The sequence below is a fragment of the Dendrobates tinctorius genome, unplaced genomic scaffold (assembly GCF_039654945.1).
Source record: "Dendrobates tinctorius isolate UK_male_01 unplaced genomic scaffold, ASM3965494v1 ptg000211l, whole genome shotgun sequence".
Classification (NCBI taxonomy): Eukaryota; Metazoa; Chordata; class Amphibia; order Anura; family Dendrobatidae; genus Dendrobates; species Dendrobates tinctorius.
Window position 1 is genome coordinate 9,199,486 of NW_027361878.1, and position 122,404 is coordinate 9,321,889.

The 122,404-nt window shown below is 43.0% G+C and overlaps 1 protein-coding gene across 8 annotated transcripts; it reads left to right on the forward strand.

Moving 5' to 3' along the window:
- Positions 1-61,465: 61,465 nt before the first annotated feature.
- Positions 61,466-121,601, forward strand: CDHR5 (cadherin related family member 5). Of its 8 annotated transcripts, none has more exons than XM_073554395.1 (15): positions 61,466-61,629; positions 77,909-78,072; positions 81,285-81,335; positions 84,395-84,487; positions 86,208-86,300; positions 88,828-88,938; positions 89,136-89,306; positions 91,560-91,650; positions 92,654-92,751; positions 95,116-95,322; positions 97,176-97,292; positions 98,735-98,801; positions 101,106-102,062; positions 112,814-112,983; positions 117,729-121,601. In XM_073554395.1, exons 1-15 carry the CDS (start codon positions 61,569-61,571, stop codon positions 118,200-118,202), a joined length of 2,925 nt encoding a protein of 974 aa, XP_073410496.1. In that variant the 5' UTR covers positions 61,466-61,568; the 3' UTR covers positions 118,203-121,601. The 8 variants fall into 8 exon arrangements, with proteins under 8 accessions (XP_073410496.1, XP_073410497.1, XP_073410498.1 ...); XM_073554396.1 differs by having other exon boundaries at positions 61,467-61,629; positions 101,106-101,885; XM_073554397.1 differs by having other exon boundaries at positions 61,467-61,629; positions 101,106-101,825.
- The last annotated feature ends 803 nt before the right edge of the window (positions 121,602-122,404 follow it).

The following is a 122,404-nucleotide window of genomic DNA, read 5'->3' on the forward strand; positions in this document are numbered from 1 at the left end:
TATGTTTTGGTTTTTTATAGTTTAAAAAAAATAAATATTAGTCTTTACTTTATAGATTTCTTTAATTTATGATCCATTCTTGGCTTTGGCTTCAAAAACTCCCTCAAAAACCCTGAATTTAGAAAACTACCATAAAGGGTGACATGGCTCCTTTGGCCTCTACCTTGCCTTTGCCCTACATAGTTAATGTTTAGTGGCATCAGGTGCTTGCAAACTGGAAATAAAATCCCCTGTTGATCTATAAATCTCTACATTTATAATGCGACTTTTAATATTAGTTGGCAATTTTCCCTGTTTAAAGTCCGTTCAGGGCACAGCAGGTTACACATCAGGCTGAGTAGAGGGTAGACAGAAAGGTTAGTATTTCTTCTTTTAACACCCCGAGCACCAGCATATTTTTAGTCAACGAAATAAAGCAGCAGATGGGAAACACTTGGGTCACTAATGATTTACAAGGTACAATCTGTCTGAAACATTTCCGTTTTTATTACATCGTATGCTTACAGCTTATTTAAAGGAACACAATCTTCTGCAGGGTTATTTGGCAAGTAGAAGAGAAAAGCAGTTCCTGTACCTTATAATCTGACAAAGTTGGCAACCACCTTAGAAGTTTTCGGACAATTGTCCTAAGGGGTATTTATGAAGTTGCAGGCATCAAAATTTCTAACACTCCCGAGGAGTTTTGCAAAAATAGTTAGGTTATAAAACATTCCCTTTGTGCCACATTCTTTCAAGGCATTACAATGGTTATATATCAAGAGGCTTGAAACTGATGGTTTGGGGAAAATGGAAAATTTACATTGGATGGAGGAACTTATAACCCTGACTCTGGAAGCCTCTATAAACACATGACAAGCCGCCTGAATCTCTTATCTGTCCTCTGATATTTTGGCGTTGTCTTGAGCCAGAAACAAATTATAACTCGTGTGTCTTCTTTATCTCCTTTATGGTTGTCCAAGGTGTCAAAATGGATTGTATAAAAGCAGATCCCCTACAGACCTTGCCTGCTGACTTATTTCACCTTGAAGGGGTGGTCTGGTCTTAAGCTACTCTATGTGACTGCAGACTTGTGAATCCTCACATAACGCACACCACGAGCGGTGAGGATTCTCCGGTGCCGGGTGCATGCATACTTCCGGACACATTTCAACTAGTCTCTATTCACCTTGCTCAATACACTTGCATTGAGTAACATCGCGTCCATCTAGTCGGCACCTGATCGCATGTATGCAAATCACATAATTACGGTCACGCACTCACCGTTCCCGAAACCAGAGAATCCTCCGCGATGTGGGGATTCGCCAGTCTACAGTCACAGCCTAAGACCAGACAACCCTTTTAAAATTGTAAGATTTTGGTCTTTTTTCCCTATTCACAAGAGGATGTTCTTCTTTATGTTTTTTTTCTATAGAATTTCAGAAAAAAACATAATTTGAAAAGCCGGCCAGGGACTATAAGGATAAGCCTGACTAGTCCCATTACTCTTCTGGCATGTCTTCTCCATGCACCACTCCAGGTTATTGACAGATTCTCCCATGTTCATACATAGGAGAGACCTGTCAGTCACCTGGAGCGCGTCAGGGAGAAGCCAATTCGGGACTTCATCGAAGAGGTCAGGTCTCTCCCTATAGCATCTGGCATACTTTTTAAACTATGTTGGAGCATTTCAAAGAGAAACATGTCAGGTTCAGATTTATGGCGCAAACAACATGAATCTAACGATAGGATCCCTTAAATTCTAACTTTTTATTTTACTGTAATTAAGAAAATGTAATAAAACTTTGTAGAGAAAGATTGGTCCTAGTTTAACAATTGGCGCCATCCTGATTACAGAAGCTTTCGGAACGCTGTAAGAGGAACCACACGTCTATGGCCACTTTGCAAATTAAAACTGATCTGGTTCATTCTAAAAAAATTGTGTTTAAGACTTAGCTAAGGATTGTTTTATGCCCCTTTAAACTGTATGTAGTCAGACACAGGAACATCTGAGTCATCCCAAAGCTTGGGTGATAAATTTGTGGGCCCATACAGTCATGTTGTAAGGGCCACACGGGTCACCTCCCATATCACTTACATGTAGATTTTTTACAGAGTGCTACAAAGTTTATTAATACTTTATATTTCTTGTCGATAAATGATGAAGGTTAGACTGTACATTACCGATGGTGATGTATCCACCCGGCCCTGAGAAAGTTTCATATAAGTATATTGTTATCGCAGAGAGAAATTAGATCTCAGCAAGAAATGGAAAACGGCAACATGTACTGAAAATGTAATACTTATCATTACTTCTTAAAAAGGGTGTCAAAACACCGAATTTGTTGAATCAGTTGGTTATGTCACCGAAGTCCAGTTGGAGGGGTCAAACTACAGGTACACATGTGTCCTGGTGCTTAAGGGTCTCCAAAGACCCCTCTGTAGTCCTAATAAGAGCACATTATAGGGAAGTTGCATTGGGGCTCTGGAACCTCCAGTTAGCTGGGTTTTCCAGTCCAAAACTACAAGTCTGCAGTCACTATATATGACTGTAGACTTGTGTAACCTCACATCGAGCGCATTGTGTGTTGTGAGGATTCTCCGGTGTCGTCATTTGATATGTATTATGTATACTCCCAGCCACAACCTGACTAGGAGTGTCCAGCCTAGCTCATTTCACTTGCACTGACAGAGACCATATAGTCTGAATGTGGCCAGGTGCATGCATATCGCATACTTGTAGTCACATGCTCTCCATTCCAGAGAATCCTCACAGTGTGGTATATGGAATAAGTGGATTGTCAAGTCTGTCGTTGATAGACTGACTGCAGACTTGTAGTTTTAGACCAGACAACCCCTTTAAAGATGAACTGTCACTTGCCATAGGGCCCAGGGTCGTAACTACAGTAGATGCGAGGGCCCAAAAGTCCCATTGTCTTATATAAAAAGACCAATGCTATTAAACACTTGCAATAATTTGGGGATCCCATTATAGCTTTCGCTTTTTGGCCCCATGATTTTCAAGTTACGCCACTGATAGGGCCTCTTTGAAAAGTCAGTATTTTTGCATCAGTGTGTGTATGACAAATCCAGGGGTGGAACTTTCAGAGAAAAACTATAATTGAAAGATTGGCACCTACTCTGTGTTTTGGATACACTCCTGGTTTTGGCATACAAACACTGATACAAAAATAGTGATGTATGAATGAGGAACAAATGTGTAATTTTTTTTACCAGATGCCTCTATTCTCCTGAATCTGGCATTGCTTTTGCTCCTTTCACAAAATGTGCCTCTACATCTCTAAGATATGTTCCCCTCTACTTGATATGTAAATCTAGTTTTTTAACCAACTGGGTGTGGTACAGAAAGAGACTCCCATAGAGGAGAGATGAAGGCCAGGCCCACCTAGCTATCAATACTAGATATACATACAGGGTGGGTGGATATGTGGACATATTTCAGGAACTGAGGGACACACAACAAAAGAAAAATTCAGGAGAAAAATGGCATTTACCCAAGTTAATATATATATATATATATATATATATATATATATATATTTTTTTATGGTAAGTGAAAAGTCTTCTTCAAAGGGAACTGTTGAAACTGGTATCTGATCTGCAGGTAGGATGTTAAAAGCAAGAGAAGCTGATCAGGTTGATGTACTCTTTGTGGGAGAGAGTTCAGTAAAACTTGAACTTTATTAATTGAAAACCCTGGTTTTTGTATGCTTAGAAGTCCAGTGGGTGGTCCTACTAGTGATTGACAGTCTTCCCTGTGTAACAGTGCATGCAGACATGGATGTCAATCACAAGTAGGACCGACCACTGGACTCATATACACGCAAACACCATAAAATACAAGTTATACTGAATCTTTCCCAAGAAACCGATATATCATTGTGCTCAGATTCTCTTCTATACTGTGCTGTCCATAGATCAGACTGTGTGTACAATGTGACAAGTTCCCTTTAAGTTTCTGCTTGTAGGTCACTATAATGAAGTGGCAGTGATACTGAAACAAAGTTCTATTTCAATTAGTCTCCTTTTACAACAGTAATGAAAAAATCTGGCAGAAAAATCAGGCAAATCGAAAAGTGGACAGAGTGGGACTATGTTGACCTAGCAGTGCTGCCACTTTCTCCCAGAGGTCTACTCAGTTCACAGTGGTCGAACCTCCACCAATTACATTGTCAGTTAATACCAGTACTGAGACAACACTTTTAAAGGGGTTTTCATATTATCAATAAAAAAACTCATAAAAACAAGCAGCCTTGCAATTTTTCCTTTTATTAAAGTTCTTCTCCATTCTTAAAAACAGATATATTTTTAATTCCATAGTTTACCATTCATAGGTTAGGTTACCCACCACCTCTGCAAGTCCATCAGGGGTAGTTGGTTTCCTAGGCAAGGGACACATGCTTACAAGTTGAATCTAGCTAGCTTCAGTGTCCTTACACTCTTTCGATGCAATGATGCAAAGGCAAAGCTGCCTCTACCTCATATAACAGCATTGAAGAACACAGTTTGGACCAGCGACTGAAGCATGTCACAAGCCCAGACTGTCAATCTTTAGGAGAGCACCTGTGTCAGGGCAGGGCAGTGGTGCACTCCTGAAAAAAAAAAAGATGAGGACAACTATTTAACATATTTAGTTAAAATGTGCCCCTAAGCAAGGCTAGATTTGCAACAGAGCTACCTTTTAAAACAGGATGTCTAGAATGTTGCATTATGTTTCTAATAATGTCTATTGTTTAAAACAAAAAAAGCATGTGTGATGTCTGGACAATGTTCATCAACAGATCAGAAAAAAATAAACTTGACCCATTTTTATGTACAGTTTTTAACAGTAAGTTTGACTAAAAGAAAAACCGTCTATCATCAGAATGGAAAAGCATGTGAACCACATACCGTAGAATGCAACAATAGTGCCACCTTCCGTTCAATGTGAATAATTATCCAAGTTCTCAGTGCTTTTCAGTATCTGTTCTACAATGCAGAAGGAAAGATACTTTGTAATAAACATAATGCAACGCTGTTATAAAAGTGAATAACATTTTATATTTGTCTCTTATTTTTCAAATCTAAGTTTGTGCCCCACTTTTCTGTCTAAATTGGCTTGAACAGTCTTCAAGAAAGTTCTTCAAGCCAGGGTGTGCTGAACCTTGATTTATCCTTAAAGGGAACCTATAAAACCTACAATTAGGTTGTTGAAGACCAGCATCCCCGTGTTTTTTTTTCTCTTGACCCTCTGCAACCCAGCATACAATATAAATCACTGGGGCTATATGATGACAAGTAGAGTTGAGCGACTTTTGGTTTTTTAGGGTCGCGTTTCGTTTCGTGAAACCCGACTTTTCCAAAAGTCGGGTCGAGCAAGATCGTCCGATTATAGGGAAAAGTCGGGGTCGTCCCGAAACACGAAACCCAATGTAAGTCAATGGGGAATAAAAGTCGGCAGTGAGAGGAGGACAGGAAACACACCTACAGTGCCCATTTGAATGCCAAAAGCATCAATTCTTCTTACTTAAGCTTGTCAACCTTAATTAACTTCATAATACAAGTTACGCACTGAAAAATGGGGGTTATTTGGCTAAATTTGTGGGGGGGGAGGGCTGGCTGCAGGTTTTCATGTGCCCTGGGCGAAAGAGCGCCCCTTTAACACATACCACAACTCATCATGCTCCGATACGGCAGAGAAATAGCGGTATAGTACAATGAAAAATACCTCACTTTTTACATCTCATGACGAGGCCCATCTATTTCTCCATACAAAATCATTGGTCCCATATAATGTTTGAAACAGTATATGATGAGCTCCACATAATGCTACAGTATATGTTGGTCCCCATGGATGAAGCTCCACTGTCTTATGGGCCCAAATAATGCTCCAAACATAATGGGCCCCATTTCTAATGCTCTAGTGTATAATGGGCCCTGTAAATGTTGCTCCAGTGTCTGATGTCCACCTTTGGAATGTTCCAGTGTATGGTGGGCCCCATCTATCATTCTCCAGAGTATAGTGCTCCCCAAAAATTGCTGTCCCAACATAGAAAACAATCAAATAAGTCTCCTCGCTAGGGAATCCCTGTACTTGTCTGGACAGGTGCTGTAGCTTGCTTAACAGCTCGCCAGCCGTTCTCACGACCAGTATGGATTGCACGTGATTGCACAAAGGTTAGAAAGGGTACCGTATCCCTGGATAACATGTATGGATAGCGTACACATTCAAAATATATGTCTATACAGCATGAGGCAGGCTCAGACGGTGTTAGGCCCAGTATGGATTGCACGTCATTGCACAAAGGTTAGAAAGGGTACCGTATCCCCGGATAACATGTATGGATAGCGTACACATTCAAAATATATGTCTATACAGCATGAGGCAGGCTCAGACGGTGTTAGGCCCAGTATGGATTGCACGTCATTGCACAAAGGTTAGAAGGGGTACCGTATCCCCGGATAACATGTATGGATAGCGTACACATTCAAAATATATGTCTATACAGCATGAGGCAGGCTCAGACGGTGTTAGGCCCAGTATGGATTGCACATCATTGCACAAAGGTTAGAAAGGGTACCGTATCCCCGGATAACATGTATGGATAGCGTACACATTCAAAATATATGTCTATACAGCATGAGGCAGGCTCAGACGGTGTTAGGCCCAGTATGGATTGCACGTCATTGCACAAAGGTTAGAAGGGGTACCGTATCCCCGGATAACATGTATGGATAGCATACACATTCAAAATATATGTCTATACAGCATGAGGCAGGCTCAGACGGTGTTAGGCCCAGTATGGATTGCACGTCATTGCACAAAGGTTAGAAAGGGTACCGTATCCCCGGATAACATGTATGGATAGCGTACACATTCAAAATATATGTCTATACAGCATGAGGCAGGCTCAGACGGTGTTAGGCCCAGTATGGATTGCACGTCATTGCACAAAGGTTAGAAGGGGTACCGTATCCCCGGATAACATGTATGGATAGCGTACACATTCAAAATATATGTCTATACAGCATGAGGCAGGCTCAGACGGTGTTAGGCCCAGTATGGATTGCACGTCATTGCACAAAGGTTAGAAGGGGTACCGTATCCCCGGATAACATGTATGGATAGCGTACACATTCAAAATATATGTCTATACAGCATGAGGCAGGCTCAGACGGTGTTAGGCCCAGTATGGATTGCACGTCATTGCACAAAGGTTAGAAGGGGTACCGTATCCCCGGATAACATGTATGGATAGCGTACACATTCAAAATATATGTCTATACAGCATGAGGCAGGCTCAGACGGTGTTAGGCCCAGTATGGATTGCACGTCATTGCACAAAGGTTAGAAAGGGTACCGTATCCCTGGATAACATGTATGGATAGCGTACACATTCAAAATATATGTCTCAGGAGGCAGGCTCAGACAGTGTCAGGCACAGTATGGATTTGACGGCCCAGATTACACAGCGGAGGAGCAGGGAGAGGTAAAGATTGCAAATGCTGGGGCCCTGGCCAAGCAAGGGGGGCCCACTCGTGGGCGTTGGTACTGGCACTGGGCCCCTCATAGTACAGCGGTGTGTCTGACGGCGGGTGTGCACCACCACCGTCAGAGACACTTGATTGCACTATGAGGGACCCTGTGCCAGTGCCCGCGCCCAAGAGTCGGCCTACCCACCTGTCCAGGGCAACGGCCTACCCACCTGTCCGGGGCAACGGCACTCGCACGGTGTCGTGCGGTAGGTGGTGACCCCGGCCATGGGGGGGGAGGCAGCACAGTTAGGGAGTTTTAGAAAGTGGCATATGTTGATGTTGGACATTCAGCTGATGCAAAAGGCGAAATAGGTGAAGTACCAGGAAGAGGTGGACCAAAGCAAGCCATTTTTCTGTCACCCTATGTGTCATCAGGGGAAGGTGGGACAAAATCCTTGGAAACCCATGCGTGGTTCATTTTAATGAAGGTTAGATCATCAACATTTTGGGTTGACAGACGGGTCCTTTTTTCTGTCAGGATTGATCCAGCTGCACTGAAGACTCTTTCCGATAGCACACTTGCAGCTGGGCAAGCGAGCTCCTGTAAGGCATATTGGGCCAATTCAGGCCAGGTGTCCAGTTTAGCGGCCCAATAGTCAAAGGGGAATGACCTGTGTGGGAGAACATCGATATGGGAGGAAAAGTAGTTTGTAACCATAGTTGACAACTGCTGTCTCCTGTCACTTTCCATCGATGCAGTATTACCAGTTGTGTGAGCGGTATTTGAAAAATCAGTCCACAACATTGTCATGAAACCCCTGTCTCCAACGCCACTTCTGCTGTGTGCACCACGAACACCTCTGCCAAGCTGCCCCCGGCCCGTACGGCTCGTGTGAGAACCATCACCGCTGCTGTGTGCTGGGAATGCCTCAAGCAACCGATTTACCAGAGTTGCTTGTTTATTAGCCAATATTAGGTCAAGGTTCTCCTGTGGCATGATGTTTTGTAATTTGCCTTTATAGCGTGGATCCAGGATGCTGGCCAACCAGTAGTCGTCATCGTTCATCATTTTGGCAATGCGGGGGTCCCTTTTTAGGATCCGCAAGGCATAATCTGACATGTGGGCCAATGTTCCCGGTGTCAATGATGCACTGCGAGTGCTGGGTGGAGGAGCACTTTCTGGCAAATCCACATCCCTCCAGTCACACACAAACCCTGCACCAGACCTTGCCACGCCAACATTTTCACTTGCCCCACAAGATGCATCCTCCTCCCCTAAGTAATCATCCCCATCATCCTCCTCCTCCTCCTCTTCTTCCTCCACCTCGTCCAGGAGAGGTCCCTGAGCAGACAATGGCTGAATGTCATCAAGGATTCCCTCCTCCTCTTCCTCCTCATCAACATTGGCTGCAGACGCCTGCTCCTTAAGGTGCGTCAAAGTTTGCATGAGCAGACGCATAAGTGGGATGCTCATGCTTAGGATGGCGTCGTCTGCGCTTACCAGCTGTGTGCATTCCTCAAAACACTGAAGGACTTTACAAAGGTCTTTCAGCTTCGACCACTGCACGCCTGTCAACTCCATGTCTGCTCTCAAAGTGCCTGGCCGTGTATCCTCCCACAAATGCATTATGGCCTGCCTCTGCTCGCACAGCCGCTCCACCATGTGCAGGGTGGAGTTCCACCTTGTTGCAATGTCGATAATGAGGCGGTGGTTGGGAAGGTGGAGCAATCGCTGCAGCTTCTGCATACGAACGGAGTGTACAGGCGACCGGCGGATGTGTGCGCACAGTCTTCGCACCATCTGGAGCAGGGCTGTTAACTCAGGATAATTTTTGAGGAAGCACTGCACCACCAGGTTCAAGGTGTGAGCCAAGCAAGGTATGTGGCTGAGTTTTGAAAGGGCTATGGCTGCCACAAAATTACGGCCGTTATCACTAACTACCTTGCCTGCCTCAAGATGTACACTGCCCAGCCATGACTCAGTTTGTCGCTTCAAGTACTCGGCCAGCACCTTGGCGGTGTGTCTGTCGCCCAAACACATCATCTGCAACACAGCCTGCTGACGCTTTCCACTAGCTGCTCGATAGGGGGACACATCGTGTGCAACAGTGGCAGCTGCAGATGGAGTGCTCGTACGACTGCGCTCTGTGGACGAGCTGTCGCTTCTGGAGGAGGAGGAGGAGGAGGAGGGTCGAATGCCTACAGCCAACTGTTTCCTATACCGTGGGCTAGGCAGCACTGTCCCACCACCGCTGTCCCCTGTGGACCCTGCATCCACCACATTAACCCATTGCGCAGTGATGGACACGTAACGGCCCTGGCCATGCCGACTGGACCATGCATCAGTTGTGAGGTGCACCTTTCCGCTCACTGACTGCTTGAGTGCATGGACAATGCGGTCTTTCACATGATGGTGGAGGGCTGGGATGGCTTTGCGAGAGAAGAAGTGGCGACTGGGTAGGTCATAGCGTGGTACTGCATAGGCCATGAGTTCGCGGAAAGCTTCCACCAACCGAAAGGGCATCATCTCAAACGAGATTAGTTTGGCAATGTGGGCGTTCAAACCCAGTGTACGCGGATGAGAGACTGAGTACTTTCTTGACCTACTCATAGTGTCTGGGAGGGTGAGCTGGACTTGAGAACTGCATATGGTGGAAGTAGCGGTGGACAGGGCGGACTGAGAGAGGGTTGATGATGGTGATGGAGTTGGTGTTCTTTCTGATGGCCTAGAATCAGTATTTCGTTGATATAACAGTGGGATTCCCTGACTGCTGTGGCCTTGCAACGACACCTCAACATTTGCTGCTGTGCTAACCGGTGGGCTTACAGTGGGGGAAACAATGTAGCGTTGCTGACTACCTTCGTTGTGATCAGTTGCACATGTGGCACTTGAGGTTTGGTGTTGTGTCCACGCTTGCAAGTGCATGCTGGTTAAATGTCTAAGCATGCAACTGGTATTCAAATTTTTCAGATTTTTCCCTCGGCTAAAGGTCTTTGCGCACTTCTTACAGATAACCTTGGCCTGATCATGAGGATTTTGTTCAAAAAACTGCCACACTGCACTCTTCCTACTTTGGCAGACATTTTGCGGCCTAGCATGCTGTGATCTTTTGACCCTCTGGACAAGCTGTCCAGCAACTCTTTTGATGTTTGGAACCTGTCTTTGGAGTGCTCCGGGCCTGCCAGATAACAGCTGTTGCGATGTCGATGTCTGCTGTGGATGCTCCTCATCTGAGCTATTGGAAGCAGCACCCTCTTCCCCCAATGGATGCCAATCTGGGTCAACAACTGGGTCATCCATCACCTCCTCTTCTATGTCATGTGCACCTTTCTCTGTGTCACCGTGTATGGTGGTATAGTGTGCGGGAAGGGGCACCTGAGTCTCATCAGGGTCAAAATCTGGCTCTGTACACTGCGAGGACAATGTAGTGCTCTGAGTGAATGTACCAGCAGAATCATCCATCAGCGGCTGTGCATCAGTGCACTCCATGTCAGATTCATCTTGGCCTGGGTAATTCACCATTTCACTTGATAATCCAGGCATGGTATGTGAAAACAGCTCCATGGAGTAATCAGTAGTATGGCCTGCGTCATCCTTCAATCTTGGTTGGGGTGAAGGACACAAGGAAAGGTGTGGTTCATGAACATGAGCCTCCAATGACGACTCAGTGCTTTTACTTTTTACAACTGAAGAAGAGGAGGCGATAGAGCTGGAGGCTGAGTCAGCAATGTAAGACAAAACTTTTTCCTGATGCTCTGCCTTTAAAAGCGGTTTGCCAACTCCTAGAAAACTAAGCGTTCGAGGCCTTATGTAGCCAGACGATGACGCAGGGTCAGCACCTCCTGCATTCGGTCCTATTTTGCTCTTGCCACTACCATCAGATCCACCACCAACACCATCATTACCAGCTGCCAACCCCCGCCCAATTCCATGGCCTCTTCCACCAGCCTTCCTCATTTTTGGTAGAAATGTAGACAAAATCCAACAAACTATATAGTAATGTAAAACAAGGTACAAGGTGTCTATAGGAGAGGGGAGTTTTAGAATTTCTGCACACACTTGTGGACAGTGGACACTTGTGGATTGTGTGCGGCCCACTGATATCTGAGCGCTATGTGACACGCTCGATGGCACAGCTGCCTGTGACCAAAGTGACGAGAGGATAATGGAGATTTTGAATCTCTGCGTACACTTGTGGACAGTGGACACTTGTGGATTGTGTGCGGCCCACTGATATCTGAGCGCTATGTGACACGCTCGATGGCACAGCTGCCTGTGACCAAAGTGACGAGAGGATAATGGAGATTTTGAATCTCTGCGTACACTTGTGGACAGTGGACACTTGTGGATTGTGTGCGGCCCACTGATATCTGAGCGCTATGTGACACGCTCGATGGCACAGCTGCCTGTGACCAAAGTGACGAGAGGATAATGGAGATTTTGAATCTCTGCGTACACTTTTGGACAGTGGACACTTGTGGATTGTGTGCGGCCCACTGATATCTGAGCGCTATGTGACACGCTCGATGGCACAGCTGCCTGTGACCAAAGTGACGAGAGGATAATGGAGATTTTGAATCTCTGTGTACACTTTTGGACAGTGGACACTTGTGGATTGTGTGCGGCCCACTGATATCTGAGCGCTATGTGACACGCTCGATGGCACAGCTGCCTGTGACCAAAGTGACGAGAGGATAATGGAGATTTTGAATCTCTGCGTACACTTGTGGACAGTGGACACTTGTGGATTGTGTGCGGCCCACTGATATCTGAGCGCTATGTGACACGCTCGATGGCACAGCTGCCTGTGACCAAAGTGACGAGAGGATAATGGAGATTTTGAATCTCTGCGTACACTTTTGGACAGTGGACACTTGTGGATTGTGTGCGGCCCACTGATATCTGAGCGCTATGTGACACGCTCGATGGCACAGCTGCCTGTGACCAAAGTGACGAGAGGATAATGGAGATTTTGAATCTCTGCGTACACTTGTGGACAGTGGACACTTGTGGATTGTGTGCGGCCCACTGATATCTGAGCGCTATGTGACACGCTCGATGGCACAGCTGCCTGTGACCAAAGTGACGAGAGGATAATGGAGATTTTGAATCTCTGTGTACACTTTTGGACAGTGGACACTTGTGGATTGTGTGCGGCCCACTGATATCTGAGCGCTATGTGACACGCTCGATGGCACAGCTGCCTGTGACCAAAGTGACGAGAGGATAATGGAGATTTTGAATCTCTGCATACACTTTTGGACAGTGGACACTTGTGGATTGTGTGCGGCCCACTGATATCTGAGCGCTATGTGACACGCTCGATGGCACAGCTGCCTGTGACCAAAGTGACGAGAGGATAATGGAGATTTTGAATCTCTGCGTACACTTTTGGACAGTGGACACTTGTGGATTGTGTGCGGCCCACTGATATCTGAGCGCTATGTGACACGCTCGATGGCACAGCTGCCTGTGACCAAAGTGACGAGAGGATAATGGAGATTTTGAATCTCTGCGTACACTTGTGGACAGTGGACACTTGTGGATTGTGTGCGGCCCACTGATATCTGAGCGCTATGTGACACGCTCGATGGCACAGCTGCCTGTGACCAAAGTGATGAGAGGATAATGGAGATTTTGAATCTCTGCGTACACTTGTGGACAGTGGACACTTGTGGATTGTGTGCGGCCCACTGATATCTGAGCGCTATGTGACACGCTCGATGGCACAGCTGCCTGTGACTAAAGTGACGAGAGGATAATGGAGATTTTGAATCTCTGCGTACACTTGTGGACAGTGGACACTTGTGGATTGTGTGCGGCCCACTGATATCTGAGCGCTATGTGACACGCTCGATGGCACAGCTGCCTGTGACCAAAGTGACGAGAGGATAATGGAGATTTTGAATCTCTGCGTACACTTGTGGACAGTGGACACTTGTGGATTGTGTGCGGCCCACTGATATCTGAGCGCTATGTGACACGCTCGATGGCACAGCTGCCTGTGACCAAAGTGACGAGAGGATAATGGAGATTTTGAATCTCTGCGTACACTTTTGGACAGTGGACACTTGTGGATTGTGTGCGGCCCACTGATATCTGAGCGCTATGTGACACGCTCGATGGCACAGCTGCCTGTGACCAAAGTGACGAGAGGATAATGGAGATTTTGAATCTCTGCGTACACTTGTGGACAGTGGACACTTGTGGATTGTGTGCGGCCCACTGATATCTGAGCGCTATGTGACACGCTCGATGGCACAGCTGCCTGTGACCAAAGTGACGAGAGGATAATGGAGATTTTGAATCTCTGCGTACACTTTTGGACACTGGACACTTGTGGATTGTGTGCGGCCCACTGATATCTGAGCGCTATGTGACACGCTCGATGGCACAGCTGCCTGTGACCAAAGTGACGAGAGGATAATGGAGATTTTGAATCTCTGCGTACACTTTTGGACACTGGACACTTGTGGATTGTGTGCGGCCCACTGATATCTGAGCGCTATGTGACATGCTCGATGGCACAGCTGCCTGTGACCAAAGTGACGAGAGGATAATGGAGATTTTGAATCTCTGCGTACACTTTTGGACAGTGGACACTTGTGGATTGTGTGCGGCCCACTGATATCTGAGCGCTATGTGACACGCTCGATGGCACAGCTGCCTGTGACCAAAGTGACGAGAGGATAATGGAGATTTTGAATCTCTGCGTACACTTTTGGACAGTGGACACTTGTGGATTGTGTGCGGCCCACTGATATCTGAGCGCTATGTGACACGCTCGATGGCACAGCTGCCTGTGACCAAAGTGACGAGAGGATAATGGAGATTTTGAATCTCTGCGTACACTTGTGGACAGTGGACACTTGTGGATTGTGTGCGGCCCACTGATATCTGAGCGCTATGTGACACGCTCGATGGCACAGCTGCCTGTGACCAAAGTGACGAGAGGATAATGGAGATTTTGAATCTCTGGGTACACTTTTGGACACTGGACACTTGTGGATTGTGTGCGGCCCACTGATATCTGAGCGCTATGTGACACGCTCGATGGCACAGCTGCCTGTGACCAAAGTGACGAGAGGATAATGGAGATTTTGAATCTCTGCGTACACTTTTGGACACTGGACACTTGTGGATTGTGTGCGGCCCACTGATATCTGAGCGCTATGTGACACGCTCGATGGCACAGCTGCCTGTGACCAAAGTGACGAGAGGATAAGGGAGATTGGATTGCTTTTAAAAAAGCAGTTTGCGGAGCAGTGGGTAAACAGCAATGCCAGCGTGTCAGGAAGCCTTAAAAGGCAGCCCAACAACCAACACCACTGATACACCACAATATAGCCTCCCCTTGCACTGCACACACAGTGACTTGTGTGTTGTGCAGGCCAAATCGCTAGCAGCAGAAGCAGTTTTTTTGTCTTCTTCCCTGCCTAACGCTCTCCCTACAGAATCAGCAGCAACCTCTCCCTATACTAAGATCGGCAGAAGTAAGATGGCGGTCGGCGTGCACGCCCTTTTATACCCCCTGTGACGCCCACCAAAGCAAGCCAATCACTTGCATGCCCTTCTGAAAGATGGTGGTGACCCGTGCCTATGTCATCACGTTGCCCACAGTGTCCGTGGATCCTGATTGGCTGAAAAAGAGCGCAAAACAAACTTTTGAAACGCGACTTTGGCGCGTAAGTCGCCGACCTCGTGGCCGACCTCATCCTATGGTCGGGTTTCGTTTCATGAAACCCGACTTTGCCAAAAGTCGGCGACTTTTGAATTTTTTCGACCCGTTTCGCTCAACTCTAATGACAAGCAATGGGGGTTCTGAAACTGCCCCTCTTTAATTTGTGTGGATGGTGTCCACAACATCATTCATGCAGCCTTGGAAGGTGGAAGGTGCACATGGAGGTAGACGGTAGTCATGGTCGAGGGGCTGCTGCTCATTGTCCTGGCTCCTTACAAATAAAACATGCCCCAGTCTATATTTGCTGTGTGTGTAGTGCAGAACATTCATGTTTCGGGTGCAGACCTCTGCTGTCTCCATACTTCCCAATTCAGAAACAGTTGCATATAATTAGGGAGACACCCGGTACAGATTAACCAATTCAACTTAACAGTTCACATTCAATAGATGATATCATACAATATTAGGTGTCACGCGGCGGCTGCCGCGCACTCCTTCCCTTACCTCCCCCCGGCTGCAGCTCACCCGCTCGCCGGTGGCCTCCTCACCTCGGCGCCGGCTGCTGCGGGCTACGGCGCGGTCTCTCCCGGCCATTCTTCCTCGGCCGGCGACCGCCTCCGTCTGGTCCTCTGGTTCGCGCCGGGTGCGCGCCCCCGCTCCTCCTCCTCGGCGGGCGCGCGTCCACACTATGGCCGGGCACACGCGCTCCTCCTCCTCCTCCTCCTGAGGACACGCGCCTCCTCCTCCAACTGGAGGTCACGACCCGGAAGGCCTCCCACTTCCCTATATCAGGCCGCCTCCTCCTGCTGCGCCTTGCTAGTGACTCTGGCCCGCTCTTCATGTGCGCTCCGGCGTCCTGTCCGTCCGTTACTCATTCCTCCTTTGTTCTCTCTCCTAGGCTCGGGGTCTCCAAGCCGTGCCCGTCACTCCTGTGTCTCCAAGCCGTACCCGTCACTTCTGTGCCTCCAAGCCGTGCCCGTCACTTCTGTGCCTCCAAGCCGTGCCCGTCACTCCTGTGTCTCCAAGCCGTGCCCGTCACTCCTGTGTCTCCAAGCCGTGCCCGTCACTTCTGTGCCGCCAAGCCGTGCCCGTCTGTCCTGTGTCTCCAATCCGGATCTACCTGTCTGTCCGCTGATACATTCCCTGGGTAACAGCTGCCGTGGTGATAGTTACCCGCGGGCTTGCCCCAAACACTCCCTGTATAGGGGGTGGTCCACCTGGTCAGTTCGCCCTCGGGAGGTTCGTTGCCACGGTCTAGTGGGTCCACCCCAGGAGTACCTTACAGTATAGTCAGGCCATGGATCCCGCTGGTACCCCAACGCCGACCCAAAAGGAACTTTTGTTCCTTCATGAGAACCAGGCGAGGATCATGTCGTTCCTCAAATCAATGGAGTCCCGACTTTCGTCTTTGCAGACCTCCGATCCGGGAATTGCCTCCCAAATCTCTGGCTTACAGCAGGAACTGGCTCAGCAGCGCGACACCCAGGCCCATATTTTGAATTATATAGCCTCTGTAGATAACCGCTTACTAGCTCTACAGACGGCAGCCGCTGTCCCGGCGCCTGTGGCAGTTCCTCACTCCTCCCCCCGGTTGGCCAAACCCCCACGCTATAGCGGAGATCCCAAACTCTGTCGGGGGTTCATTAACCAGTGCCAGTTGCATTTCGAGTTGGCACCCCTACAGTATCCTTCCGACCGGGCCAAGGTGGCCTTTATGATTTCCCACTTAGAGGGTGAGGCACTGGCTTGGGTAAATCCCTTGTGGGAGCGTGATGACCCGATAGTCTCCCAGCTCGCGACCTTCTTGGAGACCTTTCGTAAGGTCTTCGATGAGCCCGGTCGCCTGGTCTCCGCCACCGAGTCTTTATTTTGCCTTCGCCAGGGTACCCTCTCTGTGGGACAGTACGCCATCCAGTTCCGTACGTTGTCCTCTGAGCTTGGTTGGAACAATGAGGCCCTGGTGGGGGCTTTTTGGCGTGGCTTGTCGGTCCGAATCAAGTATGAGTTGGCAGGTAGGGATACACCTACGTCTTTGGAGGATCTCATCTCGCTGGCAACACGAATTGATCTGCGTTTCCGGGAGCGTTCCCGCGAGGTCGCCAGGGAGAGAAGGCCCACTCGTTTTTCTCCTCCGACACGCAGTCCTCCACGCTCGCGGTCCTCCGCCTCGGCCGCAGCTCCTGAACCCATGCAAGTGGACCGACTCAGGCCCGCGGAGCTACGCCGCCAGGAGAGACTCGCTCATGGCCTTTGTCTCTATTGTGGCAGCGCCTCCCATCTCCTGCGTTCTTGTCCTGTGAGGCCGGGAAACTCCTCCGCCTAGGACAGGTAAGAGAGGCCTCCCTAGGTGTCTTTGATACCTCTCTACCCTTGACCCTTTCTGTTTTGTTTCTCCTGGGCTCCAAACGTTTTTCGGAGATAGCCTATATTGACTCAGGGGCTGCTGGAAATTTTATCCAACTCGAGGCGGTGAAGAGATCAGGGATACCTGTCAGGTCCTTGGAGGTTCCCCGGCAGTTAGCCTCAGTCGACGGCGTTCCCTTGCGCGAGACCGTTACACTGGTCACTGAAGAGCTGGAGTTACAGATCGGGGTCCTGCACCGTGAAAGAATAGCCTTCTTCGTGCTGCCGTCTCTGTCCCACACCTTGCTCCTGGGTCTTCCGTGGTTGCGGATGCATGAACCTGTCCTGGATTGGCGGTCCGGAGACATTCTTCGCTGGGGCCGCTTCTGCCAGACTAGATGTCTTCGTCCAGTACAACCCCTCAAATGCTTGTCTCCTGTCTCGGGCCCTGCGGATTTGCCCTCGGCTTACTGGGCCTTTGCGGACGTCTTCGATAAGAAGGAGGCAGAGGTCCTTCCACCGCACCGGCAATATGATTGTCCTATCGAGCTTGTTCCTGGTTCAACCCCGCCCCGGGGGCGGATCTATCCGTTGAGTCCACTCGAGTCCCAGGCCATGACCGAATATGTACAGGAGAATTTGTCCAGAGGCTTCATCCGGAAGTCATCTTCTCCCGCTGGAGCTGGTTTCTTTTTTGTCAAGAAGAAAGACGGGTCTCTGCTCCCCCGTATTGACTATCGAGGTCTCAACGAGATTACCGTTAAGAACAGATATCCTCTACCTCTCATCCCCGAGTTGTTCGACCGGCTACGTGGGGCGCGAATCTTTTCTAAATTGGATCTCCGTGGAGCCTACAATCTCATCCGTATTCGCTCCGGAGATGAGTGGAAGACCGCCTTCAACACCAGGGATGGACACTACGAGTATCTCGTCATGCCCTTTGGGTTGTGCAACGCTCCCGCGGTCTTTCAGGAATTTGTGAACGACATTTTCCGACACCTTCTGTACTCCTGTGTGGTCGTGTACCTCGACGATATCCTTGTCTCCTCTCCTGATCTGTCCACCCACAGAAGAGATGTCCGCCGAGTACTGTTCCGTTTGAGGGAGAATCGCCTGTACGCCAAATTGGAGAAGTGCGCCTTTGAACAGTCTTCCCTTCCATTTCTAGGATATATCATCTCCGACTCTGGCCTGCGTATGGATCCTGAGAAGGTCTCTGCCGTGCTTAACTGGCCACGTCCCCAAGGGGTGAAAGCCATTCAGCGCTTTCTCGGCTTCGCAAACTACTATCGGCAGTTCATCCCCCATTTTTCCTCTTTGGCTGGCTCTATCTCGTCTTTGATCCGTAAAGGAGCCAACCCGCACGTCTGGACCCCTGAAGCAGAGAGAGCCTTTCTATCTCTGAAACGAGCATTTGCCACGGCTCCCGTACTCCATCGCCCTGAGGTCAACAAACCGTTCGTCCTCGAAGTGGATGCATCCGCAACTGGAGCTGGAGCGGTTTTGTCTCAAAAGTCTTCCTCTGGTAGGCTCGTTACGTGCGGTTTCTTTTCCAAATCATTCTCCACCCCAGAGTGGAATTATTCCATCGGAGACCGAGAACTGCTTGCCATCAAGTTAGCCCTAGAGGAGTGGAAATACTTATTGGAAGGCGCCGCACATCCCTTCACAGTCTTCACAGACCATAAAAATCTAGCTTACCTTCGGTCTGCACAAAGACTCAACCCTCGGCAAGCCAGGTGGTCTCTGTTCTTCGGTCGATTCGATTTTGACCTGCATTTTCGTCCAGGTGACAAGAACCTCAAAGCTGACGCCTTGTCCAGGTCCTCTCTTTCCGCAGATGTCGAAGAAGAACCCGCGCATATCTTGGACCCATCCAGGCTCATCACGGTGGCACCGCTTTCTCTCCTCTCAACCCCACCTGGCAAGACTTTTGTTCCGGAGAAGGACCGAAGACGAATCCTCCACTGGGGACATGCTTCCAAGCTGGCTGGCCATCTCGGGCTTAAAAAGACACTTCTCCTGGTGTCCCGCTACTACTGGTGGTCGACTCTTTCCCAGGATGTCCGGGATTTCGTCGCCTCCTGCCTCTCGTGTGCCAAGATCAAGGTGCCTAGGCAGCTGCCTTCTGGTCTTCTACATCCGCTTCCAGTACCCTCGTCTCCTTGGCACGACGTTGCCATGGACTTTATTACGGACCTACCCTCGTCTGCCAACTGTACTGTCGTCTTAGTGGTGGTAGATAGGTTTTCTAAGATGGCACACTTCATCCCTCTTCCTGGCTTGCCATCGGCTCCAGCCTTGGCGAAGATTTTCGTTCAGCACATCTTCCGTCTTCATGGACTGCCCCAACATATTGTTTCAGACAGAGGAGTCCAGTTCACCTCTCGCTTCTGGAGAGCCCTATGCAGATCGATGGATGTCACCCTCGACTTCTCCTCTTCTTACCACCCACAGTCCAACGGTCAGGCGGAACGAACGAATCAGAGTTTGGTGAATTACCTCCGGCATTTTTCTAATGTCCACCAAGACGACTGGTCTGAACTACTCCCGTGGGCTGAGTTCGCCTATAATAACCACGTCAGTGAGTCTTCTGGCAAATCCCCTTTCTTTGTCGTCTACGGTCAACATCCTGGTGTACCTCTACCGGTTCCTCCTGCCTCGGGTGTACCGACGGCTGATCTTCTGACCGGTGAATTCTCCAGGATCTGGCAGGAGACCAAGACCACTCTCGAGTTGGTACGTAACAGGGTTAAGAAACACGCAGACAAGAGGCGCCTGGATGTCCCGCCATATCACCCAGGTGATAAAGTTTGGCTAGCCTCCAAGTTTATTCGCCTCAAAATCCCGTCCCATAAGCTGGGTCCCCGCTATATTGGACCTTTTGAGGTCTTGTCCCGTATTAATGATGTCTCCTACAAACTACGGCTTCCCGCCTCTCTCTGCATCCCTAATGCTTTTCATGTGTCTTTGCTTAAGCCAGTCATCTTCAATCGTTTCCTTTCTAAGGCCCCTCACTCGCCTCCGCCTGTCTCCGCAGACAATGTATTTGAGGTTAGAGATATTTTGGCCATGAGAAGGCAAAAAGGGAAAACCTTTTTTTTGGTTGATTGGAAGGGCTTTGGCCCTGAGGAGAGGTCCTGGGAGCCCCAGGAGAACATCCAAGCTCCTCGACTCTTGGCTAAATTTTTTTCCGGACTGCGGAGGGGGGCGCGTAAGGAGGGGGGTACTGTCACGCGGCGGCTGCCGCGCACTCCTTCCCTTACCTCCCCCCGGCCGCAGCTCACCCGCTCGCCGGTGGCCTCCTCGCCTCGGCGCCGGCTGCTGCGGGCTACGGCGCGGTCTCTCCCGGCCATTCTTCCTCGGCCGGCGACCGCCTCCGTCTGGTCCTCTGGTTCGCGCCGGGTGCGCGCCCCCGCTCCTCCTCCTCGGCGGGCGCGCGTCCACACTATGGCCGGGCACACGCGCTCCTCCTCCTCCTCCTCCTGAGGACGCGCGCCTCCTCCTCCAACTGGAGGTCACGACCCGGAAGGCCTCCCACTTCCCTATATCAGGCCGCCTCCTCGTGCTGGTGATGCCTGACTATCACTGCGCCTTGCTAGTGACTCTGGCCCGCTCTCCATGTGCGCTCCGGCGTCCTGTCCGTCCGTTACTCATTCCTCCTTTGTTCTCTCTCCTAGGCTCGGGGTCTCCAAGCCGTGCCCGTCACTCCTGTGTCTCCAAGCCGTACCCGTCACTTCTGTGCCTCCAAGCCGTGCCCGTCACTTCTGTGCCTCCAAGCCGTGCCCGTCACTCCTGTGTCTCCAAGCCATGCCCGTCACTCCTGTGTCTCCAAGCCGTGCCCGTCACTTCTGTGCCGCCAAGCCGTGCCCGTCTGTCCTGTGTCTCCAATCCGGATCTACCTGTCTGTCCGCTGATACATTCCCTGGGTAACAGCTGCCGTGGTGATAGTTACCCGCGGGCTTGCCCCAAACACTCCCTGTATAGGGGGTGGTCCACCTGGTCAGCTCGCCCTCGGGAGGTTCGTTGCCACGGTCTAGTGGGTCCACCCCAGGAGTACCTTACATTAGGCACAACCTTTTCCTCTGCTTAGGTGCATTGCATAGTACATTTCAATGTCTTCTGTTGTTTCAGCCTGAACAATCCCTCCGCTTCCTTGCTTTTTCAGCCCCAAGGACTTTCCGTTCAGCTCTGCAGTACCCATGAAATTCATACTGGTTCCCTCACATGTTTCCCAGGCCATCTTCCCCTGTCTGGAAGGATTGTCAGTGCTCTCCCTAGTGACGATCTCGACCATTAGGCTCCGGACATTCCAGAAATGTCCGTAGGGACTTCCACAGGATCCCATATGGCCAGAACAATCAGTACTTCTTATGCCTTAGCCCACTCCCCTTGAACTTCACTTTTCCTCTCACTTTCTCTAACACTGAAAACTATCTAAAAACACCGGGAAGTGCTTCCCCTGCTTGGCTGATGACCTCACCCATGCTGGGCTGGTCCCAAGCATTAACTGTATCTGTTCCTGAGACTTAACCTTACACCAACATTCCAGCACACAACTAGCATTACTTTCCAACATTAAAACTATATCAACATTACTTATACTTTACCTATCAGTTATAGACTTATAGACTCACCACTGAGTATTTGCCCTAATATTCATATCACTACCTAAGTGCTAAACTAGTTTGTATACTGTCCCTACCACTGAGCTTAGTGTACCAGGTTACCTCAGGCATTATCAATACAATAACCACACAGCAACATCAGTACCTATAACACTCTATGCATTTTACATTTTTACATCATACCATAAAACGCAATGAAACCCAAGTCAATATTCTCACTGCAATTCTTGTCTTCAGGAGCAAGTATATGACAGTCCCTGTCATCTGTTGATTTCAACACTGATCAGAAGACTAGAACAATGGTTATTCTGCCATCGATGCACATATGTGAGTCTGATGAATGTGGGCATGGATCTCTGTACAAACAATGTCAGATAATGTTACTCACTACCTTCCCTCCTATGTTTGACCAGCTGCACATGGTAAATCCATATGGACAATGCAGTGAAAAATTGTAACAGGTTTTATTCACAGTACCTTAATGAGATAAGATGTAAGGGAAGATGAAAGATGAAGATGGGGTAGAACATGGAGGGTTGAGAGTAGAGCTGAGCGAATTTGTTCGGATTCGGTTCCGATCGGACTCGAATATTGTGTTTGCAATATTTGTCGAACACAGCTGAACGCCATAAGAGTCAATGGGAGTAAAAATTACTGAATATGTTTGAAACCGATCATAAGACATTCATTCGGCACAAGTAGTGTCTGAATATGGCCCGAATATGTCAAAATCAGATTCGGGGCCAAATTTTGAACAAATTCGCTCATCTCTAGTTGAGAATAGAGGTAACAGGAGAATCCTCTCTTCAGTCCTAATTCAAATGCTACCAAGATCGCACTGACCATAGGAAGAATGTGGTGTAGAAGATAGTAAGAGTTACAGAGAGAGGCATTGTGGGAATTACATCTTCAGAACATAAAGATATATAATAACAATAGCTAGTAGATGGCAGCAAAGTAAAACAAACACTGTAACCATAATAACTATATATGATAGATAATGAAATAAATTATATAACATTATGCAAATGTTCCTGTAATGAAGGCTCTTGCAGATGATTAGTTGAACAGCACAATGGTCTCTGGATTGTGCAGAGTAATCAATGCTCTCCTGCACATGAGCTGGTGCTCAGATGAGATGTGCCTATTTAAAAGCAAATTTATTGTATAAAATCAGAAAGGTGTCAGTATTGAATTGAGCAACCTGATTGTCAGGATCCTGTCAGCGTCGGCAACTGCCACGGCTGAGCAGGGTGACTTACCCACACTGCGGGAGAGCACGGGGCCCAATACGGTAGTGAAGGTTTAAGCAGACAGGACTTGAGGCACGGAAAATAGTAAGGAGTACCAGGACCTACGATAATGTGACTGCAGGGGGCGGGGCTTAGTGTCCTACTACTGCAGATGATGTAATGTACCTACTGCAGGAATACTGTAGTAGAGGAGAGGAAAACACAGGTCAGACAAGCAGAGGTCATACACGAGAGGGCGGTGCGGTACAAAAGGGATGAGCAGAGAATAGTCAAGTCACAAGCAGAGAGTCATACACGAGAGGGCGGTGCGGTACGAGAGGGACAGGCAGAACTCGTAACAGGGACAGATCAAAACCAAACAAGCAACAAGTTATCAGGCACAAGGCACACGTACACTAGAGGTCAACTAACTCAGCCAAGGGCAGGAGTATAACTGACACCGGTCCTAGGTCCAGTGAGCATTAAATAGCCACCCTCTGCCAGAGAGAGGCAGAAACAATTAACCCCCTGCCTGACCAGGACAGGCCAAAGCAAAACCCCGTCCTGGATCATGACAGTACCCTCCTCTCAATGGGGGGGCCACTGGACCCCCAGGACTCTCAGGATACTTGGCGTGAAAGGCCCGGACCAACCGATCCACATGAACCGATCGAGCAGGAACCCACGACCGTTCTTCAGGACCGTAGCCTTTCTAATGTACCAGATATTGAAGGGCACGACGGACCAACCTAGAGTCAACAATTCGCTCCACCTCGTACTCAGACTGCCCGTCTACCAAAACCGGTGGCGGGGAAGCTGATGATCCCTCCCCACCGGACCTCACAGGTTTCAAAAAGGCTCTATGGAAAACATTGGGGATCCGTAGAGATGGCGGGAGACGCAACCGAAAAGCCACCGGGTTAACCGCTTCAGTAATTTCATAGGGACCTATAAATTTATGTCCAAGCTTCGCAAAAGGGACCTTGAGCCTTATATTCTTGGTAGATCACCATACCTTATCCCCAATCTGAAACACCGGTCCCGCGGATCGTTTTTTGTCTGCAAAAAATTTAAATTTATCCTGGGCCTTCGTAATGTTACTGTGGACCTCCCGCCATACCTCCCCCAACCGCTGGATAGTCTCATCCACCCCAGGACACCCAGAGTTCAAACGGGAAAATTCTCCAAAATGAGGATGAAACCCATAGTTGCAGAAAATGGGAGATGAACCCGTAGACTGGTTAATGCAGTTGTTAAACGCAAACTCGGCCAACGGTAGCACAGAACACCAATCATCCTGTTGGGCTGAGGTCAAGCAACGCAGAATTTGCTCCAGAGACTGATTGGTCCGCTCGGTCTGCCCATTAGTCTCTGGATGATAAGCGGATGAAAAGGACAGACCAATACCCAACCTCTTACAAAAAGCCCTCCAAAATCTGGAAACAAATTGCACTCTTATATCAGACACCACATTCAAGGGTACCCCATGCAACCGCACCACATGCTCAACAAACAATCTGGACAATGTTTCCACATTGGGTAGAGCTGCCAAAGGTACAAATTGTGCCTGCTTACTAAACCTGTCCACCACAACCCAAACGACGGTATTATCCTTGGAGGGGGGAAGGTTGGTGATGAAATCCATGGACAAATGAGTCCATGGTCTCTCAGGAATTGGCAGTGGTACCACTTCCCCGGCCGGCCGGTTATGGGGTTTTTTTGCACGGGCACAAACATCACATGCAGACACATATTCCCCAACATCAGAGGCTAAAGAAGACCACCAGAATACTCTAGCAATGGCCTTCCGGGTAGCCGAGATCCCTGGATGTCCACCCAGAACTGAGTCATGGAACTCCCGGAGGACCTTGAGACGAAACTGAGCTGGCACAAAAAGTTTATCCACCGGCTTAGCCGGAGGTGCAAGAGACTGGGCTTCCCGAATCTCCCGTTCCAACACATTAGAAACACCTGCCACCACCACTCCAGGCTGAAGAATGGAGGATGGAGGTTTGGGGGGGGGGACACCGGATCTAGACTGCGTGACAAGGCATCAGCTCTGACATTTTTGGATCCTGGCCGAAAAGTGATCGAGAAGTTGAATCGGGAAAAAAAAGTGACCATCTAGCCTGTCTGGGAGTCAACCTTTTAGCTGACTCAATGTAAGCTAGGTTTTTGTGGTCCGCAATTACGGTTATAGGATGGACAGCCTCCTCCAAAAAATGCCTCCATTCTTCCAAGGCCAACTTTACGGCAGAAGTTCTCGATTCCCAACATCATAGTTTCTCTCCGCAGGGGAGAATTTCTTCGAGAAAAAGGTGCAAGGTCTCAAATTGGTCAAAGTGGCAGGTCCCTGGGACAATACCGCCCCCACCCCCACCTCTGAGGCGTCCACCTCAACAATAAATGGCTCAGACGGGTCCGGTTGAATAAGAACCGGAGCAGACATGAAACATTTTTTTAAAAACTGAAACGCTGCTATCGCTGCCGCTGACCAATTCTTGATATGGGCCCCCTTTTGAGTCATGTCTGTGAGGGATTTAACCACCTGTGAGAACCCCCTTATAAATTTACGATAATAATTGGCGAATCCTAGGAAACGCTGCAGAGCCTTCAAATCACAAGGTTGAACCCACTCGACAATGGCCTGCACCTTATTAGGATCCATGCGATACCCTTCAGCAGACACAATGAACCCCAGAAAAGACAGTTCCTGAACAAAAAATAAACATTTCTCTAGTTTAGCAAAGAGACAGATCTCCCGAAGCCTTTGGAGAACTGCCCGAATATGACCAATGTGAGCCTGTTTATCAGGAGAGTAGATCAATATGTCATCCAAATACACCACCATAAAACATCCAATAAAATCAGAGAACACGTGATGTATGAAATTTTGGAAGACCGCTGGAGCATTGGTCAGACCGAAAGGCATGACCAAATTTTCAACCCTTCAGTAGTGAGAAAAACAATTTTCCACTCATCTCCTTCCCGGACTTGGATAAGGTTATACGCTCCCCGTAGATCTAATTTCGAAAACCACTTAGCTCCGGACAACTGGTTGTATAAATCAGGAATAAGTGGGAGGGGATACGTATTTCTCACAGTTATCTTATTTAACTCACGAAAATCAAGACATGGGCGCAAACCACGGTCTTTGTTCTTTACGAAAAAGAACCCCGCCACCACGGTAGAAACAGAAGGACGAATGTGTCCCTTACGGAGACTCTCGGAAATGTATTCCTTCATCGCAGCCCGTTCTAGACCTGAAAAGTTATACAAGCGGGCCTTGGGCAATTTAGCACCTGGAACCAGGTCAATGGCACAATCAAATGGGCGGTGTGGTGGTAAAACCTCAGCCTCTTTTTCGGAGAAAACGTCCGTATAGTCTTTCAGGCACTCCGGAATACCTTCCAGACCCACGGACGACACAGACACCGTAACAAGACATTTTTCAGAACAATAGGGACCCCATTTAACAATGTCACGAGATTCCCAATTAATCACAGGATTATGTAATTGTAACCAGGGGAACCACAACACCAGTCCCGCAGGCAGGTCGTCCATAACAAAACATGAAATATGTTCCTGGTGCAAGGAACTCACTTTAAGGAGAAACTCTTCTGTACGAAATGTGACATCATTCTTAGCCAGTGGTGTTTTGTCAATGGCAACAACGTGAATAGGAGTCTCCAACCTAACTGTCCCTAACTTACACCTGGACACCAAGTCAGAGTCAATAAAGTTCAACGACGATACACAATCCACGAAAGCAGAAGTGGTTGTGGAGATACTCCCACAACAAAGTTTCACTTGTAACAACATTTTAGAAAATGGAGAAAAGGGTACCTGAGAGCCTGGGTGACCTCCACGACAATCACCCGGGCTCAGTCGCTTGCAGGTTGGTGGACAAGAAGGGCAATCCTTTTTCCAATGTCCGGAATCCCCACAGAAAAAACAGCACTTTCCCAAGCGCCGTTGTCTCTTTCCTTTCTCCTTGAAGTCAATGGTTCCCATCTCCATGGTTTCCAATGTAAGACTGGCTCCCCTTCCTTGAGAAAATAATGGGGTTTCAACCTGCATCACTCCCCTGGCCCGTAGCCTGCGATCCATTCAGACGACTTGTGTCATAGCCTCCTCCAGGGAATCAGGCGTAGGGTCGAGAACCAAGGCATCTTTTAGATGTTCAGACAGGCCTCTATGGAACAAACCCTGGAGGGCGGCATCATTCCAGCAGACCTCAGCAGCCCAGCGTCTGAACTCTGAGCAGAAGCACTCAGCTGAGTGCTTCCCCTGACACACACTCATCACCCTGTCCTCAGCCATACGCATCTGATCAGGCTCATCATAAATATGCCCCAAGGCCTCAAAAAATGCATCCACAGTCATACGCTCAGGGGCAGTGGTAGGAAGGGAGAAAGCCCAAGCCTGGAGGGCTCCCCTTAACAGAGACATAATGACCCCTACTCTCTGACTTTCATCCCCCGAAGAGTGTGGTCTCTATGAAAAAAAAGCTTACAGCCCTCCTTGAACACTTTGAATTCCCTTCTATCTCCAGAAAAAGTATCCAGTAACTTAACCGGAGATTCAGGGGAAATTACTGTAACCTCCCGAGCCCCAGATCATAAAACCCCCTCCACAGTGTCAGCGATCAGCTGCTGAGACAGAGCCAGGGCTAGTTGTTCCCCCAGGAGTCTCTGAGACATCTGAGTCAGGTGCTTTAGCTGCTCAGAAAGAGCGTGCATAGGATCCATCACACACACAGGAGAAGGGGAGCAGAGAAAAAAAATGGTAACGGTCAGTTATGATGTCAGGATCCTGTCAGCATCGGCAACTGCCATGGCTGAGCAGGGTGACTTACCCACACTGCGGGAGAGCACGGGGCCCAATACGGTAGTGAAGGTTTAAGCAGACAGGACCTGAGGCACGGAAAATAGTAAGGAGTACCAGGACCTACGATCATGTGACTGCAGGGGGCGGGGTTTAGCGTCCTACTACTGCAGATGATGCAATGTACCTACTGCAGGAATACTGTAGTAGAGGAGAGGAAAACGCAGGTCAGACAAGCAGAGGTCATACACGAGAGGGCGGTGAGGTACAAAAGGGATGAGCAGAGAATAGTCAAGTCACAAGCAGTGAGTCATACACGAGAGGGCGGTGCGGTACAAGAGGGACAGGCAGAACTCGTAACAGGGACAGAACCGGATCAAAACCAAACAAGCAACAAGCTATCAGGCACAAGGCACACGTACACAAGAGGTCAACTAACTCAGCCGAGGGCAGGAGCATAACTGACACCGGACCTAGGTCCAGTGAGCATTAAATAGCCACCCTCTGCCAGAGAGAGGCAGAAACAATTTACCCCCTGTCTGACCTGGACGGGCCAAAGCGAAACCCCCGTCCTGGATCATGACACTGATCACTGGTTATCTTTAAAGGGAACCTGACAGCAGGATTGTGCTCAGTAGACTACAGACACTGTCAGGTTGGCGCGTTTTACTGATTAAAATGATACCTGGTTGATAAAATCCGACTTGTGGATGCTGTGTAATCTTAATTTTCAGCTTTTAGTTAATGCTTCTGGGCGACCTGTAGGCGGAGTTTTATGTGATGCTCTGCTTAGGTATTCATGTGTATAGCTTATGACAGGTCACTGATCCCTCAGTGATCTGCTCCCTATTTTACATACTGCATATCACATTGTGTGGTTTTAAAAAAAATTAACATTCATCAAAATGGCGCCGGTGGCGCCTTACGCCACAAATCTTACTTCAGTTGCTGATGACGTGGGCGCACACCACTACATACCTCGCCTGATACATGAAGAGGCTTGTACCTTGTAATAAATCAAATGCCTCACACTCCTCCCTGGAAAATCCGCCGGTCTTGATGAATCTGGGCCTTAGGCTCTGTCTACAATGATTGCAGAATTTATTTAAATTTCACCTGATTAAAGGGACAATATTGTATATTGCAGAAAAATATCATCCTCTCTGGTTCTTTCTGCTTAATTCCCGAGAGAAAGGTGGCCTACACACAGTTGGTCTCATGGCCTATCAGTTGACCCATGACCAGGGGCTCCTTCCCTGTCCCTAACACTAGGGGGATCTCTGTGAGCCCCTTTACCTCCTAGGCCCAATCGTGATTGTGACCACAATCGTTACACCACTGAATACGACTCTCAGCCCTACAAGTAATCAACTGATTGTAGGAGTCCCTGCACTCTAGCCATTGGTATGTAACATTTATTACTTACCAATTATTTCAGTCATTACTGTACCGGGCATAGTGGCTCAATCCCTTTCATAAGAATATTCGATATAGTACCAGGCACAGCCACAACTAAATTAGAGCTCTGTGACTGGTACACAATGAAGGGAGGATGCTATCCCTCTTGATGGCGTGCCGTCTCTCTTTCATTTAGTTTATTAGTTGGAGTGCTGAGAGTCCGACTCCCAGTGATCTGGCATTGATGACCTATCGTAAGGACAGGACATCACTTTCGTGCACTGCGAGAAACTTTTTCCAATTCAAAACCATAAAACAGATACAATTGTCACTAATAATGAAGTTCTTGACAAGATAAATGAGCTAAGTCTACAACGATTGTCCAGCATATTCTTGAAGATTTACGATGTGATTATTATATCATTTGTCACATTTGTGTTCCCCGGCTGCAATGTACCGGTGAAAATCTCGTAACTAATCTTCCATCATTGATCCCATATGAGGTACATTTCCTTGAAATAGATTTAACCCTATTAGCTATTCTTATTAACTGTTCATGTGCTGCAGTCTTCAACTGAAAAGTTTAACGAAGGCAGTCTAACGTTTCTAGTGTGTTTAATCTGAGACTTTACTTATGAGGTGTGGGAGCAATAAAATAGTTATGTATTATTCATCTATGTAACTCTAGATGCTACCGCTCCCGTTTGGAGGTACCGGGGCTCATACCTCAAATTATTAATACAATATTATTCTATTATGTATTATATGATCTGCAATATTCTAATGTTGTATTTTTAAATTCCCAGAGGACCCTTGCATGGCCTATAAGTCTCCTTACAACAACTTGGTGCTCTCCACAAGCAGAAACATTACCCCTTAGACCTATTGTCAGAGGCCTCTCACTCAGTCACCTAGTTCTCCTGCCTTGTATCGATGAGAGGGCAACACTCCAAAGCACGTGTCTACAAAAGGAGTGTCGATTTTTTTTTTATTTTCTTAAGTCATGTGGAAAGGCTCATTAAAGGGTTGATTTTTGACGTTTATAATTGCTCCCCAATAGGTGGCACTAGATTTCTTGTCCTCTTCTTCTCTGAAGAGTCTATTTACATATTTAAATTGCCAGAGGAGTATTGCATGGCCTGCAAGTCTCCTTACTCTGTCTTGGCACTCCTCACAAGGAGAAACTTTACCTTTTAAGCCCTCAAGAAAACAGAAGCATGTCCATTTTTGATCCAAGTCAAAGATCAAACTTGCCCATTCAAATCAATGCGTTCAATAAGTTCAGTGTGGCCATCCAAGTGCTGCCTGGGCTTTGTGGAATTTTGGGTAGAAGAAGCCTTTTTTGAGAGGAGAAAAATTATTGTCATGCTCGTGGTAAAAAACGAACACAAAATATGTGATTGGATTAAGTTCACTGATGATTTATGGCCTGTATCAGATCTAAATTTTACGAGTACTAACTTAGTCTTCTTATTGTTCTAACATTTGGACTTAGTACTTTTTTAATATTTGACATCTCTAATACTCTGGAATAGGTCCCTGTGGCATTATGATACTCTTTTGATTTCATTTACTAATATATGTCTGTGATTGATTTTGAGTATTTGCATACTGATGCAAAGAGTCATTTTTACTCTTATACCACCTTTTTCCTGTATTCCTGTTATATTCTAATAAAATCATTTTGGTAAATTTGTGGGACTTTTGGTCGTGGTTCTTTCATATATTTTTTAAATGACATGTGTTCTGTCTTAAAGAAGCACTCCACCCATCAAAGTGTTTATCCTCTTAATATATTGCAGTCATCATATTATATAGCACTGTGTACTTACAATTGCTCATTTTCCTTTCTACCCGGCTAATTCTCTTTTCTCTGCTCCATGTAGAACAGGAAGTCTCTTTTCCCTGCATTTATTATTCCCCTTTTCTACTCCTAACCCAGCTGCTTCCTCTGCCCCCTGTCGAGGACTTTTGCAGTGACTGATGATTCATTCAGGAAAAGTTGACCTCCTGTTTCTACATAGAGCTTCAGGATTCAGTTAGCCAGTCTCTTATTATTATTGTTATTATTATTATTAATAATTATAGCTCCATCTATTCCATGGCGCTTTACATGTGAGGAGGGGTGTACATAGTAAAACAAGTACAGTAATCTTAAACAATACAAGTCACAATGGGTACAGAAGGAGAGAGGCCCCTGCTCGCGAGGGATCACAATCTAATCACGTGATGTCATAGACCTAATGGAAGAGAGAAGAATTATCTGGGTAGAAGGACAAAATGAGCAATTGTAAGTACACTGAGCTATATAATATGATGACTGCAATATATTCAGAGGATAAAAACTTTCGTTAGAGTGCTTCTTTAACAATCCATACCTAATCTACATGCTTGCCTGCCAATTGACGAACAAAGTCTGCTATGAATATTTTGATTCATAAAATTTTAGCAAAAGCCATTGAAATTGAAATGACTAAAACCCAAATTAACCCATTTAAGATACCGGAGCTAGGAAGAGAATGAATATGTGATGTTAGTGTCAGTAAAAGCGATTTATCCAGAGTCAGATATAACCATCATTAAAGGGGTTGTCCAGTCTCAAATGATAAGTCTGCAGTCATTCCTTGTAACTGCAGACTTTGGAATCCCCCAGTGTTCTGTGAGCATTCGCCAGTTTCTGAACCGGGAATCGTGGTGATGTATGCGATATGCATACTCCCAGGCGGAAGCCGTCTAGTGGGCATGGTCTCACTCCATACATGTGTCTAGTGAGTGCCACCGTCCAGTGGATGCGACCATCTAGTGAGCGCGGCCTCTCTTAATACACTGGCATAGAGCTGGGTCGCGCCTACTAGATGGCTTCTACCTAGGAGTACGCATATGACATACAACACCTCCATTCCCAGCTCAGAAACTGTCAAAACCTCACACTGCATGCACTGAGGGGATTCATAAGTCTGCAGTCACACAAAGAGACTGAAGACTTTTCGTTTTAGACTGGACAACCCCTTCAAAGAACTTGGCTGTTCAGTTTCCTGTCTCTTTACACACCTCTGTGGAATGATGGAAGGACTATGTGTGGCGCGAATCTGGTTAATGTGCTGCATTAATTCATTTCCTTGCTCATTAATCCACATTTAAACTATAGATTATTACAGCCTTCTATAACAAACCTATTTCTAAATATGGCTCCCGACAGTTATTGGAAATGACCATCGTGTCAATATCATTAATCATCTGCGATTTTTGCACTGGGGATTACACAATTTACCTGCGGATTAAGAATCTCTGGTTTGGTTTCCTACAGAAGTCATTAATTATACTTTACGTTGTTTTTTTAATGTTTTATTGGAACAGACATATTTACGGAAGTAATTAGCAGATAAAAAAGGGCCGTAGCCGTTATGGCAGCTCCTTCCAAGGCCCATGGGGTATATATACCTGCTAATTCTGTATTTTCGTTGGGTAAGTATTTTCTATCTTACATCCAGACAAAACACCAAGCAGGTTTGTGAATTTTATATAATGATTAGAAATGTCTGCATAATTTTACAGCGTGTAATTTGGTTTGTGGAACTAATGTGTATAGTATAGAGGTAAATTGCTTAGTAACATGGACAGCGAGGTGGGCATTTTTTTTACATGTATTTTGAACTAAAAATCATTTTTTTTACAGTTGGGTTTTGTTAAACATTTAGCGTTATTTACCTAGTATAGCCTTTGTGTTACACCCTTTATTGCTGATGCATGTTCCCAAGCCCCAAGCCTTATAAAACTGCACATACAGGGTTAATCTGCTGGCTAATAGCGTCATCGTTCTGTCTAGCTGAGGGCACAGCTTTCAGTCATACGGGCGTCTTTCAGTCATACACAGAGCGGCTATAGTCATCGCTCACAGCATTGTGAGTGGTGGCTGTAAACTCACTGGGCACAGATGTGCAGCAGAGAGGGATGTCAATCACAGTGTCAGGGGCGTGCTTACAGCCACCACTCATTGTACATTGAGCGGTGACTGAAGACCCTCCGATTTGTCTCCGTTAGGGCAGGTGCAGACAAGAATCGTATTGCACTCAGACCGATGTTAGTCTATGGGGCTGTGCACATGTCCGATTTTTTTCCTTGGACAAAAAAATTCAGAGGGAAAAAAATCGCTGCATCATCCTATAATCGGATCGCACTTGACCATGATTGTGTGGGAAACATCGGAGTGCACTAGGATGACGTCTGAGCTCAGTCCAATTTTCGCATCCTAACAGAGGAGAGGAGAGGATGGAGAAATTTTTTTCTCCATCTTTTACTCATTTGAGAGCATCAGATCACACGATGCTGACACTCTGATCAGTGTCTGATCAGAGTGCGATTACCATAATCGTCCCAATTCTCTGGGATGAGAGAATACACGGTCATCTACACCTGCCCTTATTGAAATCCGGTGGCTCCTAGGAAGAGTAAAGTTAATTTCTTCCTGGTAGCTGCACTTTAAGTTAGGCAGCCAGACAGCATTTTAACTTCATTAACCTACAGGTAAACCCCATATCTGCAGATTAATAGTGTTTGGAATAGCATAAGAAAAAGACAAATGCAAGGATGCTTTTCCACTCTCTTAGGAATCATCCAGACTTTCATGGATCCCTGTCCGATCATGGACCGCAATGCACGGACTGGCCGCGGGTCTCCCAACTCAAGAGATCATGTACCACGATGCACAGACTAGTCGCAGGTTTCCTGACCCTATCATGACAGGTTCATAAACGTCTATGAGGCAGTCAGTCTTAGGTTGGGAGACCCGTGGCCAGACCGTGCATGGTTGTCCGTGATCTCTTGAGTTGGAAGACCCATGGCCAGTCCGTGCATCATGGTCTGTGATCTCTTGGGTTGGGAGACCCACGGCCAGTCCGTGCATTGCGGTCCATGATCTCTTGGGTTGAGAGACCCACGGCTAGTCCTTGCAGCATGGTCCATCATCTCTTTGGTTGGGAGACCCGTGGCCAGTCGGTGCTTTGCGGTCCGTGATCGAACTGAGATCCAAGGATGTCTGCATGAGTCCTTACACTTAGAGGAGCAAAAGTGTAAGATGAACTTCCATAGTCCCAATGCAAAATCCTCAGCATTGGTCTGCACGTACTGTTTCCCATTATAATACTGGTTTCCTTTTATGTAGTGCAAAGGTCATTGGATACCCTGCGCACCCGGGATTGGTTGTGTGCTCTACTTCTGCATCCTGTTTAGCTTCAACCCTTTGTATGAGGATAAATTCTATTAAATACACAATAATTACTTATTTTCTCTACAAAAACAATAACAAGAAATGCAATGAAATGATATACGGTAAACTGTTGTATACGTGACTATTAATTAGTTAATTGTTTGGCATCAGAGCCCTGCGCCACTAAAGTGAATGAGATTAAGCTTCCATTCCACAGCAGACATATTTTTTTTATTTTATTTTAATCCTTTAATCTTCACTTTCTACATACACACTAAATGTATATGCTTTACAGGCAGTGAGAAGATGTCACATTTACTATTCTCCTTGACAGTGATCACAATCTTCTTTGAGTTCTCGTCTCCTTTTCCAGATGGGTAAGAAGTTCTCTGTATTCCAGTCATCGATATACACATGTGTCTTCTCAGGGCGATGAGTGTGCGGGACTGTTGTCCTATATTATCATTTATTGGCAAAAAACGTCCTCTCCGTGCACAACCTTTTTAGTTCTAAAGCTTCATTCTTATGTACACATTACAAAGGTTTGATGGAATATTTAAATAATATATTATACATATGGAAATATTTGCTGGTAATTTAGGGAATAGAAAGGATGCCATAACTTATGGTCAATAAGTACTGTGCAAAGAAGAAATGTCAAAAAGTAAATGTTCATAATTTAACCCTACGGATTTGTTAGGGCGATCAATTTGTGCTAATTCCATAAAACGATAATAATAATATAATACATTGATATTTATACGGAAACAATCTCTATTTTTAAGTTGCATACCTCCAAATCCCTGTATAGCTTTAAATTTTGTTGCCTGCAGTCACCACAAGAGGGGGATCTCTCTTTTAGGCACCAGGCCTAAAATCTGGGGCATGCATCTGGTTGTCTGGCGCTAGAGCTGACATCAGACACTTCTGTATCGCATGCTTCCCATCATAAGCTTGAGCTTACTGTATACATTGTAAGTGGTAAACTCCTAAGCTCCCCCTAGTGGTGACAGCACACAGCCAGCATTGAGTCATCTCTGGCTATATGATGGGAAGCATGCGATACAGAAGTGTCTGATGTCATCTCTAGCGCCAGACAACCGGATGCATGCCCCAGATTTTAGGCCTGGTGCCCCAGATGTATAGGTAACTTCCAGATCCAACTATATCTGCCATCACTGAAAGCAGATGTAATTAATTTCAAAAGAGGAGCAGTGAGCCTTTGGTTCTCTTCCCGCTCTTATCCACAAGCTACCTTAGTTCACCAAATCAGTAGAGCCACATAAATACTGTGTAAGGTTTAGCAATGGATAGGTTTTGCGATGGATTAGGTTTTTTGTGCTGCAGTCAATGAAGAATGTGAGCCCCTTCTCTTCATACATAATTGGATCTGGTGGAGAGCGGACAGTTGGAAGAGACCTTAGGTTACGTTCCCACGATGAGTATTTGGTGAGTTTTTGATGTTACAGATGTTCTGCAGCATTTCTGCACTGATTATGTAGTTTATTTGTGTTTTTGGTGCTGCGTTTTTTTTCTCTTTTTGGTTTGTCGTGCTTTAAATAAAGCTGCTTTGTTTTTGATACTTCCCGGTATTTGGCTTTGACAAAACTTTATTGATACAGTCATGTGTCTTATATTTCAAGACTTCTGCCCCTTGCCCAGGTAGCTGGGTATCGGATTCTGGACCAAATCCTGACTGATGGAGACACATTCTTGTCTAATCAGTACTTTTGAAAATGGACCTCAGGTTCTCAATGGGATCGATATCTGGTGGATGTTTTGTTTGCTGAGCCACTTAAGTTATCATTTCTGTCTTGAGACATGGTCTCCATCCATCATGATTGTTCACCACCATGGTGCTCCTGATTTGTTGGGTGAAGTTGGTCTTGGAGAATATTTAGATCCCATTCTATATTCATGGCAGTGAACAGGGTGTGAAATTAGTAATGGGTGGGAGAAACAAGCCCAAACCATTGTGCAAAGCCTAACACCATCATGTGGGGGCTTTTTTTTATCTTTGCTATGGTGCCCATTTTTTCTATGTATATTATTGGAAGGTTCCCCTATACTTAATGGAATTCCCTTATAATAAGACATAGCTTCTCGTAGTAGATCTTTTCCACCGCAGGTTACAATGATATTTTGTAACATATGGCTTGTCCTGTTACAGGAGAGTCAGGAGACACGCAGACGGCCTTTTTACAAGCGAACTTAGCAAGATGAAGAATGATATAGCCATGAGGAGTTACCTGAAATCACTACTGGCTTCAAAGCCGAGGTATTTAAGAAGGTATATAAGTTACGAAGTGCAATTACTATGACTGACATCAAATGGCTGCATGTGAGATTGAGGTCATAACATCCGGGAAGAATTTATCTAAAGATACAGTCGGTCCTTGGCTAAAGCTGCATAGTAACCCGAACAATGTGAACAAGCAAGAGGCCTTGGCTCTGCTAATAACATGCATGTTCTGGAGAGCTCTGTTGCGTATGTGGGGTCTAATACTAGTCACTTAGGTCTGACACTGGTGCCAGAGACCACCATCTTTGCCACCAGATTGGAGCTGTGCCAAAGGGACTGTTTACTTTCAGATCCACCACTGTGTCATTGGAGGTCTCTGAGAGACGACTGTCTAGTCTGCCCTGCCTTACATAATTTGCGGGTGTGTTATAGTCCCATAGATTGGGGAATTTCATGCATCTCCAAATTTGCTTGTGGTCACTACCCACAGCTGCAAATTTGCAGTGTGCATGTCACACAGTACTCTACACACATAATACTATTATATTTGGGGCCACGGTGTGGGTAACAGTTCCAGTACAAGTCTTTGTCAGAAATGGGTACTATCTCTTTACAGCACCACTTTTCTTATTGCAGCGCCGGAGTGGTGCTATTAATGTAAGGTCCTTGCAGTTAGTCTTATATGACCTGTCGCCATCTTCATCTTTTATCTGCGTCGCTCCTATTGGTCTCCAGAAATTTTTGACCTTCCAGATTGCTCCTTAGGTCACTTTTCAATGCAAGCCTAGGAGAGCTTCATTCTGACTCTCATAGACTTGCATCGAAAGCTTGTGATCGTTGCCTCTGGCTTCCGGTAGGTCAGAAGTCGTGGTCACAAGATGTCGTAGGGGTGGCAGGAAGAGCTGAAGAAGGCGATTGTTCAGTATAATACAGACTGGCATGAGGGGGTGTTCCGATGAGCGCCACTACGGGTGTTTGGTGGTACGGGGGCTCTGCCAACACTTTGTGAAAGCCCAGAGTCCCCGCACTTACATTATTTACTGGGCGATGGCTGCCGTGGGCGGCACATGCGCACATGGAGAGCTCGGCACCAAGATCTCGGGAGATGAGATCTCACTGGTATAAATGAAGTACAGTATATGTAAGGAAACTTTGAAACAAAGGTTGCAAGTGCGGTTAAAGTGTCAATATACATGCAAATAAAGTGCATAAGTGCCTCATATTGAAATAAATTTGCATTGTAAGGCAATTTAATGAAAAATAAATAATAAATATAGATAAAATATACAGATATTGCACATAATGAAGGCAATAAATATCAATTACATTCTAATGATATTAAATAATTATATAATAATTATATTAATTGTGAAATACTTAACATAATTCAATAATAAATTTAATCATTAAATAATACATAATTGTATTAATTAGGAATTGCTACATGTTTAAAGGTCACTTTTTCCCTTTTAATGTAAAGACAAAAGATGAGGACAATTTAATTCCTCAATAGTTAATAGTCAATAGTTGGGATGATTTAGCGAATCCTGCTTTGAGCAGGGGGTTGGACCAGATGGCCCAGGAGGTCCCTTCCAACTCTACGATTCTATGATTCTATGATTCTATGATTCTAATAGCCTCTGCCCCCTGTTTGAAGCGAAACGTAATCAGTGACGCAATTTTCTGGGGCTGAGCTCGTCTCTGCCCCCTCCCCACGCTTGCCTTGTTCTCTCCTTTTCAATCCACACTGCCGGTGCGTCACTTCTCATTAGAGGTGACGAGGGAGTGCCGTCACTGCACATTCAAAGGAAATATAGCACTGTAAGCAAGCAGTTCGCACTGAGCATGTATTGGAATTGATGCATGCTCAGTAAAGAATGGACTAGACCAGTCCCTCAAACAAGCATCATTGAAGATGCTTCGTTTCAGGGTGGGGAGAGCAGCTACCTCTGAGACATCTACTAGACATCATGGCTAATATCACTTGGAGGCACAGAGGCTGTCCAGCTAGGGATACTTGTGTGGATGGAAGCTGTGATGCCATCCAGTTAGATAGGATGGGTATGTGCTGCCTAGCAGCTCGGCAGGTGTAATCAGCTCCATGCTGTGGCACATAGGGTATTACCACTCCCTATTTAAACTCCCAGCATAATACTAGGAACTACCAGTTATTGTGCTTGGATTAATTCCTGTGCTCTGGCATTTTTCCCAATTGTGTTTATCCCCATTTGTACCTGGCTTGTCCTTGACTATGTCCTTCTCTGTAAACCCTCCTGACTTTGACACTGACTCTTCCAACTTCGCTATTATCTGACCTCCAGATATTTGATCCAATCAATTCCTCAGACTGAGTTTGCTTTCTGTATCGGTCCCTGATTTTGTCTTTCCTATACTGGCCAAGTTAGTTTTGACTCTCTTTGCCTCAGTTTTGCTCCTCTGACCAGCAGCTACTTTGCGCATGCCACCCAGGGGGCCCTATTGTAAGTGCAGATCCCTGTATGGGAGATAAAGGATGAAGGCTGAGGGATCTGCTAGATGGAGTGGATAGCACCAAGTCTGTTGAGGTAGCCGACCTTCAGACCTCTGACAGGCTTTACAATGTCAGAAAAAACATAGTTTACTAAGGAGTCTACTAGAATGGTTAGAAGATTGAAGGAGCTTCCTTCAGCTTTTCATCAAGCTTGGCTTGATTGACAGGTCTGTCCTTTGTGTATTTCTGATTGTCTATGTTTGGGTTCCAGTGATCAAGGAGTGAATTTTATAGATGACTCTGAAGACAATGAGACGAGACCTGAGAAAGCCTGCATCAACTGGATGTACCAGAACTTTCCAAGTGAAAGGTAACCATGACATTCATCGGGATTTGCATAAATGCAGGTGACAATAAATGAAATATTGATAGTGAGCTTTATTTGCAAATATCATAGAAGGACACAACTATGCAATGTATAAAAGAGCAAGATATAGGAGAAAAGGAGAGACTGAGAGGTGAAAATAGATGTAGCCAGGACGAATAAGCAATTGCTGGAAGTGTAAGAAGTTATTCAGAAACCAAAGGAATTTATGAATGAGTAAACAAAGGCTTCACCTAAAAAAGAAGAGAAAGTTCCCCTCCAGAGTCTCAACCTTGACATTGTCTTCAAGGTCAAGTTTATCCTTGACATTGTCTCCAAGGTCAAGTTTACCCTTGACAATGTGTACAAAGTCAAATCTATCCTTGACATTGTCTCCACTATTAAATTTATCCTTGACGTTGTCTCCAAGGTCAAGTTTACTTTTTTGGGTGATGCTACTTATAGAACACAGAAGTAAACACTGAAGCATCAAACTTTATGTCAGTGTCAAAACTTTTGGACACAACTGTATAGTCAATATCAATTTATCTGACTTCTTCTAAGCTGATGTTAATCAGTCCGGCACATGTAGGTGGTCATTACACATGAGAAAACTGTGAAAAGCTTGCTCAGAAGACGTCTATTCTTCGCTATTCCACCATCAATATGCAGGCTCATTGCAACTGAATTTATGCATTTTTCATTGGGAAGGGAATAAACCGCTACCCGACCCATCTAGCAACAATTTTTCTCTAGTGGCACCAAAAGACTACTCATGGGAGCTGTGCTATTTTCAGTTTTCTGTAACGATTGATAGAAGTTCTTACACTTGTGGCACGCTTTGTTTTATGTCACTGCACACCATTTTGAAATAACAACGTACCTTCCTCTTTGTTTCAGTTTTTTTGACAACGACTCTGAAGAAGCTGCCGAGGAAAGCTGCAAACTAATTTGCCAAACCAATCTCCGATTAATTGGCCAACACTTTGTTGATCAGAGTCTTAAAGAATATATTTCACAAGGAAAGCTATAAGTTCGGGAAAGTTATGACTGCGCAACACAGCTTAATTTATTAATTTATATACTTTGCAGGATAATAATTTGCTCATACAAGCTTTATAGAAGATCTAGAAGAATTACTATGAACTTGGTGATTCCTAATAGGAAAAGACCTTCTTGTTATCAGTAGGATTCCATTTACATTATCGGATAGTCATGTATGTCATTAATTGGAACTGGTTCAAAGGGCAACTTCATTATTTTACTTGTTACACATGGTATTGTGTAGAGCGAAGAAACACTGTATCAATGCCATTAGCATTTTTTAGTAAGTTTGATCATGTGTGTAGTAGAAATGTTTTCTAGATGTAACTTCTTTCATGTACTTATTTCCCAACGTTATTTGGAAGCCCTCCTCCTCCTCTCATCAAAATTTTTATCCTCTTAATATACTGCAGTCATCATATTATATAGCACTGTGTACTTTCAATTGCTAATTTTCCCATTCTACCCAGCTAATTCTTCTCTTTTCCATTACGTCTATGACATCACATGATTAAAAACAGATTAGCTGAATCCTTCTAAGCTCTATGTAGAAACAGGAGGTCAATTTTCCCTGCATGAGTCATCACTGCAGAAGTCCCTGGGGGGGTGGAAGTCAGGCGAGAGAGGGAGCAACTGGCTCAGGAGTTGATGGGGGCAAATGACTTATGCAGGGAAAAGAGACTTACTGTTTCTACACAGAGCAGAAAAAAGAGAAGATTTATCTGGGTAGAAAGGCAGAATGAGCAAATGTAAGTACACAACGCTATATAATATGACGACTGCAATATATTAAGAAGATAAAAACTTTGAAAGGCTTCTTTAAAGGAGATGTCTCATCTCAATAATATCTTTCCATTGGCTCTATTAGGGCACATAGACTTCATAGCATGGGGGGGGGTGGATGCTCAGGAACTCCCTTTATGTGCCAAAGTAGGTAACTATTGGCTCTTATTGTGGTTGTCCCAGTCCATGTGACCATCCATCTTCCTGCATCATCTTTAAGGTGATAACTTTTCATAAAATTTAGCAAAAACATCCATTTTCCATTCTGTGATCAGACGATGGCTTTAGCTTTATGAAAGAACTGGTGTATCTAAGCAGAGGTAGTTACATAGTATGGTTGAAAAAGTGAATGAGTCCATGCAGTGGTATAACTTGAAGCTCATGGGCTCCAATGCAAAAGCTCCAGTGGGGCCGACAAATATGGAAAGTCTTTAGTAGTATTGGCCTTTTCATATAGGCTAGAGGGACTTTTTGGACCCCCTATGCTACCGGACCAGGGTGCAATTTCAACTCCTGCACCTATTCTAGTTATGCTCCTGAGTCCATGAAGTTCAACCACGCGGAAAGGGGGTTGGATATTAGTTTCCACTCATTGTTTAGAAGATCACCGGAGAACTTCATTCGCCAGCGTGAAATAGCTACTTATATGTTATCATTTCCAGCAAAATATAAATACTAAGTAAGTGAAGGGTAAATATAAAAAAATAAAATAAAAATATACAATTTAAACCAGACATTCATTTCTAAATTATCTTAACATTACAATGAAGCCGTCATATCCTATCCATGTAATGCTGTCCTCCTGAAGCGATTGGAAGTTTACCTGGGTCTTTCCTCTGCTAATTTATACTATGCTGATTAGATTCATTTATAATAAAGTTTTGCAATGATTAAAAATGACGTTTATCTTTTCATGAATGTCCCTAATGAGTCCTTTAAATCCTTGTATGAGTGCTGAAAATACATTCAAATCATAACATCTACTCGCCACCACCAGCTTCTTAGGACTTACGTGTTTTGGTTGCTTTGGGTTTTGCCTTGACCAAAAATTCTTTGGATTAGGGGATGGCAAAATATTATTTGCAAAATCTGTCTACAGGGGCACAAGCAGGATTTTTATTGTAGTTATGCATTTATTTATTAATTTTACAATCGTACAATAAATTGTTTTTTTCCAGCTTGTACTTGCATCAACTTGAAATACATCTGTAAATAACAATTCTTAATTTGATTCATGTCTGATAATATAATAATATAATATTCTTTCAGGTTTATATACATTATATTATTTTTTGCTCTGAAGGATGGAATAGGGCTTATTTTCGGGGGATGTGTTACTGTTTTTTCCATGAACAACAATCCACATTTATTCTTTAACAAAAAAAATCAACATCTATTCAAATATAATCATGTCATTACATAAACACTGCACTTAAACTTGTATATACAGACCCATACAGGAGATGCATACACATCCATGTATATACACACACTGCACATACAGTTGTGGCCAAAAGTATTGACACCCCTGCAATTCTGTCAGATAATACTCAGCTTCTTCCTGAAAATGATTGCAAACACAAATTCTTTGGTATTATTATCTTCATTTAATTTGAAAAAACACAAAAGAGAATGAAGCAAAAAGCAAAACATTGATCATTTCACACAAAACTCCAAAAATGGACCAGTCAAAAGTATTGGCACCCTCAGCCTAATACTTGGTTGCACAACCTTTAGCCAAAATAACTGCGACCAACCGCTTCCGGTAACCATCAATGAGTTTCTTACAATGCTCTGCTGGAATTTTAGACCATTCTTCTTTGGCAAACTGATCCAGGTCCCTGATATTTGAAGGGTGCCTTCTCCAAACTGCCATTTTTAGATCTCTCCACAGGTGTTCTATGGGATTCAGGTCTGGACTCATTGCTGGCCACCTTAGAAGTCTCCAGTGCTTTCTCTCAAACCATTTTCTAGTGCTTTTTGAAGTGTGTTTTGGGTCATTTTCCTGCTGGAAGACCCATGACCTCTGAGGGAGACCCAGCTTTCTCACATTGGGCCCTACATTATGCTGCAAAATTTGTTGGTAGTCTTCAGACTTCATAATGCCATGCACACGGTCAAGCAGTCCAGTGCCAGAGGCAGCAAAGCAACCCCAAAACATCAGGGAACCTCCGCCATGTTTGACTGTAGGGACCATGTTCTTTTCTTTGAATGCCTCTTTTTTTCTCCTGTAAACTCTATGTTGATGCCTTTGCCCAAAAAGCTCTACTGTTGTCTCATCTGACCAGGGAAAATTCTTCCAAAACGTTTTAGGCTTTTTCAGGTAAGTTTTGGCAAACTCCAGCCTGGCTTTTTTATGTCTTGGGGTAAGAAGTGGGGTCTTCCTGGGTCTCCTACCATACAGTCCCTTTTCATTCAGACGCCGACGGATAGTACAGGTTGACACTGTTGTACCCTCGGACTGCAGGGCAGATTGAACTTGTTTGGATGTTAGTCGAGGTTCTTTATCCAACAGCCGCACAATCTTGCGTTGAAATCGCTTGTCAATTTTTCTTTTCCGTCCACATCTAGGGAGGTTAGCCACAGTGCCATGGGCTTTAAACTTCTTGATGACACTGCGCACGGTAGACACAGGAACATTCAGGTCTTTGGAGATGGACTTGTAGCCTTGAGATTGCTCATGCTTCCTCACAACTTGGTTTCTCAAGTCCTCAGACAGTTCTTTGGTCTTCTTTCTTTTCTCCATGCTCAATGTGGTACACACAAGGACACAGGACAGAGGTTGAGTCAACTTTAATCCATGTCAACTGGCTGCAAGTGTGATTTAGTTATTGCCAACACCTGTTAGGTGCCACAGGTAAGTTACAGGTGCTGTTAATTACACAAGTTAGAGAAGCATCACATGATTTTTCGAACAGTGCCAATACTTTTGTCCACCCTCTTTTTTATGTTTGGTGTGGAATTATATCCAATTTGGCTTTAGGACAATTCTTTTTGCGTTTTTTTTCATTTAAGACAAATTAAATGAAGATAATAATACCAAAGAATTTGTGTTTGCAATCATTTTCAGGAAGAAACTGAGTATTATCTGACAGAATTGCAGGGGTGTCAATACTTTTGGCCACAACTGTACATACACATGTATATACACACAGTGCACATACCAGCCTGTCTCCTCTTCAGTTCTTCTAGACTCCCACAGGTGAGGGATTTTTGTTGACTTGATGGTCATATGACTGCGATGTCACCAAAGGCCCTTAAGCCGTCTTAACCTCGGAATAGAAATGCTGGGGGCCCCTAAGAGAGTTGGGAGCCCTGCGCAATTGCTCAGTTTCCTTATTTTTAGGATAGGTTTTACTTTCAGGGGAATGAGATACATCTGGTGTGGAAATGCTGCAGATTTACAGCACCTTTTATCTTCAGCATCGTAAAGGGTGAAATCCATTATTGAATTTGCAGCAAAAAATATAATGCTGCAAATTACAAATGCATCGTGCTTGTCAATTTTCTGCTGTGGATTTTCTCCATTAAATCTCATCTATGATGCTGCCAATTGTGCATTTTCTGTCTGGAAAATATGGATGAAAAATCCTCTGCCTATCTGACACGTTTGCACATTCCCCGAAAAATTTCAATTTTTCTAAAGTGAAGGCAAAACAACAGCAAAGTTACTGCAGTTTGGTTCTTGGTCATGCACAATATTTTCTTGATGCTTCCTTAAATACTTTTATTTATGTGCAATAAATTCATATAATTTTATAGCAGGTTACAGATACTTATCTAACTAAACAATTGCAACCCCAGGGCGAAGTACAGCAGATCACGGTAGAACTTTAAGCTCCATTGCTATTGATTTTTTTACATTCATTTTTTACAGACTTTTTATATCCACTGTTGGTAGAAAGAATGCCTCCAATCATGGACATCCAGGTACATCTGTGCAGTATAATAAAAGCCCACATGTCATTTCCCATGTAGTGGTGCCTCAGGTGAATTGAAGCTAAAGGAAATCTGTCACCAGGTACCTCCTATCCCGTTTGAGAGCAGCATGATGTAGGTGCAAAGACTTTACTTGCAGCTTATCATTTATTTTTCATTTCAAACCATTTTTTCCATATCTGGTGGGTTTATGTGAGGTTTTAATATGCTTATCAATGTTTCTTCCCAAGTATTTAGATATATCATGACTTCAGGATTCTTGATCATTGTCACGTTCGAATGGAGCACAGAATTCCAATAATCCCATGCAGGCCGTGTTTATCCACATGTGTCTACACCAAACTACTCAATAACAGTCTTCTCCAATTATTGCATTTTTTATATGTTTTCCCCTATATTTGATGCATTTTTCGTGCAGTTTTGAAGCAGTACTTTAATGCCCTTACCCTTGATTTTTCACCTAAAACAACTGGATTTTTGTTAACGTGAGGATTATTTTTAGGCTCCCCTATTCCATTTAATACCTTTTCATTGTGACATGGACAGAGCATTCTGCCAGTAAGTAATTAGTGTAATTTTGGTGGTCTGTACATTCAGTGTTTTATCAACCCCTTCACGACATACGCCGTACATGTACGGCGCATGTCGGGTCTCTCTTTTTGATGTGGGCTCTAGCACTGAGCCCACATCTTTCCCGACACATGTCAGCTGATTTCATCAGCTGACATGTGCCCCTACCAGCCACCGGTGGAATCGTGATCCACCTGTGGCTGTTAAATTGTTAAATGCCGCAGTCAATCTCTGACAGTGGCATTTAATGTGAGCGCACCGGAAGCGCGTTACTAATCCCTCCCATCGGCACCTGTGTCATATGACTGCGGGTCGCCAATGTGTTGGCATGACAACCCGGGATCTGCAGCAGACCCCTGTGGTTGTCATTGCCAGATTGCTGTGAGCAAGTGAACATTTCTGTTATATAGAGCTGGGCAGACTATGGAGACTACTGAAGCAAGGGGAAAGTAAGTAAAGAATGTTTTTAAAAATATTAATAAAATAAAAAAATATAAAAGTTTAAATCACCCCCCTTTCTCCCCATTCAAAATAAAAAAAAAAATAAAAATACACATATTTGGTATCGCCGCGTTCAGAATCACCTGATCTATCAATATATAAAAATAATTAATCCAATCGGAAAATGGCATAGTGAAAAAAAGTCAAAACGCCTGAATTAGGTTTTTTTGGTTGTTGCATCATTGCATTAAAATGCAATAACAGGCGATCAAAAGATTATATCTGCATCAAAATGGCATCAATAAAAATGACAGCTCAGCGCGCAAAAAAAGAGCCCTCACTCAGCATGAGATTACGAGAAATGAAGACTCTGCAGGTCTCAGAAAATTACACATTTTTTTTAAAACAAATTTTGGATTTTTTTGTCACCACTTAAATAAAAAAGAACCTAGACATGTTTGATATTTACGAACTTGTAATGACCTGGAGAATCATAATGGCAAGTCAGTTTTAGCATTTGGTCAACATGATAAAACAGAAAAAAAACCACACAAGTTGTGGAATTGCACTTTTTTTGCAATTTCACCACAGTTGGATTTTTTTCCTATTTTCCAGTACATGATATGGTAAAACCAATGGGGTCATTCAAAAGTACCACTCGTCCCACAAAAAACAAGCTCTCACATGGCCATATTGATGGAAAAATAAAAAAGTTATGGCTCTGGAAAGAGGGGAGCGAAAAACAGAAGTGTAAAAACAAAAATGGGCTGCAGCGTGAAGGGGTTGATTTTTCCATCTGTGATAAAAACAGAATGAATTACACTGCTAAATAAGTAACATCTAAAACTTTGTGCTTCAGATTAATTGCAACGTTGCACAGTTTTTTCCTTCTGTGACACTAGCAGCGGACACTGTACTAATAGTAGGAAAAGTAGAGAAAACTGAACATCCAAATTATTTGTATAAAAACATATAAAAGCATGTTGTATTATTGCATATATTCCATAGAAAACACTGACGTGTTTCTCCCGCCCTTACTATTGTATGTGTCATTTTTGATGGATCACCCCTCTAATCCCCCTGATGAACCAGTACCAATAATGGGGAAACACGTTGAGGTTGCGATGTATTGGTGGATATGGGGTCCTCTCTGTTCTTTATGGTGATATACCTATGTTTTTATCCCATCATTTCTAAAGCTTGCTAGGTTAATTTTTGACTATTGTGGATTCTGGAGTAACACGGTAATTTATGAGCACTGATAGCATTTTATATCTGTCTTGTTTGCTTCTTGCACTGATATCACTTTCTTTTATAGTGTTGGACCTGCAACATTGAGGGATAATCACTTTGTTGTCTATATTGTATGGATGTTTTTTCTGTCTTCCTTTTATTAGGGAAGTCTATTCATATAAGGATTAGTCTTTAAAAAGGCTCTAGGGTTTCCTAGGGTGAGACCATGATGAACATGGGCGCCTATTTTGCGCACTCATCTAGAGTGCCAGGTAGGGTCATCTGTAGGGTCTATCCTTTACGGAGAGTGAATAGTAAGGCTACTTTCACACTTGCGTTTTTTTGCGCTGCGTTTTTTTGCAATCACAAAGGCATTTAAAAAAATGCATACAAACGCTGCTTTTTTTGCAGCATTTTTGTGCGCATGAAGCAAAAAAACGCAGCGTTTGTATGCGTTTTCAATGCGTTTGCTTTTTTTTGCACATTGTTTGTCTTCACCCCAAAAAATCAAGGTAACAATCTTGCAACACACACCACCAATGGGACATCAGTGGCGGTGTGGAATGGTAATATATAGACCCTGTCTACAGCCGTATTCTTCACATTTGCTTGATTTTTCTCGTGTCAACATGGATCTGCGCTGGAAGAGTTTTCACTTCAACTCAGATTTGGACATCGCGATGGCTCAGGCTTATGCAGTTGCTTGCCATGAACAAAGGAAGAGAGAGAGACAGCGAAGACGGCAGCGGCGGCGTTTGTGAATACATCCGATTGTTGAACTCCGGGAGAGCCGTGGGGCGTACCACACCCTCTACAGCGAGCTACAGGCAAACCCGGATAAATTTACAGATTATATCCGGATGTCCCAAGAAAGCTTCAGGGATTTGCTTGCTCGTGTCCAAGAATCCATCCGGAGACAGGACACACAGCTCCGTCGTGCGATTTCTCCTGAGGAACGGCTCCTGGTGACATTACGGTACGTAATATTTAAAAACCAAGGGGGGTGTCTGCTTTTTTTTTTGTGACATGTACTAATCAAAACCTGGCCTAATTATTTTTCTTGAATGTACTAATTTTTTATTTTATTGTTTTAAAAAACCATATACAGAAATATTAATTTTACTTTCTCTGTTTCGCAGATTCCTGGCGACTGGAGAAACCCTATCTTCACTACACTTCCAGTACCATATTGGAATCTCCACCTTGTCTGGAATTGTTGCGGACACCTGCCGGGCTCTCTGGAACGTTCTTTGTCCAGAATTTATGCCCCTGCCCACCGCTGAAAAGTGGATGGAAATTGCTGACAAATTCTGGACAGTCTGCAATTTCCCCAACTGTTTGGAAGCTGTTGATGGTAAACACATACGGATCATCAAACCCAAAAGAACTGGATCGGAGTACTATAATTACAAAAAGTACTTTTTAACAGTACTCATGGCCATTGCGGATGCCGGATGTATGTTTGTAGCAGTGGACATTGGAGCATTTGGCCGTGGTAATGACTCCCAGGCTTTTAAAAACTCAGACATGGGCCGGAGGTTGTATGGCAACCAATTTAATTTCCCTATGCCACGGCCTCTTCCCCACACCGAAGCTCCACCACTGCCCTTTGTAATGGTTGAGGATGAGGCTTTTCAAATGTGCGCAAACCTACTGAAACCCTACTCCAGCCGTGACTTGGACCACACCAAAAAAATCTTTAATTACAGGCTGACAAGGGCACTGTAGAGTGTGCTTTTGGGATTCTTGTCTCCAGATGGCGAATTCTCGGCACAGCCATTAATCTTAAACTTGAAACAGTGGATGAGGTGGTTAAGGCGTGTGTGGTTCTACATAATTTTGTGATGGCTAAAGAGCACCCGACTTTTGAACTCGATGATGCTGCTCCTAACCCATTGCCTGAATTCACTCAGCACCCTCTCAGGTCATCCGTTGAAGTTGGCCAAATGAGGGACCAATTTGCGGCCTACTTTATCTCTGATTTAGGACGGGTGCACTGACAAGATGTGTGTATGTTAATAAAAAACCTGTTTTTATACCTGTACCGAGTGCACTATGTCTTTTTACACTCCAATAAAATAAACAACTTCCCATGTATACCTGTGAATTCATGATGTTCTCACACCTGGGCAGGTAAATAAACATACGAGTTAAACTGCAGCATCGCTAGTCTGCGTGAAATATATTGGTACGTAAGTGACGCTGCAGGTTAAACATCATATGTGTATTCACCTGCCCATGATTGATAAATAGTTATGATACTAGGCCTAGGTATTGGCCATATGACGTGTATTTTACCCATCAGTTGATTCAACACACACTTAGTAAGAGTATGTTGTTAATTACAAGGTATATCTATAATCCCCTGGCCTAGTATCACAATAAGTGAAATGAGGATGGTAAAAACAGCCCATCCTCAAAACACTTTTTATGACACCTTGCAAAGTTTAAGGCGCATTGTGTGTACGGTGCAGTGTGTGTAGGTGGCGCAAAAAATATTAATCAAACTTTGTTATGGTAAACCAGAAATTTAAATTTATTTTTAACCAAAAAAATTATAGCAAACTTTATTTTTTTCTGCGTTTGGTGGCAGATGGTTGCAAGTTGGGGGTGTGCAGTGAAGATGAACAGCTTATAGTGGATGAAGGTGTTCTAGGGGAAGGAGCAAAAAAACTTGTGGGGGAAGGGAGGCCAGTGATGGGAATGGAGCTAGACACACTAGGAGGAGAGGACAGAGGTTCAGCGACAGTGGTCCTAACTGTTTTTTGTCTCCTTAAATTGGCCCCGCCTGGAACTTGGGGCAAATAAGGAATGTGGGTCCCCCGTCTGCTGCTGTGGCTGCTGCTGCTGTGCTTGCTGCTGTTGTTGCTGTGGCTGCTGCTGATGCTCTGTGGTGGCGGTGGCAGTGCTCATCCTTGCAGGAGGACTGGTGGCGGCAGTGATGGTCCAGGTTTGTGGAGTGGTGGTGGCAGGGCTAGTACATGTTATAGTGTTGGCGGCAGGGCTGTTCCATGTTTGAGGAGTGGTCATGGTGGCTGTGCTCCAAGCATGCATGGGGGTGGCGGTGGTGCTCCAGACAGGAGCAGCGCTTGCCATGGTGGTGTCAGCTAAGTGACCAGCAGCACTCAGACTTGTGGTGGTGTAACGGTGGGTGTCCTGGCTTTGAATAGAGGTGTCCGTGCAGTGGTATGCAGCACAAGTCGGTAGTGAGGTGAAGCGAGTCAATGGTGGCACAGTTGGAAATTACACCACTGACTGCTACCCATACCAATTCTGCTGCATAGCCTGCAAGAAAGCATTGTTGCAGGCCTGCAGCACACTCAGCTGTTGCTCAGGACTAAGGTGTTCTGCCATGCCCTTTTCAATTTTACTGAAAAAATGGTGCGCTGATCTGTTGAGGTCGGCCTCCAGACGGTCAAGGAGCTGTTCGACAGAGTGGAAGTGGTGTTCCATGTGGTTAAAACCACGTTCCATGAGTGAAAAACCTCTTTCCACTCTGTCTGACAGCGACTTGAGCCTGGCATTAAAGGCCTCGCTCAAGTGCATAAACTCGGGCAAGACATTCCTGTCCAAGGCCCTCTGCCGCTGGCGGGTAGTGCCCGCATAACCAGTGGCAGAGACATGGGACAGGGAAACACCTGATTGACCAGCTTCCTGGCCACCAGCTGTCCATGTTGCAGACGTGCAAGGTGCTTCCTGGCTGTCGGATGGCTGAGACGGGTCCGAGGTCGTCCGATGAAGGACCGCTCCAGGGGCAAGTTGCAGGGTGCTGCTCCAGGTGCTGTGGAAGAAAGGAAAAACATTACAAGAAGCATCAGCTGTGGAATAGAAAAACACAGATTAATAAAAATAAAAAACAAAAAATTATAATACTTACGCTCTGGTGGCAAGGACCGGTCTTAGGAAATGCAAAGCTTGATAGTACCGGTATTTTGTTCTGGTCCTTGCCGCTGAACCACTGCGACCCTGCCCCTCAGCACGAACATCAGCGTTGAGGCGGTCCTTGATCGAGCGCCAACGTGTTCGAACTTTGTTCACTGTTGGAAAAACAAACAAACAACATTTAACAATTGTGTATGATGCACTATATATGCTATCATTAAACCCAACAGTGCCATCATGAACAAGAGTCAATGCGGCACAATACAGCAATACAATACCCAAAGCAGTCACTGTTGAGCCAGATGACACTGTTTGGTTTCCTGATAGAATATATCTAGCAGGAAATCCAACAGTGCCATCAAGAACAAGAGTCAATGCGGTACAATACATAATACAATACCCAAAGCAGTCACTTTTGAGCCAGATGACACTGTTGGGTTTCCTGCTAGAATATATCTAGCAGGAAACCCAACAGTGCCATCAAGAGCAAGAGTCAATGCTGTATAATACAGCAATACAATACCCAAAGCAGTCACTTTTGAGCCAGATGACACTGTTGGGTTTCCTGATAGAATATATCTAGCAGGAAATCCAACAGTGCCATCAAGAACAAGAGTCAATGCGGTACAATACATAATACAATACCCAAAGCAGTCACTTTTGAGCCAGATGACACTGTTGGGTTTCCTGCTAGAATATATCTAGCAGGAAACCCAACAGTGCCATCAAGAACAAGAGTCAATGTGGTACAATACAGCAACACAATACCCAAAGCAGTCACTTTTGAGCCAGATGACACTGTTGGGTTTCCTGCTAGAATATATCTAGCAGGAAACCCAACAGTGCCATCACGAACAAGAGTCAATGCGGTACAATACAGCAATACAATACCCAAAGCAATCACTTTTGAGCCAGATGACACTGTTGGGCTTCCTGCTAGAATATATCTAGCTCGAAACCCAACAGTGCTATCATGAACAAGAGTCAATGCGGACAATACAGCAATACAATACCCAAAGCAGTCACTGTTGAGCCAGATGACACTATTGGGTTTCCTGCTAGAATATATCTAGCTCGAAACCCAACAGTGCCATCACGGACAAGAGTCAATGTGGTACAATACAGCAATACAATACCCAAAGCAGTCACTGTTGAGCCAGATGACACTGTTGGGTTTCCTGCTAGAATATATCTAGCAGGAAACCCAACAGTGCCATCAAGGACAATAGTCACTGCAGCATAACAGAGCAGGGAAATACTTACTAAACGCCTTTTTGGAGGTTGCAGGGGCGCTGTCCCAGCCATCCATCAATGCTGCGGCCACCTCATTCCATAGCCGCCGAGTCACCACATTGTCCTTGTAGCTGTACGGCTGTCCCACAATGGGGCACGCCCCTGGACCAGGCGGATAAGGTGCTCATTATCCAGGTAGACGTCTTCATCCCGTTGTGGAACCTAGAGAAAAAACATTCATTAGAATATTTGAATTTTGTGTGAATAAAAAGTTAAAAAAAGATGCAGAAAAGAGGAAAGATAGAAGATAAAAAATAAAGGACATTACAAATCATTTGTTACTTACATTCCGTATCACCACCGGGACTTGGCTTGGCTGCTCATGCTGTTCGCCCTCACTAGTCACGTCCGCTGAAGATGACAATGTCTGAAAAAAAAACAAAAATATTAGATATTGTGAGAAGCAGCAGATATACTTACCAAACGCACAAAAATAATCACCTCACGGTCTGCTTGCGCCAGTTCCTGCCAGGATGGTGAATATTCCGATTCCGAAGACATACTGCATGAAAAAATAATACAAAGCATTAGTACATATACAATTTAAAAGGACAGGCATACATTAGATGTAATAATACTCACATTCTTGCCGCTGAAGCTGGAATTGAAAATCGTGTCTTCTTTTGCAGTCTGTCTGCTCTCCAGGCTGTCTCTATAGTTGTGGTACAGTTCTGGCAGACACCTACTTTTATATAGACATGTTTTTTTTTTGGAGGGGGTGGGTTTTATCATGTGTCTAGATACTCTTGACCTAAAAAACGCATGCGCAAAAAACCCGCATACATGCGCATGCCAATGCGCACGTATGCACACCCATAGAGTCTAATTTTAATTTTTTGTGCAAAATGTGCGTTTTTTAAAGCGGTTGGGCGGACCAAAAATGCAACATGTAGCGTCTGGAAAAAAACGCAGCTCAGAAAAAACACATACAAACACATACAAATGCATACCAATGCGCACCCATGTTAAATTTAGGAAAAAAACGCATGCGCACATATGCGCCAAAACGCAGCGCAAAAAAACGCATGTGTGAAAACAGCCTAAGTTATTATCTTGCCTTCCCCTGTCCCTTCATCCCTATCCTTTGTAATATTGCCTTGTTATTTTGGGGGTATGTCCATTGTGACCAATTTGGCCAACAATTACTTTACTATTTTGAGAATTTTACAGTTTTTATTTCTTTTTTTTTAAATCATTATTATTTAAGTACCGTATATCTTTAATATATGGGGAATGGTTTCTATTTGTTAGTTAGCTTTTCAATCCTCCAGATTTATTGATTTTTTTTGTTACTTATTTTGAAAATTATCAGACATTCAGGGATCTGCAAAATGCAGATAAAGTTGTGCTCAAAAGTTTACATACCCCGGTAGAATTCTTGCTTTCTTTGCTTTTTTTCAGAGAATATGAATAACACCAAAACTTTTTCTCCACTCATGGTTAGTGGTTGAGTGAAGCCATTTATTGTCAAACTACTGTGTTTTCTCTTTTTAAATCATAATGACAACCCAAAACAACCAAATGACCCTGATCAAAAGTTTACATGCCCCATTTCTTAATACCGTGTATTGTCCCCTCTAACATCAATGACAGCTTGAAGTCTTTTGTGGTAGTTGTGGATGAGGTTCTTTATTTTCTCAAATGTTAAAGCTACCCACTCTTCTTGGCAAAAAGCCTCCAGTTCCTGGAAATTCCTGGGCTGTCTAGCAAGAACTGAGCGCTTGAGATCTCCCCAGAGTGGCTCAATGATATTGAGGTCAGGAAACTGAGACGGCCACTCCAGAACCTTCACTTTGTTCTGCCGTAGCCAATGACAGGTTGACTTGGCCTTGTGTTTTTGATCATTGTCATGTTGGAATGTCCAAGTACGTCCCATGCATAGCTTTTGGGCAGATGACTGCAAATTTGACTCCAGTATTTTCTGATAACGTGCTACATTCATCTTTCTTTCAACTTTGCCAACAAAGAGTTAATCCGCACAACCGGGAAGCTTATTCACCGCACAAAAAGTTGTGTAAACTGATACTGCAAGTATGCGTATTGTAAGAAGTGCTCCAGAAACCAGGGTGCCACTCCAAAGCAATTAGTCACAGCGGCTATACCAGAAAGGAAAATGGATGGCACTCACCGGTTAAAATCTTCTTTATACAGATACTTTAAAACAACGGCTTAGGGAGGATGGGAGCAGGAGTGGAAATGACGACAGCTGTTTCGCGCTGCAGTAGCGCTTCTACTGGTCACACAGGAGAGTGGGACTGGACTCACCTCTTAACAGAGGGAGATAACCAAACCCCACCTCCGGTGCCTAAACACATGTGCAGCAATTACCCTTAACCATTAAAATGCTTTTGAAAAACAAATACAAAAAAAACAAATACAATAAAAGCGGCTTATTACAAAAATATAGCAATGTCCAATCTTTCATTTAAACCAGCGGATTCCTGCGCCCGGGTGCGCATAATCCATATGGCCTCTCTTTTTAACAGAAGCTTATGCAGATCTCCTCCCTGCGCTGGAAGAGACACCCTTTCCAGGCCAGCAAAAGAAAGCACCTCTGGATTTCCTCCGTGAACTTCCTTAACATGTTTAATGAGATCTCCCCAGAGTGGCTCAATGATATTGAGGTCAGGAGACTGAGATAGCCAGTCCAGAACCTTCACTTTGTTCTGCTGTAGACAATGGCAGGTTGACTTGGCCTTGTGTTTTGGATCATTGTCATGTTGGAACGTCCAAGTACGTCCCATGCGCAGCTTTCGGGCAGATGACTGCAAATTTGACTCCAGTATTTTCTGATAACATGCTGCATTCATCTTTCAACTTTGACCAAATTTCCTGTGCCTTTGTAGCTCACATGTCCCCAAAACATCAGCGATCCACCTCCGTGCTTTACAGTAGGAATGGTGTTCCTTTCATTTTAAGCCTTGTTGACTTCTCTCCAAATGTAACGCTTATGGTTGTGGCCAAAAGTTCAATTTTTGTCTCATCACTCCAAATGACCTTGTTCCAGAAGTTTTGAGGCTTGTCTCTGTGCTGTTTTGCATATTGTAGGCAAAGTGCTTTGTGGCATTTGCACAGTAATGGCTTTGTTCTGATAACTCGACCATGCAGCCCATTTTTTTTCAAGTGCCTCCTTATTGTGCATCTTGAAACAGCCACACCGCTAGTTTTCAGAGAGTCCAGTTTTTCAGCTGATGTTATTTGTGGGTTTTTCTTTGCATCTTGAACAATTTTCCTGGCAGTTGTGGATGAAATTTTTGGAGGTCTACTTGACCGTGGTTTTATTTATACAGAGCCCCTGATTTTCCATTTGTTAATCACAATTTGAACACTGCTGACTGGCATTATCAATTCCTTGGATATCTTCTTGTATCCCTTTCCTGTTTTATACAGTTCAACTACCTTTTCCAATAGATCCATTGACAATTCTTTTGCTTTCCCCATGACTCACAATCCAGAAACATCAGTGTCTGGATGAAAGATGCAGGAATCTGTCTGGATCCCAGAAACTCATTCAGCTTTTATGCACACATTGATTACAAGCAAACAGGTCATAGGTGAGGATGTTACCTTTAGTAGCCATTCAAACCCATTTGTTTCAACTTCTGTGCATGTTATCAGGCTAAAATCACAATGGTATGTATACATTTGATCAGGGTCATTTGGATGTTTTGGGTTGTCATTATGACTTGAAAAGAGAAAACACAGCAGTTTGACAATAAGTGGTTTCACCCAACCACTAACCATGAGTGAAGAAAAAGTTTTGGTGTTATCATTTATATTCCCTGAAAAAAGGCCAAGAAAGCAAAAATTCTGCTGGGGTATGTAAACTTTTGAACACAACTGTATAAAAAAAGTTTTAAAGCGCTAAAAAGAGGAGATGTGCTGGTCCAAGTACGATTTCCTCAATATAGCATCAGTCCAATTGCAAAAATTGCTCAGAGGTTCAAAAGTTTTAGGAAAAGGAAATAAAGAAATAAAGAAAAGGTAGTTTGTCTATTTCATAGAATCATGGAATGTTAAAGTTGGAAGGAACCTCTAGGGTCATCGTGTCCCATCCCCTGCTCAATGCAAGTGTCACTAAACCATCTCAGACAGATGTTTTTTCAGCCACTCTTTGAAGACTTCCATTGAAGGAGAACTCACCATCTCTCATGGCAGCCTGTTCTACTCATTGATCACACTCTCACTGTCAAAAAGTTTTTTCTAATATTTAATCTGTATCTTCTCCCTTTCAGTTTCTTTCCATTGCTTCTTGTGTTTCCATGTGCAAATGAGAAATGAGAATACATTTTGTGTTTCTCTTTTGGAAATCTAGAGATTTTTTTCGGTTTGAGGAAGAGCTTTAGAAAGAGATGATATTACTTTGCCATAGGTAAACCTATTTCTGGTTGATAGACCAGAACGCTTTAAGGCAAGAGTTGAAATTGAGCCATTATGTGGAACATTTCCGACCATATGACCAATTTGAAAGGAAGATTAGTGCAAGTAATGATGTTTCCAAAATTAAAAATGGTAATGAAATAGGCACTTGTGCTTCCATGCATTTAAGATAATAGGGGGCAGAGGGCTACACGCGAAATTGTCTGTTAGATATGTTGGCAATGTTGAAGATGATGATAAAGGGTTGGACAGGACCTGGAGTTTGGGTTCTGTTGAAGAGGAGGTTGATTGGAAAATAGTGTAAAAAAAGATGTCTAGTGTGAAGAATTGTAGCTCTTCCCTTCTTCACCTCCTTCTCCACTGTCACAGCAAAATTACGTTCATTTCTGAATTCCAGATCTCACGGACACTTCACTGTCATCGTTGCTTCTTATTAGTGTTGATACTGGTTTGATGACTGCTAATTTCGGGCTTTATTGACTAGTAGTGCTGGTGTTGGCCACTAAATAGGTGCAAAGGTATTTCTTGATGGCTTCCATTACATTTTTCCATGTTGGTGGAGGTGGTTCAGCCACAGTAGGTGACTTTGTAATAAGACCATGTCTACTGTCTACAGTCACATTGCAAGTAACACAGGGAAATGTCAATTTTTTTTAATGCCAAGATATGCATGACTGTTGATACCTGAAGTAATAGTTGTTTAGGCTTTCACTATTTACTGGTCTAAACTAATGGCTGGTGGGGATGTATCTTATCGAAAGGTCCAGGAAACTTAGCTAGTGACATGGCCGATGATGATTGGATACACTTGTTTTGCCGCATATTCTTTTCATGTTAAATCATGTTGTCTTGCAGTGGAATGTCATGATTCACATATTGAACAGACAACAGGGGCAGAGCTGTCAATGATTACTTTCTAGAGCACAGCAACAAGGTAGGAAGTGTCTACAGCTCAGTGACTGGTATCACATCAGAGATAGTTGCCAATGCCTCAGGCCTTTGGAAAAGTCCAACACTCTGGCCCCGATTCATCACTGGTCTTGATAAGGGGCCGAGGTGGAGTATGCGGCCTAACCTGTTAATGGCGAGATGTAAAGTGGCGTCCGCCTCTGTGTGTGCCTTTCAATAAATCTTACTATAATCAAGGACTGGAGTAAGATTTGTGTTGTAGCCACTTGTAATGACTTTCATAAGCGGATGTCACCCTGCCCTGTCCTCACTCCACTCATTTTGTTGAAGCTGAGTGAAAATTACGTGAAAATGCCAAAAGTCACATATTTTTGTGCAGCTTCGCATTGCAGAAAAATGTTGCACTTTTCAAATTTTTTTACTTTAGGTTTATTATGGCTTAAAAGCTTTCATGAATTTTGGCCTCTCTGTTGGGTATAGCAGTGGACCTTGGGTCTTGATCTCTGAACTTAGGTCTTCAGTCTTGATTTTTGCAATTCTGTACTTGGTGTTCTTTAACTCTGTGTGTTATATACCAACCCTCTGTGCTAGGCATAACATATTGGCGGTAGTGTTCCTGTCACGGAGATTCTGCGACAGAGTGGGGCCAGAAGATCGCAGCATCTGGTTATACGTACATCTGCATTGGTTAGAACTGCTACACTTTCCCATTAGCAGTCCGGGTTTTCCTTGCTGTGTTCTTGCAAAGGTTAAACAGTCCTGTTTGTGGGTTGCCCTGCCAGGGCTGTGGGGTACGGGCCGGTGTCAGTGGGATGTGTCACGGCAGCTGTGACCCGGTCCGTGGCCCTGGGCGCCCAAATCAATGGTGGTTTGTAGTAATGGAATGGAATAGTTCATGACACCACCTGTGGTGTTTGGCAAGCAAGATGTTAAGCCAACGCTGCGTGCAGATCCTCTGGGGCTGATGGTGTGTTGCAGCATAGATGGTGTAGCTCCCCACAGGTGAAGCTGTAACCCCAGGGCAGTGTAGTTGCAATAGATGAGAATAGGTGCAGGCTGTGTGAGGAATGCTGGTACCCAGATGTAGCGGTGCTGACGGTGTTAGCGCACAAATGAATGGAAGACACCAGGGCTTGCAGTTCCAAAGCTTTACTCACAGTCAGCGGTACACACTGGTGCCTGCCTCCGTGCCGTGTCCTCCGGGGCAGAGACTCAATCAACCTCCCGGGCAAGTCAGGTTTCTCCTCTCCAACACTCCGCCAACATGTACCTCTCCTGAACGACTCGTCTATTGTGCCTTTTAGTGTGAAGAGCTCCAATACCGTGGTACTCTGAAGTTCCTCCTGTCAGATGTTCCTAACAACTCTACTTGTATGACAGACAGCTGTAGCCTCTCTCGGGGACTCCCTTCTCTGGAGTCCTGGCTCTCTATTCAGTTGCTGTTGTGCCACAAGTCTTAGATGGGAGTAGTGCATTTACCGGCAACTACTCCACCGGTGTCTGCTGCAGAACCATAAGTGTCCATACAACCTCGGGGAACGGGCCCCGGCCTTGCGCTGAGAACCTATAGGCAGGGTTCCTCTTCCAACCCACGTCTCCTCTCTGTTCTCTCTACTCCTCTTTCCTATGGAAGCTTAGGTTGCAGTTCTACGTCCTTCCCTTCTGTTCCTTTCCCGTGCCAGCTGGCTCAGATCACTGAGGCAGCTGCAGCACTCCTTCCTCCATCCCTTCCTCCAGGGATCCCCACTCCTCCCGAGTGGCCTCCTTCCTCACTGACCTTCCGTCAGACTGATCTGATCTCTAAACCTTCCAAACCTTTTATATGGATCTCCACTCCACCAACCTCCCAGCACATCAGTGTTCCATGCAGGGAACTACCAAGGCTCTCCTAATGTCTAGGTTGAGAGAGACACCTCACTGTGGATGTGCAGAACTACCCTGCTGTGTGGGATGCGAGTGTTGGAGTGTGGAAAGGAGTTCCCAACTTACCTAGTTGGTGGGGCACTACACGTTAGGAGAAGGTGCAGTACCGCTGTGGCGACTGAGCCTCAGGGGCGCCACATTTGTCTCCTGAAGCTCTCGGTCTTGAGTTGTTCCAGCTATTCTGAGTTTATCACTGTCCTCTGCTTGAAACTACCTGGTTTGGAGCTGGAGGAGAGAGCTGACAAAGGAGCAGGCATTTGGAGTTGCTTCAGGAGATATCTGCATGTAGTTGGTTTGTGTGTGTGTCTCCCAGTTTCTATTCCCATTTAGGTTGCATCACTTTCTCCTTCCCTATTTTTCACTGGATTGTTTGAGTATTTTTGTATGATTGCATTTTTCTTTTACCCCTGTCTGCTTGCCCTTTGTATCTTTACAGTAGAGTAGGACTAGCGGTTCTACTATCCAACTTACTAAACAGGGTGGAACTTAGGGTAAGGCATGGCTAGGATCACCGCAGGGGGTGAAAGAACCCGTATAGGGACACTAGGGAGCTCAAGGTGGTGCAGGGCAACATTCAGGGGTGCCCACTTGTTTCCTTCCCTAGTGACAGAGCTTCCTCCCCCTTCTGTCTCGCCATGTGCATTCTTGCTTTGGGTAGAAGCAAGACAGTTCCTTTAGGAATGTTCCTGGAAGTGGATAGATGCCCTCACAGATTAGTTGCTGCTGTCAGGAACATATAAAACATGATAGCCTGGCTGGCCATCAAAGAAATCTAATAATACATTATATATCTCCTTGTATTTATTAATTTAGGTGCTAAAGAAGGAGTGCTGACCCTTTGGGATGGGGGTATGGCTATCACTTTAGGCAACTTATGGAGGCACACAATGGTTGGCATTGTAGGTATTTGCCGATAAAGAGTCTCCACAGTGTCCCAATTACTGGGGGTAGCTGTAACAGCGACCATATTACTGTAGTTGTCAATTTGCTTGGAAAGAACAATTAAAATTAGCAGAACTAAGCTAAGTAAGTATATAGAAGCTCATTGTCAGTTATTTTGTAGGAAATTGTAGAATATTTATGTATTATTTCACATAGGTAGAGATGCAGTTAAGTGAGATTGGGTGAATAGTGAATGAGACATATCCTTATCGCCAAAGCCATAAATAAGTGAACGAATAACAGGGAAGGAATCAAAGGTTAATGATAGAGAATATACTCGGTGTTCAGTTTATGTACAGTCTTTTTCATGAGAGGAACTATCTAATTACATACAAACCCAGGACTAGGCACATATTTTTGGAAGCTCTGGACTGTCTCGTGTAAAATGGGGCCCCTTTTGGCCCTATGTTTTCTCATTGTCTTTCCAATGGGATGCTACTCACAAGGTAAGGGCACATCTGCTGTTTAAAACGCTTTGTCTTTACAATATATATATATGTCGGCACTTATGCAGTACAGTATATGTAAGTAAAGCACTGATGTCATGTAGTAAGTGCATGGAAAAGTCTTATAAAAAGACAATAAACACTTACAAAAGATGAAGAGAGAAGGAAGATCCGGCACTGGAGACTTGATAAAATCCACGATAAGTTTTATTCACATAATTTCATGATAAAACCATAAAGGGGAAAACAGACCCCCACGCCTGACGCGTTTCGAACCTTACACCAGGTTCTTCCTCAGAGACAGAACCTGGTGTAAGGTTCGAAACGCGTCAGGCGTGGGGGTCTGTTTTCCCCTTTATGGTTTTATCATGAAATTATGTGAATAAAACTTATCGTGGATTTTATCAAGTCTCCAGTGCCGGATCTTCCTTCTCTCTTCATGTTTGCAACACATGGTGGTCAGCCATTTGATCCCTAGGCACGACCGGCTTAGGCTGGTTTCACATTTGCGTTTTTTTGCGCTGGAAAAAAACGCATATGTGCGCATGCGTTTTTTCCCCTATATTTAACATGGGTGCGCATACCTGCGTGCTGGTAAGCGCATGTATGCGATTTTCATGCGCTGCGTTTTTTTGGGGTGTGCGTTTGTATTTTCCAGACGCAGCATGTTGCATTTTTTGGCCCTGCAAAAAAGCGCATGCGCACGTATGCGCACGTTTTGCGCTAAAAATGGCCATTATAGCCTATGGATGCGCATACGTGCGCACTGGCATGCTCATGTATGCGTTTTTTTGCACATGCGTTTTTTTTTGTTAACCATGGAATTTAGGGGTTTGGGTTAGAGTTAGGGTTAGTTAAGGGGGTTTAGGGTTAGGGTTAGGGTCAGGGTCAGGGTCAGGGTTAGGGTTGGGGTTAGGGTCAGGGTTAGGGTTAAGTATGGTTTGGTTAAGGGTTAGGGTCAGGGTTAGGGTTAGGGTTAGGGTCAGGGTTAGGGTTAAGTATGGTTTGGTTAAGGGTTAGGGTCAGGGTTAGGGTTAGGGTCAGGGTTAGGGTTAGGGTTAGGGTCAGGGTTAGGGTTAGGGTTAGGGTCAGGGTTAGGGTTAAGTATGGTTTGGTTAAGGGTTAGGGTCAGGGTTAGGGTTAGGGTTAGGGTTAGTTAGGGTTTAGGGTTTGGGTTAGGGTTAAGTATGGTTTGGTTAAGGGTTAGGGTCAGGGTTAGGGTTAAGTATGGTTTGGTTAAGGGTTAGGGTCAGGGTTAGGGTTAGGGTTAGGGTCAGGGTTAGGGTTAAGTATGGTTTGGTTAAGGGTTAGGGTCAGGGTTAGGGTTAGGGTCAGGGTTAGGGTTAGGGTCAGGGTTAGGGTTAGGGTTAGGGTTAGGGTCAGGGTTAGGGTTAGGGTTAGTTAGGGTTTAGGGTTTGGGTTAGGGTTAAGTATGGTTTGGTTAAGGGTTAGGGTCAGGGTTAGGGTTAGGGTTAAGGTTAGTTAGGGTTTGGGTTAGGGTTAAGTATGGTTTGGTTAAGGGTTAGGGTCAGGGTTAGGGTTAGGGTCAGGGTTAGGGTTAAGTATGGTTTGGTTAAGGGTTAGGGTCAGGGTTAGGGTTAGTTAGGGTTTAGGGTTTGGGTTAGGGTTAAGTATGGTTTGGTTAAGGGTTAGGGTCAGGGTTAGGGTTAGGGTTAAGGTTAGTTAGGGTTTGGGTTAGGGTTAAGTATGGTTTGGTTAAGGGTTAGGGTCAGGGTTAGGGTTAGGGTCAGGGTTAGGGTTAGTAAAGTCATGGTTTGGGTTAGTGTGAGGGGCCACCTAATGTTGGAAAAAAACGCAAACGCGGTAAAAACGCACTAAAAACGCATACAAACGCATAAAAACGCTGCGTTTTTTTCATGCATGCTCATAAAAATGCTTGAAAAAAACGCAGCAGTTGTATGCTTTTGTATGCGTTTTTTCAATGCGTTTTTTTGCGGGAAAAACGCGCTGCAAAAAAAAGAAAGTGTGAAACTAGCCTTATAGGACTATTTTGGTGAGCACAAATTTCCCTTTCCCCTTCCTAATTTTCTAAACTTACAAAAGATAACAGTTTCTGGAGTTGCCATTGGCATGAATTTCTGCGATTTCTTGTCAATTTGTCAACCCATGTCAAATTTATAGCCTAATCTACTATGTTTTACATGACTTATTCTAAAATATTATATCCTCAATACAAATTCAGAGCTTTTGAAAATGTTTGATGATGGGTATACTGGTTACACTGGGTATACTGGCCGTACTGGGGAAAGCCTGGTGAGGGATAATGATAGCTTGTCACTTCTACTTCCACACTTGGTACAGTAATGGCCATCAGTCCTTAGATATGTAGCAAAGACGTCCAATATAGTATCCATTATGGATATATTTATTAATATACCGGTATACTAGAAGACGGGCGGAGGACTAGCAGGGGACAGATGTTTGTTATCACCACCATTTCTTTTTGTATGTATGTTCTTCCTTCTGTTAGAATACTATATTGTAAAGGGTGGAATTATATGTGTCAGTAGTTTGTCAGACTTTCATTATTATGGATGAATGATCTATTTTATGGTTTTCTTTCCATTTTCATTATTCACCTATGAATCACATTCCCTTTTTCTTTTTTTTCTTTTCTTTGTTTTGGGGAGTTTGTACTACAGTACAATTCTCGTAGTTAAACGATAAGGCTGCTGGTTATAAAATAATACACGAGCACTATATATACATCGTAATGACGTCTGTGAAAAAGGGAATCTAAATTACCTGTATAGAGACTTGGAGTGGCCCACAGGAGAGCAGTTGAATTCCTTGGTGAGCCCCTGGTCAGGTTCAGACTGACCCACAGAAGAACAGGAGAATCCTCCGGTGGGCCACCACCCTCTTATATGAGCAATACTTGGCACTATGTACAGACAATGACAGCATCTTATTAATTTACCAATCTACCCCGTTCATTGTTATATACATTTATTATTGAGGATAATGTCACATTTACATGTAGCTGAAAAGTGGGCCCCTGGAGTTGGTTACTGGTGGGCCCTTGGCAACCCCAGTCCGACACTACCTGTATAGGTGCGTCCTTAGAAGTGTGCAAGTTGTGAGGTCACGCAGAATGCATAAATGCTTCTATACTGAGAGAAATACCATAGAGAACGCTGTACTTTACAAATTATCATAAAATATAACTTTTATTGCTTAGCTTAAAGATAAAAACCAAACAATAGCTAATAAAACCATATAACACCACCACCCACCACTAGTATGAACCGGAGGGATATGCTTTGCCCTATTTAGCCACTGTAAATCCCTACCTTACCGCTGAGGTTGGCACCCTCTAGATTACAAAATTGGTGCCCCCGATCACCGACGGCTGTCCCTTCTGGCCCTAAGAGGCCCTAGTTTTTTTTGGAAGGGAAAACCTAGCGCAAAACCAATAAATTATCAGTGTTCCAAATTAAAAAAACACTACAATAATAAAGATCCCCTATGTTTTATACCTATAGGCTGTATTGCAAAACAAAAAGTTGCTGCTCACAAGGATGGCATCTGTTTTGTTTTATTGGCGGATTCTTTCCAGAAGAAACCTCGATTACCTTTCAATGCTTGGGACCTTAGATCAATTCTGACTGAGGTCTGAGTAATTCTACCTCTCAGTTGTACTTTAGAAATTGCAAAAGACCTCCTGTAGTTTTTCCAGATCTTCCCATTGGTGCTGAGAGTCATAGCAATGATTTTGCTGAAGGTTATCTTCCGAGCAGCATGATAGTTCAGTGGAATGTACTGGTGCTTTGCAGTATGGGATTTCAGGGTTCAAATCCCACCATGGATGACATCTGCAAGGAGTTTGTATGTTCTCCCTGTGCTCTGGTGGGCTGCCACCCATGCTCCAAAGACATACAGGTAGGTGCTGGTGATGGAAGGTCTGTGGCTAATGATGGTGTTACCTGTGCTGCATCCAGGAGGGCTACTTGCCTGTCCACTTCATTGGGCAAGTAGCCTCAGTTCTTATTGGATGAATGTCCTGAAACAAGAAACTGACTTGTTACATATTCAGCTCAGTTGCAACTGAGCTGTAAAAAGTCCCTTTTGGACTAAGCTAAATTTTTCAACATTTTGTACCTCTCATTTCCCTAAATCCAAATGTTTATCCAACCTCAGAATAGCAGCTGTTTAGCTCCTTGATACAGGTAACACTATCATTTAGCACAGCACTGGCCACTTTGGCACATAGGTGAATTCCCAGTCAAGCACAGAGAGAACATGCAAACTCCTTGCACATGTCATCCATGGTGGGATTTGATCCCTGGACTCCCAGCCTGTAAAGTACCAGTGCTTTCCACTGAGCCACCATGCTGCTGTGGGGAAGGTGACTTGACGGACAGACGTGACTGGTAGAAGGAGGGGGCGGTTTTTGCACTTGGGATGGAGATTGACAGGTTAGAAAGGTAACAGCAGGAAAAGACAGAAAAGGGAGTGCAGTACTGTGAATTGACCACAAGATGGCAGGGGAGAGTAGTGTAGGACTGAACAACAGCTTATGTCTCAGATACGCTTAGTCATGGGGGGAGATAGGAGCCTGGGTGGGAAATTCCCCTGTGAGAGAGGGGATAAATACAGGAAGGCGGGGCTCCAGTTTAGTTCAGTCCTAAGGAAGACAGAAGACGGAGACAGAAAAGAGCTCGACCAGGGGACTGATCAGAGAGGACAGTCAGGGGGGTGGCCCTGACCCGACGGACCACAGGACAGACGAGGAGAAGAGACAGTCAGGGGTGGCCCTGACCCAACGGTCTGCGGGACAGACGAGGCCCCGGGCGTACGACCTCGGGCAGGTGAAGCGCTGGGGGTAGATTGGTCGAGGACAGCCCCCCAGTGAAAGATCCACGAGGTGCGTTACTGCGACTGGAGCTAAGGAATAGGTACCCGGGCCTGGAAACAGAGTGGTGTAAAGAAGCTGCGGTGCGTGTTTGGTGGTCGTCAGGAGGACGACGAATAAACCTGGAACTGTTACAAGTGGAATCGGTCTCCGTCTCGTCTGTGCCTCGTCTGGTAAGCAGTGGTCCACCCCCCAAGCCCGGCCCCCTACCACACTGCTCAGAAGAAGCCCTTTGGCAAAGTCATTGATATTACTACCAGGACCTATGTGAATATCAGGAACAACTAGAGCAGGTCCATTTCATATTTCTAAAGTAGACTTGTGAGGAGGAATTACTCCAACCCCAGAGAGTCAGAGTAGAACTAAGTCCCCAAGCATTGAAAGTTAAGGGAGCTAGTCACTGAGCCACCATAGCATTACCTGATGGCTCAGTCATCAATATGCCTATCAGTATCCACGGACAGGTCATGAAAAGGTAGATCAAGCAGGGCTGTGGAGTCGGAGTCGTGGAGTCGAAGTCGGTGCTCATTTTGGTGGCGTCGGAGTCGGAGTTGGAGTCGGTATAAAATGGACCGACTCCGACTCCTAAAATATATAATAAATTGGGTACAGAAGTTCAATGCAGAACGTGCTGAATATTTTTTCATAGGAATTTGGGAAAGTTATGAAATGTCCTATAAATGGCTGTTCTATTCCTGATCTAAGGCTACATTCACACACAGTGTTTTTGCGGATACGTTTTTCAGCTGCAAAAGCCGATCAGATTTTTAAAAAACCGCATCACCTGAAAGGTTTTTGAGCTCATAGATAATGTTTTCAATATCAAAAGCAGATTAGAAAGCTGCTCTATCTACAGTATATATCCATTTATCCATTTCTGTCTCCATATCTTATCTGTACCAAAAAGAATGAAAGCCAGATAGCACACAGACTAAAGCCCCCGTTACACACTGCGATATCGCTAGCAATATCGCTGTAAAGTCACCGATTTTGTGACGTTGCAGCGATATTGCTAGCGATATCGCTGCATGTGATACTTACCTCCGACCGCTCCCCCGCTGGTTATCGCTGATCGCGCGAGAAGCTCCTGGACCATTCCTCGTCGGTCACTCCCTGCTGGGCTTCCTGTGGCACCGATGAGCGACGCATGGAGCCGGGCGGGAGGACGCAGGATCGCCGCGTCTGACAGGTAAGTAGCGACCCCCGTCCCCAGCGATGTCGCTGGTGAGATCTGCCTGTGTGGCAGCTCACTAGCGACCACCTAGCGATGCACCAGCGATCCTGACTGCGTCATATCGCTAGTCGGGATCGCTGGTGCATCGCTAGGTGTAACGGTACCCTAACACTTCCTGCCAGGCAAAGGAGGAGAAAAGAGCGTCTCAAACATCATTAACAAGATATTTTGTAAGTGACAAAGTTACTGTAACAATGACAGCAGATATGTCTAAAAGACAGCTCATACAGCTTGTTGTGAAGGACGGTGTACCATTAACATTATTTGCACGACCAGCTTTTACAGCTCTTAATGGAGAAATGGCCCCCAAACTTGGTGTTTCTCTGGAAAGAGGAAGTATTAGAAAATTAGTGATTGAAGAAGCCCTTAAACAAAAGGAAGATCTTAAAAAGACTCTCAAAAGACGCTTCATGTTTCTTAAAATGGATGCCTGCACACGTCACAGAGTGAACTATTTTGCCATCAATGTTCGATATGTTTGTGACAACAAAAATTCTTACCAACACGCTGGCAGTAAAAGATACTAAAGCTCATCACAGCAGCCAGTTTCTCCAGGCCTTAGTGGAAAAAGTTCTGCAAGATTACGAACTCAAAAAAGAACAGGTTCTTGCTATTGTAACGGACAATGCTTCAAACATAAGTACAATTGCACTGATGAATGAGAGTAATGAACAACAGCTAGAGGAACATTTAGGATTCAGTATGTTTGAGATGGAAGGCCACAGTGCTGTTCATGAAACTGAGGAACAAACAGATATTACTACAGAAGAACAGCAAAATTATACTGTAGAAATAGATGATCTTGTTGAATCTGCTTCAAAACACTTTCCTATTCATCACATGCGCTGTGTTGTGCACACGCTGCAGCTGGCAATAAGAGATAGTCTGCAAGAGGGACATGCTGGAAATCTGATTGGAAAAGTGAGGAAATTGGTTATTGCCACCAGAACCCCTAAAATTGATTCCATCTTGAAGAGACGTGCTGGAAAAGGGCATTTGTTGATCTACTAAAACCGTTTCTTATAGATATGGCGAACCCTCAAGTAACCCTAAATAAAGGTCAATGGGCACAGGTGGCTGAATTGAAGGAATTGCTTAATCACCCATTTACTGTGACTAAAAAATTACAAGCTGAGGATTTAACTCCTGGCATTTTCATGAGGGAGCGGAAGAACTTGCTATTTTGCTGTTTAATCACAGATGGCATTTCTGCTTCAATGAAACGGAGAGAGACACAGCTATTGGAAAATAAAATTTTTCTGGCAGCTGTTTATGTGGACCCAAGTCATCGTATATTGCTTGATGATCAACAGCTTACTAAAGGAAAAGAAGCTCTGACTGAGGTAGCAGTTAGGATGAGTGGCCTACAGGAGGACTGCCAGGCGCAAGAGGACTCTGGTCCAGTCAGTGCTACTGCTGCCATATCTTCATCCTCATCAGATGAAGAGTTTGACTTTGACAAGTATTTGTATGACATGGAGCAGGCAAAGCGTTGCCGCAAGGAAAAAGATATCACTCTGTCTCCTATAGCAAGCAGATTGACCATATTTCAGCAAAATGTTTCACTTGTTCTCAAAGAAATAGAAAAATTCAACCGTTCACCAAAACGGACTGTGCATGAGGCAATTCCTTTATACCCGGAAATTGTTAGAGATGTTGCCCATGTGGTTACGGCTTTGCCTCCAACCCAAGTTACTGTAGAGAGGTTGTTCTCTGGCCTTAAAATTATTAGGACAGATGTGAGGTCATCTATGAAGGAGGATCTGATGGAGGCAATTCTATTTCTTAGAACAAATTCATAGACTGCACAAATGTTATTTAGTATGTTTTTGTTGAAAACTGTTTTTTGCCACTTATAGTTTATTACATAGTGTTATATATATATATATATATATATATATATATATATATACACACACACACACACACTATATATATATATATATGTAATCGATATTACATAGTGTATTACATGTTTATAATTTATTACAGTTTTTTGTGTTCTAAAGTTGTATTCCAATGACTATTATGTTCTATCTAAATATCTTGATTATTGTATCATAAAAATGATTTAATGTCTGATGTTCACATTGTACTACAATAAATTTTTCACTTAAATATAAGCAATATATGTGGGAGTCGTGGAGTCGGAGTTGGTGTAAGGGAAATTGAGGAGTCGGAGTCGCAGGTTTGGCTTACCGACTCCACAGCCCTGAGAGCAAGTTTCATTTGAAGTCTCTGATTTCATGTTCAAAGATGTGTTTGAGAGGAGAAATCTCATTGACCTCAGTCAGAGTTGAACTAAGGACCCAAAGTGTAGGATGGCAATGGAGGTAACCACTGAGCCACTGGGCTGCCTGAGAGTTTATTTCAGGCCAGATCATCAATAGGACTCTCAGCATTTATGGGACAGTCAGAAAAAACTAGAGCAGGTACCATTACAATCACTGACTACAATTTCTAAAACACACCTGAGAGGAGGAATATCATTGTCCTCAGTCAGAGTTGAACCCAGGACACCAGCTTTGGACAGCAACAGTGCAAACAACTGCGCCATCACTCTACCCAAGTGCTAACCTCTGGGTAAGTCATGAATATGACTCACGGCACCTATGGGAAGGTCAGGAAAAATAGACATAGCTGCCCAACACATCTAACCAATCTGTTCATTGATTTCAATTTCTAAAGTGAGGTGGATTACACCACCATTATTGTTGCTAAAGTGCTGAAAATACTTTTGTGGCAACGCAAATATTTTCCCGCACTTTTTACCGAATGTTACCATTTTTTACCGATTTTATAAAATTTTGCTCGTGTTTCCAATCACGAATCAGAATGTGCCATATTCGCGCCGAATTTATATGTGGCAATCAATTTCCGAACAAATTCGCTCATCGCTAATCATAACATAATGGGCATATACTAAAAACCCATTAATATAGCAGCTCTCACCCTGTTGAACCACTATCCTATACCTGCCTTGCAGCAGCGGTTGGCACCCTATTATTAGGCAATTGGCCCCCTGCTCACTGGTAGAGTCCCTTCTGGCCCTAACTGGCCCTTGTTTTTGAAGGGAAACCCCAAAGTGACCAAATTATCGTCTGTTTACAATATATATAAAAGTTGTATTTAAAGGCTTCCCCTGACTGGTGTCCAGTGGTTGGGACCCGGTCCTTGTCTGCCCTTGTTCACACAGACGTCAACTTTGACACATGATAAGGTTATTAATACTAGACAGTGTAGGACCGCCCCGACCACAGAGTCACCTTGTCGATGGTGGGACGGCCTTTATGCTATGTTTGATCAAATACAGTATTACTAAGAACTCTGTATGATTTAAATGCACTTTTGCTTTTTACTTATTTAATTATAGCAGGGGTTTTTCATTTTGTCTTTTGTAGGTTTTGTATGCTTTTTGGCCATGAGAACATGCATTTATATGCTGCATGTGTACCAACTCAAACCAAGCTCAATTTTTGTGTTTTTTCAATATATAAAAGTGCAAGTGTATTTCAAAACATCACCTCAGGAATATTGGTATAGACGGTAGATCCATTCGGAGGTTTTGTCAAGTGGAGACTTTTTCACCAGTGGAAACCTACAGTTTAATCCGCATCACCAGCGGTTTACAAGTCTTTAGAAATAATGCAAATAATTTAGCCAGTTTAAGCTTATTACCAAAGCACTAAAATCATTCAGCTAGTGTGAGCTTGTTATCATATCGCTCTTATTACCATGTCACTTGACGCGTTTCCCCTTATTACCAAGCTTCATCAGGAGTAATAGATAATGGTAGTTTAGTAAATGCATCATGTGACTTTGTGATGACAACTGTCAGCTAAGTAGTCTTTATCGTTTTTCGATACTAAATAAGCATTATATAGAAATATATATATAAAAGTAACGGTTCTTTGAAAAAGGGCAAAAATTAAAATGCAAAAATGTAAATTGGTTGTGTCCTTAAAAGGGTTGTCCTCAACTAGGACAACCCCTTTTGAACCTGAGTGTTTTCCCCTCATTTAAAATAAAAAGACTTATTCTCACAATCCGTGCTGACACTGTTCCAGCGGTGTCGGCACTCACGTTCCCAGGGCACACGTGAGGTTGTTATGACACATCAATCAGCATTGGGCTCTGCACAGGGGTCTTTTTCATATACAGGGTGGGCCATTTATAAGGTTTGACCTGGGTGGGCCATTTATATGGATACACCTAAACCAAAATGGAAATGGTTGGTGATATCAACTTCCTGTTTGTGGCACATTAGTATATGGGGGGGAAAACTTTTCAATATGGGTGGTGACCATGGCGGCCATTTTGAAGTCGGCCCACCCAGGTGTATCCGTAAAAATGGCCCACTAGACTTTTTGTGAGTCAGGAATTGCCATCTTCTGTGCTTGCTATGAAGGGATTGGTATTGATATTGGACAGGCTTTTAGTTTGTATGTATGAGATATTGAATAAAGATGGTAAATAAGAACGATATCTGAGCCGAGACCAATAAACTGTCGCTAGTTTGAGAGCGATTGCACACGTTGAGTCTTCCTGGTTGAGTTGAATAGATTTTGTTTACAAATCGAGCGGCCATTGGGCAGAGTTTTGGACCCATGCAGAAAACTCAGTGTGAACCTTAGGGTATGTTCAAATGATCGTCTAAAAAGATTATTAGAATTTCATATAGAAAAGTGGAACTATTTTTTTCTCATTTGTCATCCACGTGCATTCTGTATGCAATTCGGTTTTCCTACAGCAGTGCTGCGCTCCTGTATGGTGTCTCCTCCCACCATGCAGGGACACCAGCTTACTCATCACCCCGGGCCCATGGCGTGGTCCTGATTTCAAAGTCCTCTGGTCCCAGTGCGGCCAGAGACTGAACATTGCCCCCGGTCCGTGTGTGGATAGGGTCCTGAACCTCGTCCCCTGGTCCATATGTGGCCGGTGCCTGAATCAGTATCCAAGACCTATGTGTCTGGTCCTCGTCCCCTGGTCTGTGAGAGGCCAGTGCCTGAAACTCGTCCCCCAGTCCTTGTGCCACCAGTCCCTGATCCAGTATCCTAGACTGGTGTGTATGAACATAGCCCTAGCCCGTGTCAGTGAAGCTGAACCCTGTGGTCAGCTGCTGAAGTAGGAGTGGAACCTGGTGGCTACCTTCAGTCCAGTCTGTTTCCACCATCAGGGGCATCAGGTAGCCGCTTAGCTATGCCCCTTCCTAAGCAGACCCGCTCCTGTGGCACAGTGCATCCACAAATCCACTTATGCCACCGTTGGGTGTAAAAGCAGCATCTACTAAAGGAATCTGTCAGCAGGTTTTTGCTATAAAATCTGAGAGCAGCATAATATAAGGCAAAAAAAACCCTGATTCCAAGGATGTGCCATTTACGAGGCAGCTTGGTGCAGTTATCATTGAATCCCTGTTTTGTCTGATGTAGATGTAGCAGCGGTAAGCCTACTGAGCTGTGTATAACCCCGCCCACACCACTGATTGGCAGCATCCTGTCTACACTGTCAGCAAACTGTAAATCAGTGGTCAGGACAGAGTTGCACAGATTAGCTGGACTGCTGTGCCCGTGAGATGTAGCCCGGCAGGGTTAATTTCCTGCTGATAAAACACTGTTTGTATTGAAGCTACAACACACTGCCTAATAAGTGACACAATCCTGGAATCAGAGTCTCAGTTCCTATATTATTCTCCTCCCAGATTAAATATCAAAAACCTGCTGACAGATTCCCTTTAACCATTTACAGTTGCCTGTGCTACAGAATTGCAAAGTATCCGTATAAAGCGGAAGCTTTATATATGTCTGCCAACAGCATTCTGCCTATGGCCGGCACGGGCGCAATGCTATGTTGACAATGTAGTAGAATTCTTGAATAAAATGTCACTGGAGTCAGCGCTTGCGCATGCGATATCCGGCGCCATTTTTGTGAAGACACTGTGTTTGCGAATTCGCATATAGAGTGTCTTCAGTTAAATGGCGCCGGAGATCACGGTATGTTCACGCGCTGACTCTGGCGCCATACTGCGCAGGCATCACCCATCCCGGCTTCTAACAGAAGAATGCATCCACCATTATATATAAGATTAGTTGTAGTAAACATTAATTTTGCTCATATTCAATGTATGGGTGTCTATTTTTGTCAGAGGACATTTTGGTCAGTTTAGGCTATTGATTCATAGCATAGCATGGTGTAAAAAAGATGCCCTAAAAATTCTGTAAAAATGCTAAAAAAACAGCAGGCAGACAAAAACACCAATACAAACTTGATAGGTTTGCCAGCCTGAAATAAAAATTGTGTGAATATACTCTTATAGGAAATCGGTCTATAAACAGTGATTTGGGCAGCATGAATGAGTTACTGGATGTTTTTCTCTGAAATACTCCAGTGTTTCAGAGAAAACATTGTTTAAAGAGCCAGCCAGGGCGGAGCATTACAGAGCAATCATGCAGCCAAGCTCTGATTCAACCTGTCCATGATTCAGGCATCATTAATTGAGTGGCAGGTTCCCTTTAATGACCAAACCCCATTTTTTCAATTCTGATAAGTGTCACTTTGGCCTCCCTCACATCTGTGTATAAAAAAAAAATCGCTCTCATGTTCATCCTGAAAATTTGGACGAGTTTCTACATATGCCACTCCGTATGTCAAGCGAGTGCAATGTGAGTGTGCCATTTTTTTTCTCACGTAGCATACGTATGACATGTGTATGCTCTCCATTTTTAACATCATCTTTTCCATATTGTAATACTCTATGTAACTTAAAGCTAGTTTACAAACCTAATGCAATCTTATATAAAGAGATATATAGATGATAGAAAGATATTATATAATAGATAGATATTAGATAGATAAAATAGATATCCTGTTGATATATAATTTCACAAGCCCCCTACATATAATAAACTTGCACCCTTTAGTGCCTTTCATGGCATTAAAGGGTGTTTAGCGTTGTTTTACCTAATAAATAAATAAACTACATGTGGTCCTCCTATTTTTGATAACCAGCAAAGATAAAGCAGACAGCTGGGGGCATATATTATCAGACTGGGAATGTCCATGGCTCCATGGTTATTGATGCCATCCCAGCCTAAAAATACTAGCCTGTAGCCGCCTCAGAAATGGAGCATCCATTAGATGATCCAATTCTGGCTCTTTTCCCGGTTCTTCACGATTGCCCTGGTGCATTGGGAATCAGGATACTGGTAATGGGGGTTGATGTCATCTGTGATTTGCTGAAAATCACAAAATCACAGCTGGCAGCAAGCCCTGGGGTTAGTAATGAAGGGGTGTCTATCCTTCATTTGAATAAACACTTTCCGACACTTTCACTGGTTCCCTAATTTATTTTTTTTAAAAAAGCCATGCAGGTCTGCCGTAGTCCTGGGAATCCACAGTAGTCCACTGAATCGGCAGGTGTAGTACACAAATAGAAACCTGAAAAACATAAAAAGAGAGAAATAAAGACAAGACGCTGTCCATCACTGCGTGTTCACCAATTTATTAGAAAACAAAAAGTTCCAAGTGGGAGCCAGCCCTTTAAGTAATAACACTGGAATGTTTCCACATATCTCAGCGATTATGAGTTAGTTTTTTCGGGACACAATGTACTTCATGTCCGTGATAAATTTTAGTTAATATGTTTTTTCTTTTCAAAAATATTTAAAATATATTGATAATTTAGAAAAAATAGCTATTTTCAAACTTAGAATTTGCATACAATTAAACTGGACAGTCATATCACACAAATATCATATTTCAAATATTCTTTTATTATGTTAAGATGTTACAATGGTTAAAAATTTAGCAGCAATTTTTCTTTATCTTAAGGAAATTTAGTTTTGAAGTGACGTAGAGGAACCTATATATTGGAACCCCCTCCCCCCTAAAGTGAAACCATTTATAAATTACACTCTTCAAAGTTTTCAAAACTAATGTCAGGAAGTTTATTAAACCTTCAAGAATTAACACAAAGTGGAATAAAAAAATGAAAAATTACATTTTTTCCAAGAAAAATATTGCTTTACTTGGTCTTGGATTGTCCTGACACCCATCAGCAATCGCAAGGTGCCGATGTGGTTAAACAAGGAGCACCCTCCCTCTGTTAACCTTCTAGATGCCACTGTCACTATTGACAGCAACATCTGGGAGGTTAAACACATACGATTGGTGCTAATACCTACCTACAGTAGCTGACACCCACTGCATTTTCACTCGTTGGCGGTCACTATGTACTTATTTCCAAGCCTCTCACAAAGGCGTATATGCGGTGATTAATAGCTAATTTTTATACATTTTCAACAAATTTTAGATATTTTCATAAACAAAAGCAAAACATATTGACCTTAATTTAGCACTAACATAAAGTGCAATATGTCATGAAAAAAAAACTTTCTTGTGGAGCACGGGGATTGGTAAAGGTCTTTCAAAGTTATTAACGAATAATGCGACACATGTAAAATTTGAAAATTGAGCTCTGTTTGAAGTCGCTGTAAAAAACTCACACAAACACGGGGAGAACATACAAACTCCTTGCAGATGTTGTCATTGGTGGGATTTGAATCCAGGACTCCAGAGCTGCAAAGGAAAAGTGGTAGCCAACGAGCCACCATGGTGCCCCTAGTGTCATGTAACCTGTTAAAGACGGCAGAACGCACTAAATATAAAATAACGTAAAGTGCGTTCACCGCCCGGGGTCCACCATGCAGAAGGTGTTAACACTGCTGCTAGCGAATGGCGGACGTACAATATGGCGGTATTACGCACGCGGGTTGAACATCACCCAGTGCGCTGAGCGATCTCTGTTTACTCACAGAGATGTCTTAAGTGAAAAACACAAAAAGGCTGAGCCTGTTAGCGTCACAGGTCTCAGAGAAGTGCACGCATGGTATATGGTCACAGGAGCTGGGCCCTAGGCAGAGGGTCTGCGTCCATCTAGACCTACTGTGCGTGCAGCGTCGCAACTGCGGACCCCAAGAGGAGCTGCAGACTGCAGCGCAGCGACAGACACTGCCGCTAGTCGACAATGCCTGGAAGCAGGCGCACTGTCGGACGCTAGCACTGTGGAGGATGCTGTAGTGGCTTGTAGCATGCCACTGGCTGGCACTAAGTCCCTATACACACTCATAATATTAGAGGGAAGGGATCTTAATGAGTCATTTGCAGGTTCATGCATCCAGCACCATTCACACAGTAGCAACTAGAGACTATACTAGCGCATGGCCGAGCGGCCATGCAAACCTTTTATAGCCAGGACCTTCCGGAAGCTTCCAGATCCGTGAGATGGACCAATCAGATCTGGAGAAGAACCTGGACACGTGGCTCCCGATCTCCAATGGGAGATCATCTCGTGAGCATGCTTAGTGGAGCGACAGAAGGACTTAGCCTTTGGAGCGATTTGCCGCTGAGCAGCCTGCATTGCCATTGTTGACCCAAAGGTGGCAACAATAGCCAGCCCCACAGAGCAGGTCTGGGCAGAGCATCTGGGAAGCTGGGATTGCTGAGCGGTCGAAAGACAATGGGAGACCGCAGAATGTGAGGCTCTGGATTCCTGTTGAACCGCTGCAGGCAGGAACCCAATGCCTAACATAACCTTTTTGGTCCACACTTATTTGTACTCTCTGCATTCTTTAGTATCTTGTTTTGTACTTTGTTGACCTGATGAAGGGGCCACAGTTAAAGGGATCATTATATAAACTATCATATTCATATATGGTTTATCAATCATTCAAGTCAAGCGCATGCTGCTATCTTTCAAACCATAATACTTGTAACTAGTAATGAGCAAGCGTGCTCGAATAAGGTGTTATCCCTTCATGCTCGGGTGCTAACCAAGTGTCTTCGGCGTGCTCGAATAATATGTTTGAGTCCCCGCGGCTGCATGTCTTACTGCTGTTCGACAGCCGGAACACATGCGGGGATTGCCTGTTTCTTAGGCTGCGACTGTTGAACAGCCACGAGACATGCAGCTGCGGGGACTCGAACATATTATTCAAGCACACCAAAGACACTTGGTTAGCACCCGAGCATGGAGGGATAGCACCTTGTCCGAGCAGGCTTGCTCATCACTGCTTGTAACCTTACGGTGATGGTTATGCACCCCATGGGGTCAAACAAAGGGGATGGTAGTAGATCAGCTTTCTTCCATAACAATATGATTGTATTTTCTACAGCTTGTAGATCTGCTAATCCACTTCCAAGTATCCGTGAAGATGCAAAACCAGGTACAGTGGTAACAGCGTTAATTACTGAACCTGAACATACGGCAGAGGTTGAAGTAAGACAATTTCGAGTAAACGGATCAAATCTGGTTTTATTTGAAGAAGTGGACTATGAGGTACGTCAGCGTCAGTGTGTAATAATCGAGGGGCAGGGCCGCATGTTTAACTCCCCTTGGTGGATCCCCAACAAGACACTAAACATCACAGGTTGAAAATAACAGCTTGAAATTTAGTTACAACGTTTTCCAATATGAGGGTGTAATACTCAGAATGTTACAGTAGAATATAAAAACTCTGAACCACTCCCATGCTAGCAGATAGATCTGGTATTCCAATTACTCTGGAAAATGATGGAAGGGATTTACTGTAGGATTGCTGATCTTAACATGCACCTCTTGCTACCATACTGTACAATAAAAGCATGGACTAACATACTTTTGTTTTTAAAGAATGTTTTTATTAACATTTTTCAGATTCCAAAAACACATAATGTATATAAACAAAGGAAATAGAGTGATACATTGTTGATTTGACTAAAGAGAAGATGTTATACTGTATATTAGAGATGAGCGAACCTCATCTGTAACTCTTGGGGTTCATATGGGACACCTAGTGTCCGGTGCTGAACTCAGAACATGGACTTCTCCTGGAAGTCCATTTAACGCTATGTGCTCACGTAGCAGAAAATTTCTTCTTTAAAACCGGACTCCCTTCCCAGAAACCGTGCGTTTTTTTCTTCGCGTTTTCTGTGCGGTTTTTGCGCAAAAACAGGCGGTTTTTATGCGTTTTTTTTCCGCGCAGTTCCAGACCCATCGAAATAGCCAGAAATGCGGAAAATCCGCGAAATTATTGAGCATGCTGCGTAAAAGCACATCAATATGCACAAAAATTGAAAAATGCATAGAAATGAAAGGGAAGCTTATTTTTAGCGTTTTTATTGCGGATTTATTGGCAAAAACGCTAAAAAAACGCTGTGTGTGCACACAGCCCTACAGTTCGGGAGGGGAAACATAGACAGAGAGAGAGATACCAGCTCCAAAATTTGGGTCGCCAATGATTTCTATGGTTCAGGGTTAGGTTCAAGTTCGGGTAGAGTTCTGGAACCCAAACCAAACTTTGGATTAAAGTTCAGTCGAACTCGACGAACCCGAAATTTCATGGGTCCGCTTATCCCTACTGTATATATAACCTTGATGATATAAGCCAATGGAAAGATTTAAATTACCGTACTTTGCAGTAGGTTACTGAACAACAAAGCAAACTTTAAGGCTACTTTCCCACGATGAGTTTTTGGTGCGTTTTAGACGTCGCGTATTTTTGCTACACCAAAAACACAGAGTCTTACAGTTCCAGCAAAGTGGAAGGGATTTATAGAAATCTCACACCCACTGTGGTGCGTTTTTCAAATTCGCAGCGTGCCAATTTCTCGTGTGGTTACACTGAGTTCTCTGTGCGGAATTTCCCCATAGCCTTACATAAGGTGCGGAAATTCCACAGATGTGTTTTAAGTGTGTTTCCACGGCAGAAACGCACCAAAAGCGCATGTAATCCGCACCTAAGTATATCAATAAAGTTTTGTCATTGAAAAAATACTAGGAAGTATCAAAAACAAAGCAGCTTTATTTAAAGCATGACACACCAAGCAGAGACAAAAAGCGCACACAAAAATGCAATGAAAAAAATGCAATAAACCTAATTAAAATAATGGGTGGAGAAACAGTGCAAAAATTCTGCAACATCAAAAAGGCACCAAAAGATCATTGTGGGAACGTAGTCTAATAGTGGCGTGAAATGAGTGCCAATATCAAAAATTGCCCATGTTTCCTCCTCTCTCACATCAGGGGAATTACAGTGATACTAGAGGAAATAGTAGTAGACAATATAATAATAGAGGAACTCATCCTCGTGGTGCGTGGCTTTGGGTCTCCATGTCTCAGACATAGCCTAAAGTGAAAAAGTAAGGTAACATTACAGGAGGCTCTCCAATGACCAGCCTTTGTTGAAACTATGCGGTTGGCCTGTATGGATATGGACATGCTGACCACGTTTCCCTCTTGAAGAAATTAGTTTGATTGTTATGTGCATAATATTATGTGAATTGTGACCTGTGTCTTTTTTAAATGCTGTGTAATATGATATTGTGATGTAATGTGAGTAGTTTAATGCGTTGAATAAGTTATGTGATGTACCGTATATAGTTGACTATAGTGTAAATAAGAGTTAATAGTTGGGACTAGCCCACAGTAGGAGGGGCTAGTCTAAGGGAACATGCCTGTTTCCTTCTAGGAAGGGAGATAGGGCCTTGAGTGCTTGGTGAGAGGACTAAAAAGTTCAAAGCAAAGATTTCCACATTCGAGGGTGATTATAAATGTGAAAAGGTCGAAGAGGAGGGAAAACGAGATCCTGAGCATAAGTGACAGACAGAGTAGCTTTCCTAGGAGAGGACACCTAGCCACAAGACCCTGAGCTTGTAACGCTGGAAGGTAACGGGTCTTAGCAGGACTGGGACTGGTGAAGGGTCCTGAGCAGGAGTTCCAGGGTGCCAGTAGTGGAAGAAATAGTACATAGAAATGCAGAACAAGTAAAGGAGACATGTTAATCAGGACTGTAGTGTTAAAGCTGGGTTGTGGTGAAGTAGGGAGAAATAGTGGACATAGTGTTCTTCTAAACTACTAAGGAAGGAAACTGAAAAATGCTTCTAACTGTAAAGGAAATGTCCAAAAGACTTTGTACCCCTATATAATCCTGATCAATTTACCGTTCAGTAAAAAGTTTATTTTTGAATGTTGGTCGCCATCATTGAACTGTGAAACATCTGGTCCTGGCCAACCAGCAACATCGGTTACATGTAGCCTGCACGGGCATAGCGCCCTCTCAGCACAAGGCCACACACCCAGCCAAGATCTCAACTTTCATGAAACGTGTCGGGGCGCTGGAGAAGAGTGCTTTGACACCAACAACTGCCCCACGCCCAAAACTATCTTGCAAGGATTTACGAATGTGGTAATGTAAAAGTTCTATAAAACGCTCAGAAATATCAAAGAGTTTTTGAACTCTTTGTTTCTTTTAAAAAGAAGTCTCCCCCCAGTCCATCTTCATCAAAAGGGCAAGTTTTTCCAAAAACAATTTGTATGGAGGGGAGGGCGGTTGCAGTCTAAGCCGTGTGTGAAAAATTAATCTGGATCCTGCTGCTACCATTAATATGCTTTTATCTATTTATTTAAGATCAGCAAAACTAGAAACCTACTTTCTTTTTAATTATCCTGATTATTATTGTTTAAATAATTATTTTTATTACTAAATAATTTATTTTTCTTTGCATTACCAGACAGAAGCGATTATATCGGTCACTCTTATCTGCAGAAAAGGTAGCCAGATTGTGAGTAAGATCTTCCCAGTTTGCCTTTATGTGATGTGGCTCTGTCTCTTTGTGTGCTTGTCCTCTGCATTCTGAAGCTCTCTAGCGTAAGACCATGATTCCACATAGCATAAATCCTGGGCTTTTTTTTCCGCTGAAATTTTTGTGCAGAAAATCTTCTGCATTTAACAGTTTAAGCAACGTGGATGTGATTTCACTAAAAGTGATGCCTACTGTGTGTTTGAAGGGAAACTGTCACCTATTTTTTCGACTATCAGCTGCAGCCACCGCCATCAGGGGCTTATCTACAGCATTCTGTAATGCTGTAGATAAGCCCCCAATGTAACCTGAAAGATAAGAAAAGCGAGTTAGATTATACTCACCCAGGGGCAGTCCGGTCCGGGTCCGATGGGTGTCGCAGTCTGGGTCCGGCGCCTCCCATCTTCTAGCAATGATGTCCTTCTTCTTTCCTTCCCATCGCGGCTCCAGCGCAAGCGTACTGCTCTGCCCTGTTGAGGGCAGAGCAGAGTACTGCAGTGCGCAGTTGCCGGACCTCTCTGACCTTTCCCGGCGCCTGCGCACTGCAGTACTTTACTCTGCCCTCAACACGAAGCAAGGAAGATGACGTCATTGATAGAAGATGGGAAGCTCCGGACCACGACACCCATCGGACCGGACCGGACTGCCCCTGGGTGAGTATAATATAACTTGTTTTTCTTATCTTTCAGGTTACATCGGGGGCTTATCTGCAGCATTACAGAATGCTGTAGATAAGCCCCTGATGGCGGTGGCCACAGCTAATATGAGTGACAGAATCCCTTTAAAGACAATGTTTAACTGTGCACTTGTGTTCTTAAGTGTGATATTTCTACACTGACAAAAAAACCTGTTTTAAATCTTCACCAAAAATTTGCATAAGAAAAAAAAAACACGCAGCAAATGATGAAGGAAAAATGCAATAACCAGTGCAGAGGTATCGCTGTTAATAGCACAAGCGATCAGACAAATCGCAGCTTCAAGTCCCCTAAGGGAACTAAGAAGAACAGTGAAAAGAAGAAAAAAAAGTTTTAAAAAAATATGATAAAAAAGCATTAAAGTTTTAATCACCCCCTTTTCCCCCATGAAAAATAAAGGTACTGAAAATAATGAAAAAAAAAATCATATATTGGTATCAGAAAAGTCAGATGTATCAAAATACTCTGCTCAAAAAAATAAAGTGAACACTAAAATACCACATCCTAGATATCTCTGAATGAAATATTCCAGTTGCAAATTTTTATTCATTGCATAGTGGAATGTGTTCAGAACAATAAAACATAACAATTATCAATGTAAATCAAAATGAATATGCCATGGAGTTCTGGATTTGGAATGATACTCAAAATCAAAGTGAAAAATCAAAATACAGGCTGATCCAACTTCAGTGGAAATGCCTCATGACAAGGAAAAGATGCTCAGTGTTAAGTGTGGCCTCCACTTGCCTGTATGACCTCCCTACTGTACAATGCCTGGCCATGCTCCTGATGAGGCGGCAGATGGTCTCCTGAGGGATCTCCTCCCAGACCTTGACAAAAGCATCTGCCAACTCCTGGACAGTCTGTGGTGCAACGTGACGGTGGATGGAGCGAGACATGAAATCCCAGATGTGCTCAATCAGATTCAGGTCTGGGGAACGGGCAGGCAAGTCCATAGCTTCAATGCCTTCATCTTGCAGGAACTGCCCACACACTCCAGCCACATGAGGTCTGGCATTGTCCTGCATTAGGAGGAACCCAGGGTCAACCGCACCAGCATATGGTCTCACAAGGGGTCTGAGGATCTCATCTCAGTACCTAATGGCAGTCAGACTACCTCTGGCAAGCACGTAGAAGGCTGTGCGTCCCTCCAAAGAATTGGACTGTAAGCACAACCACCATCTGTGGACGTCGGGCACTCAGACTATCCTCATGGAGTCGGTTTCTAACCGTTTGTGCAGACACATGCACATTTGTGGCCTGCTGGAGGTAATTTTGCAGGGCTCTGGCAGTGCTCCTCCTGTTCCTCCTTGCACAAAGGCTGAGGTAGCGGTCCTGCTGCTGGGTCGTTGCCCTCCTACAGCCCCCTCCACGTCTCCTGGTGTACTGGCCTGTCTCCTGGTAGCGCCTCCTGCCTCTGGACACTACGCTGACAGACACATCAAACCTTCTTGCCAAAGCTTGCATTGATGTGCCATCCTGGATGAGCTGCACTACCTGAGCCACTTGTGTGGGTTGTAGAGTCCATCTCATGCTACCACAAGTATGAAAGCACAACCAACATTCAAAAGTGACCAAAACATCAGCCAGAAAGCATTGGTACTGAGATGTGGTCTGTGGTCCCACCTGTAGAACCACTCCTTTATTGAGGGTGTCTTGATATTTGCCAATAATTTCCATCTGTTGTCTATTTCATTTGCACAACAGCATGTGGAATTGATTGTCAATCAGTGTTGCTTCCCAAGTGGACAGTTTGATTTCACAGAAGTTTGATTTACTTGGAGTTAGATTCTGTTGTTTAAGTGTTCCCTTTATTTTTTTGAGCAGTGTATAAAAACAATTAACCAGATCAGTACACCGTACTGTAAATGAAGAAACTCAGCAGCAGCAAAATTATGTTTTTTGGTCAGTGCAATTTTACAAGAAATGCTACAATAGGTGATCAAAATGTCATATCTATCCCAAAATGGTAACATTAAAAACTTTGTCTTGCCCAGAAAAAAAATATTTCTACATACAGCTCCATGGAACGAAAAATTAAAGCATTACGGGTCTCGGTGACACAACCCAAAATCTGTTTTTGAAAACGTCTGAGTGCTGATGAGCAGATTCATATTGCAAGGTCATTTTTGCCATACAATGTACACCGTGCAAACAATTCTCTAAAACAATGTCACAATTTTGTGTTTGTGATTTCTGAAATCTCATAGCTTTTGCCAGTTCTGAAAAAAGGAGCTTTTAATTTGTATAAAAAAACGCAGCAAAAAAATGGCAAAATCACAAAGTGTGAACATAGTCTAACAATGATTTGGAAGTGAAATGTAAACTTACTGTTATTTTTTTCAGGTTCTCGGAGAAACTTTTTTTGTACAAATTATTAATGTCAACGACAACTCACCAATCTTCAAGGAAGCAAGCTATTCTTTCCAAATTCTTGAGGTCAGTAGCAATGAAAGCTTCTTCTATATTATAACCATTGAAACATTTAAGTATTAAAGTGCAAAGCAGCGAGGAACTGTTCTTCATAAGCTACAGGTTATCAATGTGTATAATGTTATGCAGGGAGGCTTTTGTGCTGTTTTTCTATATGTTTTAAGCCATAACTAGTTTATTTATTTTACTCATTTATACAGCGCCATTAATTCCACAGACATTATTGGCACTGTCCCTGATAGGGAATGTAGATTGTGAGCCCCTATCAGTATGTCTTTGGAGTGTGGGAGGAGAATGAAGAACACAGAGAACACCCACACAAACATGGGGAGAACATGCAAAATCCTTGTAGATGTTGTCCTTGGTGGGATTTGGACCCAGGGCTAGTTGATATTAAACAGATGAAAACATGTAAAGAAGGACTTTATAAATATTCATTTATACCCAAAACTTCATAGTCTTTAAAGTTGAAGGTAGACATAAGTCCATCGAGTTCATCTTATAACCTAACATGTTGATCAAGAGGAAGGCAAAACCCTCACTGGGTAGGTGTTAAATGCTCCATATTAGAGGAAAAATTCCTGTCCGACTCCACATATGGCAATTAGACTAGTTCTCTGCATCAACGTCCCATCACAGAATGTAGTGCCCATTAGCTGTAATATTATATTTTTCAAAGAATAACATCCAGGCCCTCCTTGTATTTTTTTAGTGAATCAGCCATTACCACATTATGTGGCAGAGAGTTCCATAGATTCACAGCTCTTACCGTAAAGAATCCATAGTCTCGCTGATCTTATAGTAAAGAATCCATAGGTTCAATGCTCTTACAGTAAAGAATCCATAGTCTCACTGCTCTTACAGTAAAGAATCCATAGTCTCACTGCTCTTACAGTAAATAATCCATAGTCTCACTGCTCTTATAGTAAAGAATCCATAGGTTCACTGCTCTTACAGTAAAGAATCCATAGTCTCACTGCTCTTACAGTAAAGAATCCATAGTCTCGCTGCTCTTATAGTAAAGAATCCATAGGTTCACTGCTCTTACAGTAAAGAATCCATAGTCTCACTGCTCTTACAGTAAAGAATCCATAGTCTCGCTGCTCTTATAGTAAAGAATCCATAGGTTCACTGCTCTTACAGTAAAAAAAATCCATAGTCTGCTCTTATAGTAAAGAATCTGCGTCTGTGATTATGATTAAAGCTTCTTTCCTCTATAAATAGAGGATGCCGCCTTGTCAGCATTGTAGGCCTAAGTGTAAAAATACATTTAGAAAGATCTCTATAAGGTTCCATCATAATCTGAACACAGGAGATTAGAGGTGGTTGGAGACTGTACAAAATGGCATTAAGGGTCACATGCGGCCCCCAGGATGCAGGTTGTGCACCTCCAGTCTACAGTATATTATTCTTCACCCATCCAATGCTTGTTTCATTGAATTGATACATTTCAAAGAATGAAAAATAAATGAAAAACATCTAAATGTGAGGCTGATAATTTGCCTTTATTTCCCTCCCTGTATGTGGGAGAACCGAGATGCAAAAACAGGTCTGTCCAAGGATGAGCGTCTGTCCTTAGACATCTTCGCGAGTGAGATATTAGTTTAGAAGGGTAATGAGTCTAATGACAAAAGTTTTTGACGTAGAGCTATTAACCAGTAGGTTGTTAGAGAATGATCCGATTTACATACTCCATAAACGATCTATTATTTTTATGTATTCTAAGAGTCTGCAAGTGAGCAGCACCTTTGGTTCTCCAATACAAGCTGAAGATGCTGATGGGGATACCCTCTACTATGAGCTAATTGCTGAAGATAAGGTAAGTGGACGAGAAATATTTGCTATTCCTGTGCTTTGCTTCTTTTGCATTTCATTTTTAGCAGTATTCCATTTTCATGATGTTTAAGGATTCTCTCGCACTTGCGTATTAAAAAATCGGTTCTTTTCTCAATCATAAGAGTGAGATGATTTTTTCACACTTGTCATCTGTGTGCAATCTGTTTTTTTTACTCAGCAGCTTTTAGTCTTTTACAGGACCATTTACAGTTTCCTATGCTACAGAATTGTAATGTATCTATAAAATCGAATGTCACTCTGATGATCTGTATGGCATCCAATTTCTTTTCTGCCTTCCATACTACAGGTCCTGAGTTTGAGTTTTGGCTGTGACAAGTTAAAAAGTAGTCTGAGGATTAATTAAATACTTAAGGCAACCAGTGAAAACACATAGATGTCCCCACCCCTGAGGAGCTGTGAGAATACATGGGAGTGTCCTGTGTAATACAGGACTGTAAATAAATAGCAGTGTGCCTGGAAAGACAGTATACTAGCACAGATCAGCTCCCTGTGAACACAGGCCCTCTTTCCTGACTGCTTCATCTGATGTGTGCTGTTTTTCGATGTGTGTGCAGATTTCAATTGGATAAGTACCTGTTACGACGCAGCATTTTATTCTAATTAACCAGATGGATATTTTCAGTAAGCCAGGAGGAATGGACAGTTATCTATATGTAGACTTTTGAATTTATATGTTTCATTCCTGTTGTTCAAGAAAACACAGACTTTTGTTCATATAAGCCTGTAATATTGACTTGTAAGTTGTCAATTTGTTGTAACATATTGTGCTGTTATCCTGGATGACTAGAGATGTGGGATAATTGAACAATGATATTTGCTGATATGTTGATTACACATTGTCCAGGCTAGCTAGTTTGTTGACTTGCAAAACAGAGGAGGAAAAACTAAGCAAATAGATTACATAATCAAACAATGTGAGTAGATCTCGTCACCATTCTTCCCCTATACCTGTGAATGCTGGATTGAAGGACAGTTGTTAACTATAAAAAGGATGTATACCTCCAAACAGCCAAGAGATCCACAGATCCAAAGAACCAGAGACACTTTACAAGACAGCAGCCAAGACATCACGTCTCTATCATGAGGGACACAGATTTAACATTGTACAGGATGCCAACCCCGGCTGAAAGAATACAGATCTGCTCCATTGACCATCACTGAACCATGGATATGTTTGGGGTAGACAGGATTTGGACCCACTGGTCACCTGAGCCTCATGGATACATTTGGGAAAGCCACGAATGGGACCCACCAGTCACCTAGCTCCATGGAGATGTTCGGAGAACCCTCCGGTCACCTGGCCTTGTACCTCAATGGACTGTCATTCCTAAGCCTGTCATTACCTCCTCTCTATGCGTGCCACAGGTGGGGTAGTCAGACCTGGAAGCTTTGAAATAATAGCTGCTCTTATCCCCTCGAGTTAGTGGAAGGGTCAGACTCAGTAATTTGCACCATTTTGAGTATTTTGTTGGGACTGTTGTATGTTTTATTTTCCTGCTTTTGTGGTTCAATAAAGTATTGCCACAGTGTTTTACCCTCACCCTTGTTGTTTGAGTAGAATTGCGCCCATGATAAAAGGAGAGCAGGCGGTCGGTGGGATGATCCCTGGTCCATGCGGTTTCGGCTAGTGGACTAGGGCACCCATTGACCCCCGTGTCTCCACAGTACCCTACTGGGCAAGTATGACACATGTGCCACAGAGCATATGAGCCATAAGTTGCTAACCTGTGTGCTCAAAAAACAATAAAATGATATCTAATTAGCAGTAATTGATATGCCAGCACGAAAGTGCATCAACGTCCTCCACATGTACATCCAGTAGCGTTACTATGCAGGGAAAGTCTGAAGAAGCTGCAATGCATAAAGGGAACCTGTCAAAAGATTTTTGCTACCCCATCTGAGAGCAGCATATTGTAAGGGTAGAGATCCTGATTCCAGTGATGTGTCATTTACTGGGCTTACTTGATGGAATTGCAGTTTTATCTGCGGCAGAACTACCAGTTCTCTGAATGCTGAGCTCTGTATAAACCCACCCACACCACTGATTGGCAGCTTTCTGTGAACACTGCATATGAAGAAAGCTGCCAATCAGTAATGTGGGCGGGGCTATACCGAATGCATGATTATGGAGGACTACATGACAGCAGTTATACTAGTTCTCTAGTGATAATCCTTTGCCAATAAAACTGTGAGGTTAACAAAACTTCAGCAAGCAGCCCAGGAAGTGAAACATCACTGGAATCAGGGTCCCTATCTCTACATTATGCTGCTCTCAGAGTAGATGTTAACAACCTAGTGACAGATTCCTTTCACCAGCATTTTGGCCCCCTTTTTAAAGAAGTGGTGGACCTACTACATAGAATTGTAGTTGAGGCATATCCTGGCACCCATTATTTTAGTAGCAAAACCTTTGAGCAGAAAAATTATTATTATTATTACTGTATTACTATTTTCCTTTTACTAACTATGTTTTTTCTCCTTGATAATAGGACACTGCTGATTATTTTAGACTGTCCTCTGTAACCTATCCACTGTTAGCAGTGAACAAACCTCTGGATTATGACCTCCACCCCCACGTACGACTCAATCTTACTGCACGGGTAAGTTGATTTCTTCATTAATACAGTCAGCCACAGTCTTTGTACAGTGGCCAGGTGGTACTATTAAAGAAGTTGTCCACTACATTGGAGTCTTAAGTACTATTCCATACTAGTCTTTTGTTTATTAAACTAATTTTTATTTCTCTCTTTTTTGGGTATATTTTTACTGAACACGTCATCATCTGTTTTTTGTCTAGGACACTGAATTTCCAGGAGATAATCCCAGTTTCACAGCCACAACGTCAATAATTATTGATATCATTGATGCAGATGATAAACCGCCTTTCTTCCAGCCTTGCAGAATAATTGGGAAAAAAGTTTGCATTAGTGATGGATACACAACCAGTGTGAACCGCTCAGAAGCTATAGTAAGTGTGCGGATCATACAAGGAGGTTTTTCTGATTCTTGTTCTCTGAACTTCGGATGAACACTGCTAAACTTTCTGAAATATGTTTGCTTACATATATGGACGCAGCAGCTGAAATACAAGCTATATACTTTATTGTGTGACCATGATTTTTGTAAAATGAAGATATTATTAAAGCCAAGTGATATTCAATACATGCTAACAATCCAATTATTTGGAGAATGTGAGAGACATTTATCTCATTTCATCAGTTTCCTGATCACTGACTATTTTATCTGGTGAGACAAGAGCATAAATACATGGCGCAGGGGTCTATGCTCTCGTGTAGCCTCTTGAATACATGTGGCACAGGGTTTTATATCAAAAGAGCATGTAGTTTATGGAACATTATAAGTTTTACAGCTCCAAAATGAAAATAACTTTCTTCAGTATCAATGGATAACATAAAAAGTCCTTTTCTTCGGGCAGAATATAGCAGCTTCAACAACCTTGATATTTCCAGCAGCAGCTCACACTTATATTAAATGTGTTCACCAATCACCTCTTTTCAGAACAGACTATCCGGCAGCTCTGCCTTTCTCCAGTCTCAACCCACTTCACACTGCTAAGCTAACCCAGCTGCTGTTATTAGGCCTGTATGTCCAGAACTGGATCTCAGGATAGACTTGTTTCTACCCCATAGATTCTTCTGGTTACTCAAAAAACTTTGACACCACTTCTATCTTCCTCTTCACCAGAGCACATTGCTCCATTAGTTTTGCCAGAAGCTCCAGCGTGAACTCAACTTAGGAACCAGAGTTTCTTCTTCTGTATCTTGTGATAGTGAGATAAAGGCTCGGGAGGAGCAGAGACGTCACAATAAGCATTGAATACATTAATTATTATTTGTGGTCTTGCCAATAAAATCCTGTTCATTATCAAGAATCCTGAATTGGAGAGTGCTGTTTTCCTAGAGAACTCTAAATCCACGTGCACACATTGAGTATTTGGTGAGTTTTTTACCTCAGTATTTGTAAGGCAAAACCAGGAGTGGGTGATAAAACAGAAGTGGTGACGGGTTTCTATTATACTTTTCCTCTGATTGTTTCACTCCAGGTTTTGGCTTACAGATACTGGTGTAACATAACTGCCCAAATACTGAACGTGTGCACATGGCCTAATACGAATGTCCATAGACATTAATAGCTGAGTCTGATAAGCAAAACGGGTGAGAATTGGACCTGCCCATAGTCTCATGGACTGGAGACACCGATCTGTTTTTGACAGATGGCGGTATCGGTGAAAGTACTCCAAGAAAAAAAATGGACAGCTCTAGGACGTGTCACACAGATGTGTGAATGTAGTAATAATCAGATACTTTCTATTTGGGCGTAGAATCTGTTTTAAGATACTTTCCAGTAACCTGAGGTAAAATTTAGCCGGGTAATGTAAATACTAGGGATTCCTAAATTGTCTGTACTTTACGAGTCACAGTAGAGTTTTCATTACTGACTCCTCTACGTTTTCAAAGTGGGTGATGTGCCGCATGGCGGCAGGCCGACAATGACAGCAGTGACATGGACGTGCAGTGGTTGCTATGCAACCATAGTCTGTGTGATAAGATAAATTATGCAAATGGCTGCGACTTTGCTCCATGATTGACTCACTTGATACACTTTAGGCTGACACCAGTGTAAAATGTGCGTCAACTAAACGGCAATAAACCAAACAGCATCATTAATGTCACGTTGTGTCAGACTGAACCTTACACTTTATACCATTTAGTCATATTATCATAGTCAATAGCAATGCCATCCGGGTGACATTCTTATATGGCGGATGCTCCTCTTTACAACCATTGGACGGGCTCTACGAGACTTGATAATGGGGTTCTTATCTCCAGGAGTGACCTAGGGAAATCAGAACAGTGCAGGAGAAGCAATGCAAGAGGCCCAGCGGCTTACTCGTATGGATCAGGGGTGGATATATCGGAGCAGGGAAATAAGGGGCCCAGTACTCCCTCTAAAGCAAGTGGTGCATTATGTGTTATTGGACTGCCAAGGGCCCGTATATTGTTCTTGCACAGGGCCCTTCTCCTGTCTAAGTCAGCTCCTGGCATGGATGACGGGTATTGCAGCTGAGTCCCAATCAATTCAATGGAAAATTGCTTTCACCAGGACAATACTTTAGTAGAAATAATTAGAATGTCAACAGATGATTACATAAAAAAATCTCTGTAATAGGAATAATCATACAGTAATATTTTTATTTTAGACACAGCCCCTAGAGTTGATCCCTGGTCCTCTATATGCTATCGATGGAGATTATGGCATTAATGACCCTATTTCCTACACTATCATCAGTGGTAAGTATAAAATATTAATGCCACTAATGAGCATGTAGACCTCCGGCTCAGGTAGTAGGTGTTGAGCAATGCCGAATTTCGGCCTCTTCATTCCTTTGCTCGCATAAAGTTACTGCTTATGATAATACACTTTCCATTTAAAAATATATACTCGACTGAGCTGAGCGTCCATGTTTTGAGTGCAGTCAGTCTGCCATATAAATCGGACTAAAATCTGCCCACAATGCACGGACTGGCCGACGGCTCTCCCGGGTCGAGGGTGACAGCTGCACATATTTCTATGCAGCTATTACGCTCGGCTCACAAGAGCCGCCGGCCAGTCCGTGCTTTGCGGGCAGATTTCGCTCCAATTTATAGAGCCGTGTGACTGCACCCTTTCATGTACAGTAGACGGACGATACACCTGTAGGTTGCCTTTATCTGATAATTGCTGTATCTCAAGTATCTGCCCATGACAGCATTTTCTGTATGCACTTTGGCCATGTTTAGCTCCGTCATAAAAAAACAGAGAAAGATTTACTAACCCTGTCTAATTTCCTTATATACTTAGGACACAATTAAGTTAGGAGTTTTCACCTATTTTCTGGCTGAAAACTACTTGAAAAATTGCAAAAATTCAATGCAAATTGAAGTTGCACAAAAATGTTGTGGACTTTTGGTATTTTTTTCACGCCAGCCTCAGTTTGCCCCACTAAAGGTGTGATGGCGCGCGGCAAAGCCTGCCCAACAAATTCATTATTTATGCCAGAAAAGTGGTTTAAATGATGACAGAAATGTTCGTCAGTCCCTGGCTGGTGCATATTTCTTGAATTGGCGTACGGCAGTGGAAAGATGCACCGGATGTATTGAAGAGGAATTCTTGATGAATTCTTCTCATCATGCTGCAGAGCTTCTTTCATGTGACTGGTAGATGTCATTTATCCATAGTTACTCATTGACCATTTGATTCATAGTGTGATCTATTACCAAAATCTTTCTTCTTCTTCGTCTTCTTCTTGCTTAGGGAACGGTAACAATATATTTGATATTGGTGTTGCAAATGGAAACATAACAATGAACAAGCCAGTAGACACGTTGGGAACAATCCTGCTGCAAATTATGGTAGGTACCAAGCTCACGCTGAGCTGCAGGTAGAAATAGGAAGCCGTTCCAGAAAGAAAGGAAATATAGCAAGTGACGTGTTAGGGAAGACTCAAATGGCTGTATAACTCAGACGTGGATCGCAATGCAATGCTCGGACTTGCCAGTGACAGTCCAAACATTGCGTTGCGATCCTCATCCGAGATACACCGCCGTCTGACTCTTTTCTTAGAATGTGTTCATGAAATCATGGAAAATTCTGCTCCAATCTTGCGCTCTATGAAACTAACATATAAACTAGACCTAAGTGGCATCCAATGGTCATCTCATCTGATCGCTGCAGGCTGTAGTCACAATTTGTCCATTGTAACGTAATGTCCCACAATACTGATTGATGATGGCCATGTGATTTTACGTCACTATGTAACATGGTGTGGGGCGGTAGCCGTGTGCGAGGTACTCATCCCACACACCCGACACGTTACGTGAAGGTGGGGGCCCTGGTTGGGTGTGTGGACTTGTGCTTTGCGAGCGCTACGTTTTTGCAGGTTGCATGTTACCAATGACTTTGGTTGGCCATGATCAGATGTTAGATATTTAAATGAGGGAGACCACCAGTCAAAAATAAACTTTTCACTTCTCGATAATTTGGTAGGGATTATATGCTGTAGATAGCGGGTACATCACATTATGAATATTTCCTTCACAACATGGAGCATTTTTCACACATAGTTCCAATTCCTTTTCCGTCAATTATTCATTCTCTATCTCCACTGTTTCACTTTCCTTCACCACACCCATCTCAGTGCTCCAGTACAGTGAGCAAGGTCCTATCCTCAACCCACGGGTCTGCATCTTTTTTTCCCCCAAGAGAACAATGTTGCCGGTATGGCCGGTACTTACTTTCTCTATTCCTGACGTCTTGGAAATCCCATTTGGATCACTCTCTTCATCTCACGTACTCTGTTCTATCTCCACACGTTACCTCTCAGAGTTATAAACTCTGGGCTGTACTGTTAGGCATTCTCTCCCGGGTCCGTCTCCATTTGATCACTCTGTCCTTCTGTCTGCTTTCCTTTTTACTCCGGTTCACGCTAACCACCGTCTCACCCATGTCACTGCTCACTCTCCAGACCTTAGGTCTACTTCAGACACACACTGGACTCTATCTGACATCCTGACAGGAAACTGTCTCTGTCCCTTCACCATAGTCCCTCCCACTCTGGGCTAGTCCCAATCTTTAACTTTAGCTCTCATCGGGAAACACAGTACCAAAACTATTAATTCATGTCACAGTTTTCATTATACAATACAACAATACACATGTTGTTCAAGATGTAACGTGGGCAGTTTGTTCATCTACTTGCAACTATGCATGAAACAGCACCAACACCTTATGAAATTCAATGGGTTTAATCTAAAATTATACCATAGCTTTAGCAAAAAGGCATCCAAAAATCACATATTTTTCTAATGCAGCTAGGAAAAATGAAATAAACTGAACATGAGATTCTTAGTTTAACATTTTGATCAGACCATGTATTTGTATACAGCTACGGCATAATTCATGGTCTGTCCCCTGTTTTTTTGTTTTACTTGTATCAGCACTCCTCCAATTTGGCCAAAGCCTTTTCAATAAGCAGTAGTATGCAAGAGGAGATCTGACTATTTTTGCTCTTAGCTCACAGTCTCAGAACATGTTGATGGTGAATTTTCCCTACAAGGCTTTGCACTTAGCTTAAACTATTGGTTTGGGCTGGCAAACTCTCGAAAACAAATATGGCTCAGAATAATGGTTGCGTGCACTGAGCAAAAAGCAAAATACAAAGTACTAGCTTGGCCCGTGCAAAATTTTCGCACATTGATTGTAGGGGACGCAGGCAATTTCTGAAAAAGCAAGCTGGTCAAATGTAAATGTATTTCATGAGCTGATGGACACAGACAGGTATTTATATATGTAGATTGGTAATACAATAAATTGGTTTGCTAATTAGAGGCCAAAAATGTTTTCCGGTTGAGGTGCCATCTGCAGGTCATTGTGTCTTTCTGCAGGTTTATGAAAATGAATGTTTAAACTGTATTTAGTGATCAAATCGTGGATGTGTGGTTTGTTTAGCTGTATTCTTGCTGAAGGGAACAAGTTTACCTTTCACATGGTGTATCATGTGTGTGTGTGGGGCGAAGTAATCAGCGAAAAAGCAGTGCATGTTAACAAATGTGTTGGTTGTGTGCTTTGGGGTACTATGGTGCCACCTGCAGGTCATTTTTCCTTACTGATGCAGATAGTGAACTTTGATAATTAATTTGGATAAGCAGACAGTAAAATTAGATTTAGGATTGAGTTCACATTGGTGTAAGGTTTAAAGGCTGTTACTTTTTCTTCAGGCTTACCAGACTAATGATGAGTTAAAATATTCCACCACCACGGTCCAGATAGAAGTAAAGGAAAAAAATTATTTCCCACCAAGATTTCAAAAGTCCAATTACGCAGGAACCATCCCTTCAAATATGGAAATTAGAAGCTTTGTCCGTGATTCTAGTGACCAGACGAAACAACTTCATGTATTTGCTGTTGATGAAGATTTTCCAGATGTATGTATCTGCCAGTAGATAGAATAATAAGACACCTTCCCGTATCTGCTATACTGTGACAACTCAATGTAATGCTATACTATTTTCATGCCACTACAAATCTACAGAACATTACTGATGTGTCTAATCTACTTTTACCATCATACATTTTATAATTTGACATTTTATAGATCTGTGATAAAATTGTGGTCATAAATAGGTAAAGAGTTTACTATTTATTCCATGCTGTTTACCAATTAACCTGTGCAATTTGTAGTTTTTCCTAAGCGCTGTTCATTTATGAAAATGGCCCCAACACAAAATTTTAAACAAAAATAGTGTCTATAACCCTGTTTTTCACACCCAAGAAGGAATACAGATCCCATAAACACAGACTGCGGCAGTATCGGACTGGGGTGCCAAGGGCCCACCAGTAACATTGACTTTGAGGGGCCCACTTTTCACCTGCATACAAATATTACTCTCCCCTTATTCACAAATGTACCTATATCTCTAAATAATAATAAGCTAGGTAGTTTGGTTAATTAGTGATGAGATGCTTTTTTTTTTTCGGTACAGAGTAAATCAAGTGAATTATGCCTAGTACTATCCATATAGTGGGGTTGGGGGCCCAGATCTGCACAGGGGCCCACCGGGGGATTCCCCTGTTACCCTGTGGGCCAGTCCGAGCCTGGACTGCAGACCAAATCCATTTAACAAATTCAGATCCATTTAACAAAAACAGACTCGTTTAAGAAATACAGACCCACAGACCAGACCCATTTAGCAAATGCAGACCCCAGACCATACCAATTTAAGAAATACAGACCCCACACCAGACGCCTTTAAGAAATACAGACCCCCACTACAGCTGCTTTTAACAAATACAGTTCCCAAGCTAAGCCATTTTAACAAACACTGACCTCAAACCGGACACGTTTAACAAATACTGACTCTAGGCCAGTCTACTTTAACAAATACAGACCAAACCCATTTACCAAATACAGACTCCAGACCAGACCATTTTACCAAGTAGAGTCCAGACCAGACCCTTTAAAAAAGACAGACTCTATACTAGACCCGTTTAATAAATACAGATCCCAGACCAGACCCGTTCAAGAAATAAAGTCCACAGATCAGACCCAGTTAACAAATACAGACCCCAGACCAGATTCCTAAAAAAACATACCCCGGAACAACCCTCTTAAAAAAAATACTGACCCCAAATCTAACCCCCTATTCAGACCCCAGACCAGACCCCCTAAATAAATACTAGCCTGAATGGCAGCATAAATAAAGTCTCCTAAATAAATCCCTGACATAAACTATTACAGACGTCAGAACAGATGCTTAACGGGGTTGTCTGGTCTAAATTGATAAATCTGCAGTCACTTTGTGTGGGCTTCAAGGATTTGCCGGTTTTTGAGCTGGCACCGGCGGAGATGTATGCATTATGCATAATCCAGGCCAGAACCTGACTAGTAGGCGTATTGAGCAAGACCGCTCCCCATCTAGTGACACGGCCATCCTGTGGCCATCTAGTAGGTGTGGCCTTGCTCAAAACTGTTAGGAGAGAGGCCGTGCCCACTAGACAGGTTCTGGGGGGGGAGTATGTATAACTCATACATACCCTACGGTTCCGGCTTGGAAACCAGATTGACTGCAGACTTATCAATTTAGTCCAGACAACCCTTTTAATATAAACCCCGTCTAAACCTTTCCCCTTTTATAGATACCAGACCCACTTGATGCAGACACTAGACTGACCCCTTAATTTCAAAAATAATACTTTTTTTTATTTCTTTGCACGGTAATAAGTAATTATCAGGTGTCAAATATATTACATAACATTTAAAAAAATCTTTGTTTTTCAGGGATTAAATCTAGCTGTCACTTACAAGATAGAAAACAGCAATGATTTTATGATCCTTCGTGATGGATATATTCTAACTAACACTGTATTCGCCTCTCCTGGCACCGCTGTCTTTGTAGTAAGTTATACGTTAATAAGATGCTGCCTTTGTCTGTACATAGTGATTCAAGTATATTGTGCCAAGTACTGCTCATAGAAGAGGGTGGTGGCCCACCGGAGGATTCTCCTGTTCCCCTGTTGGCCAGTCCAAGCCTGGATCATGTTACTAGCAAATCAGATAATTTCCCTCAGTATTACAGGGACACAGGGAGATAGGAAGATTCTCTTTTCTGGTATGTACTCTGAATCTGAAGGGCAAAGTGACCCGTTTCACCATTTGTCTACTTGTCAGTCAATAGATTTTAATGGGTGTATGGATTTACCTGTGTTCCTCTTAAATTCACCAGAAGAGATTCACAAACATGATGAATTAATTCACCAATGTATCCCATTGGGAAATGAATCAACAAAATGCAAATCAGGTAAACTATTTCCTTACCTTCAGTAAGGAATTGGAACTTTATTTCACACTGTATTAAGATGTCCTTATGTACTGTGGAGCTCTGATAAAGGAGAAAGATGCAGCTGCTTCTAAAGGTGTAATAATTAAGAGGAGCACATAGCTGCTTATAAAGGGTTAATCTGCAAAAAAAAAAAGGAATTGGCTGCCTTTAAAGGGTCAATCTGAGTTTCTCAGTCTTATACTATAACTAAAGTGAACTTTTCAGCTGAATCAGGATGCCCAAACTACAGGCAGCATGAGTCAGACAGTGGCTTTGGTTTTGCAACAGTGAATGTTTTACTGTGAAACACCGCAGTTGTTTCAGAGAAATCATACTTTTAAAGGCCAACCAGGGACAATGGCCCTGATTCAGGAAGGTGTTTATTTTTTAGTGGAAAACAACTTCAAATTTCACAAAATTGCCTTGGAAGTTGCATAAAATTTTGAGACTTTTGGCGTTTTCACACCAGTCTTTGCCAACTATATCAATTTTGACACAACGTAACTCAAGTAAGAGGCAGCGGTAAGTCAGCCACACATATTTCCCTAGTGTTTCCCTGCTGAGCAGTCCCAACCATCACCAGCACAGTGGTACATTACAGCTGAGAATCAGGAAGTCTTTCTGAGCTGTCAAAATAGTGAGACAGCAGAAAGCCTCAACTTCAGCTACTGTTGGGTGACTACTGAGACTGTGTGGCTGACTTACTGCTGCCTCTAACTTCATGTTGAATGTTTTAACTTAATATAAGATGGATTTTTGGGTATAATAATGTTACAATAATGGTATATATACTATATTTCTGCTTTCTGCTGACATTCGTTCTTATGTTAAAAAGCATATCTAAATGTAAACTTTTTTTTGGAAGGGGGAGACCTTTGTAGAAATAAGCACAGCAGACTATGCACTTGTAAAAAAGTCCCCCTAGTGTGGTGTGAACAGACATTTCGTTTGGCATAGAAGTCTACGGGATTTGTTTTGTTGCAGCCCTGCATTAAAGATAGCTTTGTCTTTCTAAAAGGTTAATGCCACTGATAGTACGTCATCCGAAAGCACCACAACCACAGTAACAATTGAGATCACCAACGGTAAGTGATTAGCATTGTCTTATGTGGGGTTGCACAAAGTTATTGAAATATAGTATAAAGTGTTCATTCAGTGGCCACATTATTAGGTACATATGTAATCTGGCTCATTATTGAAACACTCCATGGTGCGAAGAACGTTACCCACAAAATATGGGTGCCATGCATGTCCCCTATGGGCTCTGCACAAAGTATGACGCAGTGTATCCGGTCTGGCTGGGGTGTCCTTTTAAACATCTAAGATCTAGTAAGTATTAATAAGTTAATTATGCGACAGAAACTTATTATATTGAACGGGTTATCCAATGGATAAAAATAATTTTGCAAAACAAAAATAAATGAAGTACCGTAATACTCAACCTCACCGATCCCTTTCTGCTGCAATTATGATGCCTACCTGATCCCCGCTGGTCTCTGTCCCCTGGTCCTTTTTCGGCACACTAGAAATGGACGTAAAAGTAGTGTCAAAGTAGTGGACAACCTTTTTAAAATGGAACCTAGTCAATTGACACTACTCAATTGACTTGGTTTCATTTTAAAGAGGTTGTCCACTACTTTAACATTGATGACTGATCCTAAGGAGAGGTCATCATTAGAATTGAGCGAATATATTCGGATTCGGTCACCAAATCTGAATTTGCCATATTCGTGCCATATTGATACCCTTTTAGTGCCGAATTTATGTTTGACGACCCTTTCTGAACATATTCGGTCATTTCTACTCCCATTGACGCCAATGACGTTCGACTGTGTTCGACAAATATTGCAAAAACAATATTCACTGCCGATCTTTAGTGATCATCAATGTCTGATTGGTGGCGGTGCGACATCCGGCACCCACGACGATCAGCTGTTCTTGGTGTCGGAGGCTGCCATAAGTGCTCAGTTACGGTGCACCCCCACCGATCAGGCATTGGTGACCCTGAGCTATCCTCATCAATGCTAAAGTAGTAGACAACCTCTTTAATATTGTTAGCATGATTTTGATAGGTTTCCTAAACATGGGAGGGATTGACAAACATTGACAACAAGGGGGCCTTGTGCAGGATGTTTTTTTGGGACTTCCTTAATTAATGTCCAGTGTGCATGACTCACACATACCGTATATACACACATGATATATATATATATATATATATATATATACTGTACAAGATCTGCAAATACACACACATGACACACATATACATAGTAATGACATATGCACATTGTACACAAATTAACACATTACACAAATATACACATTACTCAATACGAGGAAAGAACACCAAAAAAAGGCTACCATGTGTGAACATACCTTAAAAAGAGGAGCGAGGCAGTTTCACGTCACAAAGTTTATAACTTAATTAAAGCAACCTTTTAAATTAATTAAATGAAGAAAAAAAACACTTACGCCATTTTTATTTGAACCTTTTTTCAATCAAAATAAGAATATGTTGACTATATTGGGTCGCTTGTTACAATTAGAGGAATAACATACGGTATGTCCATGTCATTTTCTTCAAATGTTTATTGTAAAAAGTATATAAATAAGGGTTTATTAGAATTAGTTTTGTGCCATTACTTTTTAGCAGCTTTATGGGAAAAAATATCTAAGTTTTGCTTTTCAAGGTTTTTTATTACCCATAAAGTAGAAGCATATAGACATGTGCTGGTATATAATGATGTATCTCTATGTACCAGTACAATATGCCAGTAAAGAAGAAGAATGTCATTTAGATCTTTAGGCAGAGCAAGTCTCATACACTTAACTGTGTATTGTGTGTCTCACTGCTAGAATTTTAAGTTTGAATCCCACATACATACCTGCTACAAGAAAATTAATTAAATATTTAAAAGTATCTAGTTAACATGGTCAGATGCCACGAAGGACCCTCTATACACAGGTAGATAAATTCAGATGCATCAGCACATGTTGGAATCGTAGGACCCTGTGCAGCTGAAATGGCTGTACGTGTAGCATGATTACCCCTAGATGGTTAAAGTGTGGCCCAAATGCCCAACATCAATGGAAAACCATGTAATATGCAATCATAATTGCATGCCTCCTAATGAATTTGGTGTATCTCTGCTCTGACTGTACACCAAAAATGAGCTTACTGGCATACATTATAGTAAAGCTCAAGGCCAAAATGTTGAGGCTTTCTTACATCAGATGACTGATTGGGATGATTAATTATTTTGTGCTTCTGAAAATGGAAGTTATAATATGTAAGCTGAATTTCAAATTATGTTGACGATCTAAAGTACAATAACTTTAATGATGTTCTGATGATAGTTACATGGCAATATCTATTTTGTGTACAGCACTCCCAACTACCACCACAACTGGTACCAATACACGGACAACAGCAAGCACCACTCCTGGGACAGGTACCACTACAACTACAACTCCCAACACTCGGACAACTACAAGCACCACTCCTGGGACAGGTACCACTACAACTACAACTCCCAACACTCGGACAACTACAAGCACCACCCCTGGGACAGGTACCACTACAACTACAACTCCTTCTACTGGAACAACTACAAGCACTACTCCTGGGACAGGTACCACTACAACTCCCAACACTCGAACAACTACAAGTACCACTCCTGGGACTGGTACCACTACAACTACAATGCCCAACACTCGGACAACCACAAGCACCACTCCTGGGACAGGTACCACTACAACTACAACTCCTTCTACTGGAACAACTAAAAGCACTTCTCCTGGGACAGGTACCACTACAACTACAACTCCCAGTACTCGGACAACCACGAGCATCACTCCTGGGACAGGTACTATTACAACTACAACTCCAAACACTCGAACAACTACAAGCACAACTCCTGGCACAGGTACCACTACAGCTACCACTCCAAACATGCTGACAGCTACAAGCACCACTCCTGGCACAGGTACCACTACAACTACAACTACAAACACTCGGACAGCTACAAGCACCACCCCTGGCACAGGTACCACTACAACTACTACTCCAAACACTCGGACAACTACAAGCATCACTCCTGGCACAGGTACCACGACAACTACAACTCCAAATACTGCGACAACTACAAGAACCACTCCTGGCACAGGTACCACAACAACTACAACACCGAATACTCAGACTACAAAACGTACCATTACTGGAACTGGTATTACTAAATCTCATGCCACAACAGAGAAAAGCACAGGTGCAAGGAGTATTACCACTGGTAATGGCATCACTGCAGTATCTGGGCCAGGCAGTACAACTAAAAATACAACGCCAGGTATTACCAGAACCACCACAACAGATTATATTACTGCAAATAGCATTACACATTTACACATTCTTCTATTAGCTCAAGCATCACAAATATTACACCACACACCATATTCCAGCGAACCGCATCATTCCATGTTAATTAGTAGAATGAGGTATTGTCAATGCACGTACAGAAATATTCTTTATTTGTGTAGTGACAACATATTCCTCATCACTGTACAATTAACTTCAGATTTGTATGTATCTCACACAACCTCACCTGTTTGATATATTTCTCATCTTTTTCCCACTCTATCTCTGATTGCCAGTTTATTTTTTCCTGATCTGAGTTCCATAATAGACAGGCACTACGTGCTATAATGTTTCCATTCACTCAGAAGCACCGCACTCTTTCTCCATATCACATTTCTGTCCCTACTTCTAATGGAGAAGCAGATGATTCTATGAGATCACCCCATTTTATTACAAGTCTCAATATTGTGATCAAACACAAACTCACAATTAGAAATGAAACTATACTTTTCAGCCTTTGAGAAGTGAAAGCTATTACAAAATGCCAATATTTTGACATACAGTATGTCCCACTTATTTGTGTAGGACGATCCTCCACGCTTAAGCCATTTAAATCACCCCCAAACAAGTACAAAAATAAAACACAGATCAACAAAATAACTAGTTTCCAGACCAGATCCCTTTAAGGAGTACCTTTCAACAATTTTTTTTTCATGTTGAACTAGACACACGATGTAATGGTGGCTTAAGAAGCCGAATAAAATGTTTAGTGTTTTAATTTTGCCTTTGTGTTGTGGCGATATCAGCAATCAAATTATTTGGCACCTACTGAGATAACTTTTGTTACAGCTAAGTGGGTGTAATCAGTTAGTTTTCAATGGGGACATGTACCTTTTCTCCCTCTATCAGTTGTCCAATCATAAGCAGGCAACAAAACACTGGAGAAAGAAGAACGCCCCCCATCATATCTTAGGTTTCTCAGTGAGTGAGATGTAATGATACAGCTCTGATCTCCAACCAGCATCTCTCCACCATGATTAGAAAGTCCTGGAAGTAGAGCACAGATGGCTAACACCTTTAAGCCGGTACGGGGAGAAGTATGTGCCCCCAGTGAAAACTATGTTATAACACCCGCTAAGTATTTTCAAAAAAATTAACTCATTAGGTGCTAAATACTTTGATTGCTAATATCTCCACAACAGAGAGGCGCAAAAAAAAAAACTTTTATTCAGTTCTGCAGCTACTATTACCTTATGTGTCTATTTCAATGTGAAACATTTGGTGAAAGGCCCTCTTTAACTAATAGAGGACCCAGACTGGACTCCCTAAATTAATGCAGACCCTAGACAAGACCCCTTATTAAATACAGAGTGGGAGACACATCTGGAAAAAAATACAGATCCTGGGTCAGATCTATAAACTAATACAGATACCAGAACAAAACCCGTAAAAAAATACTCTTAGCAAACACAAGCCCAAGACCACACAAATCAATAAAGACTTTGAAACAAACACGTAAATAAATACAGACCTGTGAATGAATACAAACCTAAGATAAGACCCTTTTAATACATATAGACCTCAAATAAGACTCTAAACTAATACAGACACCTGACCAGACCTCCTAAGCATACACAGACCACAGGTTAGTCTTTTCAGAAAACGTCTAAAATTTTTAAAGTAGTTAGCAAGTATGCACGCGAACTTGCTGATTTTCATTGAGTTCAGAGATTTTGAGCAGGTCCAATAACCAATGCAATAGCCAAGTATAGAGGGAAGGAAGTTTCCTGTAAGTAAGGAAATTGCACTTTTACAAGGTATAAACTCTTAATCTCTTTTCATATACTATTGATTTTAAATGGACATGTCAGGACCGTACTATTAAGATTGTATTAGTCAAAGAACAACTATAAAAACCATACTTGTTTTCTAGTAACCCAATGTGTCAGAGCTGAGAAATCAAGCTTTGAAGCCACAAGTAAATGAATGTGATAAAGCATTGGCGGTGTGTCGTACATGGAGTACATCAGCACCACGTCCCCAATACACGTCCATGCTATAGCCCCCGTTACACACGGCGAGATCGCTAGCGACAACAATTTTGTGACACAACAGCGACATCGCTAGCGATCTCGCTAAGTGTGACATGCGGAAATGACCGGCTCCCTGCTGCGATGTCGCTGATCGTGCGCGAACGTTCAGGATCATTTTTTGATCGCTGGCGTCACGCTGACCAGCATGCATCGCTGTGTTTGACGCCCCTTATCAACGACGAGCGATCTCGTTGGCGACTCCGAACTCATATAGATAACGCTGAAGGACGCCGATTCAAAGTCTGAATCGCTATTATAGACAGTGTGTGACACAGTACCAACGATCGCCGTGGTCGTTAGTGACATCGCTGATCGCTGATGCGTCGTTATGAAGATCGGCCTGTATGACTGCTTACTAGCGATGCACAAACGATCTTAGCCAGATCGTATCGTTGTCGGAATCGTTGGTGCGTCGCTACGTGTAACGGTACCCTAATTTGCACACAGAGATTACTCAGTCACGGCACATCTGATTACTACAACACAGCGAGCATTTTTATTGCTTTTCTACAACCTATACAGTCTTATCACTAGTTGATAACTTGTCCTGAAAGGTTCCCTTTTATCAACATTCTTGCTATCTCAGTACTTAATTTTTCTTCTGTTATTGTTTTTCATTCAGAACTTCTATTCTTCATGGACTATCACATTATGATCAAGTTAACTTTTATACCACTTTTTGTTTTACCTTTAGTAAAATTTCCATGTCAGGACTTTTTTTAAGCTCTTTAGATGATAAGTAATGCAGAGCATTTAAAAAAGACCTGTTACCAGGTGAAAAATGGCCAGTTTTTGTTTTTATATGAATCCTGATTCTAGCCTTAATCATCTGTCTTTTTGTTGTTTCAAATTCACAATACGTTTCCAGAAATATGGCCCTATTACCGTATTTACTCGTGTATAAGCCGACCCATGTATACGCCGACCCCCCTAATTTTGCCACAAAAAACTGGGAAAACTTATTGACTCGCGTATAAACCTAGGGTGGAAAATGGAGCAGCTAATGGTAAATTATAAAAATAAAAATAGATACCAATAAAAGTAAAATTAATTGAGACATCAGTAGGTTAAATGTTTTTGAATATCCATATTGAATCAGAAGCCCCAAATAATGCTCCATACAGTTCATGATGGGCCCCATAAGATGCTCCATACAAAATACACCCCATATAATGCTGCAGAAAGGTTAATAATGCCCCATAAAATGCTCCATAGAATAATATGCCCCATATAATGCTCCATAAAGGTTATGGCCCCATAAGATGATCCATAGATTATGCCTCAATAAGATTCCCCATAGATTAGGCCCCATAAAATGCTCCATAGACTATGCCCCCATATGCTGCTCCATAGAATATGCCCCCATATGCTGCTCCATAGATTATGCTCCCATATGCTGCCCCATATAAAATGCCCCCATATGCTACTCCATAGAATATGCCCCCATATGCTGCCCCATAGACTATGCCCCCATATGCTGCCCCATAGGATATGCCCCCTCTGCTGCCCCATAGACTATGCCCCCATATGCTTCCCCATAGGATATGCCCCCATATGCTGACCCATAGGATATGCCCTCATATGCTGCCCCATAGGATATGCCCACATATGCTGCCCCATAGGATATGCCCACATATGCTGCCCCATAGACTATGCCCCCATATGCTGCTCCATAGACTATGCCCCATATGCTGCCCCCATATGCTGCTCCATAGAATATGCCCCCATATGCTGCCCCATAGAATATGCCCCATATGCTGCTCCATAGAATATGCCCCCATATGCTGACCCCATAAGATGCTCCATATATTATGCCCCCATATGCTGCTGCTGCTGCAAAAAAATGCCATACTCACCTCTCCTGCTCAGTACCCGGCACCTGAGATATTCACCTGTCTGGGGTCCATTGCTGCTCAGCACTGTTTGCCTGCTTCCTGTGTCAGTGACTGTTCAGCCAGCAGAGGGCACAGCACATGCTAACCATGTCACTGAGCCACCTGCTGCCTAAACTTCACTGACAGAGGATGCAGCAGACAGCAGTGAGCAGCAATGGATGGATCCCAGACAGGTGAATAACGCTTTACTTACCCTGGCGCAGTCTCTGCAGCCCCACAATCTCCCTTCCTGCCTCCAGCGGTCATGTGGTACCACTCATTACACTCATGAATATGCACATATTCATGAGTTTAATGAGCGGTATCACGTGACCGCTGAAGGCAGGAAGGGAGACCGTGGAGAAGCGGGGGGCTGCAGAGACTGTGTCAGAAGGGGGTAAGTATGATCTCTGACACCCCCGCTCCCCAACCCAAAAACCCCCAGGTATATAACTCGTGTATAAGCTGAGAGGGGGACTTTCAGCCCAAAAAAATGGGCTGAAAATCTCGGCTTATACTCGAGTATATACTGTATTTTAGAGCTAATTTTTAGGCTCCTTACAAGGGTGTGTGGCTCACAAGGTAATTATGCAGAGCAGCCAAATGACATTCCACAGAGGATCCTGTGTACCACATCCCCTTGTAAAGACCATAAAACTCAGCACCAAATAAAAGGCCCATATCTTTGGAACTGTAGAAAGAAAAAAAAAGGCATATATGGATGAGCAGCAGAAATAAAATATGGGGAAAATCTTGCCATTTTTAATCTGGTGAAAAGTTCTCATTACAAAATAAGAAGTGTGGAAATCAATTTTTGTGTGGATAAATGTAATGTTATATATTTAAAGGGCTTGTCTACAACTGGACAACCCCTTTTAAATGCTGAAATAACTCAGATAAAGTAAATAAACCAACACATATACACAGTGTGTATTAGGCTAGTTTCACATTAGCATTTGGCAGGGCTGCGGAGGGCTGCGTACTTCCTCCTTTCTTCCTCCATTAAGCCCCACCCACTGACGCACCTCTTCCATTCAGCTCCGCCTACATTGGCATGCGTCCTGCGTACCTATCTTTAACATTGAGTATGCAGGCCATGCAAACGTATGCGGATGCCTGTGCATGCGTCGTTTTGATGCTGCGCCGAGCTGCGCTGAATGCAATATGTTGTATTTTGTTGCAGTTGGTGCAGCGTCAAAATGCTGAATGGAAGAGGTGCGGCAGTGGGTGGGGCTTAATGAAGGAAGAAAGGAGGAAGTACGCAGCCCTCTGCAGCCCTGCCGGACGCTAGTGTGAAACTAGCCTTACCCACATTCAGTTTGGCACCGTTCTCGCAGGTGCTGTGTCTCTAGTTCTGTCTGATGGAAGGGTGAAGGCTGCAGCAGATCAGCAGTCAATGTCACGGATTGACTGCAGTGGTCAGGTGACATAATTATTGAAGATTGAGAAATGTCATTGCTGAAACAGTGCCAATCAGGGTGCGTTTTTTATTTTTATTTTATCTGGGACTTTAGCATTTAAGAAGGGATGCTGTAGAAGTGGACAACCTCATTAAACTTATGGTGTGATATACTGTAGTAACTTTGCGTATATAATGGAGTGGAGAATAATGAAGCTGACATTGAAACATAGCATCCTGCTGTCAAGTACCGTAATAGTTTGGCATGAGAAAAGACCTTGCTAGACATGAAAACGTAGCTTTATGTGTGTTGTATATGTGCTACTGACATTAAATCTTTCTACATTTTAAACAATTAAAAATAATAATTTATATTGTATATGTTTAATATATGTATATAGATCTGTATACATATATTGAGGTATAGATATATAGCTATATATATCTATATGCATATTCAGTGGGTGAAATAAGTATTGAACATGTCACCAATTTTCTAAATAAATATATTTCTAAAGGTGATATTGACATGAAATTCTCACCAAATGTCGGTAACAACTCATACAATCCACACAGACAATGAAATCAAACCATAGATGTCCATAAATTAAGTTATGCGTAATAATGAAGAATGATACACGAAAAAGTGTTGAACACAATTACAGAAATTTATTTAATACTTCATACATAATAGTTTGTTGGTGATGACAGCTTCAAGACACCTCCTGTATGGAGAAACTAGTTGCATGCATTGCTCAGGTTTGATTTTGGCACTTTCTTCCACACAAAGTCTTCACATCCTGAAGGTCCTGTTGGCTCCTTCTGTGAACTCTGAGCTTTAGTTTGTTCTATACATATTCTATTGGATTCAGGTCCGGTGATTGACTAGGCAATTGTAGCAACTTTTTTTCTTTATCTGAAACCAGAATGTGTGTTTGGTATCATGGTCTTGCTGAAATTTCCATCCTTGTTCATCTGCTGCATTATCATCAAACATGGCAGCAGTTTTTTTGTTAGGAATGTGTTGATACATTTGTCCATTCAACCTTCCTTCAATTATATGAGGTTTGCCAGTGCCATATGCTGAAAAACAACCCCACACCATGATGTTGGAACCTTCACTGTTGTATGGTGCATTAACACAGAATGTATTATGGCATCCAAAGAATTCAATTTTGGTCTCATCTGACCAGACTATATTCTCCCAGTATTTCACAAGCTTGTCTAAATGTTGTTGAGCAAACTTTACACACACTTCCACATGCTATTTGTTCAGCAATGGAGTGTTGTGTAGTGAGAGGGTATACAGGCCATGGAAGTTGAGTACATTACTTATTATTTTCTTTGAAGCAATTGTACCTGCTGATTCCAGGTCTTTCAGCAGGTCTCCACATGTGGTCCTTGACTCTTGGACAACTCTTCTGATAATTCTTTTCACTCCTCTGTCTGAAATGTGCACCTAGTCATTGCCGATTTATGGTGAAATTATGTTCTTTCCACTTCCATATTATCACCCCATTAGCGCTCACTAGAACCTTCAGTAGTTTAGAAATTCTGTCAATGCCATCAGTATAATTTGCAACAATAAGGTAGTGAAGGTATTGAGGCAGCTCACTGGTTTTACCCATCATGAGATGTTTCTGGTGTGGTATCTTGGTAATGAGACATTTTTTTTACAGGCTGTCAGTTTAACCAGATGATATTATTTTTCACTGACAGAACTGCTTTCTAATTACTAGTAGATTGCAGCTGGTGTCAGGACTTTCCGTGGCTTATTGCTCCTCGCTTGATTCATGTGTTCAATACTTTTTTCCAGTGACATTTCTCATCATTACATGTAACTTAATTTATGGACATCTCTGGTTTGATTTTTTTTTGCCTGTGTGGATTTGATGGGTTGAAACCAACATCTTGCTAATATTTCATGTCAACATCACCTTTTTGAAAATATTTTCTTAGAAAATTGGTGACATGTTCAATACTTATTTCACCCGCTGTAGATATATATATATATGTGTATGTTTATATTTATATATAAATATATATAAAACGTATCTATATATGCATATAGATATAAAATATATACATATACTATGTACATATATATATATATATATATGTGTGTGTGTGTATAAATATACAGAATATATATATATATATATATATACAGTGGCATGTAAAAGTTTGGGCACCCCTAGTCAAAATTACTGTTATTGCGAACAGTTAAACAAGTTGAAGATGAAATTATCTAAAAGGCCTAAAGTTAAAGATGACACATTACAGATGATGTTATGTTTGCATTAAGAATTTGTTGAAATTTCATTGAATCCATTCTTCTCTCTACCTGTGAAATGTTCTTTGTGCCATTGGCTGCAACACAACCTCAAAGCATGATTGATCCATTCCCATGCATAATGGTTGTCGAGATGTTCTTTTCCTTAAATTCTGTGCGCTTTTTCTCGACACAGAAATTTAGTCATTGTGCTTAAAGAGTTCTATTTTAACCTCATTAGTTCACAGAACTTGTTTACAAAAAGCATCAGGCTTGTTTACATGTTCTTTTGCATTCTTCTGATGGTGAATTTTATGGTGAGGATGTGAAGCGATGGCCGGGGGACCACCACAATGCAGGGAGACTACGGTACACAAGATGAGGTGCAAACAATGAAGGGTTAATTTATTTACAGGCAAGGAATGCAGTGTTAGGAAAGTGTAAACAAGGGTATACAATGACATAAAACAATTTACAAAAGTGGTATTCTCTAGCTGGGCCGTACAAATGGCACGGTGCACCAACTATTACAGATCAGTGTATTTTGCAAAAGGCAAAAACAACACAATAAAGAACAGTATGCTGCTACTCTAACTCTAGCCTGACTGGCTACTCCAGCCGCACGGCTACCGTGCTCTGTCTATTGCAGCCTATCCTAAGCCCTAAACATGTGCACACACGGGGTTAACACTCACGGTAAAGTTGGTGTCTCAGTTCCTTCCTGGGGTCCCCTGCAGTTCTCTGCAAGATGATGGGACGTCTTCCCTGGAAGCTCTGTGCAATGTGGTCTTGTCCTTGTGTGAAGATTCCAAGTCAGTTCCTTTCTTGTCTTCTCTACGTGGCTTCTGGCAGCAAGGCAGGAAAGCCACCTTTTAATCCCCAGAATAGTTTACAAAGTCACAGTCTCAGGCTAAACGTTCTTTTTTCCTCACAGCTCAGGCAGGCCTGTCTGCTGCCTTCAGAAATCTTTTCTTCTCCACACAGAAAAGCAGCCCCTCCCCTCTGTAGTCAGGCAGATGAAACCAAAACAGCCTTTACAGCAGGGAAGTGCAGAACGTCCCACTGATCTAACCAAGGGGGTGCTGTCTCTTAATGGGGCAGCTTGTCTCTACTGTCCATAGCAATGCCACCCCCTTACAGATGCACAAGAGGTTTTCTGCTACTGTCTCTTCCATTAAGGCGATATTTATGTAGGTGTCTCTGAACAGTAGATTAATTTACCACAACTATATCTATCTGAAGGTCTTTTGCAGTCAAGCGTGGGTTCTGATTTGCCTCTCTAACAATCCTATGACAAGCTCTCATTGACATTTTGCTTGGTCTTCCAGACCTTATCTTGACCTCCAGTGTTCCTGGTAACTGACATTTCTTAGTTACATTTCGCACTGAGGAAAGGGCAACTTGAAAATGCTTTGCAAACTTCATATAGCCTTTTCCTGCTTTGTGGGCCTGCATTATTTTCATTTTCAGAGTGCTTGGCAGCTACTTAGAAGAACCCATGGTTGATGGTTTTTGACACAAGGTTAGAGGAGGCAGGGTGTTTATAAAGCTAGGAAATTTGCATCACCTGGCCTTTCCTAACGATGATAATGAACAAGCCATAATCCAAACAGCCTAATTGAGGTGTGAAACCTTGGTCAAAGTTATCTGAGCACACAAATCTCCAAGGATCCTCAAACTTTGGCATCGGACATTTTCCTTTTTGCATTTTTTAAAATGTAAAAGATGAAAAAAAGTTTTGTCTAAAATACAAAGGAAATGTCTCATCTTTAACTTTTCGCCTTTTAGAGATCATTTCATCCTCAACTGCTCACAAGAACAGTAATTTTGACCTGGGGTGCTCAAATGTTTACATGCCACTGTATATATATATGTATATATATAATGTAATTGTTACTGGCTAACACATAAATTGTTTACATTTATACACAATTGATTGTAAATGTAATTAAAAAAGAAAGAAGTCATCTAACTGGCCGCTCTACCTCGAATCTTTACCATTTTTATGTATACACGTCAATTAATCCCAGCATCTATGATGAAGTGTTTTGAACTTATGAACTCACCTTCCAATCTCAACCACATGAATGATAAAATATCAATCTTTCTAAAGAGAACTTATCCAGATGGCACCAATGTCCTACAAAGGGGCTCTATTCCATGTAATTAAAAGACAATAAAAACACTCCATAGATTCTGCTCTGAACATACACAGCAGTGGTGGCGGTCCCAGTAGTGGTGCTTTAACAGTTGTCCGCGTGTGGCTTTGTGAGTCCTATTTTCAAGTAATGCTATATACTAATTTGTCATATGTCCATTTGTGGTAAAGTTCTATTCAGTAACAGTTAATTACATAGCTCACATTACAAAATGTAATTTTGGAAAAAGATTTGCGCCGCCATAGTTGGGAATCCAGTCCCCTCCTCCATGACAGCTGGACCAGGTCAATCTTCACCCCTACAGCTGGCTTCCAGGGTGTCTTTCTCTTGCACTTACCAAACCGCCAACGTCATGATGTCCCAGGCCAATTAACCACAGAAGGCACCCAGGATCTGGAGTCGAAGATGCCAACTGCAAAAGGGCATTGTTCTATGGTCCGACTGCCACTGAGGACCGTAATGGATGCCGGACTAGTTCAATGTGAATCATTATGGTGAACTCTATTGAATCTGGGTTCTTATTTGTGTCTTATTCCAGTGAAGAAGCCACAAATACCCTGGAACAACTTGCAAAATACTTTTCTATCCTTCTCGAGAGAGTTGATTTGCTTGCATTTCCATTAAACATTGCCAATCAGACTATTTATTGATAAGCTTGTTAAATTTTAATTTCACGAATTGTTTAGCTATGATTTGGGGGTTGAGGAATTCTGTATGATTGTACTTTAAGGGAATCTGCCATTATTTCAAGAAGACATTTACAAGATGCTCATAGCAGGACTGTATCAATAGCCGGTGCAAAGTTAAAGGCTTAATGCTTGATTAAAATAATAACAATTACTGTATAATGTAATTTTTTGTGATTGTTCCTTATATGATTACAAATCTATGTTAATTCATTATACGAGTTTCCTACTCCAGTGTCTTGTGTTTTTTTTTTTTCAAGGAGGTAATGACGGAGAAAAACAGGATAAGTATTATACTGCGACTGACATGGCAATACTTGGTGCTACGCTGGGAGTTGTTCTTGCTGCATGTGTGGTTGGATTGGCTTTCCTCATTTACAAGCATCATGGAAACACGATACGGAGTAAATTGAGAAGAGGGACAGGAAATGTAAGTGGAATATTTTACATTTCTCAATATGTCTTTATTTGTGTGATGCTTGTTAGGCAAAAAAACTTTTTTTTTAACCAATTCTACAGGTAGGAAGTGACACACATTTTGATACTTGCTGCAAACCATTCTCCTTTCATAGCCCCCCCTGTATAAATTAGTATCAGCTGTTTTTTTTTCTAAGAATTCTGCCGTAGTAAAGATAATATAATAATAGTAATAATATATTTTATTTTACATCAATCTCTGCATGTATTATTTTCATTGCATAAAGATAAGGATAAGTTCACACAGAGTTTTTTTGCATGGATTTTAGAGTATAAAAAAGTACCAAATCTTGTAATTTTAAAACTGGCCACTAGTTCTCTAATATTAGACTCGTACTTCCCATCCAGTCTCATTATCATCACAGACAGAGGCAGTGTCAAGGGATAACCATTGGACAATTGCCAAGTCCACCATGCCTCTAGCCCCCCCAGTATTTACTGCATTCACTGAATCCTGTTTCAGGACCTGAGGTGACATCACAGCCATGTGACCTTGATGTCATCACAGGTTCTGTACTCTGAGTTTAGAAGAACTGACGAAGAGGAGACACACTGGTAAGTATTCTATGCATTTATTTATGTCTATCTATGCATCTGTCATATATATCTCTCATATCTTTCCATCTATATATTCATCTATCTACCTCTCATATTTATCTATCTCGCGCTTATATCTATCTGTCTATATGTATGTGCTCTGTATATATAACATGTCTCTGTATGTATGTGCTCTGTGCATACATGTGGGCGCAATGTGTATATACATATGAGTGTCACATACTCTGTGTGTGTAGCATCCATGTATAAATCCTGGCAGTGCAGACGAGTTCATAGGTGTCAACATGTCAGCCTATCGCCCAACCAACGAGCAAAATGCTGCTCATTCATCAGGCCATTTATGGTGGAACAAAAATCACTGTTCTCGGCAGCACATTGCCCGGTGTAAGCTGCAGATGTGCTGCTGAAAACATGATGTGTATGGGGACAGAATGATCCATTAGTGATCATCCTACCCCATCATTCCTCCTCAATCTGTGTAAAGAGGCCAGTAAGCAAGCGTCAGACGACTTCAAAATTGTCAATCGTGTTTAATGGTCTCACCTCACTGCATGTAAAGGCAACCTAAATGTTTGTGTGTGATGGTGCAATATGTGAGCATTTAGGGCCCCACTTTAATCTTTTGGCCTAATGGGAAGGGTGAAAACTGCAAAAAATTGTTTTGTAATATAGTATAAAAAATAAAACATAAAAAAAACTACTTACATAAAAACATTTTATCAGTAGGTCATGTTTTGATGGCACATTCCCTTAAAAAAAACTGCATACATCTGAAGACACACTTCTGAGCAAGGTTTCAGTCAAGGCATGGGGGAATGATTACAGTGGGTGCACTGTATGGCGACTGATGACTGTTAAATCCTCCAGTGCTGCCCCAATGACTGGAAGTGATTAGCTGCAGAGAAAATATAGCTTCATTTTCTCCCAGTAGCCGCTTTTCCAGTTCAGCCTTATTCAAACATCCTGTTTTCGCATAGGTGTTCTATCCTAGAACATCTACCCATTACAATCTATGGAGCTGTTCAGGTTTCTGTCTTTTTTTTTTTTGGCTGACCAGGTGGTCGCAAAAAGCAAAATCCTGGCTCAAAATTACCCATACAAGTCAAAGCATCCATGAAAATTCATGGTCAACACACATTGGGTCCTATGTGCAATCCATGTGCTGTCGATTTTTAACATTGCATGGCTTGGAGAAACTGCAACTTTTTTTTTATTCCATGCAAGAAAATCACTGATGACACCTCGATGGTGAACATTGAAACACTGATGAAAATCAGACAATTTTCTGCATACAAGAAAAATCTCCGACGTCTGAATGAGGCCTTAGGCTAGTTTCACACTAGCGTTTATTCGACACAGCGCACGGCGCCGCTAAGCCCCGCCCCTTGCCGGCTCCCTGCCCGCCCCATCCGGTCATCGCCGCCTACTATCACACATGGACGCTTGCGATCTGCGCACCCTATCTTTAGCATAGGGTGCGCAGATCGTGCGCTGGCCATGCGCTAGTAGGATTTTGGCGTGCGCTGTGCACTTTTGAAGGTGCGCCCGTGCACGCTGAGCGCAGCATGTTGCATTATGGCGCGTACGGCGCACCTTCAAAGTGCGCAGTGCGCGCCAAAATCCTACTAGCGCACGACCAGCGCACGATCTGCGCACCCATGCTAAAGATAGGGTGCGCAGATCGCAAGCGTCCATGTGCGATAGTAGGTGGCGATGACCGGATGGGGCGGGCAGGGAGCCGGCAGGAGGCGGGGCTTAGCAGCGCCATGTGCTGCGTCGAATAAACGCTAGTGTGAAACTAGCCTTAGACCACCAACCATGTTTCAAATGTTAATTACCTGCAGATTACCACTATGTCTGAGGATAAGTACCAAATTATTTGCTCACAGGTTCCCTTTAATTACTTACAGCAGCCTTATTATTTTTACTATTTTTCTTTAAACAGTACCCATAGTGGCTTTTTTAGTGCATATTGCAATAAACTTAGGCCTAATTCACACATCAGTATTTTTGCATCAGTGTTTGTATGCCTAAACCAGGAGTGGAACATACAGAGAAAAATTGTATTCGAAAGATTGACACCTGTTCTGTATTTTGGAGACACTCCTGGTTTTGGTATACAAATACTGATCAAAAATACTGATGTGTGAATGACGCCTAATGATAGATAGAAGCAGCTTCTTGTCTGTCCAGCTTGTTTTTTAATGCATGAATACAAGATATCCAAAATCTTGTTTACCGGACTCCTGGAAATATTTGCAGGAGGAACAAGGGTTGTTGGTTGTATTTCGTATTTGAAAAGAGAACTTTTTGAAAAGTTTCAAAATTTTTGTGCAACCTGGAGTTGCATAAAAACTTTGCAATTTTCAGCATATTCATGCTTTCAAGCTTGAAGCAGCGCCACCAGAATAGGTGGGATTGAGGAGGAACCGGGCCTGGCGTTGCAACACTGTCCAACAAATTCCTCACACGGGCATTTTTTTATGACATAAATGGAAAACTACTCTCCTTTCCCTAACTGGAGTAGCATTTCTGGTGAGGCGCACAGAGGCACCATGTCACAGAGAAAATGTTACAAGTTCATTAATTGTTGTGAGCCTCTTCATGAATTTGGCGCATCGTACTCCAGCAAGCCCTTTTTTAAGAATGGCATGCACAATGCCAGTCTTGACGAATCGGCCACCAAATTTTTTCTTTTTTCGTTAAAGGTCTGAAAATAAAAGATATTATCATGGTTCAAGCTCTACTGAATTCTAAATCTCCTTTAGAAATGGGGTTACATTAAGGGAGGTTGACGCAACCACTGATTTCCATTTACAAATAATATACTGTGAGCTCTTACGCTCCTTCTGGTGGTGGCAGCAAAGCAACTAGAATGTCATTATTTAGGAATTTTCTGGGAGTATATTAGCTATTTTTATGATATGGTGCATCAGTACATTGGCTAGTGGCCATGAATGGTGCTGTCCCTTTCTTTGCCATACCAATGAATGTTAGGGCTCCTGCAGATGTCTGATCTCGGACCACAGTGCACAGACTGGTCATAGCTTTTCCGACCTGAGCGCCACAGTCTCATAGAAATATATGAAGCTGTCATGCTCCGGTTGGGAAAGCTGCAGCCAGCCTGTGCATTGCCATCCAAGATCGGACCAATATTCAAGGATGTCTGAATGAGCCTTTAGAGATCTAGCACTATCATTCGTAGCCACTGAACAATGTATAGCGATGTGTCAATGCCAACTCCAGCGCTCCACAGCTCCTTAATAAAGCTTATTTCGAAAAATCAAGTTCTATTATTTATAGGATAGAAGATAAATTACTCAGTACTTGGACCCTCAGCCATTCTGAGCTCGGAGCTCTGCATCCCCTTCTTGAGGACCTCCTTTCTATTGATTAAAAAAAATCCAAAAAATAAAAAGGAACAGCATCCAGTCAAGTATATACTGGACGAAAAGTTGTATCATGGTGGAATAAAGTTTTTCTTTTTTCTACACCTGGGCTGGATGCTGTTCCTTTTTATTTTTTTGATTATTTGATTTCCAATTGGTTCATTGGATCAAGAGCGTGCATCCCTAGATTGACGTGCTGTTGGCTGTTTCCCCATTTCTTGGATTCTCCTCTCCTTCTCATTGTCTATCAGACCAATTGGAAAAGCAAAGTAAAGTTTTCAGTTTTCGACAGCAGTCCCCTTGACAATGAATGGAGCGAAAACTGAGTACAGGGCGGGCTGCTGTGCCTTGTTCTTGGGGTTCCAGAGCCCCGATCTTAGAATCACTGTGGATCCCAGTTGTCGGATCCCCAGTGATCAGCAAGTTATTCCCTATCTAATAGATGTGAGATAGCTTATTAAAGGTTTATTTAAAAAAAAAAAAGTTGATTGGTGGGAGTGCCGACAGATATTGATGAACTGCTCTAAGGATTTCTAAAGAAAAATATTAAAGTGCTGGAAAACACATTTAATATTATTTCCACACATAGGATTTAGAGCTCGTTAGCTCACTTTAAGCTGATTGTAGACGATCAATGATGAGTAAAATATAGTAAAATCTATATCAAGACTCAGAAACGATGACTGCTCACTGAGATAATTTCATATTTCAAATAGATGTACTGTGTAATATCTTCTCTCTTTTACTCTAGAATTCCGGAGGATATGCAGATAGGCAAGAGCAACTGATAAATGAAGAAGAATATGGTGGTAGTATATCGTCTTCAGGTCCAGAATTTGGCATTGATAGTGGCATTACCGAAGTGCCCTCGGGGAATAACCTGCCTTCAGTTGCAGCAGTAAGCACAGTGCTTACAACCAGTGCCCCCACAGAGAGTCCTCCATTGGAAGAAGCAGATGGAGAGTCTGATTCAGAAGACAAGAAGGTGAAGTCCATCCTAACTAAAGACTTGAAGGAAGATGGAGGTTACAAGTCAGTATGGTTTAGGGAAGATGCTGCCCCAGAAGTCATGGTGATTGAGGGAGTTGAAAATGGAGAAGCAAACGATGACTATACAGAAGACGAATTCAATAATCAACAAGAAGATGATGAGGATGATGAAGATGAACTAAATCCAACATTCAGTACTCCAAATAATGATTCAAATAATCTTAGCATACTTTAGGAGTTTATTCAACTATTTTATTGACAAGTGTATAGAAATATAACAATATTGTCGTCAAGTATCTTGTTGTATATTACAGGGATGGACAATTCTGAACATTAGCAATGGTGATCAAACAGCTTCTGCGTTGTCACATTGACCCACAAAGGATAAATTTATGAGCATGTATAGGTCACCAGTGGCTTGTCTCCACTCTTCTTCTGTAGATAGACAGGTCTCTTCCTAGACACACAAATCAGCTTCTGGAGAGTTGTTTTTTTTTCACAAAATCTGCTCCTTTCAAACATTCATGCTTCACAACCATGTTCTAGCCACGTTTTTCATGAATAGAAGAGATTCTCATTGGAGTCTATGGACATGTTCACATCATAAATAACATATGAGATCTATTCAGTTTTGATTTGATGTGTGGATCAAAAGTACCCCGTTAAGTCAATGGATCCATAAAAATGTTTTACAACAGACGGATGCCATCAGTTCTGCATCCTTGTGATGTCCAAGGACATTTTTTTATTCTTCAGATACAAAAAGTAAGCCCTGATGATGGTAAACACTGACCACAGATAAAAAAAAAACCTGGATAAATTACTGATCACAATTGATTTGTTATTTTTAGATTACTTTTCAGGTTTACCAAAATCATTTGTTGCTCAGAAGATCTTCTTAAACAAATGTTCTATTTGTGAGATTTGCAATATTTAGATTATAGTTAAACAGAAATTTTATACTTTATTTTCCATTCATTCTGTCATGTCAGAGGGCTTTGTATCATACTAATTTATCTCACTGGATATGATATGGACCAACATACAGAAGCTTAAGGCTTGTATCACACATGCAAGAAACATGGTCAAGTCTCACATGTTAATACCCAGCACTGCTGCCGGCACTCGGATTGGAGCGTACGGCCGCATAGCAATACATGGAGCTGCACTCTCCGCTCCCGAGTGCCGGCGGCAGTGCCAGGTATTAAGATGCAAGACTCGTCCGAGTTTCTCGCATGTGTGATCCTGGCCTAAAACAAATTTTAGTTTTAGATTTCATAACTTAATTTTCATAATTTCAGTGAAAAACACAAACTTCACAGTGCTTTTAGATTCTCAAGAACTTTTGTGGAATCTTTCCCGATTGTTGTGCAGACCTATCTCCCTTTCTCTACCTTATATTTATTGAAAGTTTTGGGGTACATGTGAACAGGTTACTACAAGATGTCCTCAAACTGGCTATCCCCGGTATTTTCTGCAACCCAGCCTGCACCCTGTACCGTGACTCTACACTGGAAGTAACTGCCCGATTCACTCACATCTCCTGGTCACCACAGAAGATGTCCGTTCCCATACGATAATCAGCATTTGACCTTCGGTGCTTGACCTGCGACGTTTGGATATCGGGTTTTAACTGGTGAAAACTCGACTTCGGGTCTTGACCAGCGTAGTGTGGACCTCAGGTCTTGACCGGCGTAGTCTGGACTTCGATGCTTGACCCACAATGTCCCACCTGTCTCAGTTCCCAGCCACTCTTTGCTTGCTCTGCCTCTGCGTTACACTACTCACCCGTCCTCCCTCTTTCACTGGTTGGCGCCAACTGCCTTTCCACATTATCACTCAGACCTTTTACATTTGATAACTGCGCCACAGCTACCACCACCACCTGACCCAGTGTCCCCTTTAAGTTTATCCCCTGAGAAATGCTTTCTCCATCTTCTAGTTCCACCTTACTCATTTTGGTCAGAAAATGGTGACATTTGGTTGTGTGTGCCATAGAACATTAATGAACCACATCTTAGGCTCCCCACCCCCTTACATATACAATATAATAACCAAAAAAAAGTAGAAAGACCCATCCCCTCTTTCTTAATTCACGAAAAGAAAGTTGTTCTAATTATCTCATATTTCATATTCAGTGGAGCTGTAGCCCAGTAACCAACCACTGTATAAAGTCTACAAACCTGACAACTCAAATTAATCCTGACATTCCTTCCTGGTGTTAAGTGCTGAGGCTGCTGTGATCACAGTAATTCCCTTTACTGTCATGCAATCAGCTTGTGATTCCCAGTTTGGGTGACATATGTAAGTTCTTCTCTCTGAACTTGTAAATGAAAACTACATGATATGATATTTTTTCCATCTTTTTGGCAGAATTCACAATGCAGCCATGAAACTAATCTCACACTACCTTTCCACAGCTGAAATCCGCAGGGAGAAAGTAAAAGCTGTAGAAATTAAAGTCACCTCCTTCGCTGCCCTATACGGAAACTAATAGAGTGTGCAACCAGAAAGTGAATTAAGATAGTGAACAGTATTGAGCATTGTTTTATTTTTTTTAAATTTTAGATTACAATTTTAAAATTACATAATGAGATGCGTGTCCAAAGATATGTTCAAATAGCTTCCAGGAGGTACACTTTAAGAATGGCATATCTGCATTTACCTTTTTATGACATGACAGTTGTTCTATTGCTTATAGTTCAGTTTCTGTTATATTTGTTCTCCAGGAAGCAATTCTCGGGACAGTGGTTCGAGGAGGGACATGTTTGAACAACTTGTCCATAGACCTGGAATATCATATAATATAAGAAAAAATAATAATAGCAGCATTGATTACATTTGTTTGTGATAATTGTACATAAAAATGTCATTAATTTACTCATTTCATTTAAAACTGTATTTTTATTCAAAATTTTTGGCAATATGCATAATCCATAATAAGATTCTTCATATTGAGTGTGTTATACATGATCAAAAGGAAGGGATATTTTTATTGTATACATGGTCTTGCTAAGTGCAACATTAACCTAAGCTAGAAAAGAAACTAAAATAAAACAGCAGAATGCATAAAACATATCTAATGGCATTTATATGTAATTGTTCCAATGTATTAACATAAAAAATAAAATGATACAGTAAAATAAGGTGAATAAAATTGAATAACATAATTTGTTAAAAATAACACAAAATATGCAGATGAAAAATAAAGAAACATGATTTTAAATTTGAAAAAAATTAATTAAAAATACAATTTAAATAAATTTAAATTAGAAATACAAAAAACACAAAAACTTGACTGTACACAGCAATGTCAGAAAAAAAAGTAATAGCTTATGAAATATAATAAGGCATATGATATGAAAAAACGCTGCTTGTCATGGACTTTAATAATCTGCGCTGCATTTCAAGAGCCCAAGATTGCATGGGAGCCAATGGACAGAAAGAAATTGCCTCTAATATAATCAGGGGATTGCCCCTTGGTGCAGCTCAGGACAGAAAGACAAACAAAACTGCCTTCAGTTTTAGTGATATATTAAAAAGTAGTCAATTGAGTCTTTGTAGAATGCAGCATTATCGGTACCGCAATGTTTTTACCTGCTTGTGAATAATAAATCATCGGCTGGAAAGGTGAGTGCTGCTTCCTTCCTTTTTGGACATATTGCAAGGGTTAATCAGTTCTGTTTATCTCCTGGAGCTCTCCCTCCTGAATTGGCTCAGATGTTCTGTGCTGGCCACTCTCCTCTGGTATATATGCTCACCATTTGCACTTGGAGTTGTCAGTGATAGTTTGCCACTACCTGGTTTTGAGTTGAAGGAGAAGTTCAGTGTTTGGAGAAGGCAGTTGGAGTGTTTTCAGGAGATTTCTGTGTGGAGTTGCTTTGTGTGTTTATCTCTCTATCCTCTACCCATTTGGTTTGTCCCTAGTGATTCCCACTTGGTTGTTTTGTGAGTGCATTTGTATGCTTGTAGTTCTCTTTTATCCACTGGCGTAGCGTGGGGGGGGCGGGGGGGGCGGTCCGCCCCAGGCGGCATGTGTGTGGGGGCGGCGCGGCAGCAGCAATTCCACCCTGCAGTGCAGTGCAGCGGCGGGCAGGGAGCGATGCGATCACGGCAGCTCCGCTGCCTGCAAGAGTGAATAGCAGGAACGGGGCGGCAAGGGTCCATCCTGCTTCCTGCCCGGAGGCTGCGCTTCCTGTTTCACACAGAGGAGCGCCGCTGAATGACGTCATCATTCAGCGGCTGCTGCTGTGTGAGGGAGGAAGCGCTGGCGATGCTGCGGACAGGTGAGAGGAGAGAGGTGGTGTCTTGTGTGTATGTATGTGTGTATGTATGTATGTATGTCTCTGTGTGTATGTCTGTGTGTATGTCTGTGTGTATGATGGAGCAGGCAGTGATGGGAGTGATGGTCTAGAAGGCAGTGATGGGGTGAAGGAG

Excerpts from the sequence above, each read along its gene's own strand:
- CDHR5 (XM_073554395.1), top strand. The coding sequence starts at position 61,569 with ATGGGGCCCCTTTTGGCCCTATGTTTTCTCATTGTCTTTCCAATGGGA. Across the intron at positions 84,488-86,207 it reads ATTCTTTCCAAATTCTTGAG|AGTCTGCAAGTGAGCAGCAC; the intron begins GTCAGTAGCAAT and ends ATGTATTCTAAG. Across the intron at positions 95,323-97,175 it reads TTGATGAAGATTTTCCAGAT|GGATTAAATCTAGCTGTCAC; the intron begins GTATGTATCTGC and ends TTTGTTTTTCAG.